This window comes from Protomyctophum bolini, assembly GCF_963924005.1.
Source record: "Protomyctophum bolini genome assembly, chromosome: 17".
Lineage (NCBI taxonomy): Eukaryota > Metazoa > Chordata > Actinopteri > Myctophiformes > Myctophidae > Protomyctophum > Protomyctophum bolini.
The window spans coordinates 26,389,257-26,533,435 of NC_137878.1; the positions used below are offsets into that span (position 1 = coordinate 26,389,257).

Here is a 144,179-nt window from a genome sequence, read left to right on the forward strand (position 1 = left end):
AATAAAACCTCTGTTAATATATAAACAGTGTGATGAATACTTTAAAATCTTGAATACATTGTAGATTATTTTCTTTTTAACCCACATCTTCTCTTCTGGGCGTCCCTGGCAGTCAAATACATGGCATGAAAAGATTTGGGAACTAGGCTACTTAATTATTTAGTTGGCATTTGTAGAATCTTATGGGTTAATAATATGTAGCTACTGTACATTTTATAGAGCCGAAGCTGTGTGAATATAATGCTATTTTTCTTTTTCTAATAATGTTTATCCCACAATATTTGTAATCCTGGGTGCTACACCCACAACCTGGGGCAGACTGACCTCACATGTTTTCCTTCAATGCATGAGGAGTCAGGGGATATCCTCAGGGGGAGGGGCACGGGGGAGAGAGGAGAGGGGAGGCGGGGGTAGGGTAAAGGAATGGAACAGAGGAGGCAGAGGGAAACTAGAGCCATGTTAACCTGTCCATGGCATCTGATACATTTAATCATAACACCATTTATCTTTCTGCACTTCCCTCCTGTGCTGTGCTGTGCTGTGCTGTGCTGTCCTGTCTGGCTTGCCCTTTTTAGAACATTGGAACACACTCAACTCTGACTGCCCTGTGATAGACAGCCAGTAAGGCATGTGATGATGTCATCACAGAGGTGACGACGTCCGCATGCTAAAATTGACTAGGCCTTATCGGTTTGTGCTGTAGGTGTCTAAATAGTGTGTGTGTGTGTGTGTGTGTGTGTGTGTGTGTGTGTGTGTGTGTGTGTGTGTGTGTGTGTGTGTGTGTGTGTGTGTGTGTGTGTGTGTGTGTGTGTGTGTGTGTGTGTGTGTGTGTGTGTGTGTGTGTGTGTGTGTGTGTGTGTGTGAGAGTGTGTGAGTGTGTGGCTGTGTGAGAATGCACGCATACATGTGTGTGATTTATTAATTTGTTTGTGTGTGTGAGCAAAACACTAATGTGCCCTTACTTGTACATATGCTGAATGAGCTGTGTCGGTTGTGTGTGTGCGAGTGTGTGAGTGAGCAAGCATAATAGCATGGGGACATGCACTGTGTCAGTGTGCTCACATGAAAACCTACTGTGTGTGTGTGTAAACTAAGTGTGCTTAGTGTGTATTGGTATATAACTAGAATCTTGCACGCCTGCGGCACACTCGCGTCTAACGTCACGCTGTCCGTGTCACTGTTTCTCCGTGCCACGAGTGTGTGTGTGTGTGTGTGTGTGTGTGTGTGTCGCAGTGCGATCCGAGTGTGTGTATCGTTGGCCACTGACCAGGTGTTTTCCGTGCTGGGCAGGTTGTGTGTTGTTGTATTATCAGGCCATCGCATCACGGAAAGGGAAACCACGGAACTGGGTTGAAAACGCAAGGGGTAGGGTGGGCGACGCATTGTGGCCGCGGAGCACGGGCGTAGACGGCACTTCCGCTGAACTGTGCACAAAGTGTGCACTCACAACTTGTTACCATCTCAAATGTAATAATACGAATAATAGATACGTATATGCAGCTGCACTTGAATAGATGTTGAATGTTTAATTAATAGATATTGGATGGAGCCCGCACACAACAGGTACAAGAAAGACGTAGAAAATTCTGTATGTTTAATTAATGTCAGTGACAGTGTGTGTGTGTGTGTGTGTGTGTGTGTGTGTGTGTGTGTGTGTTTGTGTTTGTGTGTGTGCACACGCACGTGTGAGTGAGTGTGTGTTGAGCTGTAACCCAAACTGAGCATCCACATCATCGATAGGCCTCAGCGCGGCCCGCGAGCATAAATCGCAAAATTGTTAAATCATGAAATACGACACACTATTGGTACATGAGACACTCAAGCTGAGCTCGTGGTTCATTTCGCGGTGTGATCCAAAAGGCGTTGTGAGCTCATCCATCTGTTCTGCGATGAGATGTCCAACACCTCTCCAGTGCTAAGGTGTCACACTTTAAAGATTCATTCCACAAGTCAAAACTCAACTAAAGTGGTAGCCAGTGTTGATTTTGAGAGCACATTCTTTAGTCAGTTTGAATATATATTTTTTTGTTCAGTCAGATAACTCACGAATAGATTTAACCAATATTTATTATAGAATGAGAATACAAGTGTGATCTCTTGTCTACTAGTCCCTCCCTAAAAAAAATATCTAGTTTATTTTTTTGCAAAATGTTTAGTCTTAGTTTTCGTCAGTGAAAAAGGCAGTCAATGAACATGTTTCCGAGTCGACGAAATTAACACTGTTGGTAGCCTCACCAAAACCACCACTATGGACATCAATTTAGTTTAATCTGCTTAGGAATATTTTAAGCATTCTAATGTTTTACAAATTGGTTTGTATCCACAACATAGTTACAAGAATGTATGTGTTTTTTGTTTTGAATGATGAGAAATGTTTTGCATAAACAAAACCAGGTTTTTAGACATATTTGCATGTACAGACAGTCTCTCACATATACATATAAAGTAGACGCCCTTCCGGCTCTGGAGCGTATGTGCTCAAGGGAGGACAAAACATTCCCGATATTCCTTGTGAAGCCCCGTGGAAGCATGAGCGCATGTTCGGGCCTGATAAGTCCCGGAAAAGATGCGCTGTGATTGGCCAGTAATCACTTGAGTGACAGCGTGGCGAAACGTCCCTTCCACACTTCCTGCGCACTTCCGCCCCCTCTTGCTCCAACGAACTGCAACGCCCAATGAGGCATCTATTTTTTTAATATCTATGGTCTCTCATATGTACGGCGTACTCACCAATGTGCGATTGTGCGTACATTGTACGCACATTGGTGATAGTTTCTATTCTACCAGGAAATGCATTCACATGGTTTATACATGGTCTTAATGGCAAACCATCCAAAACATCTATTACAGAAACCTTCACACAAACTCAACTGACTAAACAGGAACTGAAATGCAAACTTACACTATACAAATTTGAGAGATTATTTGCTAAAATTCAGGATTGTGGCTTTATCATGTAGGCCCCTAAAATCACACTGGAAGCCAGCCAACAGGTCGGACAGAGATACTTGCTGGCCGACTGTCCGTTCACTCAAAAGACTTTGGTAAACAACTCTAATCTTAGTTCAACTTGATACAAACCACATCAACACCTACTGCAATGAAAATTAATTGAGTTCTAAACGAATTCCTGGTTTGCTCCGGCCACCAGATCCATCACGTGTCTGTGTCCAGGGATGAGCGGGCGTAGCAGTCATTATACCTTTGGAACGGCCTGTACTATGGAAACCGTCAGGCCTGTCCACAACACTACATGATCGATCGCCTATAATGATCGCCGGTATTTGAGACGGTCGCAATTATTACGCAAAGTCGGTATAATTGTTTCCATGCTAAAGAAAGGTTCATGCATTTATTCAGAAATAGTGGAAATAGCCTATCTACAGTACAAGCTTTTAGGTCTGCTATTTTTAAACAGACTAAGTATAGAATAGGTGTTTTAAAATAATAATAAATCTAGAAACTTGTAACTAAACTTCAAATATCGTAGTGGATTAAAAGTGCTATATTTGCCTCTGAGATGTATAGGCAAGTGTTATAATCTGATGGCCCATGGCTGTGTACTTGTACGTGAGAGCACAGTGTACTTGATAATGTATTGTAACTGAACTGCAGCATACTAGCTACTGGTGACATCTCAGACAGCAAGGTCAGCTTGCTGCAGTAAGCGGTTATTATGTCTCAAGTGTTGTTAGTTACGTCATTAGGATCCAGCTATATATTTCCAGTATGTGTGTAATAAACTTGTGAACCCTTGGCGTGATACTGTCTAGTGTCGCCGCCATACCAAAGGAATAATTCAACCGGATTGTCACACACCACCCAGCCTGCACACACACTACCGGTCTGCCAGAACCAGATGAGGGTCCAATTAGATTCTACAACAGCAAGTAGAGATTTTGGGGGGAAAATTTGACACACTGAAGTAAAGTAAAAGTACCACACTATGTCACTTTTCTCTTTTGTCCTGGATTTGTTGAAAGTGTTGAAATGTTTACCATTGAACTAATAGAGCCTGCCTGCTTGCTCAGGTGATAAAGTGAATCTTGACGTTCAGGTCAAAATTCGTGTCAGATCCTGTGTCTAGGTGAGACATGACCTTTGATACGATCTAAATGTCTCAATAGCACGGAGACTCAATGACCCCAGTCACCCCAATTGTATAAATTATATTGTATTAATAATAAATAATAATAATAATAATAGCTCAAATTTATATAGCGCTTTTCTAAATACCCAAAGCGCTTTACATAGGAACACTAGGAACATACTTTAATAAGAAAAAACAAAGCAAAACATAACAGATACAACAACAGTACAGGGTTAAAAAGCTGGGGAAGGCTATCCTGAAGAGATGGGTTTTGAGTGAGGTTTTGAAGGTGAGGAGAGAGGGAGCAGCTCTGAGATGGTTAGGGAGTTCATTCCAGAGTTTGGGGGCCGAAACATAGACGGCCTTGTCCCCCTTGCGGACCTTCAGGAGGTTGGCTTCAGGGGACCTGAGGGAGCGAGGGGGGGGACATATGGTTCGAGAAGATCGGAGAGGTAGGGGGGAGCCAGGTTATTGAGAGCTTTGTAGGTGGATTTTGTAGTGAATTCTTTGTTTGACGGGAAGCCAGTGTAGGTCGTGGAGGACGGGTGTAATGTGGTCTCTGGAGCGTGTACTGGTGAGCAGGCGGGCAGCGGAGTTTTGCACGTGTTGTAGTTTGTTGAGGACTTTGGAGGTGGTGCCATTGAGTATACTGTTGCAGTAGTCAATCCGGGATGTGATGAATGCGTGGATGAGAGTTTCGGCAGCATCCTGCAGTCTAAGATTTAGACAGCAGCAGGGCGAACTGGAAGACACGGGCGCCACCATTGCTCCGCATAGACTTTGCATTGTACCTCCATTTCCCAGAAGCCCCGAGAAGCCAGTGTGACTGATCCAAACGTGTAACGTATACTACTGTGTCCGATGGAAACCATGTATCTCTTAAAAGTTATCAAAAACAGCGAATTAAACAATGAAAATAAAAGTTGGGAATGTCGTGATCCGCAGGGAAAGATCTCTTTGTCAGTTAAGTCAGGAATGTCGTGATCCGCAGGGAATGTAACCCATGGTGTGCCCAAGACGTCTGTACACGTCTCAGGAAATCGGATGGGCACCCCACGTCGCTATTTTGAAAGAATACAAGGGCACACAAACGGCATGCTCTTCTACCATACAGATTGTACACAATTACGCTTTATTAAAAAAAGTTACATAGTGCCGCTTTAAGTACACAGTATAATATACTTTGACTTTCCACCACTGCCACAGAGCGACAGTTATTGCAGTTCTTCAAATTCTGCCTCTCTACTCATGTGGAATATTTGGTGCCAAACGTTATTGTAAGGGCTCCGGGTGTTGTTTCAGCTCCTACTGTTGCAGTAAAAATGCCTGCGTGACTAACTGAGAGCCGACTACAAAAGTGACTACCATTTGTAAACCTTGAGGGACTGGTGCTGGTGCTGGGAGGTTTGCCAGACACGTCCAATAAAACTGTACACCAGTCACCCACAATCCTCATAATACTGACCTCTCAATGAAGACGAGGCCCATTATTGGCCCTATCTTACACCTGCCGCGAAATGTCACGCAGTGCAAGTGTAATTGTGTCAGTTGAGATTTTCACGACCGGCAGCGCTCGCATTGTGGAAGTTACACATGCACTTAAGCAAATGCACCTTGTTGCGCCATAGATGGTCTAAAAAATAGGTGTCTTTTAATACAACCTCCTTCATGACCTCAATCAGCGGGGGGGTTTAGAGTCTAGACCCAAACATGGCTTTTCTCTTCTTTTGCTTAGTTTGAATCAATCAAGAAGAGGTTTTTAATGTGCCTAACCAGTGTGAAAACTGAAAAGATTGTTGTGAACCACCTCATCCGCAGTTTTTATATATATATATATATATATATATATATATATATATATATATATATATATATATATATTCTTCCCTTTTTGTCTCCACCAGCCAGAGAGGGAGGGAGAGTATATTTTGCTGTCCGTCCGTCCGTCGTCTGTGTACAGCTAATCTCTAGTACCGTTAACCCGGTCGATGCCAAACTTTGCACACACACTCCCTGGATGCAAACGATGAACCTCTGCCCCAAATTCTCCAGAACGGCCTGTTATAGCGCCACCATGAGGCAGCTTTTCCACATTTTTACCTATAACTGCACTGATCTGGGTGAAAAACGTGCATGCACACTACCTATAGAGGCCAAGGACAAACCTTTGACCTGCCTTTTATAGCGCCAGGAGGCCGACTTTTGTAAAACACATTTTTTTTATATTATTTTCAAAATGTGTTCTGCGCCACATTTTGAGCGTGTGGAGGATCTGCTACTTTTGCTACTTTTGTGTGATCAAGTAGGCCAGGGCGTTCATTTACGACAGTTTTCAAACCTTTTCATTATCAAGGTCCATTATTTATTCTGTATTTGAGCCACGGACCACCATTTGATGACATTTACCCTGACATTTAGACCCAAAACTAAAGAATATTTTATTATTGTTTGATAATATTTTGTGCACAACATTTGCCATTGGCAAATGTTGATCAAAATTACAATTCTTCTACATTTTTTAATTGTGTAGACTTCTTGTAAATTAAGTAATGCACAAGTTTAACAATAATGTAACTCTTGAGAGCGTAAATCTCTGTCTATAAATATATATATATATATATATAGTATCTGTTTATATACAGTACACAACGCTTGGTTTGAATATGTTAATTGGGTGTTAAAATGAACGGTAATCCAAATGTTACATGGATGATTGCATGATTTACTTTTCGGGCAAATGGGCATGACTTTTGGGAAAGTAGAACATGACCTTTACTTTGCTTGCCTGACGGACAAGTGCCTCTAAGACCTTAGTGTCAGCTGATTGCTGTCGGGCAGAAACTTCATAGATCCATATTTTTTTTTAAATTAATGCCTTACTTTGCCATACTACATTGTCCTTCAAAAGTAGCAAAAATAGCTGATCTACAAGCCCAAAAGGTTGCATTTCGAGCTTGTAAATCTGCAATTTTTTGCGGTATACTTTTGAATTTGAATCCTGACATATGAGGTATCCACCGGCCGGTGCTATGAATTAACGATAACCCACCTTTTGAAAAATCTATTGAATAATATAACATTACAAATAAGAAAAGGAGTGAAATACTTGAAATTAGACAAGCCATAGCACATTTACTTTAAACTTTGTGCAGTTTTTTCCATTTCCTACTTTCTCTCACGTAGCACCTCTGTGTACCCCTAGGGGTACACGACGTACCCCCATTTGAGAACCACTGGTCTAGAGACATACCGTGTGTGAGCACATGTACACATGCGTGTACGTGCACACACAGGCATGCACACATGCTTAAATAACCCTTACATGCTTTGCTTTGGTGAAATATCAGAAGTGGAGCTGGGATTGGGATACAGTAAGTATTCACACGTATGAGTATGGACACTTTCAACCACATCCATGCCTTGGCTGTAAATATATGATACCCCAATCAATCTGTCCGCCCGTAACAAGCCTATAATTGACGGGTTCTGACTCGCAAGCTTAATGAGTTCCTTCTGGCAGGGAGAATCCCGACCTCTTATCTTTTTTATCACCAGCATTACTGCATTGCTACTGTATCACCTACAAGTACATTAGGCCTACACTATTAGAAACTCGTAAAAAAAAGTTTGGAAGCTTGACTTCGGTAGATTATGTCTCCCCTTCAGTAACACCAATTGGTATTGTGTTTTATACTTTTGTTGTTGTTGATTAGTCACCTTGACAGCGAGGTATAACGTGTAAGGTAATAGCAACACAGCTAAACGTGTGGGAAGCGCCAGCACACACCTGTTTAACCAATATCCATTAAGTTTATGAACTTGGATATTTACTACTTTAAACTTAAAGACCCACAAGTTTAATCTTGGATTTCTTTTTAATGAATAATAATCTTTACTGAAATGTTTTGATTTTCTTCTTCAATATGTTGACTCATTTTGTTATATTTAATGGCATGCCCAAAATATGGACGCCGGTCAGGCTGCATGGCTGGGTTTAAAATCCTTCAAATTGAAAGGGGCCATGCTGCTGCTTGCATAAATCCTGACGGTGGTGACAGGAAATCTGACCCAGCAGCATGTCTAAATGACCTGCAGGGGGTGGAGTGTCCAAGGTCAGCTTTGTTGTGGGATTATAAACTGCAATCCATATGCCTCATGTCACGTCCTATGTTTTTGTGTAGAAAACAGGAACTCGGTTTGGCTCCTCCCGTTTCTTTGTCCACTGCCTCCCGGGTGCTTTGCTGTGTTTATTCCCACTAACCACAACAATACACATTTTTGTATCTGACAGATTCTGCCGTTTGCAGAACCTGTCCTTCAGAGATTAAACCTGAAGTGGCTCAGAGGGTATAGTAGAGTGGCCGGCCGCATGTGAAACGGAAAGTTCCTGGTTTAATTTGTATATATTGTATACAGTATAGACAGCGAGCATATATGTGTGCAGTGAGAGAGCACATTGCATTCTAGACCATTTTAGCCAAATCCAAAAATAGCAGCAACTGATTGCCCAACATTAAATGATGATCTATATGCCGTGTATGCATACTGCCACTTGAGATATCTGCAGAGATCAGATGCACGCACGCACACACACACACACACACACACACACACACACACACACACACACACACACACACACACACACACACACACACACACACACACACACACACAAAAAATATCCCATTATGCTTTCTTTTTCGTTTTAATTATTACAAAGGAATAAATAAATACAATTTGATGAATGTCTCTTTTGGGTCACGAGCTAAATAGTTTGGGAACCACTTGTCTAGACAGTGGTAAGCCTAGACAGCACCGTAGCGTATAGCAGCCACAGAGAGGTCCCAGAGGGAGAAGGGGCTCTCTCTCACACACACACACACACACACACACACACACGTTGTCACACACTAGAGCCCATTGGCACCATGTTTTTGTCTGTCCACTAATGAGTGATTTACATCTACAGGTTTATTTAGGGCTGTGCAGTAGCTGAACATTCCTGAACCGCACGCTCCCGCGTTCCTCTTTCCTCAGTCTCACTCACTCTTTTAATGGCAGCGGTTGGACAAAGTACTCCCCAGTACTTAGTTGTGAGTCAAATTTTAGATACCGTACTCCAGTCCTAACTGCAAGTGAAAGTTGCTCAGTTTAGGTTTAGGTGTGCTGCCCCGTGGGAGGTTAGGTTTAGGGTGAGGGTTTGAGATAGGTTGTAGTTGTAGGACTAATGACTGGTCTAACGAACTAGTCTAAACCAAAAACTGTCTAAACTAAGTAGTCAATGGTAATAAATACCAGAGTATACATTTTTGCTGTTTGAATTGGCGATTAAGGTGGTTAATATATCATGTACTTTTTCCCTTCCTAGAAATACAGTAGAGTTGGGGCACCCGCTGGCCTAGCGGTCCAGGCACATGCCACATATAGGCTCTGGCCTGACAGCGTGTCGCATGTTCGAGTCCCGTTCACGACGACCTTTGCTGCATGTCTCTTTCTGTCTCTCCCTGTCACTTTCCTGTCTGTCTTCACTGTAACTATCAATTAAGGCAGAAAGGCCTAAAACCAATCTGTAATAACCCCCAAGAAATACAGGGTCAAAATATCTTACTACTGTAGTTACTTTGTAGATTTTGAGTTCAGCCCAATATACATTTTGGCGATTTGAAAATGGCCAAATAGCTCACAATGCATAGAACCTCGCATCGCGAGGCTTTGCTTGTAGATCTGGTAAATGGTAAATGGTGCATTTATATTGTGCTTTTATAATGGCGGAGGAAACCATGCAAGGCACCAACCTGCACATCGGTAGCAATTTGGGGTTCAGCGTCTTGCTCAAGGACACTTTGACGCTAACTATACACACTTATTCAAAAGATTTATATAATATTTATACATAAATTAAACTTGTGAAATGGGACAACATTCTGCATAATGACCAGAGCCCAAGCTCCATATATGGACCTTGGGCCTGGGCACTGAACTCCCTGTGGTGGTGTGGAACCATAGTGTGGAACGCGTGTGTCGAAGTCGGTGGCGCTATTAAACGTTTCTCGAGTTATGTGGATTACTGTTGTACAGACGTAAACACAGAGACTTTGTGCATTCATACTGTAGTTAGACTGTGTCAGGCATGCCCAAATATGGAGTGTTATGAGGTCAGAACAGGCCAGCTCCATACATGGACCCTGGGCAGGGGCCCTGTCCAGAGCCTGGGCAGAGGCCTTTTTGGGGCGGTCCTGGACAACCGTGGGTTTCCGACCGACTTGACACCGGGAACTGCACTCCCTGTGGTGGTGTGGAAAGCGTGTGTCGCATTTGAAGTCGGTGGGGCGAACGGTTCTCGAGTTACGTTGATTACAGACGAACAGATGTACTGTACAGACGTATGTACGTACAGAGACTTGGTGCATTTATAGTTAGATAATAACCAAAGAATTTTGAATTCAGGACGTTTTACTTGTAACAGAGTATTTCTACATTACATATGTATTGATACTTCTTACACTAAAGTAAAACAATGTGAATACCACTTCCACCACTGCGGAAAAGACACATAGAGTCCTTTTGTCACTGTCCACCTCTGCTTACTCCCCATCTTTTCTTCCATGTCCTATCTCTCTCTCCCCTCTTTCTTTTCTTCCATGTTCCATGTCCTATCTCTCTCTCCCCTCTTTCTTTTCTTCCATGTTCCATGTCCTATCTCTCTCTCCCCTCTTTCTTTTCTTCCATGTCCTATCTCTCTCTCCCCTCTTTCTTTTCTTCCATGTCCTATCTCTCTCTCCCCTCTTTCTTTTCCTCCATGTCCTATCTCTCTCTCCCATCTTTCTTAGCCAACTTCTCAAGCCAACTTCTCTCACCGTCCGTCTCTCCCCACCCACCCACCCACGCTACCACCCCAACACCCTGACCTAATTCCCCTCTCAGTTACAGAATGACATGCTGATTTCCCTTTTCCATGCCATGAGGAACGTGACAGATAAGATGTGTGTGTGTGTGTGTGTGTGTGTGTGTGTGTGCTGGGCTGGCGCCTGGCGGACAGCGTGAACAGCTGCTTAAAGCAAACGGACACGGAAAAGGCAACTAAATGAGCACACTACACTACACTACTGGTGATCATAATCACCAGTACCAGTCATCATAATCTGCAACATCGGCCTTGAAAAAAATCCAATGCAGGTATAGGTACTGTTGGCACGATATCAAAATATTATATTGGTTTCTGACGATATTTATGTTCGGAGTGTGAAACTTAAAAAAAAAGCCCCTTGTGATGATTGAAGGCAGCATATTCAACCAATGTTTTATCGTCAAAGCGTCAATGGGAATGGGAACGTGCGTGCGTGCGTACGCCAGTGGCCACCATTATGTCCTTAAAAATGCAATAAAAGTCATGTATCACATTTTCACAATCGTACTGTAAAAAATTTACTGCATTTTATTGATTTTATCTCATAGCATAGTTTACATTTCACTGTGCTGTTTTACACTACAATATATAAACTATTACTATGTATTACACTATAAAATATACATTCTAAAACAGTTTAAAACTGCAGTTTAAAACATACAAAATAAGAATAACAAAGTGACAGAATAAAGGTTAATAGCTTAGTTATGTAAGTGCTAGAGTGTGAAAATAATCAGTTTATATACCTAATTTAATTTAATGCATGGTAAAAAAAACCCACCTACATGGCTACATCCTCATAACGCGCCCCATCCATGACGGTCTTATTTTCAACGTGCAGCACAGAAGAATGAATCAGGCTTTAATCACTAAAACACCGCCAGACAGCCTCCTGTTGTGTTTAGCTGCCAACAAAGTGCCATAGAAACTGTTAAAAACGGCTAAAATATACATTCTCCACATTTTTTGAATAGAGTTCAAATGCATGAGCATAAAAAAAAAATGCACTTGTTATTTTCTTGTCAAAGATAGTAGTTTGTTTTAGCGACACCCCTTGCAGCTTCCGTTACAGCATTTTAATACGGAAGGAACGCTGATAAAGGAATGCTGCAGGATTCTCCTAAAGCGCCCGAGGATGTTTTGTACACGCATCATCTGAAACTGTATTTTTTACAATACATAAATATATGCTTTTCCAATATATTTCCGATGCCTTTGTCTCTATATGGCTTTGAATGAAAATAATGTTTTTTTGTGTTTAGAGAAAACTACATTCACGTGGAATCGTTATTGTGAAAAATATATCAGTGAAAGATTATATAAAAATATAACTTTTCTTTCATTGAAAAAGTTACACATTTGGCACTACTATCCTGGAATCCTAATTTTGGGCATGAAAAGGTTTTAACATTTTCTAATATTTTTCAAAAATCGGCAAGCTCACAACACATTACAGTGTATGGTAAGCGTGTAAGGGTACTTACACCCACGTTTACTATATGTCATATGTCGCTGCATATATACAGTATATATGATCTCTGTATTTTTTGTCGAGTCATAGTATATGCTTGCTGATGTAATAAGGCAGAGAGAGTAAGCCAGTAGGTATCTTGTAACAAGAACTCGTATCGCTTCAACTGAGGACAAATGGAAATGTCTCCTCAGCTGAGAATTCCACTACTTTAAAAACAGGCAAATGTTTAGTGCTTCTCGTGTAACCATGTGCTTTTTCATGCATGTACCCTGCATTAGTGGTGTGGCCATGTGTGGTATGTTGCAGTAGGTCCATTGCAGAAGTCCACAATGATTTATTCCACATTGCAGCCAGTAGTAGTACTGCAGCTACTGAACTAGTTTGTTTCCGCCAACAGGAATTAATAAGGACACATTAATAATGCTCAAAGTGACATTATTGATGATCAAACAGTGATGATTAAACAATCACAAACGAAGATGTCGTTGATAGGTTGCCGCTTATCTCATCTCTCTCCTCTCCCCTCCATCTCTTTCACGTTACAAATCGCCCCTCCTCCCCCTCGGCTCTCCCTCCTCTCCTCCTCCTCCAGGCGTGCTCTCTCGTTCTCCCTCATCCACTCGCCTCCCAGGTAGGCCAGCGTGTCCTCTGCCCGCCCCCGGTGCCTGGGCCTTGGGTCCAGGAGCAGCTGGAACAGGGAGCAGGCCAGAGGGGTGAAGCAGGCAAATTGTGGGGCCACGGGAGGCGCCTGGGAGTCCTTCTTGCTCAGCTCCTCTCCGTTCAAATTGTCCTTGTTGTTCTCCACGCTCCCCTCGCCCCACACGTCCAAGGCGTCGGCGGGGCCCGTGTCGCTGTCGAACCACTCGCGGTACTTCTGGTACGAGCGGTTGCCGGTGGTGGTCTCGGCCCACGGCAGGCCGCCGGTGAGCATGGCGTAGGTGAGGATGCCCAGCGCCCAGCAGTCCGTGCTGGGGTCCACCGACGCCCACACTCTCTTCTTCTCCTCCTCTTCCGCCTTCTCGTCTTTGTTCTGCTCTTCGTCCGTGCCGCTCCAGCTGTCCGCGTTGCCCTTTGCCACCTCTGCCTCGGGGGTGCAGTAAGGGGAGCTGTACCAAACCTCAGGGACCCGTGTTCCCGTGGCTTTGACCTGGAGTTGGGTGAAGGAAGCGCTTCATCAGCTCTTGCCATATTTTCTTCTTGACTTATAGGCTCTTCGGTTTTATTGTAAAAATTACAGTCTCACTAACCCATAAAATGGATAGATCAAGTTTTAAAACAAAATCTGAATATTTTGTATGTGTCAAATTGCAGAACGTTCTCACTATTGAAGAAATACATATACAGTACAGTATATTCTGGGATAGTCATCCCAGATCCCACCCGTAATTTTGGCATTCATGACACCCCCATAATGATCAGCATGGTACCCACTACCCACCATGCCAAAGTCTCCCAGTTTGACCCAGCGGCAGGCTGCGTCGCAGAGGAAGATGTTCTCCGGTTTGAGGTCTCTGTGGACAAAGCCCAGGGAATGGAGGTGGGAGAGAGCTCCACAGAGCTGGGACACCACCCTCTGACAGCAGCCCTCCTCTATACCCACCTAGGGAACAGAAACAGAAGGAAATGTAATTTAAAAGCCAACAGAACATGTACATATATAGGCTATTAACTTTGAGAAAGATTGGTGACAGTCTTTTAGCTTATTTTACAAACCGAACCAAGTGGACCTGTCAAACCTCCATTTGGTTCCCTTTGTGCACTCTCAGAGTTATGGAGGCTCTCTGGGGGTCCTTGAAATGAAAAGGTTAAGAGAACCACTGCCCTAGTGTATGTATGTTTTACCTCGGGCTCAATGACCTCAAAGAGGTCTCCGAAGAGGCCGGCTTGCTGAGCAAAGACGTAGTGTGAAGGGGTGTAGTACACGATGCCCAGGGCTCTGGTCAGAGACGGGTGGGTACAGAAGGACAGGGACAAGTTGTACTCCATCAGGAAGGAGACGAGAGACGTAGAGTGACGGGGGAAGAACTTCAGGGCCATGGGAGTGCCTGGAGAAGCAAGAAGCCTTTTATTTGTCACTTACTTAGTGATGAAACAAAAAGTTATAAGATAGGGAAGTCGTGGAGAAAGGAGAGGTGAAAGAGATAAGAAGCATTGCCTCTATATCCCCCAGTTATAGGAGTAGCTAATGTGGCCTGGGAAAAGGAAAGTCCTGGATCCTCTGCTGTGACTGTTAACCTCTGCGACCTGATGCCGGATAACGCAGATGAAGATGCATGGAGGAATGTAAAATTAACAAGAACCATGTTGTGGACAACATTGTTTCTTCCTCACCTCTCTTCCTGTGCACAGCCAGCATGACCTTGCCATATGACCCTGCCCCTAGCAGTTTGATGACCTGGAAGTGGTCCGCGGTGTCCAGTGATGACAGAGCTTGGGACGACAGTTGACACAACTCATCCAGGAGCTTGTTGGCGGCCTGTCAGCGGGACAATGAAAGATCAGAATCAGGGTCATCGTGTAAAGTAGTGGTTGAAAAAACAGTGGGTGAAATTATTTTTTGTGCGAGCTCCATTGATTCTATAAAAGAGAAAGAAGAGAGAGAAGGGGGGGGGGGGGGAGAAGGGGGGGTGCAAGTGAAGGGATAAAAAGAAGGAATAAAACAAAGACTTCATATTTACACATTCCAGCCAAAAAGTTATGTATTGTACATGAGATTTCGAATGCATGAGTATAGCCAATCTGTTCCTAAACATTTAGTGCAAGAAGAGTATCAGTGCGTGTACATTCATGAAGATCTGTGCTATTTTCTTTGAAGAGTTTTAGTGTAGAAACTAGAAAGTGTTGAGTATAGTTATAGTTCTTTGACAGTGTGATACTGTCAAAGTAACTACAGTATAATAGGATTTAAGTGATCTGGAATGTAAACGTCTGGATTCCATGATTGCGAGTGTGTGTACTGTACATGGCCCAACGAAAGTCAATTTGGAGGATCGGCGTGTCATGTAACCATTTGAATTCCTGTGGCGTTGTAATGAGAGGGACACACACGGGACAACAAGCGACCAGAAGGAATGCCAGACAGCTGTTTGGAACAGGTCACAGAGACATTGTCATGACGACCATTGTCATGGCAATGTTGACAACAACAACAAGTGAACCACGTTTATAAATGTATCTATTAATAATAGCTACACACACACACACACACACACACGCACACGAACACACACACACACACACACACACACACACACACCATGTGGGAGTATCACTATCCGATGGATCTACAGTACACAGATACTGATCACTTCTCTATAGCTCTGGTTACACACTTTCAATGTTTCATTTGAGTGATTTATTTATGGATGGATCTGATGGATGGATGATGAGCCTTGCATAATTCCTCCACCATCGGTGTGTGTGTGTGTAAATGAAATTCAGCATACAGCGCTCTGGAGAAAGGTCCTGCATAAATGCAGTCCATTTACCATTTTATTTATTTTGGAATATTAGATCATATACGACATAGTACCAGTGTTGTTTTCGTCGACTAAAACTAAGACGAAAAATGTTCGTCGACTACGTTTTTCCACTGACGAAAACTAAATGGAAACTAAATGAAAACTAAGCTATGATGACTAAAACTAAGACTAAATATATTGACGATTTCGTCAACACATAAAACTAGACTAACACCAAAACATTCCAGGTGACTAAAATGTGACTAAAACTAAATGAAAACTATTCAAGAGACTATGACTAAAACTAAAATCAAAATTTGCTGCCAACAACAACAACACTGCGACATACCTGACCCTTTCTTCACAAAACGGTCACAGAGCATGACACACTATAGGAGGTGGTCAGTCAGAGTGCAGTCAGTGGCATCCATGCAAACGGAATTAGCGTGCCAGCAGTAAACACCTACGCTAGTAAAGGCACATGTCAATTCTGTAAACCAGCCAAGGTGACATATTTGACTTCCAATGATGCAGCAGCCATTCATTTAAGGTCATACACAGTGTTCTGTACGGTTTGGGGAAGTAGGGTTTACATCTAACCTTTTGAGCTTCCTTTAATGAGACGTGAAAAATGTTGACGAGGTCAAGGCGGTCTCGAAAGGGAATTTGGGTTTGGTGCTCAAAATTATATAGTACATACTAAATTAGAAAGTGTTGACAAACTGTTTGTTGTTTAATTTGATTCCTACAATTGATTCCTACATTTGAACAAAATGCACCTACAGTATCTTATCTTTTCAGCTATGAGGTAAGCCCCTCCAAATGATAGTTATATTTTCAATATGTACAGATTATTATTTTTGACATGCAGTATATTAACTTTAGACTGATGCTAGGGTCTTGGTTTACCTGTGATCCTAGTTTACTGAGGCACTACTCTGCATTTGATGTAAGTGTTTACCTTGCTTATTGTAAGTTGCCATTTGTATTAGCATGAACGTTGTGGCGTGAGTGACATACTCTAACAGGTCAAATGTGTACGCTGAACAGCAAAATCCCGTGTTAATGACAAGTCCATTTTTACATTTTTCAGAGCTAACCACCTAAACCCTAGTCTATACTTAGTTGACCGGAGTCTCGCAGAGTCCCTCATGTTGTCCATCTACACTCATGTTGTCATGTTGTCCATCTACACTAAATAAACACTGTGTCTTCGCTGAAAATAGCTGATGTATGTACAAGCTCCTCACATCTCACAACGTGATGCTAAGATCTGCTATTTCTTGCATGCAACACCCGAGCGCAAGAGTGCTAAATGACATGTCTTATTTTAGTTCTACTAGATCTCTTCTCCACTAGTCCCTCCCTAACATTTTAGTCTAGTTTCTTTTTTGTTGACGGAATTGTCAATATATAATTTAGTCACTGTAGCTTAGTTTTTATTTTGTTTTTATTTTGTTTTCTTCAGTGAAAATAGGTAGTCGGCGAACAATTTTCATCACAGTTTTAGTCTGCGAAGTCAAAGTACAGTACAAATTTTGAAGTATTTCTACTTTACTTGAGTATTACCAATTCCCAAAACTTTTACTTCTAATCCACTACATCTCAGCGGCAAATATTGTACTTTTACTCCACTACATTTATTTGAAAACTTTAGTTACTACTTTACTTTGTAGATTTGGATTATTATGACAAAACATCCAGTAACCACTTCAGCCCTAAAGTATACATTTCGGGCCATTTGAAAATAGCCGATCTGCAAGCTCACGATGCGACACATTGTGAGCTTGCAGATCAACTATTTTCAAAAGATGTTTATACATTTCTACAGAATGAGTACTTTTACATTTAGTACTTTAAGTACATTTTGATGCCAATACTATTGTACTTTTACTCAAGTAGCCTACATTTTGAATTCCAGACTTCTACATAACGGAGTAGTTCTACATTGCAGTGTTGATGCTTTTACTTAAGTAAAAACATTGAGGACATTTTCCACCACTGCTGTGTGGGGACGAATGCCAGCCGTCCCCACACACCATCCTGCTGAGTAGGACTTAAGGACTTAACACCTCGGTTATGTAAGAGAGGAGTGATCATTTAACTCTGATAGAGTAAAAGTTCTAGGTGTATGCATATATGCGCGCATGTGTGTGTGTGCGTGCGTGTGTGTGTGCATGTGTGCGTGCGTGCGGTATGTGCTATGTGCGTATGTGGTTTACACCTGCATGTATGTATTTTACACCTGTGGGTGTATGCGTGCGTGCATGTGTGTAGTCGACTAAAGCAGTGCTATATTTGAATGTGCAGCCTTTCGATTTTGTGAAACCCTGTTGACAAAATGTTGGCTACAAATTCTGTTTTTGCGCCATATATTAAGTTGACAGTAGCTTATCCTCGGTCATAAAAGTTAAAGGCAGGTAAACATCGCCAAGGAATTTGTCCCACAGGTCCCTACTGTACAAGCAAACCTTGGAAGTTGAAGATGTTATGTTTATACTTTAGATTTAGACTAAAGGTAATATAATGTGTGTCCAAAACATTGGTTTCTATAGTGGAATTAAGTAACTGCCATGTTTAGGCTACTTGTACACTACAAAACCCTGACTTCCTCTGACCTGATTGTTAATTTAACTCTGAGAGTGTCATTTTATTTGCATTCATATTTTTGCTTTGTGCATTTTTAGTATTAATTTGTCCTGCACTGTGATAAAAAAATTATACGAAACATTTTCTACTAGAAGAAGACAATGTGACAGGAGTTGTCAAAGTTATGCGCTTTGGTATTGCACGTTTTAAGATGCTATGTCTGCTTGACTGCTTACAGTATGTCTCTAATTACTGAAATTAGTACTTCTTTTACTTATCTCATGTCATCTTTTTTACATTATCATGTTAAAATAAAAATATATATTTGTTTCAATATTTCTATCTTCACAGTTTTATGTGAAATGATGAACAAAATATAATCTATTCTATAGGGTTCCGTTCATTCAGTTTTTTGGAAAACAGAAGAAATATGACATATGTTATCTGAATCTGTCGTTTCGCTAAAATCATAAAAAAACAACTGCTTTCCTACACTGCTTACAGAGCCATGCAAAGAAGTCACATTCTTTAGTTACTGCGTACAGAACAGATTCACAAGCATTTTATTCCTAAGAAAAGAGCAAACACATTGTAGATACTAGATCCTTGTATTCAAAATGTTCTAGTTTTTCCAGCACTTCTCATCCGTGCAATCAAATATGACATGTAGTGCTTTTCCAAACAAAGTTACAAAGTGCTTTGGAGATCATGTTAAAAACAGAAAAAAACATTGTGTGAGCAACCCACCAATGAAGTCAGATCATGTGACATTGCACTTAATTTACTTGCATATTACAGTAAATTACATGCATATATACAGTAAAATCACCAGTGTTTATTAATTATCCAGTATACAGTATACAGTACAGTTGGCTGAATCTTGAGTTAAAATTAACACAGAGGACGTCACACTGTGCGGTCTGAAAAGTTTTGTTTGTTTGTTTGTCTGAAATTTGGTTCTATTTGTATTTCTCGTGTGAGGATTTTACTGTGCAAGTAAATTAAAGTAAGCACACACACAAAGCATTTGACTCATTGAGTTGACACAGGTCAAATACCAATAGATAAATATCTGTATAGTTAGTACTAGACAGACTATATTGCACTCACCGTCATTGTGAAGCCGTGGGGCGATCCCCTCTGTTGTCTGAGATGTGTGTTAATCACCAAGTTATGTCCTTCCGTTCACGCAGCAGGTGCTCTAGTCAGTGGCCATGAACACTTGCACACATCTGCTGCAATGACAGAATTACTCCCAGCTCCCGCCACGCCACGGCGATCATAAAGGTTATCTATAGCAGCTGTGTGTGTCTGTGTGTGTGTGTGTGTGTGTGTGTGTGTGTGTTTGCGTACAGTTGGCTGTATGTCGGAGCCGGAGGTGGACTTTATTGCGTGGAGCAGCTGATCATGTCCTTTCTCTGGATACAGTAGATACAGTTGTAGCGAGGATTGTTTTTCGGGGTCCTGCTCACCTCACCCTGCTGCTGCTGCAGTGAAGAAGACGCGCTTCAAACTGTCAGAGCCACCTTTTATTCTCATCGTAAATCTCTGCTCACCTCCTGTCTGTCTGTCCGTCTGTCTGCCTGTGTCTCTCTCTCTCTCCCCCCTCTCTCTCTCCCCCTCCCCTGGGATTGTCTGGCGGATTCAGCCGGCTGTAATGCAATGGAGCCAGCTCCTCCCAGTGGAGAGAGAGATAGAGAGAGAGAGTGTGTGTGTGTGTGTGTGCTCGCGTGTGCGTGTGCTTGTGAGTGCGTGCTTGTCGGCGCGTGATGGGATCGGACAATATTTAGCAAGAATGTGTCACTCAGCAAATTAACACACGTATTTCTCTCTCTCTCTCCCTGCACGCAAGCGCACACACACACTCACTCGCACACACGTGCACGCACACACGCACGCGCACACTCTCGCTTGCACACACACACACACACACACACACACACACCACACAACCGAATGTGTCTCCTTCCCCTCTTTCACGCGACAACAGCTTGTGATGAGGTCAAAGGTCATGACCCCAGGACATACAGTACATCTTGACTTGAAGGTCGAAGCTGTCCTTCACAGTTCACACCTCCCTCCATTAAGACCTCATGTAACCCTGCTCTCTCTCTCTCTCACCCCTCTGTCCATCCTCTCTCGCCCCACCTGCTCCTGTCTTGTGGCTCTTTTCAACAACTAAGTGAACGGTGCCGAGCCATGAAACGCTTTCCATACGCTGCAGCAGAAGTTCTCAAGCCTTTACGTATGTATGGCAACAAGGACCCCCACATTGACACATGTTAGCGCGAGGACCCACATTTAAAAAGATATGCCAGGGAACCCCATAAGCTACAGTTTACAACTATGACTCTCATTTTATACCATGTTCATCTCTGGGACCCCAATCTAGCATCAGTGTTCATTTTATACTGATGAGAGCGTTGGTTCCAAGTGTACGCTCTTGGAGTTACATGACACTTCAGGGTCCATTTGCTTCCTAGAAATCAATCATTTGGCTGGAGTGGAGACCACATGACAACCCCCCCCCCCCCCGGACCACACTTTAAGAACCACTGCATTACGGCTCGGTTTCACATAATGTTCTCAGAACTTAATTTTGGCCCTGCTCAGGAGGTCGCTTTTTTTAAGCCTTGCCGAGCCATGTAGCCCATGGGGCTGAAACCTATCTCCTGTTTCGGTAGTGCGTAGACTGCGTGAGGCTGTTTGATGTACACCCGATGCATGATGCTAGTATGTCGCAGAGACTCACCCCCAATCCAACCCCTCATGCTGAGTACCAGGAGGGAGGCATTGGGTCCAATTTTTATAGTCTTTGGTATGACCCGCGGCCAGGAAATTGAACCCTGACTCAATTTAGACACTCTAACCACAAGGCTGCTGAGCTGGAGCCTTCTTCAGGGCTGGTTCTGGGAGAAAAATAAAATAAATTAACGTCACAGACCTTCACGGGTGCTGCAGAAAGTTTCAGGTTATGGTACAGGGTTACCCATTTTAGTAAAAAAGATATTGTCCTCTTTCTCTGCTACTCTCATTCACTCCCTTCTCTCTCCTCCTTTCCTCTCTTTCCCTTTCTGTTTTGTCTGCCACCCTCAATTTCTCTGCACCAATCTCCGTAAAGCCCCTTTTTGAAGGGCTATGCCCTGCCTACAGTATATTCAGCTATAGTGTAGATTGTTGTACTAATACAAACATTAAATGCCATTGACAATGAATGGAGAATTTGCATCATATAACGAGCAAATCGGCTATTTTGTCCTAACACAAAGATTCCAAAAAACAAAATCCAATCGACAATATCATCATACATCTTCATGATGATGATAGCGCCCCTCACTTTATATACAGAGATTCCACTATATTGCCATAAAGAAGATTCAGAATTGTTCTGCTTTTTTACATCCAGTAGAACCAAACGAAGCCGTCATAATGCCACCCCTGTGTGTTTGCGTTTGCATATAGCATTCCACAATCGGAGGCGTGACGTCAGCAGCGTCTACTCTAGTGTGACGTCCACATTGGGCAGTGCAATTGTTTCCTGAACAATTAAGTATTGAGCTGCTTTTGCTAGCCATGCACATTAAACAGTCCATCCCTGTCTGTCCCTTTTACACCGACGTCGATGAATCTCTGTCACTGACTCACTGCCCCCAGCCCATGTCCGTACAGTACCTTTTATACAGAACAGATGGAATAACAGTGGAATTTACAGTGCAGTGCCCTAAAACGTTACCTAATTTTCTAAATTGTTACTACAGGGAAAACATGCACATGTACAATTGTACCTCTACACAAGATGTAACAATAAAGTACAACCTTGAACAATGAACCTTGAAACAGCAGTGGTGGAAAAAGTAGTTCCCCCCCCCCCCCCCCCCCCCGCCTGGCTCTCTGCCTCGGCTCTGCTTGGCCTCTCTGGGACTGTCTGTCGCACTCTTTCTAATTTACCTCTCCCGCCCTCTCGCTTTCATTTGACAAACTGGACAGCTGTAAATGTGAAACATCTTAATAGTGGAGGTGGAATGCGGTGGTAGCTTTGCTGCTTATGTCACAGAGAAGCCGCAAGCAGGACTGAACCGTGTGTGTTTAACACCTCCCATCCGCTTCACAAGCTCTTTCACGTTAATGGCCCGTTTCTTTTTTGTTTACTCATACTTTATAAATGCAGAATGTTTACTTTATAACCGTTTCTACATTGTGCTATACATTGTGGTATACTTACAGTACGTCGCATGCACGCAAGCACGTCGCACGCACGCACGCACGTCGCACGCACGCACGCACGCACGCACGCACGCACGCACGCAGATCCGCTGCCTCAGATCTCAGGAACAGATCCGTGTCTCAGCTGCTGTTGGAACCACAGCTCATGCAACTGTTCCATCAGCTTCTTCCTTCCCTGGAGGCAGGTTGCAATGCACCGCCAGGGACCTGTCTGTCTGTGTGTCTGTCTGCCATCTCCTATTAGCTCACTAATCTGTTTATCTTGCTTGTCCATGTGTCGTGCGTTACATAATGGCTGGTTCTTCACACAGAGCACTGTTGATGGTGTTTGGTGATGTTGTAACAACAACAGTGTCAAACGGTGTAGTTGTAACGCTTGGTGTGGACATGGTGTTTCAGTTTGCTCTGAGTCTGACAGTAAAATGATGAATTTATTTTACTACATATTTTCACTGTTCAAGTTTCCTTTGAGTTTTGAGATATTTCAGTCTGTCTTCTTTAGATGGGGTCATCACACGTTCCCCAGGTTCTAAAGCCTGCAAGCTAAAATGATAACCTACCATGTTCACTTAGATCATCATCATGCTTCTAATGATCTAATTCTAATCGATGGTTCTTTTTGTGTTGATATAGTTTTGTATATGGGTATGCCTCCATAGTTTGCTACTTGCTGGGTGACTGGGAGCGGCTAGCTTTGGGAGAGCTCTTGTCTTGTCCGTCTGCATGGATGCATTTTGCCATATTTTTTTGTATGCGTTGTTTATTTGTGCTAACTTACCCCCTCGAAAATGAGATTATTCATCTCAAAGGGTTTATCCTTTTAATAAAGGTACTTTAAAGCTTCATTTGAGTGCTCACTTTCCCTGGCAGTGCGCAGTGACACAACCACAATTCTGCTAAACCTCATTGCTGGGAAGCTCGATAACGATTGGTCAGCCCTTACTCACGTCAAAACAGGATGTGATTCTGAATGGCTTCTAAAGCGGAATATTCTTTATGCAGCTGCGCTGAAAAACAACCTGTGCAAGTCAGGGATTTAGCCTTTCACACTGCTTAATCACCCCCTCTGAATGAAAGAACACTGCTAAATACATTATAAAAGCACAGGACCGTATGACGTATGGGACCATCATTAATGTTGAGTGTTTGGTGAATTATTTTATTTCACCAAGACACCAAAGGGGATCAAAACCCTGACCCTTGCATTGGCCGACTCATATACAGTACACGGACATCTCTGTATCGGTCAGACCTTGTCAGTTTTATGCCCATATATGGAGATCTATTAGCCTGGGTAAACCCCCCCCCCCTTGCCAGATTTGCAGAATGAAATGTTGTCCAGCAGGGGGAGTGGGTTTACCCAGGCTAGAGATCTATAGCTGTCAGTCCATATATGGGAAATTGGGCATTACCCCTTTTGTGCCCATATGGAGCTGACTGATTTGTTTAGGGTTATTGTCATTTATGCCATGACATTTGTACCTTTAAACTTTTGAATGTACTGTAGGCCTTTTACAGGAGGATCTGAGTTACTGTATGCAATTATGGGAAAGATAATGTTCATCGCTGGGTAATTAGAGATGGTTGTGAGACATGTTAGGTAGGAGAAAAGGAAATGGTATAAAACATGCAAACATGGAAATATGTTTTTGTTTTCATAGACCACTTCAACACAGCTGATTTCTCTATTCATCATTTTTTATTAAACCTTTTTTCTCTTCCTTTTACAGTTGCCACGTTAACATTCAATATAGTCCCACACTGTAGGTTTCACTTCTGTATAAGATCGGGTAGGGTATGACGATAATCGATGCTTAGCGTCATTTTAAATAATAAATAAATATTCAGTTATTGATTTTATTATCCATACAAAAGGAGATGCCAGCATCTCTGTCTAAACACACTACAGGTTCTACACTGTAAGAAAAAAACATGTATATATAAATACACACAAAATCAAGTAACATAAATGCAGTATTTAGACCAGTTGGTTCTCAACCCCGGTCCCCAGCCCTACATGGTAGCTCTTCTGATAAATTGATAAATGGGGGTTTAAAAGTGTTTCAACTGGTCAGCCAAATGAGATATCGCCATATCGGCATAGTGATATTACACTGTTAATTATACTGTTCTCAAGGTAACTGTGTAATTACACAGATAAATTGGTGTGTCCAAAAATGTACAGTAGTTACTGCACTTTGGCTTTGTAGAGCAGTGTACCATTTACTCAATGATATTCACCTGGTGTCCCAGGCCTATAGGTTATTAGTCTCTGATTATTGGGGACTAATTTAGACCTTGTCTGAAACTTTGTCATTTCAAGGACCCCCACATTGAAGAAGTATTAGGCCGTGGATCCCCATCTGAAGAGATTTTGTGCCAGGGGCCCCCCATAAGAGAAGAGTTTGAGATATACAGTACCACCGGTCTAAAATAAGGCATGGAAACTAGTAGCCTAATGCAGCGCATTAGGTCCACAGAACCAGAGCTGAGGACGTATTTAGGCTACATCATAGACTAAAGATAAATAATAATCATCACAACAACAGTAAGTAGTAGAAAAAACACTGTAAACAGTTTGACTTTATCCAAGTCACATTACTCGAATGTAAACAGTCATACTTGAAAAGGCCCTTTTTAAGACTGCTGGGTGTGTAAACAAGCTCACAAAAGAGCAAAGGCAACAGAATATTAAAGCCTCATTCATACTTAGTTGTGTGCCGGTGTCACACACTGAACATAATAAGAACTAACAAGCTTGCAATGTTAGGTGACACGTGGCGAGCTTGTAGATCTGCTATTTTAGTGTGCGAAACTGGCGTGCAACTTAAGCATGAATCAGGCATTATTACAGGCACAGACCTTCGGCAAAGTGCACTTGAACGGAGTTCCCCTTTTTGGAAAGACTGCCAGGTCAAAACCACATGTCACATAAAAAAAGTCCCCAAAATGAAATTAAATAAGAAATAAATAGGAAAAAATACAAAACAACAATAATAATAATAATAACAACAACAATAATAATAATAGCCTAACAAAACTAAGACATAAATAAATTAAATTATAAGTTATCAGCGCTTGCATAGACGAGATATTTGTCACCCTCTCAAAGGGGGGAGGGGTGGACAGAACCTAACGGCATCTACACTGGGACTTGAGGTGCCGCAAGACTCGGACCGACCAGTCACTGAAGCTCTGTAGCCGCTCGGAGATCTCCAAGGCATAGCGGACCACGTCGAAGCGTGTAAACACCTCGGGGAGGGAGGGGGTGGGAGGAAGCTCTGGAATGTTTGTGTCGATCTGAAAACATATAGTGACAGAAGATTTGGAGGTTAGTTGGAGTAGGTACAATTATTTATAGGTTCTACTTTATTGTCAACAATAGCGTTCACGAGGTAAAAGGCAGGTGATATTCACTCTGCTAAACCTCACACAACAACTAGTCTCAAGAAGAGATAAAAGAAGAGCGAAGAGTTAAACGTTAAAACTCATTGTTAAAAACCTCAATGTGATCAGTGTTAAAAAATCAATAACTGTATGAATAAAATGTATTAAAATCTAAAACTAGAATACACAAGAACAATGCAATGTAGGCTATACAGTATTATATATTGATAAACTTTGTATCTCCATATTGATACATCCATATGTGTTATATTTTAGAAAATGATTTAAACAAAAGCTTGCGACTAAATAATAATAATTGGCTACGTGTTAAAATGGGAAATAAACCAAACTGTGGGTCTTCCAGGGCTATTATACCGTATACTACTACTGTTACAAACCAAGTCCTTACCTGCTGCAGAAAAGCACTGGTGAGGTTGGAGAGGAGCTGCAGTCGCTTACTAGCGACCCCTGCCTTCTGGGACGGGTGTGGCAGGCTAACGTTTACTCTGGCCTGCTCCAGCCAGTCGGTGTGAAGTCTGAAGGCTTGAAGGTCCAAATATAGCTGTGAGAGAGACTCGTTGAGCTGTGTGTGTGTGTGAGAGAGAGACAGGGAGACACAGAGAGAGAGAGACAGACGCAACGTTAGAAAAGGGGAAAGTGCCAGACAGTGCAGACAGTGCACATACTGTATCTGTTTGTAGAGAGTATTAAAGATAGAGGTGCTACTTTGCTGACTGACATGTCAACTGGTAAATATTGACTTCGGTTCACAACAGCGCCGTGCACATGCGTGCACACACGCACACATAATGCACAACACGTGCTAATTAGTGATATCAGCTGCTGTATAGTGTTTAGCTGTAATGAAAGCCTATAGTGCATATGGCACAATGTGTGTGGACACACACTGTCGTCATAGTTACCTTCATTGAGTTGAAATGGGAAACTGTGTATTCCATCTTAGGAAGATGTTCCAGGTTGTCGTCCACAAAACCTATGGTGTCCATTTCACTGTCTGTCTGGAGAGAGAGAGAGAGAGAGAGAGAGGAAGGTTCAAGTCGGATTCCGTTTGACTGCTATAGCAGCACACATTTGTTTTGTATGGGGAAAGACTGGAGTAAAAATCCCATTTTCTTTTCCTACATTTAGAGAAATGTATATATTTCAAAAGTTTTATTTTTTAAATATATATTTGTTAAGAATTGTATACATTTTAAAACAAAGAAACACATCTAAGACATCCCATAAATAAAAACAATTAAGAAGTAGTGAAAATTGCTGATCTACAAGCTCACAAAGCGACGTGTTGTGCGCTTGTTGATCTGCTATTTTCACTAGTTTGGGTCCCGGGCAAATGTCTATAATCTCTCTTTTGGGTCTCGACCTGAAATATTTGGGAACCACTGTTTTATTATAATATATTGAAAAGAATTTTTGGGCAGGTTATAGGCGAGAATTTAAATAGCAGGTTGTACAGGCTTGTAGATCTTGGTGAGCTTTTGGCAACAAGGGTTTGAATAACATATAATACGGGTTGGAAGTGCTGCTCAAAATAATTCAATCAGTCACACTGGCATATCTGCCTCATGCATCTGTTCCAAAGTGGGAAAGCCCAACATGTTCATTATTAGTAACTTAATCCTCGGCTGTATATGAGTGGTGTTAGCCGAGACTTAGACACCGAAAGGTCATTATTATGAGTTCCATTCCATATGGCGGTGTGAGATTCTGTCTGTGTTATAATAATTATACGTATATGAAGGATGTCTTTACTTTAATTCCCCAACAATTCAGAGTATCTGAACTGTGTAGTATTTAAGGAAAGGTGTAGTATTGTTCACAAAAGATGTATTTAATCTTTGAACTATATATGCGCACGCACGCACACACACACACACACACTCACGAACGCTAGGGCATTCACTTCTAGTCATTTTTACTAGTTGACTAGTTGCCTAGTTTACTAGTCGACTAGTCGACTAGTTGTTTAACTACCTATTATGTGTAAAAAAAATAAACTAAAAACGGAAATAAATATTTGTACATTTAAAAACTATGTACATTGGTGACTATAACTATAATCTACCTGAAAAAATAAAACTAGTACCAACAAGGTCGACTAGTGGATTTACTAGTCGACTAGTAAACTAGTCGACTAGTTTAGTTGCTTAATGCCCTAATGCACGCACGCACGCACTCTCATTTCTTCATCTCCTACTTTACAATACAATACAATTATCATTATTCTATAGGCTACTGTACGGTACTGTATGTGGGTCTTGCAGCGTCCCATAGACTCAACTAACAGATGTAAAAACCAAGCGGTTAAGTTAGCTGTGAGCCTTACCAGACCATGGAGGTTCTTGCAGAGCACCTTCATGTTGGTCATCTGGTGGATCATTGGTGTAAACCTGGCACAGTGGCACAGGGGGGCGGGCCGGCACGCTGACTGGACAAAGAGCTCAGCCAATAGCAGCAGCTGGAGAAGCATGGGGACAGATTCTGGGAATGCTGTAAAAGGAAAGCAAAACAAACGCATTAATGTTAATCCTAAACCATTTCATACATAGCTATAATTTTTTATATCGGTCATGTCCAATCGTTTCTGCAAGTTGCAGCCACTTTCAACTTGCTGTTTTTGGCAAGTCATGTCACGTTTTCAAGGACAGCAGATATCTACAGGCCTAATATATTTTTCCTACGACACATTATATAATAGGGCTTAAGTGGTTAGGAATGTGTTGTAGTCTCAAGTATCAAGTGCAAAACCTGTTTTAAAACTAAAACGTGACTAAAGTGGAACTGCCTACAACCAGGAATTCCCCTGAAGATACTGTATATATACCGATAGTAACATTGCTCCTGCATGGCAGTTTTCACATGAAATTAAGTTCTTTCCGGGCAAGTGACATGGCCGTATAAATTATAGGCTTAAAGTTATTATAGGCCCACACTGTTTTCAGAGCTGAATCAACACGGGTCGATACAAGTCACGCATCTGTAGACTTCTGAACGCTCTCATCCGCAGCTGGTCGTCGTTCATTTCAAGTGCATTTTGTTGATAGGATAATGTCTGTTTTTGGTGTGGACTTTGGAGTGTATTTATCTGACCGACTGCTGACCCTCTATCTTCTTCTAAAGAAATGTTCGTGGGAATTCCATTCCCACGTTTTTTTTTAACTCCTCTGCATATTTACTTGTTTCCTCTCTGTCATTATGTGAGTATAAAGCTGAACTAGTTGATCTCTGGAGGTGAGTAGGATGTTTTTTTTAATGTCTTTTCAGTAGAAAAACAGCCTGTCAACGCCTCATTATGAGGACATGGATTACTCACACACACATACAGTAGGCTACAGACACACATGCACACATGCATACACTCACATTTACAATACGCACACACACAAACATGCACGTATACACGCATGCATGTGCACAGGCACACACACACACACACACACACACACACACACACACACACACACACACACACACACACACACAGGATAGCGGATTTTCTTTTTGGACAGAAGTTTCTAAACATCAACACGTTTGTAATTGTTATGGAAAAACCATTAAAGCTTTTAGAAAGTTATGGTACAACCTTTTACAAGTTTAATTAATCATAATAGTTGCATTTGCCCAACGTTTCAAGCATGACAGGACGCTGTTTTCCACTGAATGTACCAGAATGATGCTGAGCATGTGTCATGCTCATACATATGTATGTTGTCTGTCAAATACTTCAAAGAGTTCACGAACTGTCTGTCGTATATTTCATGTCTCTGAGACTCTGACCTAACTGTCTGGAACCTTATGGAATCTTCTTCATTTCCTTTGGGTCATGTAAATGTTGATATGTTTTCAAGACGCTTGTTGTAGACCTTACCGCTGAGAAACTGATCTTTTTGTTTAATGCTGAATTACGCCAGAGACCTGACAAATGAATTAATTAGTAATTCGAGTATTCATTTATCTTCTTGTAGTTATGTTCCCCAGAGTTCACAAATAACCTTCAATCAATTAAATCACATAATCCTAGCAATGTTGATGGTAATGAATGAGTTTTTAGTAAAAAAAAACCAACTAGAAAACACATATAAAAAGTTTATATTTATACTTTTATAAACGTTTCTGTGAATTTATTGCAGAGCACAAAAATCCCATCCACCCCTCTGTCAGTATTGTAAACTTCAGGCGGGGGGGGGCACTTAAAGGATTCCGGTCGGATGTTAACATCTTTGTGATTTACTGCCGTGATTTATGAGAGCTTAATGCTCCCCCCGACACACACACACACACACACACACACACACACACACACACACACACACATATGCGCGCACGCACACGCGAGCGCACACACAGAGAAAGTTTACGCAGGTTGAGAAATGAACAGCAACAAAGAGCCGAGCTGTCCGTGTTAAGCATTAAGGAATGAGAGGTATGCTGTCGTTTTTTCCTAGTCTAGCTGAGAGGGCCTCCCTATAGTCTGTCTGTCTGCGCGCTGGAGAAAGGAAACGTGTGACTCACAGCCAATCCGGCGTTCACATTAATCGTCCTAATATGACATCACCAGTCAGTCAGACAGACGGCCGGCCCTGTGCCTCAGTCAGTCAGGCTGCTGTTTTGGAGGGAAAATCCTCATTCTTTTTTGATGCTGCCGTATCACTTAATCTTAAGACGTATTTGTTTAGTCTCGACTATCTCAGTGATTAATAGGATAACTACTACTGCAATGTGTCCTCTTGCTTTTATACTGAGGTTGTGTTAGTTTGTTTTTACGCTAATTTGTTTTATCTATTTCTCTGATGTTTTAGATATTTGTTCATGGTGTTTTTTTTTGGCATTTTACGTATGAAAGGTGCTAATTAAATAAAGATCATTATCATTATCTGACAAAGCATACAGTTGCTTTACTCAAAAAGGTTATGGTGAAGAATAGAACAAGACGAGACATGAATTATGATCATTTGTGTAAACGAAAGACCTCTCGAACAGCAAAGGTCCTATAAAAGCATATGGACGTAACCTCATAAACCCTACATACTTTGTTGCCCCCCCATGGGGTGTATACTAGCTAGTAGCTACAGTAGGCTCCCTCCTTTTTCCCTCTACACCAGTGTGTGAGCTTGTAGATCTGCAGTGAATAGGGAGGGTTCGACTTGAAAGAGGCAAAAAGAAAGAGGCCATACTGGGTTGTAGCCCAGCCGCTCTGCTCTGTTATGTTTCAAATGTTACATGGTTCACTGTACTGGTGACCCTCTGGTCCATGTTACCGTTAGTCCTCTGCACTCACACCACCTGCTCCTCTACCCGACTGCCCTCTGTCTCTAACACACACACACACACACACACACACACACAAACACGCGCGCACACACGCACACGTGCACGCCTGTGAGGACACCCATGGAGTTTGCTTGCGAATCACTTTACGTTCAAGACCCCAAATTTGCAGCGTCATGTTTGTGCCTAATGCAATCTTCAGGCTGTAAATTTGAAAATAAATAGGTCAATGATATAATAAATTATTTGTACCACAAACTGCTCAATCGAGCCATAAGCACCTTTTTTCTTAGATCAACACAGCCTTGAATGGTGACTTAACTCGGAGACTGTACAAATGGAACCATTCAAATCCAGTCAATTTATCCACTCTCAACTTAAATCAACAGGTTTTTTCCCCCCAATTCACAGTTGCATGCCTGCGACCCATTTTCACTGAACAATTAAAGCTCATCAGTAAAATTGCTGAAGTGGAGACATCAACACAAAAACAAGGAGGAAAAGAAAAAAGAATTCCCCGGGCCTCTGGACTTTCTACTGTACAGTCATTTATTTGGCAGAGTGAGAGCTGTGACAGCATGAATGTGCACACATGAAAAGTGCTTTAGAAGCAAGATGAGACACTGTGTGTGTGTGTGTGTGTGTGTGTGTGTGTGTACCCCCCCCCTATGATGTCATTTCAGTTGAAGAACAGCTTGTCTTTTCATCACTGCGTTACGTGAATGCATGCAAAGTGAAACAGTCACAGGAAAAGCAACAAGTTTTGGGCACAATTAGTGTGTCAGAACGTGCCTTTACACAGGCGCGTGAGCACTTGCACGCACACACACACACACACACACACACACACACACGCCTTCGCAGGTGCGCGCACACACACTTGCGTGCGTGCACATGCTGTTATTGCTAGGACCAATGCTTTATGATGCCGATTTTAGGGCATCATAGGGCATAGGGCATTTAGGAATGACATCTTTACAATTTCTACCCCTAACCTAACCTTTGAAGCTCTGACTAATTGAACACACACACACACAGACATTAGTGACTGACACGTGGGTGGACCCTCAGCCCCACGGGTCACACAGGTCGGCCTGCGGGTCAGGCTGGTTCAGGTACACTTCAGATGCAATTACCGCAATGTTCGGGTGGGCCAGTCAACCCCGGCCGCGAACCAAAAACTATAGATCCGGTCGGATTTTGGGGCGTTGATTTACGAGCAATTTTCTGGTTTGGATTTGAATTACCTGCGTATCAATTAACAGACACATACATGCCATTAAAAAAATGGTCAACAAATACAATAAACACGCACGCACACACACACACACACACACACACACACACACACACACACACACACACACACACACACATGCGCACATCAACATCCACTGTGACTCTTCATAAGTCCTGTACACATTCACAAACGCATTGCAGCCTACATACATAAATAACCCAGACACGCCCACACACACACGCCCACACACACACGTAACACACCCAAACATTAAAAAAACACACACACACACACACACACACACACACACACACACACACACACACACACACAGCGTTTCCGTCCCAGTTGGTGTGTGATAATGCTGATACGGATGCCGAGCGACAGCGCTGGGTTTCCTGTGACCCTGCAGTGACCTCATATTAAACTGTTCTCTCCCTGCAGTCTTATCGTGAAGTCATTAAGCCCTTACTGTAAAATACAACTATACATCATAAGCAACTTTTCTTGGATAACTCATAAAGTAACTAAGTATACACTTTTTACGTTACTGGAGTAACGCCAATTTTCTGTAGGACAAACGGTACTTATACAGTACTTCTACTCCACTGCGTCTCAGAGGCAAATAGTACTTTTCCCCGACTGCAAGTATTTGAGAACTTTAGTTACTGGTTACTTTGAAGACTTTGAATGTTATTACAAAACATAAACATACCACTTCAACCCTATAATTTCGGCGATTTGGAAACTTGTGAAATTTTCATACCAATACTTTTGTACTTGTCTTCAACTAAAGTAGACTTTGAATTCCAGACTTTTACTTGTAAGAGTAAAGATACTTCCACCACTGCTCATGACATCAAAATAGTGTAACTTTTCCAAGAACTGCAATATGACAGAACTCCTGCTGAAAACGACACTGCTAGTAAACGCTAGTAAACTGTACATCTGACTCTTATCATGATATGAAGCAAACCTCTTACTGTAAAACACAAAACCTGGACTTCTCATCATAAGCAACTTTTATTTTATTTTCAAAATGAATAACTCATGACACCAAATTAACTTTCCAAGAACCGCAATGGAACTCATCCTGCATTTTCTTTCTCGAAAGACGACACTGTGTCTGACTCACTATTTATTCGAAGAATGTTAACTAATGCTGTTTTGACATGGCCTGGATCACTCTCATATTGTCGCTGTCGGGCAGAAAACCTTATCTCCGTATTTCATCTTTTTATGTCTCTTCATAACGTGACCCACTTGCACAATGATTATCCATGTTTTGCGATGAACATTTTGGCAATAATGGTCAAGCTCACAGTCACAATGCACAGCGCTGCATTGTGAGCTTGTAGATCAGCTATTTTTGGTGTGTGTGGGGTGGGGTGGGGGGGGGACAGGAGTGGTCCCTAGTAGATCTCTGAGGGACTTCGGTCAACTAAGTATATAAGCACCACATGTACCCTAAACTGAATCACTTGAACCCCACTGTTTGTTGGTCACCTGAGAATCACCTGTCCTACTGTAGATCTGGTGCATATCTGGCTGCCTCCAGACTTTGATGTATAGTGGCAGCCATAGTGAGACCATCTCCCAGGCCAGCAGATCAAATAAAACAATTGCACATGGAATGTCTGCAGCAGCGTGCCCAAAGTAAAACATGACTAAAATAGAGTACGCATCAATCCAGTCTGATGATGATTTATTGTTGCTTTCATTTAAGCAAACACAAATGATGTGCCTGGTCCTTTAAATTATGCTTTCTTCTGTCTAACTGATTGATTGGCTGGCTGGCTGGAGAAGTGGTCTGCTGATGATGCAAGCATGAGTGATCTGTCTGAGCATGTCATCCTTTCAGACAGACAGCTACACTACTAATACTTTATCAATATCCTGTTCACCAGTGCTGGAACAAGGACTGACATTTGTTACTTACAGTAAGTAAAACTACAACACACCATGTATGGTCTACAAGTTATTTTTTTATAACTTGGGTAAAAGTACCAAAGCAGTGGCATCAAAATATACTTTAACGTGCCAAAATAAGTACTCAGATGTTTCCAAAATAGCAGATCTACAAGCTCACAATGCGCTGCATAGTGACACACTAGTTCTTGAGTAAAATAGTTGCTATTCACTCACTCACTCACTCACTCACTCACTCACTCATAAACATGCAACAGAGCAAACACAACACAAATTTAGTCTCTTATATTACTGACCCACACACACACACACACACACACACACACACACACACACACACGCATCATGCTCTTACACTTTAAAATCCACACTGTTAATGAAACTCTGACAGCGTACAAATGGACCCTCTCTGGTCCACTTGAGTGTACAAAATCATTACAAGTCATTAATCACATCCAATAAAAACAAGGCATCATTCGAAGGGCAGGCAGACTTACTTCTCATTTTGGGCTTTGCTTTGCTTTGGTTCCACCGCTTGTAAACAAACCTCCAGAATCACTCTCAGTCTTGCTGGAGTTCAGTTAAGTCAGTGAGTGACTAGTGAGTGTGAAGAAGCGTGTCTAATGCTTTGGACAAATGTAAAAGTTCCCTTTTATAGAATGTGTATGACACATCACCTGAGTCATCAGCCTGCACACCCACGCTGGACTACCCCCCCCCCCATCCCCCATCCCATCCCATCCCTCTCTCTCTCTCTCTGCCCCTCTTAACCCCCCCCCCCACCACCACCACCACTCTGAAAAGCTTCACTTTCTCCCTATGTTTGGTGTCGTCATTTATGTTTTTGTTTTATTTCACAAACTGATTAAAGTGTGAACTCACACTGGACGATCGATCAATTAAATAAAGACAGAGTCAACAGGGGTTGAATCGAATAGCACCAAATGATACGTAAGATGACATGAATTGAAATAGAGTTTTTTTTTTTTACAGTAGTCACGCCTCCATCCTCCCCCATCCTCCCCCTGTTCCCCCCCCACCCCCCCACCTCATTCACAAACTCTGTCCCATTCATTCATCAATGACACAACAACCTTCACTTTTGTCCTTTTCACCACCTTCATAAATAAATCATCTCAAGGAGGAAAGGTCCTTCAGTTGTGACTGAGATGTCAATGTCAAATATCATATTTATTTGTTTATTTATTTACATTCAAGGTTCTTTATTGTCACATGTGTACAGCTATACGTAAGAGTAAAAAAATACTTTGGTTCGGCTCCTCGGGTGTATGTTATACTATATATATAGTATATATAATATATAGTAATTATATATATATATATATATATATATATATATATATATATATATATATATGTGAGAACAAACGCTTCTTTTTAACTTATGTGTGTGAAATAGGTGTGTGGAATAGGTAAAAAGACCAGAGCACCAAAAATGAACTAGGAGATGGTGATTTTTTTTTTTTATATATGTATTTGGCCTGCTAGCGCTGTGAATTTGGGCATCTGATATTATTGAATAGCCAACCCAAATCATTAAACGTATTTTGACGCTCTATTTTTTTTTTTGCTTCAGGGGACCCCCTGGAACTCCCACAAGGACCCCTGGGGGTTTCCCGGACCCCACTATGAGAGCCAATCATAGAGTATTAAAAGGATAGAGACTAAACTAGCGCGAAGCTCCGCCCCCTCCGCTATTCATGTCAGTGGAAGTTGCTCAGTGGCGTTTTGAAGCACCCGGAAGGCTGCCGGAAGTACCGTCTTTTCGCTGATTCAGCATTTCACTTCCGCATTTGGACACCAAATTTTGGTGTCCAAATGCGGAAGTGCACCCAGAGTGCACCTGGGCTTTACATTGGGCGCTCGGTTGCACGGGGTTTCCTCGTCAAGAATCCACGGGTCCGCCTGCAGTCCTTCCTCTTACCACTAGGGACCAGCGCTTCAACATTGGAGTGCATAGCTGGCCCCTTGGAGCCAATGCTATACAGCCATTGTATTGGGAAGTAATTGAGGCCTGGGACACCTAGTTAATTTTAGGCGGGAACCCCTTTTGGTGTTAGCATTATGTTATGCTTTAGCTATTGAATAATAGCAGATCTACAAGCTCGGTGGCGTGCCACGAGCTTGTAGGTCTGCTATTTTTGAAAGATCAAAGAACGACTGACATAGAAACACAGCTTTTTCAGAAAACTGTCAGGATGTAGAAGACATTTTTAGAATCTGATCTCAGGTCAAAATGGGCTAGTTCACTGTGAAATTGTGTTCTTTTACCCCTGTGAGTATTAGTCAAGTGTATAGAGGTTTTTTTTACTGAGTTTGAATGCAGTCAGTGTTACATTAGAGAAAATGAGTTGTGGAAATTAGTTTGTCTCTTGTATTTTCCATTTCCTGGCGAGTCAATATCCTTGCCAAAGTGTTGCAAAAGGTGACGCCATATCAACAAACTCGACGAGTTGTCTGGAAATTGCGGTCATCGCTCTGTACAATCTATAATAGATGGGCAATTAAGCATTTAATAGTTTGGGAGTTTGGGATGGAAGTTTTAGACCATACAATTTGGCTATTCTTAACACAAGACGAGTATGGCTGTCATATAAATTAATTACGCCGGGTATAGATGACGTGCAGGCTCGTCTTAAGGCGTTTGATATCGACATTGCCTCGCAGTGTTTCATTTTTAGAACCGTTTCGGTTGCTATGCATGGTTGCCATGGCCCCGCCCACACTGCTTTTCTTTGTCAATTGTCTTTCGCTTCTATTTTAGGCCGTGTCTTTGAAGGATTTTTCTCGGAAACTATTCAGCTGTCCATGGTGTTGAACTGATCGGCGATGTCCGGAGGTCTTTTCTGATCATCCGGTGAGTGCGACTGGAACATTGGCGTTTTCTAGAGCAAGTATGGACCTCATTTTAGCTCAGTAGAATTAACACTAATATTTTAGCATTCAAGATGGACGCCAAAACCGGATGCGCTTCATAGTGGAATAGCCTAAAGTCACTCTGCACCCAGCACCACCACTTTTGTCCACCAGGCGGCACTCACACCGCAACAGCTATTCAAGGCTGAGGTGTAAAGCTGCTTAAAGCCACACCTCAGTTATGGCTGCGCCCATGAAGAGGACCCCTCCGTGGATCCTAACAGCGTAGATGCCGCTTTACCTTGTCTTTACCAAAACACACGCATGCACGGGTGCACACACACACACGCACGCAGGCCAGGCAGGGGCTTTGGACATACCGGTAATGAGATTTCCACCCGACGATATAGGTCTTTAACTCGAATTCTGCAGAATTCACAGTCATCATAACGTCATGTCTGACATCAAAGATAAAGCCATGCTGGCTTCCTTCCCCCTCCGTGCCAGCAAAATGTTTCCCTGCTGCACCACTACCACAAAGAGTTATGAGAACTCACCAGTTTCCTCCAAACTTCCAGTGAACTGTGTCACTCACTCACAGCAGCATCAGCAGTGGCTGCTTGAACTATACCGTCACATGATGCCGAGCTGATGATGCACACATGCTGCTCAACCATGCACGTCCACATACAGTAGTACGCAAAGGGATGGGACGTTTATCAGTATTATCATTTATCATCACGTCACGTTTGAGATCAGAGATTAGGCCACACCGGCCTCCTCCCCCAAATATGGTGCGATGCAGGGGGGAAGGGGGCGGGACAGACTACGCAGGATGAAGGGGTCACGTCCCACAAACAAACCGCTTTTACTTCATGGCCGTTTCAATTTGTTTCATCATTTCCCGAGCCACCCACGCTCTCAAATCTCTCTGTCTCTCTTGCACTTTCTCCTACAGTATAGGCTACATCCTTTTATCTCAGCCTCATTAGGTGTTTCTGTCTCTCTCTTTCTGTGTCACTTCCTCTTTCCGCCACTCTGCGGTATCTCTCCCTCCTGACACCGCTCCCCCCCCCCTTCTCTCTGTCTCTGCCCTGATCCAACTCCTCTGGAGGAATGTGAGGAATGCGTCGGAGAATTGGGGAGAGGCGCTGCGCACACGGCCTGGACCGAGTGACTGACTGACAGCTGCAACTGACCGACCCGTTTCATGACCGTTTCATCCACTCACAGTGCTTAATATCCTCACTGTTTGTTTAACTCCAAGTGCCGGAAAGTAACTATAAGTACATTTAATCAAGTACTGTACATTACAATTTGCAGTGCCTTTTCTTTTACAGGTGCTTTTACTTAACCAGAGGTTATCCAAGACAGATTCATTAATCTGTCCGATTAATCGTTCTGTCTTTACAGATAAACAAGCCCAAAGTAACAGCTTGAACGGATCTACAAGCTCACAATATTAAATATAAGGTATTAAAGTTAAATCTGACTTGCCTAAGCCTGCAGTGCAGATACCCTGTTACATGTATTTTTCAGAATGGAAAAAGTTATCGGTTAAAAGACATCGGTCTACAAGCTCTTAGCACGCTACCGAGTGGCGCGCTACGAGCTTGTAGGTCTGCTATTTTTGAAAAATCGTGAAAATATTTATTTCAGAAAACTGGAGGATTTAGACGTTTTTTTTCAAATTTTGAGTTCAGGCCGCCCTATATTCATATCGGGTATTTGAAAATGGCCGATGTACAAGCTCAATGCGTCCCATTGAGCTTGAGGTTTCACTGTGCATACACCGTATCTACTATATACATCATATATAGTAGATTGAAGCTGCATGTGCAACTTTTCTCTTCTACACCACATTTGAACCCATTTTGACGTGAGATCAGATTCTAAAAATGTCTTCTACATCCTGACAGTTTTCTGAACCTGTGTCTGTAGTAGGTGAGACATGACCCAATCTAAATGCCTCAATAGGGGAGCAAGGAGACGACAAATACAGTATACAACCACCCCTATTTTTACTAAGTTATATTGTATTAACATACACTACAATAATCAGGGGTGCCCAATAGGTAGATCGTAATCTTCCAGTAGATCACAAAGGCTGTGCAAGTAGATCACATGACATGGCCCTATTATAAAAAAGGAAAAAAGGCCAATATTGAATTAAGGTGACTTCATTGATTGACGTCATCAAATAATGGCCTGTCAACTCAATTCAAACCTCCACCCGTGTATATAAAGCCCATCCAACCCCTGGTTCTCCCCCCGTTCTCGCTTTCGTCCCCCCACCCCCCCCCACCCTAATTCTCATCCTACTCCCTCTAACATCTCCTAACAGATCCCTAAGGGGGGTCTGACGTGCCTCGGGAGCATGCCGGATCCCCGAAGCTTCCCCACCTCGGCTCAAATCCCTGACGACGTCAGGTTTATTGATTTTGGTTTGTCGATGGCCCACGACGGGCCATCGACAAACCAAAATCAATAAACCTGTCAAACGTTTTCATTGGTGGTGTGGTCCTTGATAGTGAACCTCCCTATTTCCCATTCCGAGTGTGTTTGTAATGCCAGCACCACTATTCCAAAGCCCCTTCAGGCACCCCTGCACTACATACTGTACAGATTGGACAACATTACATTTTATTCATTAAAAAAAGTCCATGACCTTTCCAAGCAGGGAGCCGGGAAACACTAAATAGACAAATGACCAGATAAAAATAGATCAAAGGTTCACACAGATCGTGATAATCTTTTCCTATTACAAAACACGTATGAATGCATATAGAGGAAAGGCCCACATCTAATGTTTTGATAATACCAGATAAAGAATACATCTTTATCTGGAGGAGCAACAGGAAAGTCTCTTCACGTTTATCCATTTTAGGGAATTTTGTATTTTTATCTTCTATTAATTGCGCAATATTTGCAAAAGAAAGAAACAAACAGATTGTGAGTCTGGGGAAGCCTGTGCGGGGAAAAGTCTTCTGGTGCGTTAACCCAGTGGTTCTCAACCTGTTCAGGTCGCAACCCCCCGAAATAATCATTTGAACTGCATAGGGGACCCCACAAAATAATCATATTTGAACTGGGGACCCCACAAAATAATCATATTTGAACTGGGGACCCCACAAAATAATCATATTTGAACTGGGGACCCCACAAAATAATCATATTTGAACTGCATGGGGGACCCCACAAAATAATCATATTTGAACTGGGGACCCCACAAAATAATCATATTTGAACTGGGGACCCCACAAAATAATCATATTTGAACTGGGGACCCCACAAAATAATCATATTTGAACTGGGGACCCCACAAAATAATCATATTTGAACTGCATGGGGGACCCCACAAAATAATCATATTTTAACTGGGGACCCCACAAAATAATCATATTTTAACTGGGGACCCCACAAAATAATCATATTTTAACTGGGGACCCCACAAAATAATCATATTTGAACTGGGGACCCCACAAAATAATCATATTTGAACTGCATGGGGGACCCCACAAAATAATCATATTTTAACTGGGGACCCCACAAAATAATCATATTTTAACTGGGGACCCCACAAAATAATCATATTTTAACTGGGGACCCCACAAAATAATCATATTTGAACTGCATGGGGGACCCCACAAAATAATCATATTTTAACTGGGGACCCCACAAAATAATCATATTTTAACTGTGGACCCCACAAAATAATCATATTTGAACTGGGGACCCTCCACCCTGATAAGCACTTAGTTTGAATGTAGGAGTTGAGGCATAACATTTTGTTTGACTGGTTGTTTGATTTGAGGTAAATATTGCTAAAATAGCTCACACCGCGAGGCGTTGTGAGCTTGTAGGTCGTATATTTAGTCATACAGTATGTAATTTAACAATTTGGCCAATGCAGTGTTTGACCCGTTTTTAGAGTTGATTACCAAAACCCAAGATGCAATTTTTGAATAACATTTTAATATACCTTGTATTGATGATACAAGGCATATCGACTAAAATCTGAGGAAAATTTGGGGTGGGAAAATATTTAAAAAGACACGGTGGCACAGTCGGTAGTGCTGTCGCCTCACAGCTAGAAGGTCCTGGGTTCGATTCCCACTGGGGGCACTGGGGGTGTGTTTTCCTCCTCCACGTCATCAGTGCCCATACCCGAGGTGGGGTTGGCAAAAGGGCCTTTCTGTGTGGAGTTTGCATGTTTACATGTTCTCCCCGTGTCCCCTAGGGTATAGGTACCCTCACAAAAAACATGCAGTAATCCTGATCACTAAAACTGCCCTGGCCAGCCGGGGCACCTGATGGAGGGGAAAGGAACTGGTTGAATAACGTGTTCCTTCCACGTGCTACGTCCGGCCGGTGGAAACTCCCCCCTGTCAGGTGAAAAGAAACAGCTTGGACTCCTCATGCATAGAAGGAAGCATGAGGTCTGTCCGCTGTCCCCCCCAGGTTGGCAGAGGAAGTGTAGCGCCCAGGATTACATTAGATAATTGACACTGGGTGAAAGAATGGGTTGCAAAATCGTGGGATAAAAATTATAAATTAAAAAAAGAATAGATACTGTATACACTTATACAGGCTGAATGATCACAATAACATTTACCGTGTATAGTTCAGTTATTATTATTGTTATTATTATTATTATTAAGTACCCCCAGTTTGATAAGCATTGCATGCATTAGGCCATGGACCATACGATTCTTTATCTCTTGGACCCCAATCTAGAATGTACAAATGGAACCAAATGGACCCATGGCTCCATTTGTACACTCTCAGATTTACTTCACTTTGACGACCGCTGGTGTAGTTAGTAGTCGCTACATATCCAGTGTGTTGATGAGGGTTCATGTCTGCCGTCAGGGTCTGTCACTCAATGATGGCGTTCTCATAACTGGGGACTTCAGTTTGGGCTGCTGCAGTTTTGGGCTGCTGTCAATAAACACACGCACACGCACACGCACACGCACACACACACACACACACACACACACACACACACACACACACACACACACACACACACACACACACACACACACACCACACCACACCACACCACACAGGTTTTATTTCTCGCTTTTTGCTTTAGCAAATTGTTAGCCAATAAACTCAACTAAATGAAACATTTGCAGGTAGGCCTACACATTATAATGCTTAAGTGTAACTCTTAACCCAGTCCAGCATCCGTATTCTGGGAAAACACTTGCAGAAGATAGGCAACTGATATGATATGTCGAGAAGCGATTTGCTACGTCAGTATGGAGACAGTAAAACGTAATTAAAAAGATAAAAATAGATTTTTTTATCTGCAGTCACACTTTAAACACTAAACAAGAGCTATTTCAAACAATATTGCCTATTTTACTTCATTAAAAGATAAAAAGATAAAATGTTATCTGCAGACGCTGAACAAGAGCCCTTTCATAGATTCTTCTTCTTCTGTTCAAGGTCTCTTCAGAGAGAAACACTACATTGCAGATTGCGTTTGTTTTTTAGTTTTTTTTTGTTTTCTAAATAATAACTACATGGAGTCCATGGGAATGTGACACAGGTTATTTTTGTTGAAAATTAACCGTTTAGGACATACAAGGTTTCCGCCCGACAGTGACGACATCGTTGCTGTCGGGCAGAAAGCTCTTATCTCCATATTCAGACTTTTTGTGTGTTTTCCCCCCCGTAAATTAACGCCCTACTTGATCATCCTACATTCATACTACATTCGCATCAAGAGTAGCAGATCCACAAGCTCCAGAGTGCGTCGCTTTGTAGATCTGCTACTTTCTCTACTTTTCAATTATATTTTCCGATTCCTGAAAAGTAACAGTTTTGGATACAGTATGAGGTTTCCACCCGAACCGAGGCCATATGTATACAGTAGGTGAAGATGTGACTACCTGGATTCGGTCGTAGTCCCGGGCTATGCTGGAGGCCCTCAGGTTACTGTAGATGTGTTCCTCTTTCCCTTTCAGCTCCAGATGCTGAGAGACGGGAGAGGAAAAGAGGTCAATAAAAATACAAATAAATAAATCGCTGAAGCCCCTGCATTTAAAAAAATAGCAAAAAAATAGTGGATCTATACCAGCTCCACATGCATTTGCATTGTGAGCTTCTAGACGTGATTTTTTTTCGCTAAAAAGGAAAAACAACTCTTGTAAGAAATGCGCAGCGAAATGGTCATGTCCAAAACAAGGCTGCCACATTGACAGTAACCTCGGAGACCGCAGGCGGCGTTTTGTTTTAGAAAGAAACGAAAAAGTGGAAACAGTGGTTCATGAATGTATGAACTCCCCCACCCCCTAAAAATAAATAAATAAAACAGGTCTATAACACGTGTTACGCATATGTAAATGGACGGTCACCGATTAAGCACTGATTTGAAATCAAACGTATCTGAAAAAAATATTCAGAGGACATAATCTGCACAAAATAATTGTTAAATGTGAGAACGCTATATGGGGTGGCAATTGCCCTCCCTTTGGACGCCAAATTACGCCCCGGGAGTGGATCATTTTATTTATAGGTGACATTGATGGTGTCAAATATTGCCTGTAACCGGTCTGTGTCTGTACTTGGACATTGACCAAAACATGCGAGTTGAAAATTCCGTCTTGTTCAAACAGAGCCGTGCAGGAGAGGGCGTTGACCGTACAGGCAGATGCCTTTATGGCCATTGGCCCCAGCATTGATTGGCTAGGTGCAGAACCGGATGGTTTCAGGGCTGAAGTGCAGATAAGTCCAATCCAGGTTATTTGGAGAGTACAGTACATCATCTTTCTTCACTTTGTCTGTACTTGGACATTGGCCAAAACATGCGATTTGAACATTCCGTCTTGTTCAAACAGAGCCGTGCATGAGAGGGCGTGTATAAATACATTGCAGAATATTACAAACATCATTTTTCCTGGTCGCGAAATGAGTTCATGTTTGCATCGATGTTGATTGGCTCCAAATACCATATAGAACAGAACTCAGACTTGCAGCTTTTGTTGTTTTTACTTTTCTAGAAGCGCTTCTTAAAGTCATATCTTTCACCCTTTATATGTGGAATTGTTTTCGGCTCGTATCAGTTCATGTGGAATTCATACTACAGTACAGGGAAGATCAGCATTGCATTTATTTTTTGCATGCTTTTTGCCTCAAATCACATTGTTGAGGAGAAGGCCAACATGCTCTCAGAATATATATATTCTTATAATCTGCAGATATGAGGCAGAATTTAGAAAAGTATGGAATTGTGATTCTGAAATGAAAGCCAAATGCCCCAGTTGTACGTCAATCACCGTAGCGTCAAAATGTCGAGGTTCTTTTTCCTATCTTTAGCAGTCTTAACCTCCCTTGTTATGTCTGAACAATGCTTAAGCGACATAGTACATCATGCTTAACCCATTGAAACTGGGAAGGCGTATCTGTACAGTATCTATTATATGTCATTTTAGAATTTAGCATTGGCTATTCAAAAATTCTCACGGAGAGCTGGCTATATTTTTGAACGTGTTTGAAAAAGTTTGAAATCATTTTGAACAAAAATCTGTTCTGGGGGGTCCCTGGCACAAAACATATTCAGATCAGATGGCTAAATGCATATCTTTTTGCGGGTCCTTATTGGCACGGGTCCTGAAAACTACTCATTTAGAAGGCATTTGTCGAATGGACTTCAGGTCATATTCCATTCCCATTTAAAACATTTAAAAAACACAGAATTCCCAGCTAATAGTTCAACGACATTTGAATTAGCCGGTCTACAAGCTCACGATGTGTTGATGTAGATCGTCTAGTTTAGCCATTTTAATATGTTTTTCAAAATATAAAAAAATAAAGGCAAAGAAGTTTAGGTATAAGGGGTTTAGCACTGATGAAAATAGGGCCCCTAAATGTCATGACATGGTGGTCCGTGGCTTAAATGCTGAATAAATAATGGACCTTGACATGAAAAGGGTTGAAAACCACAGTTCTTCTAGATGCTGTCCCGTGTTTCAACTTTCCTACAGTCTGTCTGTGAGCAAGGCAGAGCGTCAGCAGAGGTCCCCGTTGCATTACGTAGTCATGCTACAGTAAAGCAGTGTGTTAGTCATGGTGCTGCTGCAGCCTGTTGCTTCACCATGAGGAAGACGAGGATGGCAGCCAGACACCGCCACTGTGTGTGTGTGTGTGTGTGTGTGTGTGTGTGTGTGTGTGTGTGTGTGTGTGTGTGTGTGTGAGAGAGCGTGACGTAGCATGAATCTGCAGATCTTATCAGGCTGGCGGCGGCGTCACAGTGAATGTACTGTGTGGGGGTCTGATTAATACATTCATGAATAAATAATAATAATAAATTATGTAATTTAATAAATAATACATAATTACATAATTTAATATCTGTGTGTGTGTGTGTGTGTGTGTGTGTGTGTGTGTGTGTGTGTGTGTGTGTGTGTGTGTGTGTGTGTGAGAGAGAGAGAGAGAGAGGGTGCGTGTGCGTGCATGTCTCTCTCTCTCTCTCTCTCTGTATAAAATCTTTCCACATACCTTCAGTCTGCTGGAAAGCCTTGACAGAGAGAGAGAGAGGGGGGGGGGGGGGGGGACAACAACCCACAAAGACATTTATGAATAACTAATAGACTAGTGAAGGCTGACATCATATAGCTTACTCTGTAGATTGTAGAAGATCAATGATGTTATGAGTCGAGCTCTGAAGCGATTGCAAAACTATTGTAAAAATGAGGTTGTGTGTGTGTAACGTGGTTAATAGTGCTTCCACTTGTCCAGGCATTATATTGTATTATGATCACTTTAAGAGTTCAGGCAGTTGACGTAACCTATGACCTATAACCTAATGACGTAACCTACCGCACTTCCTATTTCATATTGGCTTTGAAAGCGGTAGGTTGTGTTTATTTTGTTCTGCAGATTATTTACATTATATGTACCCAAAGTTGTTGTTTCATGGTACTGCATCTGCTTTATTTCCAGCAATTGTAATGTGGAAAACATACGTCAGAGCAGAGCAGTGATTGCCTCATTCTTTGTTGTACAGGTACATATTGTATTTATTGTCGGCATCTTGCTATTTCATATTGGCTTTGAAAGCGCAATTGTAATGTGGAAAACATACGCCAGAGCAGAGGAGTGATTGCCTCATTCTTTGTTGTACAGAATAAATCTACTCACTGCTGAGATCCTAGTCTATGGTGCTTCATATAACACAACGCAAGATCACGTCTGTTACATGTGTGTCTGTCTGTCTGTCTGTGTGTGTGTGTGTGTGTGTGTGTGTGTGTGTGTGTGTGTGTGTGTCTGTGTGTGTGACTGTGTGTCTGTATATCACTCTCTCCATGGTGACTCAATGCACAGCATCATCATCATCATCATCATCACACACATCTAACGCAGGCAGCATTATGACATCATTTGGAGGTCACATATCAAGTTCAACGATGAGCCATGGTGCTTAATCCAATTTTCTGTACTTTCACTTTCTACTCCACTATACATCTCTGAGGCAAATGTGTCCTTTGCCAATGGGTTCCCAGATTGACCTAACGGAAATAAAAGCCTGGGTATACCGAAGCTAAGATTGACCTAACCCTATAGCTCTGGTCCATAGCTCTAATGCGTTGCAGTTAGAGCTATGTTACTCTCCACTTCCGCCGCTCGCATGAATGCAGACCAGCCTCTCGTCTTTAGCGTAAATAAAAAGAAAGTTTTTGCTACTCACCAAAACAAAGGCAGGTTGTGTCATTAGAAAGCCTACTTTCCTTAGTGGACGCACTCTGAGCCCCCCACCACACGTACCGTATAAAAGGTACTTTTTGGCCAAAAGGGGATTTTGTTTCGACCAGATTTTTATTTTATTTTAGTTACGCCACTGCACCTTCTACTGATATTGCCCAGAGAATTGCCTCATAGAGAATATTTTTCCTCCCTTTCTCGCCAAAAAGTACCGTTTATACGTGCTCAGAGTGCTTCCACTAAGGTGAGTAGCAAAAACGTTCTGCATTCATGCGAGCGGCGGAAGTTTAGAGTAACATAGCTCTAAATGCAACGCATTAGAGCTATGGACCAGAGCTAACCTAACCCTAACCCACTACAATTTTGTGACATTTTTAGTTACTAGTTACTTTGTAGATTCAGATTAATACAAAACATACATAAACTACAGAAGCCCTGTACTGTATATACCCCGGCTATTTGAAAGTAGCAGCTCACAACGTGTCGCATTGTTGAATTTGTGAGCATGCAGAGTGCTGTTTTTCTTTTTTAAGAAACTTGTAAAAGGAGACATTCAAAACAAGGCGCAATAAAAGTGTAACCTTAGTAGCTATTAGCTTAGTAGCTTAGTATTAAAAAAGGTCAATCAATACAGGATCATGGCCTTGGATTCCTGCTCAATCAACTTCAGTCAATGATAGGAGGACGATGAAGGGAAGGTAAAGACCACAAACACAGGGTTAATGGTGATAGATATACCCAGTATGAGGGGGATGAAGGGAAGGTAAAGACCACAGACACAGGGTGAATGGTGATAGATATACGGTCCAGTATGAGGGGGATCCCAAACACACCCTTACCTGTGACACTTGCACATGGCCACCATGACAGTCAGAGTGTAGAGCAGCAGCAGCACTCCACACAGGATGTAGGGCACTATGGAGGAACACTCACCGCTGTCTGGAAGACAGTGTACGTTTACGTGTACATTTGAGTGTACATTTACTTAAATTAACACTGTAGTACAGTAAGCGCTTTTCTTTTTTTTAATATACAGTACACATATCACACACATCACACAGACACACACACGCGTGCGCACACACATACATTATCTCTGCTACTTTCTCTGCTTTCAGAAAAAGGTGCTGCTGTACAAAGTTGATTGTTATTCAAAGTGACTGTCAGACGTCATTGATGGAAGGGCTGTTGTTGCTCTGGGTTTACCTAGAGTGAGGTTGAGCTCCAGGGCGATGGGACCGGAGCGCTCGGAGCCTCTGGAGTTGCGGGCTTCACACAAGTACACCTGACTGTCCTCCCAGCTGGCCAGCAGCAGGAGACGCTCCCCCTCAGCCGTCCTCCTCACCTGCATGGTGTGAAGGAGGAGGATGTAAAGCTACATTTTTGTATAACTATCTTTAGGGCTGGCCGATAATATGGCTTCAAATATCAAGATTATCGCAGATCTACAAGCTCACCATGCGTCACTTTGTGCTGAGCTGTGAGATTGTACATCTGATTTTTTTTGGAACAATATTGGAAAAACCTTGAAGATGTTTTTTTAACACTTTTTTAACACTAAATCTTCCGCATTGAAGGCCCTGGTAAAAAATGTTCAGATGGGTGTCTGTGGCCAAATATATATCAATTTGGGGGGTTCTTGGCTAGGAAAAGTTTAAGACCCACTGATTTTGAATGCATTTGTAGAGTCGGCCTCAGGTCTTAATGGGTTAATGGATCGGAGCTCTTTGCTGGAACTGTTGCCCCCCCAACCCTACTCCAGATAACTAGTTGAAGACGGATGGATGGATGGATGGATGCTAAGCCCTATCTATCACACAATGCTGTTGTGTGGCGAAAAGAGCAGATCTACAAACCCACTCCTTGTCTTCGAATTAGAAATTCATGATTCTCTGGTTATCTTATAGTCATTGTCATTTAAAGCTTACTCAATTTCAATGAAAACAGCAATCTGAGAATCCCATCGTCAAATATTCGGGAAAACAGCGACCCCTGCGAGGCAACAGTCTGTCTTGAGAGACTATGAAAACAGTGAAGAAGGACAAGAATGCACAACAGACAGGGTGCTCTGGGATGTTCTGTGCAGTGCACACGTTGTCCCATAGAGGGGGCTACAAACCAAAGCACCATTTCTGCTGGCATCTTTAGTTCCAGTGTCAGTGGACTCTTATACAATAATACTAAGTTGCGTGCGTGCGTGCGTGCGTGCGTGCGTGCGTTTCCCACCTGCCCTCTGTTGTCTATGAACCAGGTGTATCGCTCCACAGGTGGGTTGGCCTCACTAGAACAGGTTAGGGTCACAGCTTGGCCAATCCTAATGGGACCAGGTGGAATCTGGGTTGCTGTGGTCAATCGAGGGGCAACTGGGAAACAGACAGCGTACAAAAACACAACAAATAATAGTCCTTTTAGTTTGTTTAAAGTAGCCTATAGTTTCCAAATCAACAGCAGACGTTTTGCAGACTAGAGAGACCATTTACAGTAAAACAGAGCTTAGGTTCTCAAACCCTTTTCATGTCAAGGACCCCCAGATGTTTTCATATCAGACCCCCAAATTGTATTTTTTTAAGCAGTGCTTGTAGAGCAGCTAACCTACTGTATGCATATAGGATTAAAGTGGTTAAACTGATTTTGATTCTGTATTAACATATTTAGCTGGGGACGCCCTGGCTACAAAGCCCTAAAGGACCCCCACTTAAAGAACCACTGCTTTAGCAAAATGTTCAGACGCATCTCCATTGTAAGTCACTCTCAGACAAATGCCTGAAACATACACATACAGACACATAACAAGGGCTTATTTCAATTTGACACCTTCCTGGAAAGGTGTCAGCCTAAATGTCTGACTGTATATTGTGCTGTTTACATTTCTGACTAATACATTTCTCTATCAATAAATCAACCCCTCCGGGCTTTTAATTTGTCAACTTCCTGGAAGAGGCATCAGTATTCTCTGTGCCCGGGGAGTGTCCTCCACCACCTGGGATACCTTTGTTGGCACGCCTCTCCTGTGGGTGCAGTATACTTAGTTTAGACTAGTCATTGGTTAGACCAGTCATTAGTCCACCAATACCTTATGTCTAACCAATGCTATGTCTAACCAAAGGATGCCTCCCCTCTCCTGTAACTGAAATAATAGTGTGAGGAAAGACACGTCCAAGCCCTGACAAGCTCAGCATTTTTCAGAACACTGGCTGGGGTACAGAAAGGTTCCTGTCTGCCAAATCTGTTCATGTCCAGACAAGTCAAAAGTTCATTCTCAGGACCTGTGATGTTTGTATGTGTACCTTTTTTCCCCCCAACCAATAATCGACATTACGGTCTCAATGAGAAATATCTGAATGCAAAATGATCTCTGCCAAGACGGCAGTTTGTGTGCGAGCGGTGCTTTTGGTTACACATCACCTTTAGAGGGACATGGAGCTGTGATTAACTGCGACCAGTTACAGTAACTTCCAAATGCACCCATAGTAAACCTTATTATAAAACATATTGGGGGTGTTGTTGTGTTAATTTTGTGTGACAGGCCATGCCAACCGTCACACCCACTGTCCATATTTGACCAATCAACGTTTTGTGCAAATCTGTTGTGTGCAAACTAAGTAAGTGTTTGACATTCTACTAAGTGACTGACGGACGGACGGACGGACGGACGGACGGACGGACGGACGGACGGACGGACAGACGGACGGACGGAGGCGAAACATTTGTGTCTGAATGAACCAGATCCATCGGTTAAGCAAACAAACAAACAAATCAATGAAACAGACACACAGTATAAAAATACCCAACCACCTCTGCTCACATTTAACTGTGAGCGTCTGCGCTCGGACGCTGACGCCCTGGTCCAGTGGGTATCTGACGGAGCAGGTGATGGTGCTGTCGTGGTAGCTGGCCGTGGCTGTGAAGGTCAGGGTGGAGGTCAATGTGATCAGTCCATCCTCCGCCTGTGTGTTCAAAGCCGGAGCAGAGTTTAAACCTCCCAAACTGTTTCTCAAACAGTGGGTCGGAGGGACCCACTGTTCTGTACACGGACAGAATGTGTCCGTGGCATTTTTATTTTATTTTCTGTTTTACACACCATTAAAGTTCTTATTTTGACCCAATTACTGAATATCATTCTCCAGGGTTTCTTCAGAACATGTATGACACTAATGTACTACGAGTCTACTATAGTACTAGCGGTTCTCAAATGTTTTATTTGCAGCCCCTAGACCCCCCCCCCCCCCCCATAACTCTAAGTGTACAAATGCACACTCTCAGAGTTACAGACTATTTATGGTCATTCAGGGCTATCTCTTGATGTGTTTTTGTAATATTATAGAGGGTATGCGCGTGACATCATCATCAAAGTTATGCAGGAATGCCAGTACTGCGTGGCAAAGACAAATCTTCTGGCCTTGACAGCCCATACATCCAAACAGAAAAGTCCTATCTGATGGCATTAAACAACGTTAAACAATGTTAAACTCACTTTGCCTCCCACTTTGCCACCCAATTTGCCATTCACTTTATGCATGTGCATCTATTGTCCGCTCATTTTGTACGTCTGTGGCAAAATTTGAATTTAGACAGAAATGTCGACCACAAGCCAACATGGCGATGACCCCTTGTCACTAGTCTCTCTTTTGGGTCTTGAGCTGAACACTTTGGGAACCACTGTTGTAATGAATTGGATAATATCACACCATATCATATCGGTGAATCTATTTGTATTGGTATCGATCTCAACAATCATATTGGTCAGGGTCTAGCTAATCCCATTAACAATTATTGGAATTAATAAACCAATCAAATGAATCAAACAAACAATTAAAACCATTAGCCAATTAGTTAAAAGGCTATACATTAATTGATTCATTAGTCAATTATGAATTATTATCAATGAATAAACCATTATCAAACAATACGTTTATAGCCTATAGTCACCATGTCCATGCGTTCCTCCCCTATGTTCATCCCTTCCATGGGGGGCATCCAGGAGATGGCAGGGACCTGGCCGTGACACGGCACTGGGGCTTTACACTGGATCCTCACTGTCTCCCTTTCCACCAGGTCTCTTCTGGGGGTGGTCGTCAACTCAGGAGGTGGAGGGTCTACAGCAGAGGAGATGGTGAGAGGTGAGTGAAGCCCATATGGAGTTTTATAAAAACTAGAAGTCAGACCCAACCGCTCCTATCTATTAATTTCACCCATGGGCCTCTTTTCCCACCGGTTGGTTCCCAATGGGAACCGGTTCAGTTCTTTTTGGTTCTTAGTCCATGAGCCAGAGCTCCAAAATTGGAACGTATGAAACCATACAAAACATACCTATATTAGATTGTTATCACCATGAAACTTCCCCAAATGAGTACACGAAGACAATGATTTATTGTATTACACATTTTACATTTTTAAATGTGCAAATGAGGCATTGTGTAGGATTTATTTTAGAATAATCGGAAATATGAAAAAGCTACTACTGTGGAAGGGGTTATCATGTATTAATTTACTTGTATTGATCCTATAAACAATTTCATATAGGTCTAGTTTTTCCCACCAATTTTGGAGCTCTGGCGCAACCTGGCGCAACCAACCGGTTGCAGGAGTATAGTATAGGCTACACTCTCCTTCAGTCCTCCTGCATCTGGGGTTAGCCCCAAATCAGGAAGATTTGAGCTGGAAGCGTGTACACACTAGGATTTCAGGGCAGCGCCCTTTCTTTAGGTGCCAAGCTTACAATATCAGATCTGGCCATTAGTTCAGGCTTGCTTCAAAGCGCTATGGTGCTTGGTGAAGCACCATTTAAGCCTGACTCATACTTTGTCACAAAAGCAGATAACCTATACAATCAATGCCAGTGTTGATTTCGTCGACTAAAAAAGACGAAAAATGTTCGTCGACTAACTTTTTGCACTGACAAAAACTAAATGGAAACTACATGAAAATTAAGCTATGATGACTAAAAGTGAGACTAAATATATTGACAATTTCGTCGACAAATAAAAACTAGACTAAAATGTTTGCAAGGGACTAGTGGACAAGAGATCCAGTATACGTAAGATACAAGTCATTTTACACTTGGTTACATGCTGAAAATAGCCGATCTATAAGCTCACAACGCGTTGTGAGCTTGTAGATCGGTTATTTTCAGCAAATGTTATAACAGTCATTACGACGGCATCAAAATACATTTTAGTTGACTAAATTAACTGTAGATTTAGTCAACAAAATGCATGACATTTAGTCGACTAAAACTAGACTAACGCTAAAACATTCCAGGTGACTAAAATGAAAAACTAAAATAAAACTATTCAAGAGACTATGACTAAAACTAAAATCTAAATTTGCTGCCAAAAACAACAATGATTCATGCTTCCTTTTAAGACATTGTCATGCACTAAAAATAGCCAATTTAAAGGGACACTTCACCCTTTTTGCTAAAAAATATATGTTAATGACGTTTAGAAGCTTTAGAACACTTTCCTGGGGGTCTTTATGTGCATACAGTAATATGTGGTTTTATGATGTCATGGACACTGGCCTCACTACCTTCCTGGACTACAATTCCCACAATTCTTTGGTGCACTGCTCCTCCTTGTGGATAGGGGGAGAGCTGTCTTACTGAGACAACATGTAGTCCAGGAAGGAAGTGAGCCCAGTGTCCATGACAGAGACACCGGGCTCACTGCTGTAATCTAAAATATCTAAAACCACATATTACACACATAAAGACCCCCAGGAAAGTGTTCTAAAGCTTCTAAACGTCATTAACATATATTTTTTTGCAAAAAGGGTGAAGTGTCCCTTTAAGCTCATATACTGTACCTGAAAAACACTTGTGAATTTGCTGTGTAGGGGGAAGCTAAGAAAGATACAGCAAAGAGGGGTGGGATTTTCAGAGGTGTTCTTTAACTGGCATCCAAAATAATGTTTGTGTGTATACTGTACCTGCATGTGAGCTAATGTAGACCCCTGAACCGAACGTGTACTTCAGCTGTCCACTGCTGGGACACTCCAGTCTGAAGAAGTAGGTATCGTTGTGTATTTCCAGGAAGTTATAGAAAACTGTGGTACAGTCCCTCTTCCTCAGGTCTCCTGTGAACTCCCCCTGGAAGCACAGTTAGATTTAATATGATACATTATACTACTAGTACTATTATTAATAAACATTCTAGTTCTCCTAGCCCCTGCTATCAGAATCATTATCAATCTTTATTGTCACATCACATTACAAGTAAAGTGGGTGAAATTCCAATGTGTGCAGGCTGCATCATTGAGAGGCATGAAGTGAATAATATAATATAATCTGCATAATAAATTAATGTGACTAAAGTGCATGATACAGTCTTGAATATACGTAAATGAAAATGATCCAGAGATAAAGCGTATTTGGTCGTGTCGCCTCCTCCCCACTTCCGTTTCGTCTTTACAGTCGCGCAAATTTGATAAATCATCATCTAAGCATATACGTATAGCTTGCTGCTTAGCAGAAATTAAAATAAAAATAAAAAAATAAAAACGTAAAGATATCTTGATATCTTATTATCTTATTTTGGTAACGGGAAATTACAAACCGATGCCAGCTTCCTGCTGTTACAGTCTCGGCATTCAGGAGATATAGTTCCAGATATTTGGAGGTTGTGGAATAGTTTTTGTGTTTTCTCCTCGTAAGTTAATGCTCTACTTGATCATACTACAGAGTTGCACAATGCGATGATGCAACCCATTTTGTAGATCTTGTAGATCTGCTACTTTTGCTGCTTTTGCATTTGAGTCCTGAAAAGTATAACAGTTTTGGACATTATGAGGTCTCCACCCGACAGAGACGATATAATCTGCCCATCTGCTCTCAAGTTCTCTTGCTCAAACAAACAAATAAAACAGACAGACAAACAGGCTCGATTATCATCACCTTACCATGCAATGCATGCTGAGAGGGTACTGAAGTGATTCTGACCTTTATACCGTTCCTGATGTCTGGTTTCATGGAGTTAAACACAACGGGACCGGACACAGAGGCCCTGTGCCAGATGACACTGCAGTTTGGTTGTACTTCCCTGTCAAAGGAGGAGGGGACCTCGAAGCGACAGGGGACAGTGGCACAGGACTCCCTTATGGCCCTGATGCTCCCGGGCAGAACCACAATCCACTGGTTACACAGGACACCTGGTGACGGCATGTAGAACGATACATCTTGGCATGGGACGGCTTAGCGGTCCAGGGGATTTGGCTGGTAATCCAGCATGACAGTGTGTCGTGAGTTCGAGTCGTGACGAACTTTGCCGTGCATGTGTCTTCCCCCACCCATCTCTCTCCCCATTTCCTGTCTAGCTACTGTATCTATATCTATAAATGCACCACGTCTCTGTGTGTGTGTGTGTGTGTGTGTGTGTGTGTGTGTGTGTGTGTGTGTGTGTGTGTGTGTGTGTGTGTGCGTGTACGTACATCTGTAATCCACATAACTGTGAACCGAGAGAGAACCGTTCGCCCCACCGACCACAGGGAGTGCAGTGCCTGGTCCGTCGGATAGCCGGTTGTCCGGAACCAGCACAAAAGCCTTTGCCCGGGATCTAGACCTGATCACCCATATATCCATATATCGAGCTGGCCTGTTCTGACATCACAATTATGTATGTTTATGTGTATTATACACTAGACCGGTGCCCGGCTGTAGAGCACAGAGTCGCTAACGATCGAAGTTGGAAATACATGCCCCACCTGGCGATGCAATACCTGTTGTACCCGTGTCAGAGTACCCGTTCCACCCATCTGTCTGTGTCGCTTTTATGTCCTTATATGGAGATTTCTGTATCTGTCTCTCTGTGTCCCTTTATTCCAATTACAAACAATATGGAGTTATTTGTCAGGCATGCCCAAATATGGAGTCTATGCAGATGTCAGAACATGCCCCACCCTGTTATTATGTCTGTGTCCCTTGTATATGCCCATATAATGGAGTTCTTTGTCAAGCATGCCCAAATATGGAGTCTATGCAGATAGCTGTCAGAACGTGCACCACCCAGTCCCTTTTATGCCTTTATCAGGCATGCCCAAATATGGAGTCTATGCAGATGTCAGAATGATGTCAGAACAGGCCAGCTATGGAGATCAGGTCCAGAGCCCGGGCAGAGGCCTTTTGTGGCAGTTCTGAACAACCGTGCGTCCGACCAACTCGACACAGGGCACTGCACTCCCTGTGGTGGTGTGGAACGCGTTTGTCGGATTTGAAGTCGGTGGAGCTAACGGTTCTCGAGTTACGTGGATTTCAGACGTACGTACACACAGAGATGTGGTGTATTTATAGATAATATTCGGCAAGACAGGAAAAGATTATAATTGGCAACAACATGTCGATGTCTAGGGTACCTGGACACAACTTTGAAAACCACTTCTACTATATGCATTCTGACTGGTTATAAAGACATGCACATGCACACGCACACGGCACACGCACGCACGTGCGCACGCACACACACACACACACACACACACACACACACACGCACGCACGCACGCACGCACGCACGCGCGCACACACACACACACACACACACACACACACACACACACACACACACACACACACACACACACACACACGATTGAAAAAGGGGAAGGGTTTTGAAGGAAACGTCAAACGCACAAGCCTGGGTGTTCCAACTATTGCACTGTTCTGGAAACCACTGACCTTGCATCAGATACATGAAGAAAGCAACACACGTCACAATCACAGCCATGTCTTCTTGGTTCTGCTCTGCCAGGGGAAAATAATGATGATGATGATGGTGGTGAGAAATCACATTTCATACACAGAATATCACACTTAAAAGAGATTTACAAGCAACACTAGGAGTAGGAATGATAAAAAATTATAATAAAAAAACAAAGTAAACACCTTCAGTTGTATTATGAAGCTCTGTTGGTGGGGTCAAGTTTTGTTTCAATAACAAAATGTGTCTGTTGAGATTGATTGTGGGATGTCACAATCTTTTAATTTTTTCCCCCGTTCTGTTAACCGATTAATAGTCTTTACTTTTTACAGTACAACCTTGTCGCATTGTCCTGCCTTAGTAGTTTAGTATTCATTGGCCTCCTATAGTGTCAGGAAGACTCGTTCATTTGACGCAAGAAGAAATTGAAAGATCAGTTCCTACCTTTAACATGTACAGTATGTCCACAAACGGGAGAGCTATGAGACTGTACAATGCAAATGATTGTAGCTGAGAGTGATGCTCAAATCATTTTTCTAAGGGAAGTTGAGTAAATCATTTGCACAACAAGCAAAATGCTGCCTTCCTATTTCTCAAATGTAGGTGTTACACAAAGCATTTAATGTCCCTGGTGGCAGGGCTTTTCTGTCTGACAGCCCATATCCTATTGATGGTTTAAAAAAAGGCAAAAGCAGAAGTAGATCTCTGAATGTTTGGTGTGTCTGCTAAATACCATAATCGTACATTGTTTGTGTGGGTTTGTCTCCCAGCAGTGCTTGTAATATACACTGTATATAGGCTCCAGTAAGGCCTGCCACTAACCCGACATCTGGGGAATCCCTCCCCGGAGTCTCTTTTCTTCCTCCACTTCGCAGTTCCGTGGACCTCTAATATTAACCCCCAATTGACTGCAGAGTGTGACCGTGGACCAGGCGTCTTCATGGAGCCCATCAGAAGTGTGACCGTGGACCCGGCCTCACAGAGCACGACCTGGACCAGACCCCTCCACGGAGCCCACCCTGTCTATCTCTCTTCTATTCTTTCTTCCTATTCCCCCTCTACCCCCCCCCCCCTCCCTCGACACAGTCGAGGCAGATGGCCGCCCACCCTAGAGTCGGGTTCTGCCTGACGTTTCTTCCTAAAGGGGAGTTTTTCGTTACCATTGTCGCAATATTGCTGCTCTGGGTGGATCTTTGTTGGTTGTAAAGTGTCTTGAGACAACTTGAAGTTGAATTGAATTGAATTGAATTGAATTGAATTGAATTGAATTGAATTGAATTGAATTGAATTGAATTGAATTGAATTGAATTGAATTGAATTTAATTGAATGTCATTTCAAATGAAAACTGGTTAACGGGGCATATTACTCCAGAGAGTGGCTTTTCTATTTTAATATTAATAATAATAATACATTTTATTTATAAGGCGCCTTTCAGGGCACAGGTTAAAAACAGTACAAGAACACAGTTAAAAGCAGAACAAAACTAGGGCACAGCTTGCAGCAGAAGACACAGAGGTCACACAGAGTCATAAGCCTGCCTAAACAGGTCGGTTTTGAGGTGAGTTTGAAATATGGTGATGGAGTCCATGTTTCTGATGTCAGGGGGGAGGGAGTTCCAGAGGTGAGGGGCAGAGTGGCTGAAGGCTCTTGAGCCCATGGTGGACAGACGGGCTGGGAGGACTTTCAAGCTCCCTTGCTTGCAATGGGAGCAAAGAAAAGGGAAAGGCGAGGTGTGTACTTAGAACTTGTTGGCAAGCTAGTCAATAAAATGCACTTGAGAGCTATTATAAGTTATTTCAAATAAGTGACGTTTTCAAAAAAAAAAATGCTATAAAACGCCAACCTCTTAAATCCCAGCATCCGTATTCCTGGGGAAAACCTTTGGAAAAAATAGCAGCTCGACAATCTCACAATTTAATCTTCAATAGGCTACTTTCAGTGAAGATATTTTAACTGGGAAAGCATCCGTGTCATTTTAGATTTTAGCTATAACATATAGCAACATACGTTTAAAAATAACATACGTTTTAAAAAAACTTACACTGATTTTGAACAGTGGTTTGGAACAGTGGTTCTCAGAAAACAGCAGATATACAAGCAGATCACGACCCATCACGCTGCTATTTATGAAAAACAAATCTCCTCTTCTGGGAGGTCCCTCCCACAAACTTTTTCTCAAATATTTGATTATGGTAGTACTTGGCACAAGCAAAATGTTTGATGGGGTCATTGACATTTAAAAGTTTGAGCACCACTGATACATTTTTAGAATTGGAGAGAACAATGTATGTAACATTTTCTAGACAACAAGGCTTTCAACTCACATTGAACTCTAAACTGCAGCTAAACTAATGACTACAGTATAACAATAGGTCTTTTGTGAAATACACATGCATGCAGACAGATTGACAAAACAGTAATTGCATAAGTTCACACTACAAAATATGCACACACACACAGACAGAGAGAGAGACTCTCTCACATACATTCTTAGGCGAGACCAGAATGACTCAAGTCCGATTGACTCATCTATGTTATGCACCTTACACGCACGCACACACGCGCATCACGCGTGCGCACGCATGCACGCGTTCAAAAATATCGAACCAATGGAAAGTGGTAAACTCCACTGGACCCTCAAACTGTCTGCTAAAACAGCTAACTCCACCACCTCTCATGCAAGTAATTGGAAATATATAAAGTCACAACACCAACTTTAATGAGGCAGTATATTGCTTTGTTTTCAAAATATAAGGTTTTCTTAATTTCCTGAAAAATATATATTTTCCTTTCCCTGAAAAATTTACATTTTGGAGTTATAGGTAGGCCTACGTGGTTTCTTCCCGGCAGCAGAGATATATGGGTAGTATTGGAAAAGTGCTGATTCTGGCTTACAATAAATAAGATGACTACAACATTAAATTACATGATGTGGGAAGTGGGATAAATTACTATGATACTATCTATTTTGTTGTATACTTCAACATCACAGCACAACCCTTTGAGGCTTTGACTCTTTGAAAGAACGGAGGCAAATTGGTGAGCTCTGCTTGCTGCGGTGCCATCTGGTGGCTCTGTGATGACAGCACAAGCTCTTCTATCTTAGAATAAATGCACAGAATCTCCGGAACTTCCACAAAAGACAAAAAAAACCCCGCAGGATCATGTTTCAAGCAGTGGTGGAAAGTAACTATACTTAAGTACAATTTTGAGATATTTGTATTTGAGTATTTATAATTTCCAATACTGTTTCTTCTACTCCACTGCATCTCAAATCCAAATAATGTTTTACTCCACTGCCTTTAAAAAAACGTATACGGTACGGGTACTGGTTTATACTTTGTAGATTTTTATTATTATTACAAAACATGTACATTAACCACTTCAATCCTACCTACATTTGGAAATAGCCGATCTACAAGCTCACAATGCCTCACATTGTTATGCGAGGCATTGAGCTTGTAGATATGCTGTTTTCAGATGATTTTTATACATTAAATGTATAAAATCAAATTTTGAAAACATGTGAAATAGGACATTCTGAATAATGACTAAGTACTTTTTACTTTTGGTATTTTGTCAGTAGGCCTACATTTTGATGGCATACTTTTTTCTATTCCGGACTTTTACTTGTAAAACAGTACCGTATTTTTGATTTTTTTTAACTTTAATACCGTATGTAAAAAGAAATGTGAGTAGACCTACTTTCTTTCACCACTGCAGATGAGTGGCTTACACTTGGATACATTGCTAACATACAGTGAGACTAGTGATATGTTCATATTATATTCAAATTGAAAAAGGTTTGTTTGAACACTTGTTAAATAGCATTTAAAGTTTAAACCCACAAAGTAGCTACAATGTTTCTAAAGGCCATTTGAAGTTGGGGGCGTGGCTTGGCAGGTGTCGTATATTGCGGAAGCGGAAGTCATCGTCGCCTCATCCTCCTCCTCGAAGGCAGCGTCAGGGGTTAGTGCTTTTATTTTTCTTTGAAATTACATTATTTTGCATGAATTGACGGCCGCGTTTTGGACGTGATGGTGAAGCGAAGCCCGCACGGGCGTTGCTTAAATGAATACAGCCATTTCCGTAGCTAGTTAAATTAAAGGTCGCTTTTTGGGTGGTACAGGCAGCTCGGCTTGAAAACAAACACTAGCCGTAATTGGCGATGATGCTAACGGCTATAGCTATCTTCAGTTCGCTGTCCAAGGTTCTGAAAAGGGAGTCGTGACAGTAAGAGATCAACCCCAGTATGTAGATGCTTTTTGACACCCAATGCGCAATGCTAACTACGTCTGTGTGTGTCTCGAGCGAGGATCATTCGTTCTCTGTCGCACCGTAGCTAGCATGTGACCCTGACTAGGTCCAGTGTAAAACCAGACTGGTGTAGTGGACGTATATACAAATAACACTGCAAAATCCTACCTCTGTGACTGGGTAGCCTACAAATGAACACCAAGATAGACCCGACAGGGTATAATTTTAGAGTTACACATGGGTATGGGTCCATGTGGTTACATTTATTGAAATTCTCAAATTAGCATTTGAGCATTTTTAATGTGTAGATGCTGGATGACTTGTTTTGTAGCAAGCCTGACCACACTCACGGAGTGAATTGCAACGTATGGACATGCTGGCCTAGTTGCCTTTATCAAATGTTTGCTATTTTTTTGTTATCACAACCTCGTTTTCTAGCTGCATCCCTGATTTTGCTGATTGTTTGTGACTCAATAGCAGCCACTGATGATGATGTGCACCAGATTGATCCTGTTGTTTCCTTGTAGTGGTAAGATCAGGTTTCTGCTGTGCTGGGAGGGTTTGAGTCAGTCAGTCAGGGGGAAGAGAGGGAACAGAATGAGCGTGTCATTCAGCTAGATCGGTGGTTCTCACAGGGATCATTTAGAACCCCCTCCTCCAAGAAACACTTGAGGGTCCCTGAACCCTTCTTTGAGAACCACAGAGCTAGATGAAAAATAAAAATCGCACCCTTGTGAAAGTGAGGGGTGCTTTTATCATCATACGCAGCTTCATTCATTGTCAATGGGAATTCATCTTTGTGTTAGGACAAAATTGACGATTTGCTCTACATATGACGTAAATTCCCCATTCACTGTTGAAGGCATTTAATGTTTGTGTTAGGACAAAAATCTACACTAGCTGAATATAGGAGGGGCTAGCACCCCTCAAAAAGTTAATTGACAGGTAGAGGTGTGTGCGCATATTTTGTAGTGTCAACTTATGCAGTTAGTGTAAGAGTGTCTGACTGTTTTGTCAATCTGTCTGCATGCATGTGTATTTCACAAAGGACCTATTGTTATACTGTAGTCATTAGTTTACCTGCAGTTAAGAGTTCAATGTGAGTTGAAACCGTGTGTGTGTGTGTGTGTGTGTGTGTGTGTGTGTGTGTGTGTGTGTGTGTGTGTGTGTGTGCTCGCGCGCGCACGCGCGAGCGAGAGAGAGAAATTAGTTTGTGTTCATTTTGCTTAACCCATTATTATATTTTATTTTCATGGCAGTGATGCCTGCAGGACATGCTTAGTCAGAGAATGGACCTGATGTTGCCAGTTAAAATCTAGGGGTGGCACTCTGAAAATGCTATAGTTGAATCCGCTGAGCGCTGCCCTGGGCGCCATCACAACTGCAGTGTCAATACGGCTCTCATTTTGAGCCGATTGACACCTCAGTTATGGTTGCCGCTCGGCGGATTCGGCTATACAGCATAGAGTAATTAAATACACTAGTACTGTATATTATAATGTATGCAGATGTGACAACATTGCAAAGTTGAAAACCCTAGCAAAAAGAGTGAAGTCATGGCAAAATCAGAATTATCACTTCACAGGTTTACAGGTGTAAAAAATGTAAAGATGTGTTGTGTTTTTATTACATTTTTTGTCCGTGCTCCATACTTTTATAGTATTCTGTGAGAAGACAGAGAGCAGAAAGAAAATAAATGGAAACAAGCATGTAACTTCACCATAAAAACAGTAGCGCAATTGTCATGGCACCATATTAAATGTATTGTGTGATTTATTCAGTCAAGAAAAGCACTTCTCCTCTTGTCCTGTCGGTACTGTCCATTTAGATCCTGGTGGTTTGATCCCTGCGTCCTCCCATCAGACACCATGACGTCCTCCATGCTACGCAGACAGCTGAAGAACCTGGTCCAGAACTACTCTGAGGCCGAGGTCAAGGTAATAAGGAAAGCCCGACTCACGAGGGTCATTGGTTTCACCAGTAACATATCTAAATGGTGTGCCTATATAATAGAAAACAGTTGCCACATAATTCATGTCCTTTTCACAACGCTGTGGAAGACCTGTTGGGTTGAAAGTGAAACGCGTCCGTTGTTCTGTCTGTGGAGAGTGAAAAGGATTTATTGTGTCCTCGTTGTTCTTAGTTTCATGAAATTGTTGAGCCGAGCACCTTTTGAGACTGTTCGTTGTGTCACTTGTGTGCATTCTGCTTTGCCGTTTTTTCTCTTGTGCCGACAGCATTTTAACACTCGCCTCCGGAACTACATGATGGAACTTGGCTGTGTCCACCAAGATGTGTTTTTTGTTTGTTTTTTTTAAAAGCGCAGTGCATGTTATTTATTGTATATAATGGAGCTTTTTGGAAACTCAAGCAATTTGGCGTCGTCTTGGTGATTTTGCCTCTCGCTCGCATGTGTGCAGTGCACGCACATCGTTTGCTCTGCCTGCCGACTGCTAAAATATTTTCAATTCGGGACGCCTCGAACTGGAAGCGCTTGCAGGCGAGCGCCCTGCCGTTTTCAGCCGGGGTAAAATAAAAAGCCCCAGTGGACAAGTGACGACCTACATTTCCATTATATTGTTCATTCAAATTCCTTTATTGCTGCAGAATATGAAAATGTGTCGTAAGGTTTACAGCTCCAAGGACATACAGTAGAGGTCTATACCCAGAGCTCAGAGTTATTTCCGTGTCCATATTTGCTTCTCCTTCACCGTCTCCTGCTCAGCTTACTGCCAGTGAAGAAAATTAATACAGGGGGCATAACCTCCGATTTCACCCTTTCAATCTTCCATTAGTATCTCTACCAGGTCTCAGCAAAAATATCTATATTTATATACCATTTAAGTGGTATACAAGTCAGAGCATTCATTACTCTGGTTTGTAATGTCAGACAATGCGCGTCGCTGCTGTCTAAAGAGTAGCCGTGATCAACGCAGCCTACTCATTGTCTCCAAAACGTCACAATATAACATTTTGCACTGGAGACGGTTGCGGTAGATCAGTAGACTACTGAAGCATTGCCATAATAATTTTGGAAATATTCAAATTTTCCCCTTATGCACAAGTTCGGTATTGGCCGATCGTGATAAAAACAATGGACATTTCCCTGTAATGTTTGTGTGTTTTCCAGGTGAGGGAGGCCACGTCCAATGACCCGTGGGGTCCGTCCAGCTCTCAGATGGCAGACATCTCAGACCTGACCTACAACGTGGTGGCCTGTAACGAGATCATGACCATGCTCTGGAAACGACTGAAGGACGACAAGAACTGGAGACACATCCACAAGGTCGGCGGTTCCCAACCTTCTTTTCCTTACACACGCACAAACGCATGCACGCATGCATGCATGTGCGCACACAGCGTCTGGTTTCGGAATTACGTCATAATAGTCTATGGACTTTTTAATGTTTGTTTAGAGCCCTTATAACGTGACGTCATGTGTTCCGCCAAGTCGATGGACTTTTAATGTTTAGAGCACTTTAAACAAACATATCCAGGCAGCCCTCACCTCACACAAGTGTGATTGTTTTCCTACGTCCAGCTTTGAGGAGGTGTGTGAACACAAACATTGAATGCCATTGATAATGAATGGACAGTTTTGAGTGTTTGTGTAAACACAAATATTGAAGACAAAACTGAGGACGCAAATTGTGATTGGCAGGAATGAGATGATGTATGATGATGTACGATGATAAGCGAGCCCCTCACTTCACACAGGTGTTATTTATTTTTATTTTTCGGTTGGTCTTTTATAACTTTTTGGGTCTCCTATATACAGGTTTAATGTTTGTTTTTAGTTCAATGTTTGATTTAAAAACGCCAAACATTAAATCCCATTAACAATAAAGAATGTAATGTTTGTTTTGACACCGTTTGTTTTACATCATCATTACATCACCTAATCCTAGCAGTGCCCCTCACTTCACATGGGTGTGATTTTTCAATGGGGCTTAAGGGGTAAATGAAATAATGTTCAGTTCATGTATTTCATATTTACTTCTGTGTATAATTAAAGTTAGATGTTATTGTTAACCATGCATATTTTTTATTATTGTTCATGTTTGTTGTATTCCTGCCTCAGTCACTGACCCTGCTGGAGTACCTGTTGAAGACGGGTGATGACCGGGTGCTCCTGAAGTTGACGGACAACGTCTACATCGTCAAAGCTCTCACAGAGTTCCGCTATATCGAGAAGGACGGCAAAGATCAGGTGACGATTGCTGACTTCCTGGTGATGCTGTTGCCTAGCAACCACTACTGTTGCAACAGCACGCACTGCTGATATCCTTATGTAGTCATCTGACATGTTGGACTCTCAGGCGTATCTCACGTTTTCTCACACGCCGGTGTGAGCTGGCATGATGCAACACAGATTTCGAGGTCTCAAACCCTGGATGTTATGATTTGTGGTCAGTTCTTTAGCCCAGGGGTTCTCAACGTTTTTGGCTGGGGACCCCCGGAAATGCTTTGGCTGTGTCACGCGACCCCCTCATATAATACAAATTGACCGCTACAATAACCTTAATAGCGCAAATGCATCATAAATAAATACTGAAACCACATATAGTCACAATTAGTCACATTTCTTTGGGGACCCCACCAAAATAATTTGGCGACCCCCCCCCCTCCTTGGGGGTCGCCTGGCTAAAGCACCCCTGCTTTAGCCAGTGTGACTTGTAATGTTCTGATATGAGGATCTATAATGCCAGCCTGTCTCCTGCAAACTCTCTGGTTTATGTAATTGGTGATTTTCATAGTCTATTTCTTGTTTCTTGTCTGATGCGTCTTCAATCCACAGGGTGGAAATGTAAGAGAGAAGGCCAAGGTTGTCCTGGTCCTCATGGAAGACGAGGAGAAGCTGAAACAGGAGAGAGACTTTGCCCTCAAGACCAGAGAGAAGACATCAAAGAGTGCTGCTGGTGAGAAATTAAATGAAAGAATTTCGCATATTAACACCTATATATATATATATATATATATACCCTTGTCCCTTTCATGCCCATATATGGAGAAAGATATCTGTATCTGCCTGTCCTTGTTCCTATTATGGCCATATACAGAGATTCCTGATGTAATTTGATATAAAATCTAAAGCAAATTCATAGATCAATGAATCGAATAAGCATGTAAGGTTACTTTACTTCAGAGTTGTCCAAATTCTTTTCATCGATTAGTTCGATTTATCGTTTCCCCCCCCTGCCCCAGTTGCCATTGTCGCTCTGGATTATGAGCGTCTGCTAAATGCCTAAATTGTAATCGTTACCTGATATTTCCAATTGCCAGAAGTGAGGGGTGAAGTGAGGGGCACTCTTATCATCATATCATCATCACATTCCGACCAATCACAATTGGCGTCCTCACTTTTCTGTCACTTTTTGAGGGGCGCTAGGCCAGAGCCATATAGACAGAGTTACACAAACTGTGTTCACTTCATGGGGCCAGTCCAATGGCGGCTCTCCTACATAGAATTCTATTGAGAGTGGGGACAACCAACTGGGACAAGTCCTGGACCGGAAGTAGGCAGAAATGCATTGGACCCAGGCAACAGCCCAGCTTTAATGATCTTAAATCCCTTTATTTTAGATTGTTTTGTAGTTATAGTACAACATAAACATTAAAGAGACTTAAGTTGTTACTGTACAATACTTTAAAACAGTTGGCATGTTGCACACATGCTTAAAATAGCTCTTATTTGCGCCACCCTTGTTGAAAACAATGTATTTCCAACTCCAGCTTGTCTCAGTTCAAGCTGCATGAACAGCACTCGAGCGCTCTGTTTCTGCCCCCTCTAGTAACTCTTCTATTAGATGGCGCTGCGCTAGGCTAGCCCCTCCTATATTCAGTTATCAGTGTTCCCTTTGACAATGAATGGATAAATTTTACGATGTTACGGCGCGCCATGAGGATGTACGATAAGAGCGCCCCTCACTTTATTTTTACGTATCTTCAATACGTACATTGCTCAGCCAATCAAATCATTGCTATAGTGCCCCTCAAAAAAAACGTGTGAAACTCTTTGAGGGGCGCTCGCTAGCCCCTCCTATACACAGGTTTAATGTTTGTCTCTAGTTCAATGTTTTGTTTTGTAAACGCCATTGACAATGAAGGGAAAATGTACGTCATAATGTGCCTCATTACGTCATATTGTCTCTTTATTGTTAGTGGCGTTTAATGTTTGTGTTGGCACCGTTTTACATCACCATTACATCACCTAATCAACATGAGTTAGACTTTAATATATTAGCGCCCCTCACTCAGCTCAACCCACGCTGCAACTTTCAGTGTCGGCAAAGGGGTTTATGGTTCTCTGACCGACGTTGCAAGTCACCAAAAGTGAAGACGGAAAAGTCAAGACGCGAATTTGCGATTGGCCGGAATGTGATTTGTATGATGACGAGTGCCCCCCACTTCACATGGGTGTGATGTTTTTTATATTCTTTTAGGCAAGACTGACGTTTTAATTGATGACGTGAGAGGTTTGTTTAAAAGGGACAGAGGTGAATAAAGGACTATTATTATCGCATCACAGGTTTGTTGCGTTAAAACTACTACGGTGGGAGAAGTTATTTTCAACACGGTTATGGATGTTAGCACAGCAAATGCCAAGAGCGGCAGCAGAGACAAGAAACCTTTTGAAGTGAAGAAGTGGAATGCCGTGACAATGTGGTCCTGGGACATTGTAGTGAACAACTGTGCTATCTGCCGCAATCACATCATGGATCCCTGTATAGAGTGCCAGGCCGTTCAAGGTAGCGCTAGCGACACGACCGAGGAGTGTAAGGTTGCCTGGGGAGTCTGCAATCACGCTTTCCACTTCCACTGTATCTCTCGCTGGTTGAAGACCAGAAATGTGTGCCCTCTAGACAACAGGGAATGGGAGTTTATGAAGTATGGAAACTAAACGCTTAACCCTCTGCTATTTTTAGCCCTCACGTTTGCTGCTGATTGATTTAGTATTTTATTTTTTTAAGTATCCAATCTTGTGATTTTTATTGGTATTTTCAAATTCATAGTTCTCGTACTGATATTCCAGAAACAAATGCAGATACGTTTTCCATCTTGTCGCCACCTCTGGACAAAGCTAATAAGGTCATCTAAGGTGTGATAAACACAACTCCTATTCTGACAGAGTCTGCAGGAGAGTGAAAACCCACATTGAAATTCTAGTGAACACGCCTCAGTGGCAAGATAATCAGCTCTCTGCAGAATAGGAGCAGGGAGTCTCGGTCAGTCCAGTGATTTTGAGAATTTAGCTCCAGACACACTGGTGTGAGATGCATGCGTTATGTGGATCTCCAGATAGAAGTGGCGTGACCCCAATATGGAGGATCTCAGACTTGGCTTTAATAATGGATCTCGGACAGAGTCCAAAATAAAATGTATTGTCACATCCTAGGTTTATGCTTATGGTTTATAGGTGTAAGAAAGTGAGTGAAATTAGTTTTTGTGCAAGCTCCACCATTCATAGTTTACAGGAAAGGGAAGGGGAAAGGGAGGTGACCAAAACAGGTCGGAGACCATGTAGCATCGGCAGGTCCACACAGGGAGGTAGACCGCAAAAGATCTTAAGGTCCTAAGGATCTTCATGGTAGAGCCACAAAGAAAGGACATAAAATGTGACCAGACTTGTCTAGATGTGTCTGATGTATGACTACAGATTTGGGCACTGTTTGAACACGATCACAGCCCCATAACCGCCGTTATAACATTTTAGTTCGAATATTTCTAAATGTAGGCTATAAAACATAAAACAAGTTGCCCACTTACTTGTGTAAGCAGAGCACAAGTACTGTAATCGGCTGAGGATGTCTGTCGTGTCAGTCGGCCAATTGGGGATTGTCTGACGTAACTACGGTACATTTGGTGATCGGTTTGGTATGTATGTCGGGGTAAGAATGGTGGTCCCTTATTGGCTGTTGATGGTGACGTAACTAAGGTATGTTTCAAGGTTGGTAATTGGTATAAAGGATTTAGAACAGCAGTTGTGATATACAGTAAATTAGTTGGTAGCAGTAGTTGCGTGCTCTGCTTGCGCACAAGTAGGCCATGTATGGCTTACTTGTGTGCAATGGCGCAGGTTGGCACCTCGACAGAGTGAATTTCTAGTTGTATTAGTTTTAATTCATACTCATTTCTTATCGCTTAGCATCTGTTCCTATTGGAGATCAATTCTCAAAACATCCCATGCTTGTTATTTCAATCTCTATTGTAATCACTCCCTTGAAACTGTAAACCTGTCTTATACTTTATAAAACTCTGTCAACACCACTAAGAGAGTAATATGAAATGGTCTAATTAAATGAATTCGTTTTAAATTAAAATGGTAAGTTTGATAAACTAAGTCTTTGGTAATTTTAAAGGAGAATTCCATGCTAGGCTTTCTTACCTTTATTTGTATTTATGTCCCCACCAAAGAGGTCCAGGTTTTATTTTGTGCAAAAGCGCATTATTGTCTAAGCCCTCAATGAATTTAATTGAATGGGCCCTCAATGAATTTAATTGAATGGGGCATTCGGGTGCTAATTTTCTTATTTCCATAGCTCAAATATATATATATATATCTCAATCACAAGTACCGTACTGTAATCGGCTGAGGATGTCTATATATATATCACAAAAACCCAACCCCCATCGAGGGCTTATATTGGGAGAAATGGCCAATAATGTACTTTTGCACAAAATAACACCTGGACCTCTTTGGTGGGGACGTAACAACTACAAATAAAGGTAAGAAAGCCTTCTAGCATGGTCTTCTCCTTTAAGGACAAGACCCACTTTAAGGCCACAAATGCCAAGGCAGCAAGGCCATCGGATAAAATTATTTTAAATGTGCAGAAATTAGTTGCTACGGATGATTTTATTTGTAATGGTCTGAAATAATTAAATCACACTTGTGTGGAGTATTGGGTGCTCACATCATCATACATCATATTCCACGCTCAGCCAATCAAATCATCACAAATGTGATACACACACAAAGCTGGGCATTTTCATAATATGTTGGCGCACTGCTCCTGTGGATAGTCTTACTGAGACAACATGTAGTCCAGGAAGTAAGTGAGCCTGCACAGTGACTGGGCTCACTGCTAAAATCTAAAACCACATACGGGTATTACACACATGAAGACCCCCAGGAAAGTGTTCTAAATCTTCTTAACGTCATTAACATATATTGTTTTGCAAAAAAGGTCAAGTCTCCCTTTAATTCTGTAGATATCTATATTCATATATTATATTTATGCTACAAATGTGTTGAATGTGTTGCTTCCGTTGGTTGACATATTTAAAACCACACTGTCATCTCTCCCCCATCATCCTCGTTTCTTTCAATCAGCTTCATCCACGGACCCCCAGAAAGACCCCAACTACAAGCCTGTCTATACCGCTGGGGCCACTGGTCTCCCCTCGCTCGACAACATCCCCTCAGTGGCTGAAATAACCGCTTCCTTTGAGGCTCGCAAACAAGAGCGTCTCAGACAGGAGCACGAGAAGAAAGAGACCGAGAGAAGGGTGAGTACGTTTTAATTGTTTTATTAGAGGAGTTGAAGGAAGCAAGTCTATTAGCGTTATTGTACAATTATGACTTCCACCTGGGCCGTGGCTCAGCGGTCCAGGCACCTTGGCCGGTAGCCCGAGTCTGGCAGTGTGCTGTGGGTTCGACTCCCGATCCCGACGGCCTTTACTGCATGTCACTCCCCCATCTATCTCCCCATTTCCTGTCAGCTTACTGTCTGTTCCTCTATAAAATAAAGGCGAAAGCCACAAAAGAAAACATAAAAAAAAGAAATGATGACTTCCACATGCTTCTGCTGCAAGCAAAAAGGTAGATTTAGAGCTCCACCTTGATATGTTCAGAAAATGTGAGAAAAAGAGAACTAAACTTTCGCCATACCCAATTAACTTCCAAAAAGCGTCTGAACAAATCGTTTCACATAACTTTATTATTCTTAACTTAATTATACCTGATCAGTCAGTCAACTGAAAGCAACCAATAGTTGAATAATCAACTAAATTAGGATTCATGAACAGACAACACGTCTTATTGAATACAAAGGCCTCGGTACATTTCCATTGTTTGTGTCCTTGTCACTGCAGGGCAAGCTGAGTGAGGATGAGCTGCTGTGGGAGGATGCTGGGAAAGGTGACGAGCCCAAACCAGCAGCCTGGGCAGGATCGTCAAAAGACGAGGAAGAGACCAAAGAGGAGGAGGCCACCACCGATGCCTGGGGCGCACCCGCCAAACCCACAGCCAAAGGCAGTGGCGACCCCTGGGGTGCTCCGGCCAAAACGCCGGAAGATCCCTTCACGGCGGCGAAAGACGAAGATCCGTTCGCGGCGCCGAAAAACGGAGAAGATCCTTTTGCTGCGCCAAAGGACGGAGGCGACCCGTTTGCAGCGAAAAATGACTCTGATCCTTTCGGCGCGCCTAAGGCCGACGCGTTCGACGCCGCCACAGATGGTGCTGACCCGTTTGCAGCACCAGGCAAGGGGGATCCGTTTTCCGCCCCGAAAGACAAAAATGACCCCTTCGGGGCACCAAAAGTTGACCCGTTTAATACCCCTAAAGATGATCCATTTAACACACCTAAAAATGATCCATTTAACGCACCTAAAAATGATCCATTTAACACCGCTAAAGATGATCCATTTAACACAGCTAAAGATGATCCATTTAACGCACCTAAAAATGATCCATTTAACACCGCTAAAGATGATCCATTCAGTACTCCAAAGAACGACCCGTTCAATACAACAAAAGATGACCCGTTCACCACACCAGCAGCCAATGCTGATCCTTTTACGGCAGCAGCAGCATCAACACTGCCCAAAGAAGATCCATTTGGAGCACCCACAACACCGCCTAAAGAAGACCCGTTCGCTGCACACACGACACCACCTAAAGAAGACCCGTTCGCTGCACCCACTACAACACCACCTAAAGAAGATCCATTTGGAGCACCCACAACGCCACCTAAAGACCCATTCATGGCACCCACGACACCACCTAAAGAAGACCCATTTATGTTACCCACGACGCCACCTAAAGAAGACCCATTTATGTTACCCACAACGCCACCTAAAGAAGACCCATTCGCTGCACCTACTACAACGCCACCTAAAGAGGATCCATTTGCTATACCTACAACACCACCTAAAGAGGACCCTTTCTCCTCAGCGTCAAACGCCCCTCAAGACGACCCGTTCGGTGCACCACTGACAACCACGCCGCCTAAGGAAGATCCCTTTGCGGTGCCGTGCAGTCCGCCCAAAGACGCTGCCTCCTCCTCCGACCCGTTCAGCGCGTCCATGGCCGCCTCTTTGTCAAAAGACAATTTGGGTGCGTGGGGTGACCCGGCCAGCTCGCCCCCCCCCAGCTCCGACCCCTGGGGAGCACCGTCGGGGGCGAAAGCACAGGGAGATCTTTGGGGCGACGGGGCCACAGCCATCTCCCCTACCAACGCTGGTGGAGACCCGTTTGGGGCCACATCCAAACCAGACGGCGACCCGTGGGGTGCTACAGGTAAGAGTGATGAAGTCCCAGCAATGGAGAGAGTAGAGGAGAAGGACAGGCCAACGTAATGAAACGGTTAGATGGACAGCAAATGGTGTCGACTACAACGTTCTAAGGAACGACTAGTGGTAGAACTAAAGGACAAGTAATTAGCCCTTCACTAAGTCCCTCCCCAACCCATCCTTGTCCAATAGGCACGTTGGCAGAAAAGAAAGCTTGACCTGCATAGAAACCGTTGGACAATCGCTTTTTGGCGTGGGATTTAGTGAAGGGCTAATTTTATGTTTGGTTGCACTCGGAAAATCCAAGCACAACACTGCCAAAATACATGTTAGTCGATTAAATCAACTGTAGATTCAGTCTATCATGATATTTAGTAAACTAAAAGTAAATCCTTTCAGATTACTAAAATATGACTGAAACCTAACTGACTAAAACTGCAGTAAACATAATGAAAGTAATAGTTTTCTTTACAGAAATAGTCAGCTTTCCTTAGAATTTAATGCAAGGTATTTAATTGTCCTTTTGTGGTCAAATCAATGCAACAGGCGGCCAGACTGGTGACAGTAATTATACCATAGACAACACTCATCTTTATTAACTTTTATAGCAATGTTATTTTTTTTTCATCTTCCTTAAATTAGCCTGATTGTGTCCTAGCCTGCCATCTAATGGCTTAGAAAAGAATTGGCCCAAGCAAGGCCAAATGTACTTGACAATCCCTGCTCTAAATATATATTTTTAGTTTTTTGTGATAGTAGTGTTATGTGGAGTTAAATTTCAGCGATTTATTGATTGATTGAATACTTAATTCCCGGGGGACTTGTTTTCCATTGTGGTCCTATCTACTGTATGTATGCAATTCATCATTCATTCATTATATAGCGCAGAGATTGTGCATTACATTCACCCATTCACACAACGATGCCAGAGGAAACCATGCCTGCACATCGGGAGTAATTACCTTGCGGTTCCCATCCAGTCACTCTACCCCCTAAGCTCCCCCATTGCATAAAAGGATTACACAACAATACATGTCGTCAACAAATACAAAGACTATAATTGTACTGTACCTACTTTGATCCGTAACACATTTCTCACGTGCTGTAGCTCCCACGGCGGCCAACAGTGCTGGCGATGCCTGGGGTTCTGCCCTGCCCACAGACGCCACCGCCACCTCCGATGACCCCTTTGGAGACGCAGCTTCTAAAAGCACTAGCAGTGACCCCTGGGGCACGCCAAGCAACACACCGAGCAACGGCACAGGTCAGTCTCTAATCTGCACATTTCTGTTCATCTGACCCACCCTTCCATTAATCTTCCCATCTATCAGTCAAATTCTTTTTGACATGAAATCTGCCTATCTATGCCCTACTCTGCTCTAAATCAGTTATTTATTAACTTTTTTAAATGTTTCTGTGTAATTCATGTGCACTTTAATCAGCCATTAATCCAATAATCTATTTGCCCAGATGAATTGCCAGGTCAATTGTTTTATGGGAAATATTCAGAGTGATCCTGGACCTTTTATTCTGACTGAGTGCATGCTGCTTGTGATAATAAATCGCAGGCATAATTCTTTGTAAAGTCATTTGGCTGTTGTACTCTTTTGTGTTTGCATGTGCGTGCGCACGCTTCTACTATAGCTTACTACCTCACATGTCACATCTCCAATCCACCTCCTTGGTTTCACGTCCATCTTCCATCCATCAATCGCCTCTCGCTTGACGACTTTAATCAATTAACTCTTGTCTTCCACTCTGCTCTCTTCTCTTTACCCCCCCTTGACCCTGTGTGTCCCGCTGAAACCTGCCCACCGTCCCGTCACCTGCAACCCGCTAGAAAACACCTTTTAGAGCAGAGAATTGGACCTTTATGTCATTGCAGATAATAAGCAAGCAGCACAGGAGGACCAGTTGGCCCGGAAGACGGCGGCGTTCCTGGGCTCGGTCGGAGCGTCCCTCGTCAACTTGGACTCTCTCCTCTCTTTTGACCCTCAGCCCAAACAACCCCCCCTCACCACCAGCACACACACCCTCCCTCAGATACCACGCCCCGGTAAGGAGAGGTAGAGCGTGCAGCATAATGCTACTGCAAATCCCATGTCTTCACACCGAGCAGGCCCAGAGGATGAGCATTTGAATGCCGTTTGTGTTTTGATCATAGGTTTAGTTCGTTCAAATTTAGATGTACTTTTTTATTTTTTGCATGTGGTGGGTGCCATCAGCCACAACATCCAAGTATAACCGAGTTTAACCTATAAACCCAAATATTTTTGGCAGTTTGAGCTGGGCTTTGTTTGAACTGACCCAACAATGGAAGAATCTCTTGGGGAGATCCCTGAAAAACCCAAGTGACTCTAATGGGTTTAAAAATGCATATTCAACCTAGTCAGCCCTGGTGGGTCTGAATTCCAGAAAGATTACAAAGAAGTGAGTGAGAGAGAGAGGGGGAAGAGCGAGTACAAATATAATATTATATATTGTAGTGTGAGAGCGTTCTTTTTTGCGTAGTCATGCCTTTCCCTGTGTACTGTGTCCCCACTGTAGTGCATAGCTGTGGTTGTTATATGTATATGTGCAGTACCTGTTAGCATCAGTGAGCTATTGTAACAACCCTGTATAGGTAGATAAGCTAGTGTACATTTAATCCCATTGAGCTTCAAGTTGTAACTCTTTTCTCCTCCCTCTGTCTCTGCTCTGCTTCATTTCTCTCTTACTGGAATGCTTTGTTACTGTATACCCCTCCCTCAATCCCCTCCCCCCAATCCTCTCCACTTCTTCCGATTCTGTCGCTGTTCCTGTTCCAATTTGGACTTTTTCCCAGGTGTTTTAAAGGGCACAGCTGCGGCTGTTGGTGGTGGCCCCTTCTTGGGTCGAACCATGCCTACTTCAGGGGTGTCCTTTACTGGGACGCCATCAGCCCTTCACTCGAGTCCTTTTGGTTATGTCCCTGCATCATCATCCTCCTCCTATGGGCTTCCCCATGCCACTGTGGGGACTTCCCCATTTCAGCCACCCTCCCGTTCGATGGGAACATCGCCCACCGGCCACGTTATGCCTACATTGGGACCTCATAGTAGTATGTATCCCCCCTTCTTTGGAGGCGGTATGGTACAGCCCGCTGCCATGGGGGGAATTCCTTCGATGGAGGTTAATATCGACCCGTCCAGCTACATCATGGGGCCTGGATGGGGCCATCTACAGGTCATCGCCGGGGGAAATCCTCTGCCTACAGGGGCGGCTGCTATCCCCTTCACGGGGCCTGGAGTGGTACAGGTACATCCCGGTCCCTCTGCAGGATGTCCTTGGGTAGCATTCACTGCAGCGGAAGGTTCCATTCCAGCGGGAGGTTCCATTCCACAGATGGGAGGGGGGGCCCCCTTGCAGCCCCACATGGTCAGTGGGTTAGGTGAGCTCACACCCATAACTGACACCAATCCGTTCCTACTCTGACAACTTGACGTGTAAAGGCTCACCCATACTCCGGTTTTTATGTGATCACTTACAGTACTCACCGCGGCGGTTGGTAAAACTACAACACATCTGTCCGTTTTTACTAACCACCGCAAATCACCTAAAACTGCAGTATGCGTGGGCCTGTTAATCTCTCAAATCAAGTCAGCTCCACTGCTTGCTTCAAGACCCGTCCACAATCATGGTAATGCATATGGTTCAAATGTATACAGCCAATATAGTAAAGAATGAATTACAGAAACAGAATGGCTTCACTTCTGTTGGGAACTAAAAAGCCATTTCACTGAACTTGAGTTTAGTCCAGTTTGTTTTGGTTCCCAAAGTGAAAGAAATACGAAATCATGTTGTCAGTGTCACGAGCCACACCGTATTAAAGACCATTTTTGTATGCGTCGATCAATATATTGTACAACGAAAAGACTGCGGGCGGTTATTTGCAACCTTCTTATTATACTGCTGTTTGTCCTGCTGCACCGGCCTTCAAGGTGCTGTGGACATAATAATAATAATAATGGACAAACTACGACGGCACATGGCATGCGCAAAGCCTGAATGGCAACACCACTGCGCCATGGGCTTCAGCATAATGCATGCTTGTTATACAGTAAATGAGGGGGCTTGAGTTGCTACTATCTGTGATGGCAGTTGACATGAACAACCGGTTCACTTTTTCACAAAAAAGGACTCATACAGTATTTGTGTTTTGCCGGTAACTGCCCGTAATATAAAGGCCATGGGGGGGGGACCCAGATTGGAGCTAGTTTTCTGTTTCTTTATAGACTGTTAACCGCATTCATATGGGTTTTCCCTGGTTAAGCTTAGTCCCCTGATTTAGGCGGCTAGAATTAAAACTACTAGTCTGGTTCTCCAAGGCTACATCACTTGTAAAAACATAATATAAATATATATGTCGTACATTTCAGTTTCAGTGTCCATAACGGAGACAGCATGGTCCTCTACAGTATACACAATTATTGTATCTCTCTACAGCAATTCCAGAATTGCTCTAGATAGAAACTACATTTCAAACGAGTACACAGTTTGCGAGATTTTGCGGCCGTGTCGTATGTGTGAGGGGTGTGACCGTGCGTGCACATGCGTGTATATGTTGTGATTTGTGTAAATAGTGGAAGTATTATCACAGTTAAACCTTGAGAACTATATATAAGAGTGTTACAATCATGACGAGTAACTATTTATTGATCTATTTATTGATTGATTACTTGATTTGCTTAATTTATTTTTTTCTTTTTTTGTATGGAATATTTGGGCAATATTTGGGGGAAATCTGTTTGAAATCTTCACACTACATTCCTTGTCGTGGAATTTGTTTGCTTCACACCAGTGGTTCTCAAAGTGGGGACTCATGAGTCCTTGAGGGGTTTCCAGGAGGTCGTCAGCTAAATTATTGATAGTTTGGAACCAAATGGACGCTTACAGGTGTGTAACTCCAGAGAGTACCGGTATGTGGTTCCATTTGTACCCCCCCTCCCCCCACACACTCAGTTCCACAGAGGAAAATTGTCAAAATAGCTGATCTACGTGTTCTTCATGTTACGAGCATGTAGATTGGCCATGTTCACAATGGTTGCCTCTTTCTTACGTAATATTTGACAATTTTGTATTAAAAAGGTCTTAAAAGTCATTAAATTGTAACTTTAGAAATGTGCAGATACCTTGTTTACTGTTGAGTGAGCAGAAAACGATGTTGCACATCAAGCTAATCATCTGGGACCCCCCCAAGATCATGTGGGTCCCGACCCAGATCATGTGTGTCCCGACCCACAGGTCGAGAACCACCACACCATCAATCTGACGGTAGCAAGCGCTCTCACCTGAATGGACTAGATCCACATGGGAGGGGGGGTGGGCAAACTACCCGTTTCTCCCAATAATGGCATCCTCTATCAACTTGATAACCAATCGTGGCTTTTTTTAATCTTCCTTCAATGTTTGGTTCGTAAAGTGTTTTTGTACTCATTCTCCCTTTATTTATTACATCTGTATCCAGTGTCGTTAGAGAGGTGAAGTACACTATGACGTACTGTAGCTGTTAGCTGAATGAAAACCCAATTAAAACATCAGTTTCTTCAATGTGCATGCTGTCAGAGACGATAGTTTTGTGTGTGTGTGCGCGCGCCGCGCGCTAATGAGGGCCAAATGTCCTGGCAAATTTGAGAGAGACATTGAGAGAAATGGTTGTTTCAAACAATTGGTAGATTTTTCAGGTTAGGATTAGGTATTCAGAGTTTAGACTCATCATGCTTGATTGAGTGGATCTACAAGCTACAGACCGCAGAACAGCACACTGTGAGCTTGTTATGTACATCGGCTATTCTATTAACATTGCTATCCTAAAACGTCCTCCCAACTATAGCAATACGAACGAGTGTGTCTGTTGGACATAATCTGAACAAGAGACATTAATTTGTTTCAGAGAAGGTAATGCACAATGTACATTTATTATATAACTCATTACAAAGACTGGGTTTGTTTTGGCCTCATGACCTCATGACTTGACCAGTGTCAAAATGTCTCTAAATTCATCCATTTGAGACCTGGCAGAAACTTTCGTGATTTTGGGATATGGGTCTGCAATCGTATGACCGTGTCACTTGATTGTGTGACGCCATTTCCACTTCCAATCCGGTTCATATTGTGTATGTCTAGTCAACACAGTATGACAAAGTACAGTATAAATTAGGGTTTTAGTGGTTGACATTGTAATTCGAACATCCTGCTGCACAATAGAAGCTATAGGCATTTTATTTCTCCTCTGTAAGCGGCAGCATATTCTTTGTAATCATTAGGTTTTCCTCTCCATACACGAGGTCGTCTCTCCATAGTGTCGAGTTGTCCATGGCCTTTGTGTTCGTTTGCTCGGTCCGTTCAAAGCAGTTCAGAGAAACGGCTTTAACAAATCATTGTGTTTTCAGCTACTTTATCAAAAATGTCAACTTTGATTGGGAATAATTTAGTGGAAGTGACCAATTAGTCGTTTTTGTTTTTGTTCCAATCATAGCTGGTATCACTATAATTTTATACTGTATGAGATTTAAAAATATATATTTTATTGTGCATTCGAAGTTGAGGCTGTGTTGTCAACTGTGATGGTATATGTGAGAAATAAAATGATTCAATACTGATTTAGATTGCTGTATTCCCTTTGTCTATTTCCTCACGGTCATCAAACTGTTCTTCTGTTCAAGTGTCATTTTGAGGCCTCATACACGTATCAAACGAATGTTCTCTGCTCTGTCTGTGATTAATGGCTGCCACAATGCAATTCCAATGGGAGTCACATGGTTTCACCAAACATTTGTGTTTGATTGCTGCCTCATCAAATCGCAGCCCTATATTCTATAAGGGATTGAATAAATTGCATTAAGTGGGGGACCCCCACTAGTCTAATTGAGACCCCCAATGAACCATACACTCTGGGTCTCCAGAGTTGTAAAGCTGTTAGTGTGCTGTGTTAGGCATGCATTGCCTAGTAACACAGACGTGCTGTAGTCTAGTATTGCCACAAGAGGGCCTCGTGCACAGAAAAGTTAAAATTACAGATTTGCTTTGGGAAAAAGTGATTTCCATAACCCTACCCAATTATGAACACAATTGGCTCCTAAAATATATGAATGTTTTTAGGAAGCTGCTATGGTGTTTTTATATATAAATATATTGATGTTTTTAGGAAGCTGCTATGGTGTTTTTATATATAAATATATTGATGTTTTTAGGAAGCTGCCATGGTGTTTTTATATATAAATATATGAATGTTTTTAGGAAGCTGCTATGGTGTTTTATATATAAATATATTGATGTTTTTAGGAAGCTGCCATGGTGTTTTTATATATAAATATATGAATGTTTTTAGGAAGCTGCTATGGTGTTTTTATATATAAATATATTAATGTTTTTAGGTAGCTGCCATGGTGTTTTTATGAATGTTTTTAGGAAGCTGCTATGGTGTTTATGGTGAAGGACATCTGAAGAGAACATTATGACCACTTATCTGGTCTTAAAACTGGCATATGCACCAGAACTATTTACATGTATCTAAACAAGTGGTTCGGACCAACTCTTTCATGTCAAGGACCCCCACCAAGTTAATGTATTTTGCTGTGTTTTTTTTCAAAACATTTTTGAATGCAAAACTTCAGTTCAGTATTTTGGAATAGCCAACTTATGCATGGATAAAGTAGTTACAATGATTGTACTGCAGTATTAACACATTTAGCTGGGGACCCCCTGGAACCCCTCTAAGGATCCCTGGTCCTTAGAGGGGTTCCAGGGGGTCCCCTGCTACCCCTCTAAGGATCCCTGGTCCTTAGAGGCCCACTTTCCCCTTCCCTGTGATGTGCCCTTTAAAAATAAACCATTTAAAGACCAACACCTTTCGGCACCTTATCAAGAAGTGATGGTAAAATCTATTAAAAATCACACCCGAGTGAAGTGAGGGGCACTCTTATCATCATACATCATCTCATTCTGGCCAATCACAATTTGCGTCCCCACTTTTGTCAATGTTTGTGTTTACACACACTCATCAATGTTTTTGCACATTGTGTTTACACAAAAACTGAAACCTGGGCATAGGAGGTGCTAGTGCCCCTCAAAAATAAAATACTAAGACCTGCTTAGCCTCGATACCAGACTTTAATTTCGTCTGCAAGACCTGCTCATCACCTTATTTGGGTTTCAAAAACGTTAAGTGAATAAAGTTACTGCTTTTCGTCGTTGCAGGACAAAACACGAGTCATGTCACCATGGTGACCACATCAACAGATCTCTCTCTCTATACTCCTCTCACGACAAGCTGTTCCACAGAAAAATTAATTACTTTGCAATGATCACTAGAAGACGGGCTCATGGATTACTGGGTGACAGAGCCTCAGTGGTGGAAAGCAACATTTACTCAAGTACCGTGCTTACTTGGCTACTTTTTTTCTTTACTTTTACTTTTACTTATAGTTACTAGTTTCAAGTTACTTTGAAGATTTTGATTATTATTACAAAGCAAACATATTAACCACTTAAGCCCTATTGTGTACTTCGAAAAGGTTTGGCACGTTTTGAAAGATTGTATTACTTTTGTACTTTAACTCAAGTGCATACTCTGTTACTAAGTAATAAAAAAAAAATGCACAGGACCTTTACCTGTAACAGAGTATATCTATATTGTATTATTTCTACTTTTACTTGAGTAAAAAAACATATATAATCTCAGGATTTCTTTTCACCAATGCAGAGAGCCATGGAGGTATTGTGGCCGATGGTGAGAGCTACATATGGCTGTCCGGATGAACAGCCACAGTACTGGAGCCTAAAAGGAGTATAAGAGGAGGGAGCGAGGAGCAGATGGACTTGTGCGGATTAAGAGGATACATCTGGGTCGAACGCTGTCGAACGTTTCCCAAGAACGACAGCCTGGAATGGAGGCGGAGGAATGAGAGAAGAGCCGTGGTGACAGAAAGACGATGGAGATGTGAACACACAGAAGTCCCCAGGGGCCAAATATGGTGAGTTTTTATCATTCATATCAGTGTGTGCATGTGAAGCTGGACTGAGACAAGATGTTCACTCTTGTTCACAAGTATTCAGATTTATCTGTATAAATTTGACTTGAGTGAAAGTATTGGCAAACAAATTAAAAAGATATAGGCATCTACTGTATACTGTTGTATCAGTTGTAAACTTTATACTGCCTTTCTCCAACGCGTTTTACAGTGTATTTCACATTGACACACACGATTGCAGACGGAACCATGCAAGGCACATGTATACCTGCTCATCAGGAGCAGAATGCTCAGTGGTCTTGCTCAAGGACACATCGCCATACAGCCAGGAATTGACCCGGCAGCGTTCAAATTCCAAGAATTTAAGACTTTTGATCTGAAGAAAACTTTGAGGGAGACGGCATAATAGTGGAGGTGTTGGATTAGAAGAATGTGCTGGTACAATTTGTTCTCCAGCCAGCTGGGTTTCATGTGGTTCCTCACAGAAAAGTGTTCATTTTTAAAGTTACATTTTAACGTATACCTGTAATGGTTCCCATTTTCACTTGGGCCAAGATTAAGGTAACGTGGGCGTTTCCTTAGAAACGTGTGTCTCCAACATTTTGAGACCATCAAAGCTCTCCATGAATGAGGAGGTATTGCGGCTCAGGAGGTCGAGTGGCTGCTTGGGTATCGGTAGGTTCTCGGTTCAATCCCTGGCTTGATCCTCGGCTCTTCTTGTCAAACTGTCCATGAGCAAGACACTGAACCAGTTGACCAGGTTGCCTCACATGGTTTTCTCTGCCGTTGGTCGGTGTATGAGTGGGTGAATGTAATGATCTTTTGTAAAGGGCTTTAGATAAAGGCACTAATATACCTGTTACAGCAAACCCATAATTTCTGGCTGACTGCGTCTTGTCTTTCATAATGTGATGAGATTGACAACTGGATCTGCTTTTTGAACGTTGTAACCTAAATTACTTTATCTACTAGAAGTATCATTGGAAAATTATTCAGAACCACTGTCCCACAAATCAAAACACTATAGATTTTCACAGGGCACTTCTGTAAACACATGCTTGGCTGATTTAATTGTATGTTATAGCAAAAGAGTTTTTGCATTACTCAAAAGAATCTCTTGGACTGAGATTATTTAAATGCTAAGCTTCTTCTGTCCATAACACAGACCGGCATTATCTACATTCAAAAGCCGAGCGGGACCTTTGCTTTATCAGTGGTACAGCATTGATTACCACCACGCACACATGGATTACAGGCACAGCTCAATTGAACTGGCTTTAGCGATGAGAATAGAATTGGAACTGTTTTGATGCATAGGATTAAAGGAGTGTTTGTTGTGGTCTCCTTGTCTCTCCAGTGCTTTAGTTAACATAACATGCATTTTCAGTTTGGTATACCGATTTTATCCAATCAGGAGAGAGTACTCATACAGCAGCATACACAATAATGTTACGGCGAATAAGTGAGCAGATATGCCCAAAAATGTAATTGATTAGTTCCATTAACTGTTGCTCCCATATTGCAAATGACGATGACATACAGTAACTAATGTCTAAGTCTTCCCTGCTACTAGCCTACTACCCCAATACATATGTCTGAATACTTCATTATTAAAACAAAAATTATGCTGCATCTGTTTAGTTGCTACTCTGATGATGATGATCACAGTAACTACACTGGCTCTCCCACAATGACAATAGTTGTAATTTTCCCCCCACAAAGTTTAATCGAGGTTCCCTGATTCTAATAATGAAAGCAAGTTCCTTGGAGACTTGATCTAGATTGAATATGTAATCCTCTTGTGTTCTACCCCACTCAGGTTTCCACAGGCCGGACCCAGCAGCACACACTGAGACTGACAATTAGGGGGATTATCTACTGTACATGCACCTAACTCGGTCAGATTAACACGGATCGACAAATCCAGCGGTGGACTGAGACTTGTCACTCTGCTACAACCTCCTCCTACGTCCCTCACTCCCTCTCAGAGGTTTGAAGGAACCGAGAGTGGGAGGAAGAATAAAGGAGGACATATCAAGATGCACCCTATATGAATAGAATGGAGGCACCTTGGGGCTGATCAGAAATCCCTGGATTCTAGCAGTAAGATTTGTTTGTTCGCTCACTGTCCTTGTTTAATACATACTGTAGATCTATGTGTCATGACATCTATACAATAGACGGATGCCAATTGTAGGAGCCATATGTCACTTTTTATATAAAGTTACATAAATGGTATAAGTAAAGGTTAATTGACAGACTGGGCACTGCGCTGGCATTACCTGTTCACATGATTTGGGCATCTGGACAGAGAGATGGGGTGAGCGTTTTCTGTTGACCGCAAGATAATGCAGATGGATTCATCCACGTTTCTTTTGCATCATTCGTGTCACACAGTGCCTTCCGCTCATGTTTAGCTCCTCATAGCTTTTTTTAACTGCCTAGTTACAGTTGCCATACCAATTCTTTGATGACGAGGTCTTTCCCTGACCGACCAGAAGAGAGAATGTTTTTGACTCCCCAATGCCTTCGAGGAATGTACCTTGATACACATTCTTGGATTGTATTTTGATAAACACCGGGAGACAAAATTAATTAATTATATTTTGCTGCTGCTTCTGAAGCAGGATCACACTTAAAGTGAGCCAATAAGACCCCTTTTCCACCGGTTCAGTTCTTTTTGGTTCTTAGTCCATGAGCCAGAGCTCCAAAATTGGAACATGAATTAGTTTTGAGTGTGCAAAACCATACCTATATTAGATTATCACCATGAAACTTCCCCAGTTGATTACTTACACAAAGACAATGATTTATTGTATTCCAACATTTTAAATTTGTAATATGCAAATGAGGCATTAGGCTGTATAGGAAAATATGCAAGAAATGTAAAATATGAAAAAGCTACTACTGTGGAAGTGTTATCATATATTTATTTACTTATATTGATTGAAGTATAAACAATTTAATCTAGGTATAGTTGTGCCCGCTCAATTCAGAGTGATGCCAAACCCTACCCATCTCTTACTGTCTTTTTCCTCTTCCCTCTCTCTCTGTCTCTGTTACGGGGTCACTCTCTCTGGCTAGTGGACATGAAGAGAAACAAGCCGCCTTCCTCCCATATATCTTGAGTTTTACCCATCTGTCTCTCTCTCAATCTCAGTCACTTGCTCACACTCTGGTGGTGATTAAATGCCATCGCCTTAACATCCATGACTCTGTTGCCCTTTGTCACTCCCCCTCTCAGCGTCCTATACTTCTTTCCATTCATCAGTCCATCTATTTCACCGCCTCTTGACCTGTCCCATCTCATCTTCTTCCCTGACCTCTCCTCTCCACCCACTCAAACACCCTTAATCCCCCGCATCTCTCTACGTGTCTCATCCCCCCCCCCCCCCCCCTCTTTTCTGTGTCTACTCTCGCCTGTCACCCTCTCTGTCGCTCGCTCTGATTGGCCAGCACTGATGTGTCAAGTAATCTGGGTTCTCCATCGTATCTGGTCAATTTAGATTTTGAGACATGGATGCAATGGGTCACGACTAGGTAGAAAATTCATGCTTATTCTTTACCTAATTGCGAATCATTGCATCCACAATTATCTCTCTTCTAGTCCTCTCTCTCTCTCTTTCTTTTTTTTTGTGGCTTTTATTTTATATGTTTTTATGGAGGGATAGTCGGTAGGCTGACAGGAAATGGGGGGGGGGGGGGGGTGACATGCAGACTGGATTACCAGCCAAGGTGCCTGGACCGCTGAGCCACGGCCCAGGCCACTCTCTCTCATCTTTCTGTCCAAGTACAGTAGGGCTGCATACTATCAAGTCATGTATCTCTGTCCTCCTGTTCATTTGTTAGTTTCACCCCCTCCCTGCAGGGTTCAACCAGCAGCCAAGATGTTGGAGAATATGTCCAGGAGCAACCGCTCCCTGCTGTCCCTGTCCCTGACCTCGCTGGCCCTCGCCCTGTCCGTTCTGGCCTTCTGCACCTCCTACTGGATCGAGGGCACCCACAAGGTGGTCAAGCCACTCTGTCTGTCCGCGGTCAAGATGAAGAACTGTGGACAGAAAAGCCATGGTGGTCAGGCCATCAGTACAGGTAAGGGAGGGAAGCCACATTATTGTACTGTATGCGTTATAAACCTGAGTGTGTCCAAAACTGCTACTTTTCTGTGACTGTGTTCGAGTAATCCGTAGCTATTATTAAGACACACAAGCTCTTCTTTACTTACACAAAACCAAGTGACACCCAAACTCAACGACAAATTCGCCCCACAAATTAGTGAAAATCTTTTTTGCTATTATGAAAAATACATAAAAAGTTTAAATATGGAGATACAAGGTTATTGCCTGACAGTGTATAATAATAATAAAGCTTTAATTCTATAGCACCTTTCAAAACGTTACAAAGTGCTTTACAAAAGGAAACCGCACACAAAGCAGGATTTTTTTTTATAAAACAATGCAAAGCAAACAATAATAATACAGGCAATCAATTCCGTACAGAGTAGTAGAAACAGAAAGCTAAAGCAGAGTAAACGATCAATAGAACACAATCAGGAGCAATTAGGATTAAAAGATAGTCTATAAAAATTAGTTAAATAGAGATTTAAAATGTGGAACCGACTCAGCGAGCCTGATTTCCAGGGGCAGAGCATTCCATAGGGTGGGGGCCCTAAAGGAAAAGGCCATGCGACCAGTTGAATTCAGGGGCCCCTTTGGTAGGTCTATAGGAGTGCTTTATTAGTTGGATCTCAGACTGCGGGCTGGTATGTATGGGGGCAGTAGGTCTGAGATATATGGTGGCGCAAGACCTAGGCTGGCTTTGAATGTGGTTTGAAATTAATTCGAATTTCAACTGGCAGCCAGTGCAGAGAAGCTAAGATGGGTGTGATGTGATCATACATACTTTCTTGAACCAGTTAAGAGACGGGCAGCTGCATTTTGTACTAATTAGAGACTGTGGATAGATTATTTTGAGAGGCAGGTGTAGAGAGAGTTACAGTAGTCTAGGCGGGAGAAGATGAAGGCATGAATTACTTTAGTCAGGTCGGAGGTGGTGAGGAATGGTTTGATTTTAGAAATATTTCTGAGGTGGTAGAATGAAGATTGGACAACCTTCTTGGTATGTAGTTGAGGTCTGGGTCAAAGATGACACCTAAGTTTCTGACAGTGGGTTTGAGATTGGGTTGTAATGGGCCAAGGTTGCTCTGGCAAGGGGGGGACCAAACACTAGGACTTCTGATTTGTTATCGTTGAGCTGAAGGAAGTTATTGAACATCCAGTTCTTTATATCTGTTAAACAGTTGTGGAGGGTGGCTACACTATCTTTATTGTCCGGGTTATTGGTAGGTAAAGTTGTGTGTCGTCAGCGTAACAGTGGAATTGGATGTTATAACTGCGGATTATGTCACCTAGGGCAGTGGTTCCCAAACATTTTCATGTCAAGGACCCCCAAATTGACACTACTTAGCCCGTGGACCCCCATTTGAAAAGATATGCCAGGGACCCCCATAAGAGAAGATTTTTACGGCTCTAGCAGTGATTCTCAACCAGTATAATTTCAAGGACCCCCAGTTTGACATGCATTAGTCTACGGGCCACCATTTAATGGCATTTTTATCTCTGAGACCCCCAATTTAAATTGTAAAAAAAAATGATAATTTAACTCTGAGAGTGTACAAATGGTATGCCCAAATATGCAGTCTATGCAGACGTCAGAATGTCAGAACAGGCAAGCTCTGGACACTGAGCAGGGGCCCTGTCCAGAGCCCGGGCAGAGGCCTTTTTGGGTCGTTTCTGGACAACCGTGGGTCCGACTGACTCGACACAGGGCACTGCACCCCCTGTGGTGGTGTGGAATGTGTGTGTCAAATTTGAAGTTGGTGGGGCGAACGGTTCTCGAGTTACATGGATTCCAGACGTACACACGTACACACAGAGATTTGTAGTTCGATAATTAAAATACACTATGATCCTTGCAATGAGTGTCCAACAATGAAGTATAATGTTACTTGACATGTCATACAATTATGCCATATTATAAATAGATTATAGTGCATTATAGTTTTTATAATGTATTATAGGCATGGGCTTCATAGAAAGCGATTTCTCTCTGAATTTTGACAGCCTAGTCTTTGCTCTAAATCTTTCTTTTCATGAAAAAGGAAATAAAGAAAATATCTAGTTAATGAATAATATTTAAATGAATGGTTGATATTAATATAAACATGATTTGTTTAAAAATATAGTCTGACATTATTAAATTATCATTACCGAAACAGACGTTCTCTCTACCGCAACATACTTAAAAGTATAGCGGTGTATGAGAATGGGTGTTGTGGAGGATGAGAAGCATTAGCATGTTTTGCTAACAACAGAGAAGCCATGATGGCTGAGGCAATTTTTACTCAATGTACAGAATTAGACATTAATAAAGTATATTGTCACCAAAAAAAGTCTTTATAACTATTTTCTAAATGTGGAAAACTGCCTGTATCGGTAATGATAACCAAAAATGTTTTAACAGACTTTTTTAACAGATTTTAACTTCACACTGGATACAAAGAGACCTACTACACTGGTAGCCATCTTGAATGTACTGTCAGATGTGTTGAGTCATTCAAAATCTAACTTTATTTGCAATTATCTGTGTGTATTTAAACAGTCCTTCAAAGAGGATGAGAACTGTGACCGTGGACACCTATTTTCCCAATAAATATTTAATTGAAATGTGTTTTTTTTCTAATGAATACATTTTATATTTTTTCAAACCATAATTAATAATATGAATTCAGTTTGCGTAAATCCAATCTAAAATACAGTCTAAGCACCACTAAAATTAACGTCGCCGCATTGCGGTAATGAGAATGTCGGCTAAAAATGAATAAAATATCAATAATAATGAACTTTCACATTTAAATAAACCTCTGTATAAGAGAGAGAAAACTATTATCTTTAAAATGATAATTTCATTTTATTATAAAATTGTGACTTTGTTATTGAAATGTTCACGGACATGGTATTTCATTGGTTTCGTGAGAATGACCCAGTCACTCCTCTACTTAAAAAAACTAATTTTGATCCCTCCGCATAACTTTAGACCCATCTCCAAACTCCCCTTCTTATCCAAGGTCTTTAGTCAACTTACATCTCACCTCAGCAATAACAAAAAATAAATAAAATTCCAGCCTGTTCCCATGCATAGTACCGAAACAGCCCTCCTGAAAGTATCTAATGACCTCCTTCTATCCACTGGATCCGGTAACGGCTTAACGGCTGCCTTCGACACCATCGACCACACTGTCCTCCTCAATCGTTTGGAGACAGTCGTGGTAATCTCCGGTGTGGCTCTCCAATGGTTCACCTCCTCCTACCTAACCGACAGACACTTTTCGGTCAGCATCGGCAATGTGTCATCATCGAAGGCCCCCCTACATTTTTTCAAAATGATTATCTTTCCTAATGCTCTTGCCGTTTTCAGACTGTTGCGGTAATGAGATTTTCTATGGACACGTTTTGGAAAATATGATAAAAAAGGTGTTAAATTGTCATTAAATAATTTAAAATTAATATTCCCAAAAAATACATTTCTTGATAAAAGTGTTCTGAAAATGTGCACGCTGAAATCTTGAAAACCAATGTTTCGTGAGAATGACCCGACAATGGCAGATTAAAAAAATGAGGGAACAGAGCCGGAGATCAGGGAGTTGTTTAATAATGACAGAATGTGAGGATTATAGAGTGCCCGACAAAGATTTGTTTTTTACTTGCACCCTACTAAATAAGGGCTTTAACTGTCCGAGTCTGCTCCAGTGCCTTTCTTCTACCAGTGTATTCTAGAGTCGAGGTGTGCTGTAGTCGGTGTAGCCCTGCACCGTTCCATTGTGTATGTTTACAATTAATCTGAAGAATACCAACAAGCACTTTGTCAATGCTCTGCACCACAGGTTCCGCTCTCAGTTAATGGGAAATGGGGTTTCATCCTTGAGAAACAAAAACAATATGGTCCAGTACCTTGCTCAAGAGGTGTGGGTGTGGGTGTGGGTGTGTGTGGGGTTGCCACCCATATACTGTATCGGTCGTACCGGCCTCCTGTCATATAAAATATAGTATACAGATGTACAGTAGTGGATAGAGTAATCTTATCATGTAGGCTATGATGGAGGCCAACTGGACTGAAACATCTCATCTATTAGTCATCTATTGCTAAAGTTTTCATTATATATATATATATATATGTATGTCACAAGAAGTTGTTTTATATGTGGTTGTTAATGCTGTACATTTACCTGATATAATTGTTTGGCAACCTCATCATGTTCTTGTTTGTTTTCTTCCCAGACCTGCGTTTAAGCATTCCACAAGTCTCTATAGCACTGTATGTACAGTATGCAGTGGCTGTGTAATCCAAGCTTTGTTCCTAATCTCCTCCCAAGTCTTTGTATCTGTGTTATCTGGATTCAGCCAACAACCTCCAATGCTCATCCTCTGCAGAGAGGTTAAGCCCATTTCAATTCAATTCCCTCACTACACGTATAAAACTGGCAGCTTAGCTTACATACGAGAACAGTCTGCTGTGACTGACAGGCAGGCATTTTATCGATAAAATAAAATGAATACAGTAAATGGAAAAAACACGGCCCCCTCACGTATTAGGAGGACACTATGAGTCAACAGAAAAGAAGGACGGGTGTTTTCGATGAATCTATCATGGTTAAAATGGATTTCGAAGTTACGGTGGGTTTGTATAGGAAGGGGGCAGAGCAGTTAAAATGAATATCAAATATCTATATACTGAATCAAACCCACGGTGAGGCCTTTAGGAGGGCCATGCAAGCCTCAAGCGGAGCCGGCGGCACGACCAAGGGCGAGGTGGAGCCTGCAGAACCTTTGGGGCTTGAGAATCCACCATTCCTGAATAAAGTGCCTGGTGCTGGGAGTCTGGTGCAACGCACAGGGCCTGACCTGGTGAGAGCAGGAGTGGACCTGGTGAGACGTAGGAGGGGCCCGGACAGGTGTCAACCCACAGAGCCTAGTCCTTCCATGTGCCAGAATGGTACCTCCCAGTCCCGGCAGAGTAGTTCAGGAGGAATGGATTGTGTGGCCCTGGTTTTTCCCTAATGGGACTTATCGAGGGTAGCTACTGGGACGTAAGTCGGGACTTGATCACTCCCGGCTGGGTCACCTGAGTGAGGGGTATGATGTTGCGAGACCCGAAACCCCGATGACCTTGGGATACATCACTGAGGATACGTCCCAGGTGCATCCATTTATGTATGTATTTTGTTATAATCAAACAACTTAAAAACGGTGTTCACATGAGCCCGAATAGACGATGAAATGACCAAAAGATTTTTTGAAAGTGAAATATCTCTTTAATCCCTATTTATACTTTATGGTTGACCTATAGCCCCGTTTGGAACCTCACCCTTCGCTATTAGCTCCGAGAAGAGGTTCCGTGTTGGGAGAGCCCGTCCAAGAGCAGTGTAGAAAACTCTTTTCGCAGTATTGTATCTCAGGTATTTCCTGAGAGCTACAGACGATAGATTATTAGCGGGGTAAAACTACTCAGCCTGTGGCCAGTCAACTGCTGTCCGCATGCTTCCATAAAATTGCATTGGGAAAACATGGCACACAGTATTGTGTGGTGTGGTCGTGTGGTGTGGTGTGGTGTGTTTGTAACAAAGGTCTTTACTTTGTTTGAAGCTTCAGGTGGTCCGTGTCAGTTTTTCATTGAGTACTATATTTATTTTCGATTTACCCTTTAAGACCTGAGAACTGATTCTAGAAATGTCTTCTAAATCATGACAGTTTTCTGATAAACCTATAATTCTATATCGGTGGTTCTAAAAACCTTTTCATGTCAAGGACCCCTAGAATGATGGCCGCCGACCCCCATCTCAAAATATGTTGTTCCAGGAGGGACACCCCCACACCCCCAGAAGCAAATATTTGCGTTAAAAATGTTCACTGTGAAATAATATATATTCAAAGATTTGCACATATTTTCACGATTTCTAAAGAAATGGCAGATCTACAAGCTCGTAGTGCGCTATGAACTTGTAGATCTGTTATTTTTCAATAGCTAACATTCACCACTTCACCACTTAACCACTTAACCACTTTTCAACCTATCTTCATATAATAGGTCCTCACTAATAATCTTGAAAAAAAATGGCGCAATTTTTTTCTACTCGATCGGTTTCTCATACGAGGGCTGTGGGCAGTTTAGAAACCGTCTTACAGTGACATCATCGATGGGGAATACAAGCTAATAAAAACTGCAGGATTTATAGTCCTGAAAAGTTGCAATGCTGAGTAGGGAAAGAATGGTGGTGTTTTATCATGATTATTAGTGAGGACCTATTATATGAAGATAGGTTGAAAAGTGGTGAAGTGGTCCTTGAAATCACAAAAAGTGGGTTCCCGTCCTAAATGGCTTAAACATCCTCCCTTTCTCACCCCCCCCCACCCTACAGAGGCCCCGACCCCGGAGCCCACCACCATGCCGCCCAACATCACCCAGTCTCCGCAGCACAGGGAGGAGCTGGCCCGGATCAGGAGGAGGCAGATGACCAACGCCGTCCAGTACATCTGGGAGACCGGAGAGGACAAATACATGCTGCGATACTTCCATACCGGCTTCTGGCAGTCCTGTGAGAAGCACAACGACGGTGAGCTAGTGTTCAGACTAGTGTTCACGCTTGAGGATTTATGACGGCATGACATCTAGCAGCATCAGCATGCCATAAAGGTATAGCAATGGCATCAGAGCCAGGGGCCTGCTTGATGTTAAGTGGTCAAATGGGTGCGCAGAGTGCATTCAGAGGGTGTTTATAATAATCAATCATTATCACATACTAGCGTCATGTCCAGGGGGGTGTATTTGTACTAGACGTCATATAGCAGGGAGATTTACTTTACTACATCATGGCTGGGGGACATCCAGCCGCCTCACGCTACAGAAGCAGGAGAGAACAGGCTCCTGCTATTGGCCACATGTGAATTGAATCTACTTGCCCCCATGTCAGTTGAAACAAAACACACCACAAGGAGCTCACAGTTTGACAGAACAGTTGAAGTCAACAGTGACCAGGCCATTAATCCAAGTCTTCTGCGTGGCAGTTATGGCTAAAGTGGAGTTGGTACTGCTTTACAGGGCTGATGGACACTCACATGGCGGCAGCATGAAAAGACCCCGGGATGGCGTCTACACAAGAATGTTACGAATGGCTCTTGATGTAACATAGGCAGACCACATCAAGACCATGGTCCTCTATGGAGGCTCCCACGGGTCATGGACTAATTAATTTAATTCATAATTAATTTTGTAAAGTTACATTAGGTGATTGTGCTGTGCTTGAACTACCACGCACACGATAAATATAATTATATTATTTTTATTTATTTTTTCAGGTGATGACCTGGAGGAGAAATGTCGAAGCTTCCTTGAGCTGACACCAGGAGAGACCCGGGGTTTGTACTGTTTATTGTACTGTATGCCACCAGACATGCAGTACAGTACGCATAATATGATGGTGGTATGGGGGACAGATACAGTACTAGGCTCATTAAATTGTCACGTAACAGTATCATTGATCCATTTCCCTGTCAACGGACAGACAGTAAATATTGTAACCAACTATTAAATATCTAGGCACAATAATTGATGACAAGTTGAAATTTGACCTAAACACTGATGTGACGTATAAAAAAAGGTCAACAACGCCTATACTGTTTAAGGAAACTGGCTAAGTTCAATGTCGACAAGACTGATGAAACTGTTTTACAGTGCCTACATCGAGTCTATCATTATTTTGTATGGTACTCTTTGTATCAGAGACAAGAACTCCCTTGGGAATATTGTAAAAGTGGCCTCTATGGTAATTGGTTCACAGATGAACAGCCTAGAATATATCTTTATCCTTATGAGCACTTTATTGGTCTCGTGCCTATGCAAACGCACTTTCTATGGCCAACGTGCACTTATTGCATAGCACTGTAATGGTTAACGTGCACTTTACTGTACTTTTGGTATCTGCTATATGTCATGTGTACCGTTTATGTTTTTATTTGTATTGTTTCATTTGTTTGATGTACTGTCTATGCTGCAACCCAATTTGCCCTTCGGGGACATTAAATAAACTTGAACCTTGAACCTCTGCACCCCTCGATGTGGTTCTCTCTCTCTCGCTCTCTCTGCATTTAATATGTCTCTCCACCTCTTCTCAGGGGTGCTGTGGCTCTCAGTGTACAGTGAGTGCACGTACATTGGCCTGCTGGCCATGGGCTTCCTGCTGATGTGGGTGGAGGTGCTGTGTCTCTGTGCCAAGAGGGAGATGAACGCCCTCAAGATCAACGCCTTCGCCGCCATGTGCACCATCCTCTCAGGTCAGACCATAAGATGAAATGGAGAGATGAGATGGAGAATGGATGGAGAGATGAGATGAGATGGAGAGATGAGATGAGATTAGGGGTGCAGAAGTTTTTCAAACTAATCGATTGAAGCACTAATTGATAATCGATCACTCCACAACCGACTCCCATTGCAGTTCTATCTGCAGTTTGGGAGCCAGAAGGGAGAAGAGTCTGGGACATGTACGACAGAAGAGTCTGGGACACGTACGACGTACATGACTCAGACTCTTCTCACTTCTGGATGTGACAGAGGGTTCGAAGTTGAACAAAAGTTGCACTATATGGTAGAAATATGTCAACAATACAAATAACGCTAGTTTTGTGGAACAGTTTATTTTGAATGGGTGGCCCTCAGACCCTCCCAAAATGAATGGAACTACTTTACTTAACATTCACCAAAACAAGACCATAACTCCCCAGCACAGGACTCAGGGAATCAATTAATATCTTGCAACCACTATATTAATGGAAAGTATTTCCTACAGCTCTCCAAAAAGTCCAAAAATTAATGGCATAGTGTACTTACAGATTCAAGGTTATAGAACTTGAATAAATGAAGGCATGCATTATCTCTCCTCAGGGATGATGGGGATGGTGGCTCATATGATGTACTCCACAGTGTTCCAGATGACCGTCACCATAGGCCCTAAAGACTGGAGGCCACAGACCTGGGACTATGGCTGGTCCTTTGCGTAAGTCACCTCATCTGTCCACTCACCATGTCTGTAAAGTCGCTTGTAAAATATCAATTGGTAGATGCGTGTTGCGAAATCTAAGGTTTTGGGCTTGATCTAAAGTGTGCTTATTTGGGCTTACTTCCTAATCTGCCAGTGAGCGCCAGATGTGACTTTAATATTCTATTAATCACGTTCAAAGCCCTAAATGGGCTGGCCCCTATTTACAGCCGTGAGATGCTATCCCTCCCTAAATCCGGGCGCACCCTCAGATCCTCGGATAAGGCCCTCCTGGTTGTCCCTTGTACAAACCTTGTTACCCGGGGTGACCGGGCTTTTGCTGCTCGGGCACCCATACTGTGGAACATTAGTGCACATTAGGGTAGCAGTAGCACCATCTGTCCCCCTATTTAAGTCACGCCTGAAAACCCACCTTTATACAGAGTGTTTTTTAACTACTTAATAGCCAACTGTACATACATGCTTGTTATTGTTTTGTGTGCCATTATCATTTTATTATTGTGTGTTACTTGCTGTTTTTAATCTTGTTCTGTGCAGCACTTTGGAACTATTACTTAAGTAGCATTTTATGCAACTATAAGACTATCCTTTAAAAGCAGTATAGTTCTCAACTGACTAGACCATTTCTACTGTACTTCTTTCTTCTACCGATTGTCCTGGTGGCACAGATGTAAATTGGCCCCTGATTTAAAGCTCTCGTCAAGTTTGAATTTGGTCTGCCGGGCCAGTGGGATCCAAAGGCACTTTTCGGGGGTAAACCGCTCTCAAAGGGCACCTACGGACGGCTGCAATTCGAAACTGGCCCCCGTAAAATCTGAATCCCCCACCCACCCCTTTTCCCCCTCACTGTATTATTATGTATTATTTTCCCTTTTTACCTCCTCTATGATGATTTCCTGTTTTGACTATTCGTACGTCTCTAAATGTTTTGATGAATTGAAAATGGTGGGCCCTATTGTAAACAAGTGTAATGCTTTATTGGGTCGTCCACTCACAGTTGACAGTTTTTCTATTGAGTTGTACTTGAAATGTACTGTAATTCTGCAAACTGTTAATACATCAATCAATCAATCAAAACCGAACCTTTCATAACCTGAAATAGTCCTAAAATTCCATTTAGTTTTTGTCATATTTTAGTCATCTGAAACGTTTTTGTCTAGTTTAGTCTAGTTTTAGATTTTAGTCGACTAACAGTTGATTTTGTCACCATTTTGACAGGCAAATAGCCGAGTTGTGAGATCTATTATTTTCAGAGTGCAACACCCGAGTGCAACCAAACACCGTGCATCAGGACATATCGCACCACTGGGACACACCACCGCTAAACCGCTTTGTTGCGTCTCGACCCATTGGTGTGGTTTGGGTTTAAGACTAAATACAAATATTGTGAAAAGATTAACACCGCTCCCCAACCCTCCCCAGCATGGCGTGGCTGTCGTTCAGCTGCTGCATGGCGGCGGCCGTCGCCACGCTCAACTCCTACACCAAGACGCTGATCGAGATGGGGCACCGCGCCCGCATGCGCCTGGAGGAGGCCCAGGCCGCCTCCCATGCCCCCTCCTACGACGAGGTGGTGATGGGAGGAGGAGGAGGCGGCTTGGTGGGACTGGAAGCCGGAGTCTACTCAGTCAGCCAGCTGATGCAACTGGCCCAACGGGGGGTGCTGCTGGACCCGCTGTGGCCCCGAGGAGTGGGCCCCGCCGTGGGGCCCCTGGCCTGTGGAGCCGGCGGGGCCCTGGTGGTCGGCGGGGGAGGGATCGCGGTGGGAGGAGTGGTAGGAGGGCCAGGAATGATGGTAGGAGGGCCAGGAATGGGGCCAGGGATGTCGGGAGTGAGGATAGGAAGTGCCGTTGCAGGAGTAGGAGTCATGGGCGTGGGATTAGCGGGACCGGGAGGAATGATAATGGGGGGAGGGAGGCTGGTGGAGCAGCCTCACAGCGGGGTGGTGGAGGGCTGTGGGCTGGAGGGATGCGAGGACTGTGAGAGAGAGATGGACGACATGGACTACGACCTGCAGGAGGAGGACAGGGAGGGCTCCATGTACTGAGGCAGGGAGGGCTCCATGTACTGAGGCAGGGAGGGCTCCATGTACTGAGACAGGGAGGGCTCCATGTACTGATGCAGGGAGGGCTCCATGTACTGAGGCAGGGAGGGCTCCATGTACTGAGACAGGGAGGGCTCCATGTACTGAGGCAGGGAGGGCTCCATGTACTGAGACAGGGAGGGCTCCATGTACTGATGCAGGGAGGGCTCCATGTACTGAGACAGGGAGGGCTCCATGTGCTGATGCAGGGAGGGCTCCATGTACTGATGCAGGGAGGGCTCCATGTACTGATGCAGGGAGACAGGGAGGGCTCCATGTACTGATGCAGGGAGACAGGGAGGGCTCCATGTACTGATGCAGGGAGGGCTCCATGTACTGAGACAGGGAGGGCTCCATGTGCTGATGCAGGGAGGGCTCCATGTACTGATGCAGGGAGGGCTCCATGTGCTGATGCAGGGAGGGCTCCATGTACTGATGCAGGGAGGGCTCCATGTACTGAGACAGGGAGGGCTCCATGTGCTGATGCAGGGAGGGCTCCATGTACTGATGCAGGGAGGGCTCCATGTACTGAGGCAGGGAGGGCTCCATGTGCTGATGCAGGGAGGGCTCCATGTACTGATGCAGGGAGGGCTCCATGTACTGAGACAGGGAGGGCTCCATGTGCTGATGCAGGGAGGGCTCCATGTACTGATGCAGGGAGGGCTCCATGTACTGATGCAGGGAGACAGGGAGGGCTCCATGTACTGATGCAGGGAGGGCTCCATGTACTGATGCAGGGAGGGCTCCATGTACTGATGCAGGGAGGGCTCCATGTACTGATGCAGGGAGGGCTCCATGTACTGATGCAGGGAGGGCTCCATGTACTGATGCAGGGAGACAGGGAGGGCTCCATGTACTGATGCAGGGAGGGCTCCATGTACTGATGCAGGGAGGGCTCCATGTACTGAGGCAGGGAGGGCTCCATGTACTGATGCAGGGAGGGCTCCATGTACTGAGGCAGGGAGGGCTCCATGTACTGAGGCAGGGAGGGAGGGGCATGTTTGTATTCACGGCACGCAGCAGACATTGATGCCCAAGGAACTGATGATTTTACGTCTTGAAACATTGTCATGATTCTGCTTTGTTCAGTCAATTTCAGTAAGATTCCGTAAGCTTGATTAAATGGCATGATAAGATGGTCAACATTTGTCAACACACCTTCCCCCCCCCCCCCCCCCTTTTTTTTTTACAAAATGCTGAATGATTATGTTGTAAATTACCTGGAAATTATGCTCATGGGTATGTGGAGGGGGTTATAGAAAATATGTGACTAATAATCGGTTGTTTTTAGATGTTTAGCTGGCGATGACATAATCAAATCCTGATGGCATGGGGTTAAAACGGGCAAGGATTAATCCACTACTAGTCGGTTCGTCACTGGGTGACCTCACTAATCAATTCCAGACCAGAACATGATCGTTTTTTCTTGTGCAACTGGTTGCCTCATTGTTTGGATGGTTTCGGTCTGTCACTGCGATAGTATTAGTAGTACTAGTATTCTTTTTTTTGCAACAATGTTACTTAGACAAATTCCTGTACATCTCCTCTTCTTGTTGAACGCATTTATTCCAATATGTATCGATTGATTGAATACTTTATTAACAGTTTGCATGGATGCAAGCACAGGGAAACAATGTTATGTGCTGTTTAGAAAGTTATCAAATGACTGCTTCAGGGATTTCATGATTGTCATTGTAATGACAATAAACTCTCCTGTAGGAGAATGGCCAATAATTGTTAGATTTATACTGTAGCTGGTTGGATAAACCTATTAATGTTAAATGACTGACATTGCTGTGAACTATTAATTCAACTAGTCCTTACCCGTTCTGAATATATGAACAGCAAATATATATATATAGTAAAAAAAAAATATATATATATATATATATATATATATATATATTAGTATTATATATAGTATATTAGTGGTCCATGACATGAAAATGTTTGAGAACCACTGCTCTAAAACAACATTGGACAATGATGTTTGACAGTCAGCAATATTGTTGCTTATTTTAGATTTATTTTTGGATTTTCTGACTTGATCTGGCCTGTTAACATTTTCATAGACCTGGTTGCTTGTTTCCCTCTCAGTCAATGTGGCAACCCTGGTCATTGCCGTGTTGACTGTTGTGGTTCCGTATGATAATGTAGCTTAGCACACAACAGCTAGGAGGATGCAGCAGGCTGCTGCCGTCATGTTTAACAGTATTTTGCGCAATTTATGTCCCCGAATTTATGGATATGGACTTATGGCTCCATCGCTGCCTCTTTCTTTAGTAGAAGTAGAAATTTAACGTGTTGCTGACTGCTTACCGTCCCTCTCACATGCGCGCACGCACGCACACACACACACACACACCGCCTCCTGGCCTGAGGGGGTTGGAAATATCCCGGTCACTGTGAAGGCCGTAGTACTGTAAATATGACATGAATATGAATGCAAAGTAGTGGTTCATGTGTGGACAGGCTAGCTGTCACTGCTGTGCATGGTGAGATGTGTGCAAACCGTGTAGTTTAGCAGGAGAAGACGAACAAAGGATGCAACACACACACACACACACACACACACACACACAGTCAGCGGCGCCAAATTGTATAGGGCACATTTTGTTGTGTTGCGGCGGTAGCTAGAGGAAGCATGCCAGTGGGGTAACGGTGAGAAAGGTGTGTGAGGGTGCGAGGTTAATTCACTAATAAATTCATTATTAATCATTAATGTGTCAAATGGGAAAAAGGGCTCCGTTAAGACCTCCATATAATTATGGTCCATGCCTGTATGAAAAGTGGGAGTGATTCGTGCAGGTAATGATGAGAAGCGCTGTTTCTGACATTCAGACAGACAGACAGACATTCAGAGATTGTTAGAATTATAGTTTGATTGATGATGTGTGGTTATTTTGATTGTATACTGTATAAACTGTCATTGTTACCATTGTTTATAGGGGGGGTATAATGAATAAAACCAGAGCTTTATGTAATTGATGTATTACCATGTTTTTTGTTCTTGCTTACTGTAACTCGCTCTGGATTGTCTGCTAAATGCCTAAATTGTTAGTGACATGTCATGGACAGACTGGAAAACTGTCCCGTTTTTTAATTTTGAAAAAAAAAGTTAGCCTCGTTTCTCATCATTTTGGACCGTGGGCTATAGCCCATATCGTACGGCATACTATAGCGCGCCGTTTTTCATCATTTTTGAAGATTTGAAAAAAATGACGAAATGACAAAAACGATGGGTTATAGCCCATGTTTTTTTAAATTTTGGAAAAAAAAGTTAGCCTCGTTTCTCATCATTTTGGACCGTGGGCTATAGCCCATATCGTACGGCATACTATAGCGCGCCGTTTTTCATCATTTTTGAGGATTTGAAAAAATGACAATTACAAAAACGATGGGTTATAGCCCATGTTTTTTGAAATTTTGAAAAAAAAAGTTAGCCTCGTTTCTCATCATTTTGCACCGTGGGCTATAGCCCATATCGTACGGCATACTATAGCGCGCCGTTTTTCATCATTTTTGAAGATTTGAAAAAAATGACGAAATGACAAAAACGATGGGTTATAGCCCATGTTTTTTGAAATTTAAAAAAAAAAAGTTAGCCTCGTTTCTCATCATTTTGGACCGTGGGCTATAGCCCATATCGTACGGCATACTATAGCGTGCCGTTTTTCATCATTTTTGAAGATTTGAAAAAAATGACGAAATGACAAAAACGATGGGTTATAGCCCATGTTTTTTGAAATTTTGAAAAAAAAAGTTAGTCTGTTTGTCCAAAACACACTATCTGCTCTCCACGTTTCTACTTCGCCACAACCTAATGTTAGTAACAAATGTATTGGTAGCCTATATGAGCCCAATATTGGCGTTACGCATTTCACTTGAATAATGTTGTGTGCGCACGTGCGTGTGCTGAGAAAGACAGTTATTTAATTAAACTGAAAATTATAACGTGCTGTCTCGCCGCCGTATAGCCTGCATGGCTATTCCTGTGTGTGTGTGTGTGTGTGTGTGTGTGCGTGTGTGTGCAGGCGTGTGTAGTCGGCAGTTGGCTGGCAGGCGAAAATAGCAAAAGCTATACGTGTAATGTAAATATTTCGGCACAATCCAAGTAGTGACAATGAACAATGTTGATTTAACTAAGGGATTCGCTGAGTCATTTATTTTGTAAATACAGAGATTTAGAAGGAATAAGCAAAATAGTGAGCCTATAATTTCTCCCCTTCCTTCTTTCTGTTATCCTGCGAGAGCCGATTCTCTTCTCCTGAGAGCCGAGAGAACAGAGAAAACAGGGCAGTGTTGCCAGGTTTGCGAATTGTAAGCGAGTTGTAGTGTATGTAAGTAGCGTGGTTAAAGGCCTTGTTTCTGGGCCTGTTGGGGCAACAGGCTGAGGGGCAGTGTTGCCAGGTTTGCGAATTGTAAGCGAGTTATAGTGTATGTAAGTAGCGTGGTTAAATGCCTTGTTTCTGGACCTGTTGGGGCAACAGCATAGGCAGCAGTGCTTAGTGTTCCGTGTCGGGAAGCCTCGGGGGTGTGGGTGATTGGGGCGAAAATGTTTGTATTAAACAAATGCATTGCCGGCGTGAGTGTGGAAGGGAGGCAGTGTTAGTGCCAATGCAAAGACTATTGTTTGACGGCTGGTGGTCTGCGTTGGCGTCGGCCGCCTTATGAGGAGATAGCTTTCGAACACTGCGAAGGGTAAGTGTGTGACGTCACTGCCCGTGTGAGTGTGTGTGAGTGTGCGTGAGTGTAGTGTGTAAGATGGTGTTGTGGGCGTTGCAGTAGCGACGTAGCTGTTCGTGGCTTTGGTTTTCTTCCTTGGTTTTCTTTCAACTTTTGGGTACCACTTTACAAATATAGAATAGATGTATGTAGGACTAGTAGCATGCCAAAGTTTGTGCTATTGCCATAGAGAATGCATTGGGCGTTTAAGTTAAATAACTCAGAAACTATAAAACATTTCAAAGTAAAACTTTCCAGCATGTGTCTCCACAGTAAGCTGAATAATAAAAACTGTGAATGGAGTTTCTAGGTGAAAGTAATTTTTGACGTGCCAATGTCTGCCATCGAGCCCCATTGTAAATTTGAAAGCACTATATTTCTAAAATTATGAAACTTCCAATTTCCAATTTCAAACGATGGGTTATAGCCCATGTTTTTTGAAATTTTGAAAAAAAAAGTTATCCTCGTTTCTCATCATTTTTGAACATGGGCTATAGCCCCTACCGTAAGCCATACTATAGCACGCCGTTTTTCATCATTTTTGAGGATTTGACGAAAATTAAAAATTTAAAAAAACATGGGTTATAGCCCATCGTTTTTTGAAAAAAAAAAAAAAATGTTATCCTCATTTTTCATTTTTGAACATGGGCTATAGCCCCTACCGTAAGCCATACTATAGCACGCCGTTTTTCATCATTTTTGAGGATTTGAAGAAAATTCAAAATTTCAAAAAACATGGGTTATAGCCCATCGTTTTTTGAATTTTTGAAAAAAATGTTATCCTCATTTTTCATCATTTTTGAACATGGGCTATAGCCCCTACCGTACGGCATACTATAGCACGCCGTTTTTCTTCATTTTTGAGGATTTGAAGAAAATTCAAAATTTCAAAAAACATGGGTTATAGCCCATCGTTTTTTGAATTTTTGAAAAAAATGTTATCCTCATTTTTCATCATTTTTGAACATGGGCTATAGCCCCTACCGTACGGCATACTATAGCACGCCGTTTTTCATCATTTTTGAGGATTTGACGAAAATTTTAAATTTAAAAAAACATGGGTTATAGCCCATCGTTTTTTGAATTTTTGAAAAAAATGTTATCCTCATTTTTCATCATTTTTGAAGATGGGCTATAGCCCCTACCGTACGGCATACTATAGCACGCCGTTTTTCTTCATTTTTGAGGATTTGAAGAAAATTCAAAATTTCAAAAAACATGGGTTATAGCCCATGTTTTTTGAAATTTTGAAAAAAACATTATCCTCATTTTTCATCATTTTTGAACATGGGCTATAGCCCCTACCGTAAGCCATACTATAGCACGCCGTTTTTCATCATTTTTGAGGATTTGACGAAAATTAAAAATTTCAAAAAACATTGGTTATAGCCCATCGTTTTTTGAAAAAATAAATAAAATGTTATCCTCATTTTTCATCATTTTTGAACATGGGCTATAGCCCCTACCGTAAGCCATACTATAGCACGCCGTTTTTCATCATTTTTGAGGATTTGAAGAAAATTCAAAATTTCAAAAAACATGGGTTATAGCCCATCGTTTTTTGAATTTTTGAAAAAAATGTTATCCTCATTTTTCATCATTTTTGAACATGGGCTATAGCCCCCACCGTACGGCATACTATAGCACGCCGTTTTTCTTCATTTTTGAGGATTTGAAGAAAATTCAAAATTTCAAAAAACATGGGTTATAGCCCATCGTTTTTTGAATTTTTGAAAAAAATGTTATCCTCATTTTTCATCATTTTTGAACATGGGCTATAGCCCCTACCGTAAGCCATACTATAGCACGCCGTTTTTCATCATTTTTGAGGATTTGAAGAAAATTCAAAATTTCAAAAAACATGGGTTATAGCCCATCGTTTTTTGAATTTTTGAAAAAAATGTTATCCTCATTTTTCATCATTTTTGAACATGGGCTATAGCCCCTACCGTACGGCATACTATAGCACGCCGCTTTTCTTCATTTTTGAGGATTTGAAGAAAATTCAAAATTTCAAAAAACATGGGTTATAGCCCATCGTTTTTTGAATTTTTGAAAAAAATGTTATCCTCATTTTTCATCATTTTTGAACATGGGCTATAGCCCCTACCGTACGGCATACTATAGCACGCCGCTTTTCTTCATTTTTGAGGATTTGAAGAAAATTCAAAATTTAAAAAAACATGGGTTATAGCCCATCGTTTTTTGAATTTTTGAAAAAAATGTTATCCTCATTTTTCATCATTTTTGAACATGGGCTATAGCCCCTACCGTACGGCATACTATAGCACGCCGTTTTTCATCATTTTTGAGGATTTGACGAAAATTTAAAATTTCAAAAAACATGGGTTATAGCCCATCGTTTTTTGAATTTTTGAAAAAAAAATTATCCTCGTTTCTCATCATTTTTGAACATGGGTTATAGCCCCTACCGTAAGCCATACTATAGCACGTCGTTTTTCATCATTTTTGAGGATTTGACGAAAATTAAAAATTTCAAAAAACATGGGTTATAGCCCATCGTTTTTTGAATAAAAAAAAATAATGTTATCCTCATTTTTCATCATTTTTGAACATGGGCTACAGCCCCTACCGTAAGCCATACTATAGCACGCCGTTTTTCATCATTTTTGAGGATTTGAAGAAAATTCAAAATTTCAAAAAACATGGGTTATAGCCCATCGTTTTTTGAATTTTTGAAAAAAATGTTATCCTCATTTTTCATCATTTTTGAACATGGGCTATAGCCCCTACCGTACGGCATACTATAGCACGCCGTTTTTCATCATTTTTGAGGATTTGACGAAAATTTAAAATTTAAAAAAACATGGGTTATAGCCCATCGTTTTTTGAATTTTTGAAAAAAATGTTATCCTCATTTTTCATCATTTTTGAAGATGGGCTATAGCCCCTACCATACGGCATACTATAGCACGCCGTTTTTCTTCATTTTTGAGGATTTGAAGAAATTTCAAAATTTCAAAAAACATGGGTTATAGCCCATGTTTTTTGAAATTTTGAAAAAAAAAGTTATCCTCGTTTCTCATCATTTTGGACCATGGGCTATAGCCGGGGGTTTGTAAACAGGACATTCAGGGTTCAAGTCCCCTGAAGAACCTTTTCAATGTCCATCTAAATTCTAAAAGGCTTGTTAAATATGAGTTCCCGGTTATACCTTACATGCCAGTGTGGTGCAGGTGATAAACCGGGGGTTTGTAAACAGGACATTCAGGGTTCAAGTCCCCTGAAGAACATTTTCAATGTCCATCTAAATTCTAAAAGGCTGGTTAAATATGAGTTCCCGGTTATACCTTACATACCTTACATGCCAGTGTGGCGCAGGTGATAAACCGGGGGTTTGTAAACAGGACATTCAGGGTTCAAGTCCCCTGAAGAACCTTTTCAATGTCCATCTAAATTCTAAAAGGCTTGTTAAATATGAGTTCCCGGTTATACCTTACATGCCAGTGTGGTGCAGGTGATAAACCGGGGGTTTGTAAACAGGACATTCAGGGTTCAAGTCCCCTGAAGAACATTTTCAATGTCCATCTAAATTCTAAAAGGCTGGTTAAATATGAGTTCCCGGTTATACCTTACATACCTTACATGCCAGTGTGGCGCAGGTGATAAACCGGGGGTTTGTAAACAGGACATTCAGGGTTCAAGTCCCCTGAAGAACATTTTCAATGTCCATCTAAATTCTAAAAGGATGGTTAAATATGAGTTCCCGGTTATACCTTACATGCCAGTGTGGCGCAGGTGATAAACCGGGGGTTTGTAAACAGGACATTCAGGGTTCAAGTCCCCTGAAGAACATTTTCAATGTCCAGCTCACTGTGATGAGAGGCTGTCATTGAGAGCCACAGGTCCAGGGTTCAAATCCTGGTCAAAACTGTGACACTTTGCTTTACACACTGATTTCCAGAAGGACAACTTTAAAGCAGCCCAGAAATTCACCATGTTTGTGTGCCTCAATGGCCCAGTGGATAAGTCAAATGTTATCCGTAGTATACCTAGTAGAAGTGTGCCGGTTCGAACCCGACTCACTCCTAGTAGGCGGTGATGGTTCAAATCACTGACACCTAGAGTTGGAGTGGCCCAGTGGATAAATCAGATGATATCCATAGAATACCTAGTACAAGTATGCTGGTTCAAATCACCAACACCTAGAGTAGGAGGAGAGTAGGGGGCAGGTAGGAGGAGAGTAGGGGTCAGGTAGGAGGAGAGTAGGGGTCAGGTAGGAGGAGAGTAGGGGTCAGGTAGGAGGAGAGTAGGGTTCCGTTAGGAGGAGAGCAGGGTGGTCAGGTAGGAGGAGAGTAGAGGTCAGGCAGGAGGAGAGTATGGGTGAGGTAGGAGGAGAGTAAGGTTCAGGTAGGAGGAGAGCAGGGTGGTCAGGTAGGAGGAGAGTAGGTAGACAGTAGGGGTCAGGTAGGAAGAGAGTAGGGGTCAGGTAGGAAGGGGAAGGGCCAGGCAGGGAGAGAGTAGGAAGGAGAGGGGTCAGGCAGGAGTAGAGTCGGAAGGGGAGGGGTCAGGCAGGAGGATAGTAGGAAGGGGAGGGGCCAGGCAGGAGGAGAGTATGAAGGGGAGGGGCCAGGCAGGGGAAAACCGCGCGCTATAGTATGCCGTACGATATGGGCTATAGCCCACGGTCCAAAATGATGAGAAACGAGGCTAACTTTTTTTTTTCAAAATTTAAAAAAACATGGGCTATAACCCATCGTTTTTGTAATTTCGTCATTTGTTTCGAATCCTCAAAAATGATGAAAAACCGCGCGCTATAGTATGCCGTACGATATGGGCTATAGCCCACGGTCCAAAATGATGAGAAACGAGGCTAACTTTTTTTTTTCAAAATTTAAAAAAACATGGGCTATAACCCATCGTTTTTGTAATTTCGTCATTTTTTTCGAATCCTCAAAAATGATGAAAAACCGCGCGCTATAGTATGCCGTACGATATGGGCTATAGCCCACGGTCCAAAATGATGAGAAACGAGGCTAACTTTTTTTTTTCAAAATTTAAAAAAACATGGGCTATAACCCATCGTTTTTGTAATTTCGTCATTTTTTTCGAATCCTCAAAAATGATGAAAAACGGCGCGCTATAGTATGCCGTACGATATGGGCTATAGCCCACGGTCCAAAATGATGAGAAACGAGGCTAACTTTTTTTTTTCAAAATTTCAAAAAACATGGGCTATAACCCATCGTTTTTGTAATTTCGTCATTTTTTTCGAATCCTCAAAAATTATGAAAAACCGCGCGCTATAGTATGCCGTACGATATGGGCTATAGCCCACGGTCCAAAATGATGAGAAACGAGGCTAACTTTTTTTTTTCAAAATTTAAAAAAACATGGGCTATAACCCATCGTTTTTGTAATTTCGTCATTTTTTTCGAATCCTCAAAAATGATGAAAAACGGCGCGCTATAGTATGCCGTACGATAGCTATAGCCCACGGTCCAAAAATGATGAGAAACGAGGCTAACTTTTTTTTTTTCAAAATTTAAAAAAACATGGGCTATAACCCATCGTTTTTGTAATTTCGTCATTTGTTTCGAATCCTCAAAAATGATGAAAAACCGCGCGCTATAGTATGCCGTACGATATGGGCTATAGCCCACGGTCCAAAATGATGAGAAACGAGGCTAACTTTTTTTTTTCAAAATTTAAAAAAACATGGGCTATAACCCATCGTTTTTGTAATTTCGTCATTTTTTTCGAATCCTCAAAAATGATGAAAAACCGGCGCGCTATAGTATGCCGTACGATATGGGCTATAGCCCACGGTCCAAAATGATGAGAAACGAGGCTAACTTTTTTTTTTCAAAATTTAAAAAAAACATGGGCTATAACCCATCGTTTTTGTAATTTCGTCATTTTTTTCGAATCCTCAAAAATGATGAAAAAACGGCGCGCTATTCTATGCCGTACGATATGGGCTATAGCCCACGGTCCAAAATGATGAGAAACGAGGCTAACTTTTTTTTTTCAAAATTTAAAAAAACATGGGCTATAACCCATCGTTTTTGTAATTTCGTCATTTTTTTCGAATCCTCAAAATGATGAAAAACGCGCGCTATAGTATGCCGTACGATATGGGCTATAGCCCACGGTCCAAAATGATGAGAAACGAGGCTAACTTTTTTTTTTCAAAATTTAAAAAAACATGGGCTATAACCCATCGTTTTTGTAATTTCGTCATTTTTTTTCGAATCCTCAAAAATGATGAAAAACCGCGCGCTATAGTATGCCGTACGATATGGGCTATAGCCCACGGTCCAAAATGATGAGAAACGAGGCTAACTTTTTTTTTTCAAAATTAAAAAAACATGGGCTATAACCCATCGTTTTTGTAATTTCGTCATTTTTTTCGAATCCTCAAAAATGATGAAAAACGGCGCGCTATAGTATGCCGTACGATATGGGCTATAGCCCACGGTCAAAATGATGAGAAACGAGGCTAACTTTTTTTTTTCAAAATTTAAAAAAAACATGGGCTATAACCCATCGTTTTTGTAATTTCGTCATTTTTTTCGAATCCTCAAAAATGATGAAAAACGCGCGCTATAGTATGCCGTACGATATGGGCTATAGCCCACGGTCCAAAATGATGAGAAACGAGGCTAACTTTTTTTTTTCAAAATTTAAAAAAACATGGGCTATAACCCATCGTTTTTGTAATTTCGTCATTTTTTTCGAATCCTCAAAAATGATGAAAAACCGCGCGCTATAGTATGCCGTACGATATGGGCTATAGCCCACGGTCCAAAATGATGAGAAACGAGGCTAACTTTTTTTTTTTCAAAATTTAAAAAACATGGGCTATAACCCATCGTTTTTGTAATTTCGTCATTTTTTTTCGAATCCTCAAAAATGATGAAAAACTGCGCGCTATAGTATGCCGTACGATATGGGCTATAGCCCACGGTCCAAAATGATGAGAAACGAGGCTAACCTTTTTTTTCAAATTTAAAAAAACATGGGCTATAACCCATCGTTTTTGTCATTTCGTCATTTTTTTCGAATCCTTCAAAAATGATGAAAAACTGCGCGCTATAGTATGCCGTACGATATGGGCTATAGCCCACGGTCCAAAATGATGAGAAACGAGGCTAACTTTTTTTTTTCAAAATTTAAAAAAACATGGGCTATAACCCATCGTTTTTGTAATTTCGTCATTTTTTTCGAATCCTCAAAAATGATGAAAAACCGCGCACTATAGTATGCCGTACGATATGGGCTATAGCCCACGGTCCAAAATGATGAGAAACGAGGCTAACTTTTTTTTTTCAAAATTTAAAAAAACATGGGCTATAACCCATCGTTTTTGTAATTTCGTCATTTTTTTCGAATCCTCAAAAATGATGAAAAACCGCGCGCTATAGTATGCCGTACGATATGGGCTATAGCCCACGGTCCAAAATGATGAGAAACGAGGCTAACTTTTTTTTTTCAAAATTAAAAAAAACATGGGCTATAACCCATCGTTTTTGTAATTTCGTCATTTTTTTCGAATCCTCAAAAATGATGAAAAACCGCGCGCTATAGTATGCCGTACGATATGGGCTATAGCCCACGGTCCAAAAATGATGAGAAACGAGGCTAACTTTTTTTTTTCAAAATTTAAAAAAACATGGGCTATAACCCATCGTTTTTGTAATTTCGTCATTTTTTTCGAATCCTCAAAAATGATGAAAAACGGCGCGCTATAGTATGCCGTACGATATGGGCTATAGCCCACGGTCCAAAATGATGAGAAACGAGGCTAACTTTTTTTTTTCAAAATTTAAAAAAACATGGGCTATAACCCATCGTTTTTGTAATTTCGTCATTTTTTTCGAATCCTCAAAAATGATGAAAAACGGCGCGCTATAGTATGCCGTACGATATGGGCTATAGCCCACGGTCCAAAATGATGAAAAACGAGGCTAACTTTTTTTTTTCAAAATTTAAAAAACATGGGCTATAACCCATCGTTTTTGTAATTTCGTCATTTTTTTCGAATCCTCAAAAATGATGAAAAACCGCGCGCTATAGTATGCCGTACGATATGGGCTATAGCCCACGGTCCAAAATGATGAGAAACGAGGCTAACTTTTTTTTTTCAAAATTTAAAAAAAACATGGGCTATAACCCATCGTTTTTGTAATTTCGTCATTTTTTTCGAATCCTCAAAAATGATGAAAAACCGCGCGCTATAGTATGCCGTACGATATGGGCTATAGCCCACGGTCCAAAATGATGAGAAACGAGGCTAACTTTTTTTTTTTCAAAATTAAAAAAAACATGGGCTATAAACCCATCGTTTTTGTAATTTCGTCATTTTTTTCGAATCCTCAAAAATGATGAAAAACTGCGCGCTATAGTATGCCGTACGATATGGGCTATAGCCCACGGTCCAAAATGATGAGAAACGAGGCTAACTTTTTTTTTTCAAAATTAAAAAAAACATGGGCTATAACCCATCGTTTTTGTAATTTCGTCATTTTTTTCGAATCCTCAAAAATGATGAAAAACCGCGCGCTATAGTATGCCGTACGATATGGGCTATAGCCCACGGTCCAAAATGATGAGAAACGAGGCTAACTTTTTTTTTTCAAAATTTAAAAAAACATGGGCTATAACCCATCGTTTTTTGTAATTTCGTCATTTTTTTTCGAATCCTCAAAAATGATGAAAAACCGCGCGCTATAGTATGCCGTACGATATGGGCTATAGCCCACGGTCCAAAATGATGAGAAACGAGGCTAACTTTTTTTTTTCAAAATTTAAAAAAACATGGGCTATAACCCATCGTTTTTGTCATTTCGTCATTTTTTTCAAATCTTCAAAAATGATGAAAAACTGCGCGCTATAGTATGCCGTACGATATGGGCTATAGCCCACGGTCCAAAATGATGAGAAACGAGGCTAACTTTTTTTTTTCAAAATTTCAAAAAACATGGGCTATAACCCATCGTTTTTGTAATTTCGTCATTTTTTTCGAATCCTCAAAAATGATGAAAAACCGCGCGCTATAGTATGCCGTACGATATGGGCTATAGCCCACGGTCCAAAATGATGAGAAACGAGGCTAACTTTTTTTTTTCAAAATTTAAAAAAACATGGGCTATAACCCATCGTTTTTGTAATTTCGTCATTTTTTTCGAATCCTCAAAAATGATGAAAAACTGCGCGCTATAGTATGCCGTACGATATGGGCTATAGCCCACGGTCCAAAATGATGAGAAACGAGGCTAACTTTTTTTTTTCAAAATTTAAAAAAACATGGGCTATAACCCATCGTTTTTGTAATTTTCGTCATTTTTTTCGAATCCTCAAAAATGATGAAAAACCGCGCGCTATAGTATGCCGTACGATATGGGCTATAGCCCACGGTCCAAAATGATGAGAAACGAGGCTAACTTTTTTTTTTCAAAATTAAAAAAAACATGGGCTATAACCCATCGTTTTTGTAATTTCGTCATTTTTTTCGAATCCTCAAAAATGATGAAAAACCGCGCGCTATAGTATGCCGTACGATATGGGCTATAGCCCACGGTCCAAAATGATGAGAAACGAGGCTAACTCTTTTTTTTTCAAAATTTAAAAAAAACATGGGCTATAACCCATCGTTTTTGTAATTTCGTCATTTTTTTTCGAATCCTCAAAAATGATGAAAAACGGCGCGCTATACTATGCCGTACGATATGGGCTATAGCCCACGGTCCAAAATGATGAGAAACGAGGCTAACTTTTTTTTTTCAAATTTAAAAAAACATGGGCTATAACCCATCGTTTTTGTAATTTCGTCATTTTTTTCGAATCCTCAAAAATTATGAAAAACCGCGCGCTATAGTATGCCGTACGATATGGGCTATAGCCCACGGTCCAAAATGATGAGAAACGAGGCTAACTTTTTTTTTTCAAAATTAAAAAAACATGGCTATAACCCATCGTTTTTGTAATTTCGTCATTTTTTTCGAATCCTCAAAAATGATGAAAAACGGCGCGCTATAGTATGCCGTACGATATGGGCTATAGCCCACGGTCCAAAATGATGAGAAACGAGGCTAACTTTTTTTTTTCAAAATTTAAAAAAACATGGGCTATAACCCATCGTTTTTGTAATTTCGTCATTTTTTTCGAATCCTCAAAAATGATGAAAAACGGCGCGCTATAGTATGCCGTACGATATGGGCTATAGCCCACGGTCCAAAATGATGAGAAACGAGGCTAACTTTTTTTTTTCAAAATTTAAAAAAACATGGGCTATAACCCATCGTTTTGTAATTTCGTCATTTTTTTCGAATCCTCAAAAATGATGAAAAACCGCGCGCTATAGTATGCCGTACGATATGGGCTATAGCCCACGGTCCAAAATGATGAGAAACGAGGCTAACTTTTTTTTTTCAAAATTTAAAAAAACATGGGCTATAACCCATCGTTTTTGTAATTTCGTCATTTTTTTCGAATCCTCAAAAATGATGAAAAACTGCGCGCTATAGTATGCCGTACGATATGGGCTATAGCCCACGGTCCAAAATGATGAGAAACGAGGCTAACCTTTTTTTTTCAAAATTTAAAAAAACATGGGCTATAACCCATCGTTTTTGTCATTTCGTCATTTTTTTCGAATCCTCAAAAATGATGAAAAACCGCGCGCTATAGTATGCCGTACGATATGGGCTATAGCCCACGGTCCAAAATGATGAGAAACGAGGCTAACTTTTTTTTTTCAAAATTTAAAAAACATGGGCTATAACCCATCGTTTTTGTAATTTCGTCATTTTTTTCGAATCCTCAAAAATGATGAAAAACTGCGCGCTATAGTATGCCGTACGATATGGGCTATAGCCCACGGTCCAAAATGATGAGAAACGAGGCTAACTTTTTTTTTCAAAATTTAAAAAAACATGGGCTATAACCCATCGTTTTTGTAATTTCGTCATTTGTTTCGAATCCTCAAAAATGATGAAAAACCGCGCGCTATAGTATGCCGTACGATATGGGCTATAGCCCACGGTCCAAAATGATGAGAAACGAGGCTAACTTTTTTTTTTCAAAATTTAAAAAAACATGGGCTATAACCCATCGTTTTTGTAATTTCGTCATTTTTTTCGAATCCTCAAAAATGATGAAAAACCGCGCGCTATAGTATGCCGTACGATATGGGCTATAGCCCACGGTCCAAAATGATGAGAAACGAGGCTAACTCTTTTTTTTTCAAAATTTAAAAAAACATGGGCTATAACCCATCGTTTTTGTAATTTCGTCATTTTTTTCGAATCCTCAAAAATGATGAAAAACGGCGCGCTATACTATGCCGTACGATATGGGCTATAGCCCACGGTCCAAAATGATGAGAAACGAGGCTAACTTTTTTTTTTCAAAATTTAAAAAAACATGGGCTATAACCCATCGTTTTTGTAATTTCGTCATTTTTTTCGAATCCTCAAAAATGATGAAAAACGGTGCGCTATAGTATGCCGTACGATATGGGCTATAGCCCACGGTCCAAAATGATGAGAAACGAGGCTAAACTTTTTTTTTTCAAATTTTCAAAAAACATGGGCTATAACCCATCGTTTTTGTAATTTCGTCATTTTTTTCGAATCCTCAAAAATTATGAAAACCGCGCGCTATAGTATGCCGTACGATATGGGCTATAGCCCACGGTCCAAAATGATGAGAAACGAGGCTAACTTTTTTTTTTCAAAATTTAAAAAAACATGGGCTATAACCCATCGTTTTTGTAATTTCGTCATTTTTTTCGAATCCTCAAAAATGATGAAAAACGGCGCGCTATAGTATGCCGTACGATATGGGCTATAGCCCACGGTCCAAAATGATGAGAAACGAGGCTAACTTTTTTTTTCAAAATTAAAAAAACATGGGCTATAACCCATCGTTTTTGTAATTTCGTCATTTTTTTCGAATCCTCAAAAATGATGAAAAACGGCGCGCTATAGTATGCCGTACGATATGGGCTATAGCCCACGGTCCAAAATGATGAGAAACGAGGCTAACTTTTTTTTTTCAAAATTAAAAAAACATGGGCTATAACCCATCGTTTTTGTAATTTCGTCATTTTTTTCGAATCTCAAAAATGATGAAAAACCGCGCGCTATAGTATGCCGTACGATATGGGCTATAGCCCACGGTCCAAAATGATGAGAAACGAGGCTAACTTTTTTTTTTCAAAATTTAAAAAAACATGGGCTATAACCCATCGTTTTTGTAATTTCGTCATTTTTTTCGAATCCTCAAAAATGATGAAAAACTGCGCGCTATAGTATGCCGTACGATATGGGCTATAGCCCACGGTCCAAAATGATGAGAAACGAGGCTAACCTTTTTTTTTCAAAATTTAAAAAAACATGGGCTATAACCCATCGTTTTTGTCATTTCGTCATTTTTTTCAAATCTTCAAAAATGATGAAAAACTGCGCGCTATAGTATGCCGTACGATATGGGCTATAGCCCACGGTCCAAAATGATGAGAAACGAGGCTAACTTTTTTTTTTCAAAATTTCAAAAAACATGGGCTATAACCCATCGTTTTTGTAATTTCGTCATTTTTTTCGAATCCTCAAAAATGATGAAAAACCGCGCACTATAGTATGCCGTACGATATGGGCTATAGCCCACGGTCCAAAATGATGAGAAACGAGGCTAACTTTTTTTTTTCAAAATTTAAAAAAACATGGGCTATAACCCATCGTTTTTGTAATTTCGTCATTTTTTTCGAATCCTCAAAAATGATGAAAAACCGCGCGCTATAGTATGCCGTACGATATGGGCTATAGCCCACGGTCCAAAATGATGAGAAACGAGGCTAACTTTTTTTTTTCAAAATTAAAAAAAACATGGGCTATAACCCATCGTTTTTGTAATTTCGTCATTTTTTTCGAATCCTCAAAAATGATGAAAAACCGCGCGCTATAGTATGCCGTACGATATGGGCTATAGCCCACAGTCCAAAATGATGAGAAACGAGGCTAACTTTTTTTTTTCAAAATTAAAAAAAACATGGGCTATAACCCATCGTTTTTGTAATTTCGTCATTTTTTTCGAATCCTCAAAAATGATGAAAAACGGCGCGCTATAGTATGCCGTACGATATGGGCTATAGCCCACGGTCCAAAATGATGAGAAACGAGGCTAACTTTTTTTTTTCAAAATTTAAAAAAACATGGGCTATAACCCATCGTTTTTGTAATTTCGTCATTTTTTTCGAATCCTCAAAAATGATGAAAAACGGCGCGCTATAGTATGCCGTACGATATGGGCTATAGCCCACGGTCCAAAATGATGAAAAACGAGGCTAACTTTTTTTTTCCAAAATTTAAAAAAACATGGGCTATAACCCATCGTTTTTGTAATTTCGTCATTTTTTTCGAATCCTCAAAAATGATGAAAAACCGCGCGCTATAGTATGCCGTACGATATGGGCTATAGCCCACGGTCCAAAATGATGAGAAACGAGGCTAACTTTTTTTTTTCAAAATTTAAAAAAACATGGGCTATAACCCATCGTTTTTGTAATTTCGTCATTTTTTTCGAATCCTCAAAAATGATGAAAAACCGCGCGCTATAGTATGCCGTACGATATGGGCTATAGCCCACGGTCCAAAATGATGAGAAACGAGGCTAACTTTTTTTTTTCAAAATTAAAAAAAACATGGGCTATAACCCATCGTTTTTGTAATTTCGTCATTTTTTTCGAATCCTCAAAAATGATGAAAAACTGCGCGCTATAGTATGCCGTACGATATGGGCTATAGCCCACGGTCCAAAATGATGAGAAACGAGGCTAACTTTTTTTTTTCAAAATTAAAAAAAACATGGGCTATAACCCATCGTTTTTGTAATTTCGTCATTTTTTTCGAATCCTCAAAAATGATGAAAAACCGCGCGCTATAGTATGCCGTACGATATGGGCTATAGCCCACGGTCCAAAATGATGAGAAACGAGGCTAACTTTTTTTTTTCAAAATTTAAAAAAACATGGGCTATAACCCATCGTTTTTGTAATTTCGTCATTTTTTTCGAATCCTCAAAAATGATGAAAAACCGCGCGCTATAGTATGCCGTACGATATGGGCTATAGCCCACGGTCCAAAATGATGAGAAACGAGGCTAACTTTTTTTTTTTCAAAATTTAAAAAAACATGGGCTATAACCCATCGTTTTTGTCATTTTGTCATTTTTTTCAAATCTTCAAAAATGATGAAAAACTGCGCGCTATAGTATGCCGTACGATATGGGCTATAGCCCACGGTCCAAAATGATGAGAAACGAGGCTAACTTTTTTTTCCCAAAATTTCAAAAAACATGGGCTATAACCCATCGTTTTTGTAATTTCGTCATTTTTTTCGAATCCTCAAAAATGATGAAAAACCGCGCGCTATAGTATGCCGTACGATATGGGCTATAGCCCACGGTCCAAAATGATGAGAAACGAGGCTAACTTTTTTTTTTCAAAATTTAAAAAAACATGGGCTATAACCCATCGTTTTTGTAATTTCGTCATTTTTTTCGAATCCTCAAAAATGATGAAAAACTGCGCGCTATAGTATGCCGTACGATATGGGCTATAGCCCACGGTCCAAAATGATGAGAAACGAGGCTAACTTTTTTTTTTCAAAATTTAAAAAAACATGGGCTATAACCCATCGTTTTTGTAATTTCGTCATTTGTTTCGAATCCTCAAAAATGATGAAAAACCGCACGCTATAGTATGCCGTACGATATGGGCTATAGCCCACGGTCCAAAATGATGAGAAACGAGGCTAACTTTTTTTTTTCAAAATTAAAAAAAACATGGGCTATAACCCATCGTTTTTGTAATTTCGTCATTTTTTTCGAATCCTCAAAAATGATGAAAAACCGCGCGCTATAGTATGCCGTACGATATGGGCTATAGCCCACGGTCCAAAATGATGAGAAACGAGGCTAACTCTTTTTTTTTCAAAATTTAAAAAAACATGGGCTATAACCCATCGTTTTTGTAATTTCGTCATTTTTTTCGAATCCTCAAAAATGATGAAAAACGGCGCGCTATACTATGCCGTACGATATGGGCTATAGCCCACGGTCCAAAATGATGAGAAACGAGGCTAACTTTTTTTTTTCAAAATTTAAAAAAACATGGGCTATAACCCATCGTTTTTGTAATTTCGTCATTTTTTTCGAATCCTCAAAAATGATGAAAAACGGCGCGCTATAGTATGCCGTACGATATGGGCTATAGCCCACGGTCCAAAATGATGAGAAACGAGGCTAACTTTTTTTTTTCAAATTTTCAAAAAACATGGGCTATAACCCATCGTTTTTGTAATTTCGTCATTTTTTTCGAATCCTCAAAAATTATGAAAAACCGCGCGCTATAGTATGCCGTACGATATGGGCTATAGCCCACGGTCCAAAATGATGAGAAACGAGGCTAACTTTTTTTTTTCAAAATTAAAAAAAACATGGGCTATAACCCATCGTTTTTGTAATTTCGTCATTTTTTTCGAATCCTCAAAAATGATGAAAAACGGCGCGCTATAGTATGCCGTACGATATGGGCTATAGCCCACGGTCCAAAATGATGAGAAACGAGGCTAACTTTTTTTTTTCAAAATTTAAAAAAACATGGGCTATAACCCATCGTTTTTGTAATTTCGTCATTTTTTTCGAATCCTCAAAAATGATGAAAAACGGCGCGCTATAGTATGCCGTACGATATGGGCTATAGCCCACGGTCCAAAATGATGAGAAACGAGGCTAACTTTTTTTTTTCAAAATTTAAAAAAACATGGGCTATAACCCATCGTTTTTGTAATTTCGTCATTTTTTTCGAATCCTCAAAAATGATGAAAAACCGCGCGCTATAGTATGCCGTACGATATGGGCTATAGCCCACGGTCCAAAATGATGAGAAACGAGGCTAACTTTTTTTTTTCAAAATTTAAAAAAACATGGGCTATAACCCATCGTTTTTGTAATTTCGTCATTTTTTTCGAATCCTCAAAAATGATGAAAAACTGCGCGCTATAGTATGCCGTACGATATGGGCTATAGCCCACGGTCCAAAATGATGAGAAACGAGGCTAACCTTTTTTTTTCAAAATTTAAAAAAACATGGGCTATAACCCATCGTTTTTGTCATTTCGTCATTTTTTTCGAATCCTCAAAAATGATGAAAAACCGCGCGCTATAGTATGCCGTACGATATGGGCTATAGCCCACGGTCCAAAATGATGAGAAACGAGGCTAACTTTTTTTTTTCAAAATTTTAAAAAACATGGGCTATAACCCATCGTTTTTGTAATTTCGTCATTTTTTTCGAATCCTCAAAAATGATGAAAAACTGCGCGCTATAGTATGCCGTACGATATGGGCTATAGCCCACGGTCCAAAATGATGAGAAACGAGGCTAACTTTTTTTTTTCAAAATTTAAAAAAACATGGGCTATAACCCATCGTTTTTGTAATTTCGTCATTTGTTTCGAATCCTCAAAAATGATGAAAAACCGCGCGCTATAGTATGCCGTACGATATGGGCTATAGCCCACGGTCCAAAATGATGAGAAACGAGGCTAACTTTTTTTTTTCAAAATTTAAAAAAACATGGGCTATAACCCATCGTTTTTGTAATTTCGTCATTTTTTTCGAATCCTCAAAAATGATGAAAAACCGCGCGCTATAGTATGCCGTACGATATGGGCTATAGCCCACGGTCCAAAATGATGAGAAACGAGGCTAACTCTTTTTTTTTCAAAATTTAAAAAAACATGGGCTATAACCCATCGTTTTTGTAATTTCGTCATTTTTTTCGAATCCTCAAAAATGATGAAAAACGGCGCGCTATACTATGCCGTACGATATGGGCTATAGCCCACGGTCCAAAATGATGAGAAACGAGGCTAACTTTTTTTTTTCAAAATTTAAAAAAACATGGGCTATAACCCATCGTTTTTGTAATTTCGTCATTTTTTTCGAATCCTCAAAAATGATGAAAAACGGTGCGCTATAGTATGCCGTACGATATGGGCTATAGCCCACGGTCCAAAATGATGAGAAACGAGGCTAACTTTTTTTTTTCAAATTTTCAAAAAACATGGGCTATAACCCATCGTTTTTGTAATTTCGTCATTTTTTTCGAATCCTCAAAAATTATGAAAAACCGCGCGCTATAGTATGCCGTACGATATGGGCTATAGCCCACGGTCCAAAATGATGAGAAACGAGGCTAACTTTTTTTTTTCAAAATTAAAAAAAACATGGGCTATAACCCATCGTTTTTGTAATTTCGTCATTTTTTTCGAATCCTCAAAAATGATGAAAAACGGCGCGCTATAGTATGCCGTACGATATGGGCTATAGCCCACGGTCCAAAATGATGAGAAACGAGGCTAACTTTTTTTTTTCAAAATTTAAAAAAACATGGGCTATAACCCATCGTTTTTGTAATTTCGTCATTTTTTTTCGAATCCTCAAAAATGATGAAAAACGGCGCGCTATAGTATGCCGTACGATATGGGCTATAGCCCACGGTCCAAAATGATGAGAAACGAGGCTAACTTTTTTTTTTCAAAATTTAAAAAAACATGGGCTATAACCCATCGTTTTTGTAATTTCGTCATTTTTTTCGAATCCTCAAAAATGATGAAAAACTGCGCGCTATAGTATGCCGTACGATATGGGCTATAGCCCACGGTCCAAAATGATGAGAAACGAGGCTAACCTTTTTTTTTCAAAATTTAAAAAAACATGGGCTATAACCCATCGTTTTTGTCATTTCGTCATTTTTTTCAAATCTTCAAAAATGATGAAAAACTGCGCGCTATAGTATGCCGTACGATATGGGCTATAGCCCACGGTCCAAAATGATGAGAAACGAGGCTAACTTTTTTTTTTCAAAATTTCAAAAAACATGGGCTATAACCCATCGTTTTTGTAATTTCGTCATTTTTTTCGAATCCTTTTTATGTCATGGAAGGAGAAAGGTATTGTGAATCTCCGAAATGTATACTTTAATCAAGGTCGTGGTAAAGGAACACCTTTATCTAAAAACCTGGTCGCCCATTATTGAGATGCTTGTTACATTGGACTGAAGTGGTGTAATTGAATGTTGTTCTGCCCCGTAATGTCGTATAATTAATGTTTGATATGTGTATACTGTATACGTCTGTATTTTCTATGTGGGTACACATGTATGCATATGTCTTCCTTTTCATATCAGAAATAGAATTTATAGTGATGTTGTTTCTGTCCTCGGAATGCCGTGTAGTCATCAGCCTTGTCAGTTATAATTTTATTGTCTTTTTCTTTGAGTTATGTTTTGTCTCCTTTTATTGTAAGTCTCTTGTTTGTATGTTTTTTGCTATTTTTTGTCCGATCTGTAATTTTATGGTTAATCATTACTGAAATGCTTTTATGCCAAAAATCATAATAAACAGATGTTTAAAAAAAAATTAAAAAAAGAGTTCGCTGTGACCGTTGTGAATTATGGGTGGCTCCCAGAGGTCCTTGATCCCCATGGGGTCCAACAGTGGTCATTGAAGCGTGCACACACAAATGCACATATGCACCTACACACGCACAGGCGCACATGCGTATGCACACCTGGACCTGTAAATTAACAACACAAAAACTAAGGCACTGGTGTCGGACTTCTGGTTTACCGGAACGGGGTTCAACTCCCTGCAGTGCCCTGCTCAATGTGTTGTATTTACATGGTTGTAATTGCGGAAATTGGAAATTTCCACAATTGGGAAATTGCGGAAATTGGAAATTGCGGAAATTGCGGAAATTGCGGAAATTACGGAAATGGAAATTGCGGAAATTAGGGAAATTGCGGAAATGGAAATTGCGGAAATTGCGGAAATTGCGGAAATGGTAATTGCGGAAATTGTGGAAATTGCGGAAATTACGGAAATGGAAATTGCGGAAATTAGGAAAATTGCGGAAATTGCGGAAATGGAAATTGCGGAAATTGCGGAAATGGAAATTGCGGAAATTGTGGAATTGCGGAAATTGCGGAAATTACGGAAATAGAAATTGCGGAAATTGCGGAAATTGGAAATTGCGGAAATTGCGGAAATTGTGGAATTGCGGAAATTGCGGAAATGGTAATTGCGGAAATGGAAATTGCGGAAATTAGGGAAATTGCGGAAATTGCGGAAATGGAAATTGCGGAAATGGAAATTGCGGAAATTGCGGAAATGGAAATTGCGGAAATTGTGGAATTGCGGAAATTTCCAATTTCCGCAATTACAACCATGTAAATACAACACATTGAGCAGGGCACTGCAGGGAGTTGAACCCCGTTCCGGTAAACCAGAAGTCCGACACCAGTGCCTTAGTTTTTGTGTTGTTAATTTACAGGTCCAGGTGTGCATACGCATGTGCGCCTGTGCGTGTGTAGGTGCATATGTGCATTTGTGTGTGCACGCTTCAATGACCACTGTTGGACCCCATGGGGATCAAGGACCTCTGGGAGCCACCCATAATTCACAACGGTCACAGCGAACTCTTTTTTTAACTTTTTTTTAAACATCTGTTTATTATGATTTTTGGCATAAAAGCATTTCAGTAATGATTAACCATAAAATTACAGATCGGACAAAAAATAGCAAAAAACATACAAACAAGAGACTTACAATAAAAGGAGACAAAACATAACTCAAAGAAAAAGACAATAAAATTATAACTGACAAGGCTGATGACTACACGGCATTCCGAGGACAGAAACAACATCACTATAAATTCTATTTCTGATATGAAAAGGAAGACATATGCATACATGTGTACCCACATAGAAAATACAGACGTATACAGTATACACATATCAAACATTAATTATACGACATTACGGGGCAGAACAACATTCAATTACACCACTTCAGTCCAATGTAACAAGCATCTCAATAATGGGCGACCAGGTTTTTAGATAAAGGTGTTCCTTTACCACGACCTTGATTAAAGTATACATTTCGGAGATTCACAATACCTTTCTCCTTCCATGACATAAAAAGGATTCGAAAAAAATGACGAAATTACAAAAACGATGGGTTATAGCCCATGTTTTTTGAAATTTTGAAAAAAAAAAGTTAGCCTCGTTTCTCATCATTTTGGACCGTGGGCTATAGCCCATATCGTACGGCATACTATAGCGCGCAGTTTTTCATCATTTTTGAAGATTTGAAAAAAATGACGAAATGACAAAAACGATGGGTTATAGCCCATGTTTTTTAAAATTTTGAAAAAAAAAGGTTAGCCTCGTTTCTCATCATTTTGGACCGTGGGCTATAGCCCATATCGTACGGCATACTATAGCGCGCAGTTTTTCATCATTTTTGAGGATTCGAAAAAAATGACGAAATTACAAAAACGATGGGTTATAGCCCATGTTTTTTTAAATTTTGAAAAAAAAAAGTTAGCCTCGTTTCTCATCATTTTGGACCGTGGGCTATAGCCCATATCGTACGGCATACTATAGCGCGCGGTTTTTCATCATTTTTGAGGATTCGAAAAAAATGACGAAATTACAAAAACGATGGGTTATAGCCCATGTTTTTTTAAATTTTGAAAAAAAAAGTTAGCCTCGTTTCTCATCATTTTGGATCGTGGGCTATAGCCCATATCGTACGGCATACTATAGCGCGCGGTTTTTCATCATTTTTGAGGATTCGAAAAAAATGACGAAATTACAAAAACGATGGGTTATAGCCCATGTTTTTTTAAATTTTGAAAAAAAAAAGTTAGCCTCGTTTCTCATCATTTTGGACCGTGGGCTATAGCCCATATCGTACGGCATACTATAGCGCGCCGTTTTTCATCATTTTTGAGGATTCGAAAAAAATGACGAAATTACAAAAACGATGGGTTATAGCCCATGTTTTTTTAAATTTTGAAAAAAAAAAGTTAGCCTCGTTTCTCATCATTTTGGACCGTGGGCTATAGCCCATATCGTACGGCATACTATAGCGCGCCGTTTTTCATCATTTTTGAGGATTCGAAAAAAATGACGAAATTACAAAAACGATGGGTTATAGCCCATGTTTTTTTTAATTTTGAAAAAAAAAAGTTAGCCTCGTTTCTCATCATTTTGGACCGTGGGCTATAGCCCATATCGTACGGCATACTATAGCGCGCGGTTTTTCATCATTTTTGAGGATTCGAAAAAAATGACGAAATTACAAAAACGATGGGTTATAGCCCATGTTTTTTTAAATTTTGAAAAAAAAAAGTTAGCCTCGTTTCTCATCATTTTGGACCGTGGGCTATAGCCCATATCGTACGGCATACTATAGCGCGCCGTTTTTCATCATTTTTGAGGATTCGAAAAAAATGACGAAATTACAAAAACGATGGGTTATAGCCCATGTTTTTTTAAATTTTGAAAAAAAAAAGTTAGCCTCGTTTCTCATCATTTTGGACCGTGGGCTATAGCCCATATCGTACGGCATAGTATAGCGCGCCGTTTTTCATCATTTTTGAGGATTCGAAAAAAATGACGAAATTACAAAAACGATGGGTTATAGCCCATGTTTTTTTAAATTTTGAAAAAAAAAAAGTTAGCCTCGTTTCTCATCATTTTGGACCGTGGGCTATAGCCCATATCGTACGGCATACTATAGCGCGCGGTTTTTCATCATTTTTGAGGATTCGAAAAAAATGACGAAATTACAAAAACGATGGGTTATAGCCCATGTTTTTTTAAATTTTGAAAAAAAAAAGTTAGCCTCGTTTCTCATCATTTTGGACCGTGGGCTATAGCCCATATCGTACGGCATACTATAGCGCGCGGTTTTTCATCATTTTTGAGGATTCGAAACAAATGACGAAATTACAAAAACGATGGGTTATAGCCCATGTTTTTTTAAATTTTGAAAAAAAAAAGTTAGCCTCGTTTCTCATCATTTTGGACCGTGGGCTATAGCCCATATCGTACGGCATACTATAGCGCGCAGTTTTTCATCATTTTTGAGGATTCGAAAAAAATGACGAAATTACAAAAACGATGGGTTATAGCCCATGTTTTTTTAAATTTTGAAAAAAAAAAGTTAGCCTCGTTTCTCATCATTTTGGACCGTGGGCTATAGCCCATATCGTACGGCATACTATAGCGCGCGGTTTTTCATCATTTTTGAGGATTCGAAAAAAATGACGAAATTACAAAAACGATGGGTTATAGCCCATGTTTTTTGAAATTTTGGAAAAAAAAAGTTAGCCTCGTTTCTCATCATTTTGGACCGTGGGCTATAGCCCATATCGTACGGCATACTATAGCGCGCAGTTTTTCATCATTTTTGAAGATTTGAAAAAAATGACAAAAACGATGGGTTATAGCCCATGTTTTTTTTAATTTTGAAAAAAAAAAGTTAGCCTCGTTTCTCATCATTTTGGACCGTGGGCTATAGCCCATATCGTACGGCATACTATAGCGCGCGGTTTTTCATCATTTTTGAGGATTCGAAAAAAATGACGAAATTACAAAAACGATGGGTTATAGCCCATGTTTTTTTAAATTTTGAAAAAAAAAAGTTAGCCTCGTTTCTCATCATTTTGGACCGTGGGCTATAGCCCATATCGTACGGCATACTATAGCGCGCGGTTTTTCATCATTTTTGAGGATTCGAAAAAAATGACGAAATTACAAAAACGATGGGTTATAGCCCATGTTTTTTTTAATTTTGAAAAAAAAAAGTTAGCCTCGTTTCTCATCATTTTGGACCGTGGGCTATAGCCCATATCGTACGGCATACTATAGCGCGCAGTTTTTCATCATTTTTGAGGATTCGAAAAAAATGACGAAATTACAAAAACGATGGGTTATAGCCCATGTTTTTTTTAATTTTGAAAAAAAAAAGTTAGCCTCGTTTCTCATCATTTTGGACCGTGGGCTATAGCCCATATCGTACGGCATACTATAGCGCGCGGTTTTTCATCATTTTTGAGGATTCGAAAAAAATGACGAAATTACAAAAACGATGGGTTATAGCCCATGTTTTTTTAAATTTTGAAAAAAAAAAGTTAGCCTCGTTTCTCATCATTTTGGACCGTGGGCTATAGCCCATATCGTACGGCATACTATAACGCGCGGTTTTTCATCATTTTTGAGGATTCGAAAAAAATGACGAAATTACAAAAACGATGGGTTATAGCCCATGTTTTTTTAAATTTTGAAAAAAAAAAGTTAGCCTCGTTTCTCATCATTTTGGACCGTGGGCTATAGCCCATATCGTACGGCATACTATAGCGCGCGGTTTTTCATCATTTTTGAGGATTCGAAAAAAATGACGAAATTACAAAAACGATGGGTTATAGCCCATGTTTTTTTAAATTTTGAAAAAAAAAAGTTAGCCTCGTTTCTCATCATTTTGGACCGTGGGCTATAGCCCATATCGTACGGCATACTATAGCGCGCGGTTTTTCATCATTTTTGAGGATTCGAAACAAATGACGAAATTACAAAAACGATGGGTTATAGCCCATGTTTTTTTAAATTTTGAAAAAAAAAAGTTAGCCTCGTTTCTCATCATTTTGGACCGTGGGCTATAGCCCATATCGTACGGCATACTATAGCGCGCAGTTTTTCATCATTTTTGAGGATTCGAAAAAAATGACGAAATTACAAAAACGATGGGTTATAGCCCATGTTTTTTTTAATTTTGAAAAAAAAAAGTTAGCCTCGTTTCTCATCATTTTGGACCGTGGGCTATAGCCCATATCGTACGGCATACTATAGCGCGCGGTTTTTCATCATTTTTGAGGATTCGAAAAAAATGACGAAATTACAAAAACGATGGGTTATAGCCCATGTTTTTTGAAATTTTGGAAAAAAAAAGTTAGCCTCGTTTCTCATCATTTTGGACCGTGGGCTATAGCCCATATCGTACGGCATACTATAGCGCGCAGTTTTTCATCATTTTTGAAGATTTGAAAAAAATGACAAAATGACAAAAACGATGGGTTATAGCCCATGTTTTTTTAAACTTTGAAAAAAAAAAGTTAGCCTCGTTTCTCATCATTTTGGACCGTGGGCTATAGCCCATATCGTACGGCATACTATAGCGCGCGGTTTTTCATCATTTTTGAGGATTCGAAAAAAATGACGAAATTACAAAAACGATGGGTTATAGCCCATGTTTTTTTAAATTTTGAAAAAAAAAAGTTAGCCTCGTTTCTCATCATTTTGGACCGTGGGCTATAGCCCATATCGTACGACATACTATAGCGCGCGGTTTTTCATCATTTTTGAGGATTCGAAAAAAATGACGAAATTACAAAAACGATGGGTTATAGCCCATGTTTTTTTTAATTTTGAAAAAAAAAAGTTAGCCTCGTTTCTCATCATTTTGGACCGTGGGCTATAGCCCATATCGTACGGCATACTATAGCGCGCAGTTTTTCATAATTTTTGAGGATTCGAAAAAAATGACGAAATTACAAAAACGATGGGTTATAGCCCATGTTTTTTTTAATTTTGAAAAAAAAAAGTTAGCCTCGTTTCTCATCATTTTGGACCGTGGGCTATAGCCCATATCGTACGGCATACTATAGCGCGCCGTTTTTCATCATTTTTGAGGATTCGAAAAAAATGACGAAATTACAAAAACGATGGGTTATAGCCCATGTTTTTTTTAATTTTGAAAAAAAAAAGTTAGCCTCGTTTCTCATCATTTTGGACCGTGGGCTATAGCCCATATCGTACGGCATACTATAGCGCGCGGTTTTTCATCATTTTTGAGGATTCGAAAAAAATGACGAAATTACAAAAACGATGGGTTATAGCCCATGTTTTTTTAAATTTTGAAAAAAAAAAGTTAGCCTTGTTTCTCATCATTTTGGACCGTGGGCTATAGCCCATATCGTACGGCATACTATAGCGCGCCGTTTTTCATCATTTTTGAGGATTCGAAAAAAATGACGAAATTACAAAAACGATGGGTTATAGCCCATGTTTTTTTAAATTTTGAAAAAAAAAAGTTAGCCTCGTTTCTCATCATTTTGGACCGTGGGCTATAGCCCATATCGTACGGCATACTATAGCGCGCGGTTTTTCATCATTTTTGAGGATTCGAAAAAAATGACGAAATTACAAAAACGATGGGTTATAGCCCATGTTTTTTTAAATTTTGAAAAAAAAAAGTTAGCCTCGTTTCTCATCATTTTGGACCGTGGGCTATAGCCCATATCGTACGGCATACTATAGCGCGCAGTTTTTCATCATTTTTGAGGATTCGAAAAAAATGACGAAATTACAAAAACGATGGGTTATAGCCCATGTTTTTTTAAATTTTGAAAAAAAAAAGTTAGCCTCGTTTCTCATCATTTTGGACCGTGGGCTATAGCCCATATCGTACGGCATACTATAGCGCGCGGTTTTTCATCATTTTTGAGGATTCGAAAAAAATGACGAAATTACAAAAACGATGGGTTATAGCCCATGTTTTTTTAAATTTTGAAAAAAGAAAGTTAGCCTCGTTTCTCATCATTTTGGACCGTGGGCTATAGCCCATATCGTACGGCATACTATAGCGCGCAGTTTTTCATCATTTTTGAGGATTCGAAAAAAATGACGAAATTACAAAAACGATGGGTTATAGCCCATGTTTTTTTTAATTTTGAAAAAAAAAAGTTAGCCTCGTTTCTCATCATTTTGGACCGTGGGCTATAGCCCATATCGTACGGCATACTATAGCGCGCGGTTTTTCATCATTTTTGAGGATTCGAAAAAAATGACGAAATTACAAAAACGATGGGTTATAGCCCATGTTTTTTTAAATTTTGAAAAAAAAAAGTTAGCCTCGTTTCTCATCATTTTGGACCGTGGGCTATAGCCCATATCGTACGGCATACTATAGCGCGCCGTTTTTCATCATTTTTGAGGATTCTAAAAAAATGACGAAATTACAAAAACGATGGGTTATAGCCCATGTTTTTTTTAATTTTGAAAAAAAAAAGTTAGCCTCGTTTCTCATCATTTTGGACCGTGGGCTATAGCCCATATCGTACGGCATACTATAGCGCGCGGTTTTTCATCATTTTTGAGGATTCGAAAAAAATGACGAAATTACAAAAACGATGGGTTATAGCCCATGTTTTTTAAATTTTGAAAAAAAAAAGTTAGCCTCGTTTCTCATCATTTTGGACCGTGGGCTATAGCCCATATCGTACGGCATACTATAGCGCGCCGTTTTTCATCATTTTTGAGGATTCGAAAAAAATGACGAAATTACAAAAACGATGGGTTATAGCCCATGTTTTTTTAAATTTTGAAAAAAAAAAGTTTGCCTCGTTTCTCATCATTTTGGACCGTGGGCTATAGCCCATATCGTACGGCATACTATAGCGCGCGGTTTTTCATCATTTTTGAGGATTCGAAAGAAATGACGAAATTACAAAAACGATGGGTTATAGCCCATGTTTTTTTAAATTTTGAAAAAAAAAAGTTAGCCTCGTTTCTCATCATTTTGGACCGTGGGCTATAGCCCATATCGTACGGCATACTATAGCGCGCCGTTTTTCATCATTTTTGAGGATTCGAAAAAAATGACGAAATTACAAAAACGATGGGTTATAGCCCATGTTTTTTTTAATTTTGAAAAAAAAAAGTTAGCCTCGTTTCTCATCATTTTGGACCGTGGGCTATAGCCCATATCGTACGGCATACTATAGCGCGCGGTTTTTCATCATTTTTGAGGATTCGAAAAAAATGACGAAAATACAAAAACGATGGGTTTATAGCCCATGTTTTTTTAAATTTTGAAAAAAAAAAGTTAGCCTCGTTTCTCATCATTTTGGACCGTGGGCTATAGCCCATATCGTACGGCATACTATAGCGCGCAGTTTTTCATCATTTTTGAGGATTCGATAAAAATGACGAAATTACAAAAACGATGGGTTATAGCCCATGTTTTTTTAAATTTTGAAAAAAAAAAGTTAGCCTCGTTTCTCATCATTTTGGACCGTGGGCTATAGCCCATATCGTACGGCATACTATAGCGCGCGGTTTTTCATCATTTTTGAGGATTCGAAAAAAATGACGAAATTACAAAAACGATGGGTTATAGCCCATGTTTTTTGAAAAAAATAGTTATCCTCGTTTCTCATCATTTTGGACCATGGGCTATAGCCCATATCGTACGGCATACTATAGCGCGCCGTTTTTCATCATTTTTGAAGATTAAAAAAAAATGACGAAATGACAAAAACGATGGGTTATAGCCCATGTTTTTTGAAATTTTGAAAAAAAAAGTTAGCCTCGTTTCTCATCATTTTGGACCGTGGGCTATAGCCCATATCGTACGGCATACTATAGCGCGCGGTTTTTCATCATTTTTGAGGATTCGAAAAAAATGACGAAAATACAAAAACGATGGGTTTATAGCCCATGTTTTTTTAAATTTTGAAAAAAAAAAGTTAGCCTCGTTTCTCATCATTTTGGACCGTGGGCTATAGCCCATATCGTACGGCATACTATAGCGCGCAGTTTTTCATCATTTTTGAGGATTCGATAAAAATGACGAAATTACAAAAACGATGGGTTATAGCCCATGTTTTTTTAAATTTTGAAAAAAAAAAGTTAGCCTCGTTTCTCATCATTTTGGACCGTGGGCTATAGCCCATATCGTACGGCATACTATAGCGCGCGGTTTTTCATCATTTTTGAGGATTCGAAAAAAATGACGAAATTACAAAAACGATGGGTTATAGCCCATGTTTTTTGAAAAAAATAGTTATCCTCGTTTCTCATCATTTTGGACCATGGGCTATAGCCCATATCGTACGGCATACTATAGCGCGCCGTTTTTCATCATTTTTGAAGATTAAAAAAAAATGACGAAATGACAAAAACGATGGGTTATAGCCCATGTTTTTTGAAATTTTGAAAAAAAAAGTTAGCCTCGTTTCTCATCATTTTGGACCGTGGGCTATAGCCCATATCGTACGGCATACTATAGCGCGCCGTTTTTCATCATTTTTGAAGATTTGAAAAAAATGACGAAATGACAAAAACGATGGGTTATAGCCCATGTTTTTTGAAATTTTGAAAAAAAAAGTTATCCTCGTTTCTCATCATTTTGGACCATGGGCTATAGCCCATATCGTACGGCATACTATAGCGCGCCGTTTTTCATCATTTTTGAGGATTTGAAAAAAATGAAAAAATGAAAAAATAATTCCGCAATTTCCGCAATTTCCATATCCGCAATTTCCGCAATTACCATTTCCGCAATTTCCGCAATTTCCGCAATTTGACAAAACAAATCATATGTCTTACTTTTTTCTTCTTAGTAGCAGGGCAAAATACACCATATACACAAATGTACACAATCTCTCAAATTTAGGCGATATAATAGATATATAGGCATAAAAATAAGCTAGAACATATCCAGACATGTGCAAGTGTTGGATTGTACATCAAAGATGATCCTTTTGAAAGTTCTCAAAGGAACTTTCAAAGCCAGTTTTAGTCTGGACTGTAGGTCATTCCACGACCAAGGGCCAAAGAAGGCCAGACATTTTTTGCCCCCCCTCAGATTTAAATGCTGGTACTACACACCGGTCCGCAGCCAAGCATTTGACCTGAGGTTTAGGCCGTTTTGGACCAGGTCGAATTTGGATGAAATATAAGACGGCAAGTCACCCAGAATGGCTTTATAAATGAAGATATGCCAATGCTGAAGCCTGCGAGCTGCCAATGAGAACCAACCGACTGCAGCATACAACGTGCAGTGATGTGTTCTGAAAGGTGCATTTGTTATGAATCTTAAGTAAGTTGTCAGCGACGACCAGTCTGCTCTCTGCTGTACTTCTTCCTGTGACTGGAACACAACCACCCTAAAGACTAATCATTGTGTATATTCCTGCACTATACCTGCATCGAGTTATCTTGGTACACAGAAGTTGATCTATTGAAGATTCTGACCTTCAAAGTACATAATTTTTGTTTTGATTGTATTGCGGTACTGTTGTTTTGTTCTTTCTGCTTTGGCAATGTAAACGTATGTTTTCTCATGCCAATAAAGCCCTTTGAATTGAATTGAATTGAATTGACTGCTTGGAGATGCATGATGACTCAGGATCTTTCGTTTTTAGTCTATGGTTAGGATGCCTCTATTTTTTTCTATGTATACTATTACGTTTGCAGAATGGGTACATTTCACATGAAAGCACAACTCAATACAAAGACAGTTACTGTGGACGATAAAGCATTAAGCAGAAGCACACTGAAAAAGCTTTACAACAGCACGTCACATACAGAGCACAATTATGTTTTTTCTTTGAAATTCGGATGCAAATCTAAACCTGTGGTCACAGTGGTAGGGCTTCTCCCCTGTATGAATTCTCTGGTGACATTTGAGAGCAATGCTCTGGCTGAACCATTTCCCACACTGGTCACAGTAGTAGGGCTTTTCTCTTGTATGAATTCTATGGTGACATTTGCACCAGGCATACCTGGCTGCAGTTTCCTACAACTACCAGTAGATGGTGCACAACAGCAAAGAATAAGCAAGCCGAGTGGTGTTCCCATGCTAACCCTTGGTTATTTAAATCACTCCCAAATGAATAGCTGCATAATATGGCACATTTCTTCTGTCTATTCCACAAACTTATGAATGTCAAACCTTGTATTGTGCCTCTTTTTACCACCCGACAGGGGAGCTGCTTGGAATTCATAAAAAATAAACATTCTACCGTTTCACGCCAGGCTGCCAATATTTATATAAAACTATAAACAATAGCATCTTTGAGGGCCTCTGTCAGCTCAAGGACCTTAACCTTCCAATATTTTCAGCTCCATTTCTCACCACTGCTGTTGCTATAGCACAAAGACATTGCTACGGTTCTCAAAACTTACATTATCTGATTGTGTCTGTTTGCTTGATTTACAGAAAGAAAGAAAGAAAAGAATATAGCTGCAAGCAGCGATAAGGCGGGACCAAGAAAGAAGACAATACGCAATAAGAACAATATGCACAAATAAGACTGACCAGCTGAGTTGACAGTACCCAAATTTGAACACGCAACCTTGGGGTCCGAAGGCAAGAGCTCTACTGACTGAGCTACACAGAGACAATGAACATTTCATGCAAATTGCTAAAAAAAAACAGGCAGAAAATCAGGTATAAGCGTTTTTTAAACTGCTCAAAGTGGCAGAAGATCTGAGGGCGGCGCTTACTGATCAAACTGACACATGTGTTCCCCATGAGTCAAGGAACAAGTGGAAACAAGTGCCATGACTTTTGGACAAACGAGGCATGAGTTATGCCTGTTCAAAGGTTCATCATAGCGTCCCCCTTTGACCTATTGGAGTAAGACTTCTTTCAGTGCTATTTGGCATGACCCTTTACCATACTGTACAGCTCATAAAAACTTCAATGTACTACGATTTCTTGTCCGTATAGGTCCAAAGTTCACGTGTAGAAGATCCTGGGAGGAGTATACATTTTAACTGTTTTTCATATAATTCAAAATGGCAGGTGATCCAAAGTGTCATTGTCACGGTTCATGAGGTATGCACGTTCAAAGTTTGCATTTTCAATTGAGTGCTATAGCGCCACCATCTGGCAAATCATCTTGGGCTTCGCATAGTCACCGTTTGGCATGGCCCTCTACCAGATTACCGCGTTTCGCAAAAACCGACTGCATGGTTCAGCCAGAACAGCTATTTTTGGCGTAAGAAGAAGAACAAAAAACACAAAAACAATAAGTGACCAAAGTCACTTTGTGACTTCTTGGTCCCTTAAAAATCAATCTGGATTGAATAGAAATTGCAAACACCTCTTCTGGTTTGCTTGAGTCACATGCCTGTATTGGGAAGAGATTAATGGGATTTACCACACACAAAATAATTCTCAAACATTTTAGACAATTATAGGAAAGTGTTTGTTTACAGTCAGCAAGGAAAACACGAGGTAATACATCAAATGCACAGAATAGTAAAGTAGGATCACAGGTAAACCAAGTCTAAACAGTATAATATCAAAATCAGTTGACATAGTACATATATACTTGTCCTTGTACAGTATGTCTGAAAGGCGTCAGTGCATTGCTGACTGGACTTGTCACTGTCCCTCTGTCAGAGACTGCATTACACTAGTATGTCATGGTGCACATAGCACACTGTCCCTCTGTCAGAGACTGCATTACACTAGTATGTCATGGTGCACATAGCACATCTACAAGTATATTTGGAGAGTTGTAGATCGGCTATTTTCAAATGGCCGAAATATACACAGGGCTGAAGTAGTTAGTAGCCGATATGTTTTGTAATAATAATAAAAATCTACAAAGTAACTATAGTAACTAAAGTTTTCATATAATTCTAGTGGAGTATAAAGTAAAAGTATTGGAAATTGGGAGTACAAATACCTAAATGAATGTGCTGGAGGGTGAAATCAACCCTCACCATTACTTTCCTGCAGCACTGCAGTATGTCCTGGTGGATTCTGCTGCCCATGATAATGTCACCGTGCAGGCTGGAGCTACAGACATGTGCTGGCATGTGTTGTTTGACAGAGAAGTCAAGCACTTTTACAGGCAAAGGAGTGATGGACTGGTGGTTGATTGGAGTGACAGCCATCAGAGAACATCTCTCTCTCTCTGTGCGTGAGCGCGTGCGTGTGTGTGTGTGTGTGTGCGCGCGTGTGCGCGCTCGCGGGTGCGTGTGTCTACTTTAGGAAGGTGTTCCCTTGTGTACAGAGTACAGACGGTCTCCCACATATCTTGTGTGACCTACATATCTCCATTGAACCTACTGCAAAGCTTTATAAAATCTAATAATCTAGTCATTTGTTTTTTTCGGTGAATGAGGAAAATGTTGAAACACAGCCTACAGAGACACATTGTCTATCGTTGCTGTCAGGGAGGAGAAGCCATGTTTCATCCTTTTATGCCCCCCCACACCCCTACATTAATGGCATACTTACAGTAAAAAGTAGCAAGAATAGCCGATCTACTGTATAAGCTCACCACATGACATGTGAGCTTGTAGATATGCTATTAGTTTTTTAAGTGAAAGTGGTTAAGTGTGTCTGATAGTTGTATACATATTTAACCAATGAAATGCCTTAATTGTTACTAAATAATTTAACTTCATTGGAACGCAGATTCTTTCTTTTACATTTTCTGGAAAGTATTGGTTTTGGACATACAAGGTTTCCACACGACCTGGAACGCATATCTGTGTCACCTTATAGTTTTTAACCACTTCAACCATTATTTGAAACTTTAGCAGGCGTGCTGCAAGCTTTTAAATCATGAAAACGTGGTGCAAATCTTTGAATATTATATTCTTTCACAGCAAACGTCTTTAACTCATATCTTTGCTTCCGGGGGGTACCTGGAACAACACATCTTCAGATGGTGGTCGGCAGCCAATATCATCTTTGGAGTCCTTGACATGAAATAGTTTGAGAACCGCTGCTATAGAAACATAGGTTTAAAAAGAAAGAAAAACATGATTTGGAAGGCATTTGTAGAATCTGGTCTCAGGTCTCAATGGGCTAAACAATTCATGAATACCATGTGGAAGAAATTATCTTTTACAGTGTACCAGCATACCCACTAAGGCCTCCCCTTAGTCCCCTATGACTGAATGATTAGAGACTGCTGTAGTAAACAGGTGGACGCAGGTGATAAGAACATTTCCAAGCACTTCCAGTGGTACAGTGAGGGGTGGAAAATGCCTTGCCCCTTACCCCTAAACTTCTTTGTCTGTTTGAAAAACATTTTTGAATAGTTCAAATAGCCGAACTACAAGCTCACAACGTGTCGATGTAGATCGGCTAGTTTATCAATTTTAAAAAGATTTTCAAAATAATAAAATAATAAAAGAAAATAAGGAAAAGAGGTTAAAGGGGTAAGGCACTGTCTGTTATAGCTCTGTGGGTTAGGGCATTACACTAACATCGCTATAGGGGTAAGAGTGGACAGTAACAAAGTACATTTACTTGAGTAGCCTACTGTATTTAAGTAAAAAAGAAAATTGTATGTGACTGTGTACTTTAACTAATGTCTTTTATGAACACTTGTGACTTTCGCTACACTACATTTCAAAGACAAATATTATACTTTTGACAGTGTTACATTTCAAGTAGTTACCACTCATCAAGATGTGATTCACCATGTTAACGATCTTTTTCAGACAAGTTCTAGGAAACACCGAATGCGGGGACTTTTTATCCACACAACATCTCTAAGGTATATTAATGACAGTAAAATGTTGAAAATTAGTGGTATTCCCATTAAATAATGTGTACTAATCATGTACACAATCATCTCCATAACATTAAAGTTAAACTGTTGCATTTGATGGAGAAACATGGCAAAATATACCTGCAGCAGTGGTACAGTAGAATACAGTACCGTACAGTAAGTGTTTGGAATCTCACCAGAAGTAAAAATGTACACAGCAGCCGCTGTTATAAAACTGCGTCCGGCACACAAGATGGAGCGAGTGAGCCAGAGGAGACAAAATAAGACGTATCCATCAAATTAACACGTGGCACACACTTTTGTTGGCGGTGTCACCCTGGACCAAGGCCCCTGTCCCAGTGATACATCAACGTAAAAGTTAATAGCATCAATATGAATCTAACTAAAAATCAATATTTCATTACCAAATTGTTAGTGGAGATGAAGAGGGATGTTGGCCAGTGACGCTGGTGTGCCAGGGAGAGAGCATCCGGAGGTGACAGAGGCAGCAGTCACAAGAGGAGGGACATTTCTGGAAGGACATTGCCAAGGACAAGTTTTATAGTCCCTACTTTGGACATGTGATTATAGGCAATCTCTCCAGTATTACAACATAATATCATATTAGATTGAGGGCTGAAAACAGTCTGCAGGGTACACATCAATCACCCCAACAGTGGGTAAAAATCATTCAGCTTTAACACGATCTCTCTGTTCTCCAGGCATGCTTGAGGTGTTCTTCAGTGCATGTCAGTGAAAACACTCCTTCCTTCCTGCTTTTGATCGAGGGCATGTTTCTCCGGCCTATGGCAATGTTTTGAAGTTTACATATCAAAGCCCCCCCACAGGCCCACACACAACCACACACATCCTTTCACTTACAACCAAGAGGGTTTGCTGTTGTGCCGTATCAGAAGAATCAGAGAAACAAAATAGGTTATTTGCTTCATCATTACGATCTATGTGGCTCTTGATGTTGCTGACATGACACAAGGTAAACATTTGAAAGGATAACAACATGCTTATTTTTGTTCCCAAAAAGAAGAAAAAACTAAAACATAAAAGAAGACTTCATTGTCTGATTGGCAGTGCAGTTTATCTCCCGAAATAAAAATAATAGTCTTGAGTGTTCTGATCTTCAGTAGATACCGATTCCAACTGTGGCTGGGGAGGAATGTGTTGACATTCTTCCAGGCTGGTATCATACAGGAATTCCAGGAAATGAGAACAGCTGGTCATCACAATTTGGAGCACTGACATAAGGAGAGCAGAAAATTAGTATTCTCAGAGGACAGCTTTCACTGTTGCCGAAGCTACTCGACACAGGGGTGTTGGTTACCGCCACCACTAAAGGCACAACTGACACACACAAATCTGTTGGGAGTAACAGACTACCTCTGCTGCCACGTGTAGCCTACACGACAAGATCCAGAGTGTACTTTGAGAGAGCAAAAAAGCAGGTCCAATTCACGGCTCATCTATGGGATTAAGCGACTTCTTCTGCGACTTGTACTCGATAAAATCCAGAGTGTTAAGATGCCACATATGACTCTGTGTTCATATAACAACCGAGAGTAAAAAACACTACAGGTCCAATTCACGGATGATATGGGTGTGGCAGGTTGTCAGGCTGCAGGCGGAGAGGGGTGGCACCACCATTCTTTAGCTTCTCAACTCAACACCCCGCCTGATTTGACTGTATACTGTATATCGTGTTTGTCACTCTGTCTGTAGGCCACAATGCCATGCTGTACGTATAATGACTCCCCCATTGGAGTGTCGCTTCACCCCTTCAACCGTTCAACCCGCAGAGCTAGGGAACCGTGACGCAAATGTATGCAGAAGCCAATTGTGTCTGTCATTGTGGAATTAGGTGTACAGTAGGAACTACTGTACACCTAAAATAAAATTAATGCAGCACGATAGTTCACGCTCTGTGCCCCAGGGCCGGCCCTCCCATCAGGCAAGTCAGGCAATTGCCTGGGGCATCAGGAGGGGACGGGGGCAGCAGAGCCCAGTCACAGATACTTTCGCTTTCAAGCGCTGCGCGCAGCAAAACAGCTGAGCTGACGCTGTTGCTGTGGCTGTTCTGCTCTGCTGCCTGCCCCCCCACCCCTGCTACTAAATCCAGCCAGCCAGGGGTGGGAGGTGTGGCCGGTGGAATGCCCCCTCCCCCGCCCCCAGCCTAACCTACAGACAAACGGCATGGTGCACTGATGGGGAAAATAAACAAATAAAGTACTGTGTTGTCCACTCGTCGTGGTGTTTTTTTTGTTGGTGTTGTGATGTCCAAGAGGCCAAACCAACCCTCTGGTCATCAGGGAAGAAAGAAAAAAATGGTATGAATGTATGAATGAAGGTATGAATGTGATTACTAAACAGTGAATCATGAATAAACTGTCTAGTTATTTGAGCTAAACAAGTAGCAACAAGCTAGCTGCTACTGCATGTTGTGTTGTCATTGTCACTTGTCAGACTTGCAGCTATTAGCTAGCTTATTTAGTTGAGAATGAGTAAATATATGGGCATATAATGTCAAATAAGTTAATTTGATAATTTCCCAAGAGCCCAACTTTATTTGTCCCCCTGAGGGCAAATGGTTTTGTTTACTTTTAGCCAGTAAGCAAAGCCAGCCCATTGTTTCAATTTCAATCTCAACAAATTGTACACTCAAAGTTAGTCACTTTGAATTTAAATTAGTCCTGTAAGGGTTCATTTGGTGGTTGGTTTAATTATTATATATATTTTTTACAGTGATTAAAATGATATGCTATGATACTGGTATTTTTTTTTAGAATTGAGAGAGGATCACAATAGAGAACCATTTTGTGGAACACTCTCCTATTTAATACTACCACCAATTTATAATCTGTTCAGTACATATTACATTTGTATTATTTAAAAAAATACCTGTTTTTAATGGATAACAATATAGAAGCTTTAGTCTGTGTCTAATGTTGACTTGTCCATTGCATATGTCTGCTGTTACTATATAGAAGTGTATTTGTATGTCTCTAAATGTTTTGATGAATTGAACAAGGTGGACCCTGTTGTAAACAAGTTTAATGCTTATTTGGGTCGTCCACTCACAGTTAACAGTCTTTGTATTGAGTTTGTGCTTGAAATGTACTGTAATTCTGCAAACTGTTAATAAATATTTCAATCAATCAATCTGTCGGGAAGAGCCTAGTTGCCATCCCAACAGAAACAATATGTATTTTTAACATTACTCTACATGATCTTGCATTAAGGAGTCTCAGGTCAGGTCAACAAACTGGTAAGAATATGAAGCGTCAAAATTTGAAGAGTGCATCATGGCACCATGGCGGCGGCGGCGGGGGGGGGGGGGGGGGGGCATCAGGAAATATCTAGCCTGGGGCAGTATTTTAGTCAGGGCCGGCCCTGCTGTGCCCCCCTAACGGTGACACACACCGCAGATCTTCAGATGATGCATGTACTACCGTACATTATTTGAGAGTACTAGGAAATTATAAGAGGGCTTGACGTGCACAACTGCACACACGAGGGGAATCAGGGGACGCATGGACGGGAGTAACATTTAAGAACAATGACTACACACCAGGTGGATAGAGGATATTACTAAACTAATATTTAGTATCACTGCATGATAGTCATGATATCTGAACATATACTTTCTGTTTATCAAAGAAGTGGCGAGACTTTAGATTTAAAACGTATCAATCATGTTTGAGACATTTTTTTTACCATTATTTATGTTGTGTTTAAAAGTACACATTGTAGAGCTTTCCCTAAGAGTGACTGAAGACTAAAGGCCTATTCATAATCCAGTTTTAAGTGATAAATGGACCAACCTTGAAAACGACATGAAGTCATGCCGTGGTAATAAGCAATTCACTTTTTACTAACCACCGAAAAGGTGAGTAGCTTATCACCTAAAAACTGGAGTATGAATAGGCCTTAAAGGCTCATACATAGTCTGGATTTTCGGTGGTTAGGTGACCACCGAACTACAACATGACGTCACGAGCCACGGTGAAGAGCAAACCACCGCCACCGCTCCAGCCCTTCTCTCTGTTTTTACTCACCACCGCTCAACGTTATTTCAGCTCCGGTGGTCAGCTCACCACCGGAGCGGTGGTCACCTCACCACCGAAAATCCAGACTATGAATAGGCCTTAAATTGGGGCTAAAATGGGAGGAAATTACAACAAATAATATGAATATCATATGATCTAAATGACATAGTTCCAAAATGAAAACATTCAACCATGCATAAACCAAATACAGTGTGGTCTGCTCTGTATCACGGCACATTACGCCTCGTATAGCATACAGTATGGCAATTATATTACACTATGTCCATATCCAGGCTCCACCGATAAAGGTCACTTGACGTATCACAACCATATCGTAAGCTGTTAAACTACAAAATACTCTTCATGCGCATGATGCGGAAGGGGTCGAAAGTGGCAAAGTAAATCTCACAAGCTCACCAAGGCATTGTCATTCGTTCTTTTGCAGATCCCAACACACACACACACACACACACACGTGTGTGTGTATATATATATATATATATATTTTTTTTTTTGTGTGTGTGCGTGTGCGTGTGTGCGAGCGTGCGTGCGTGTGTGTGTAATCCATAAAATGGTTATTTACAGGCTCTGAATCTCTGGCACCACCACAAGGAAGAGGGGATTGGGTTTAATTGCTGTGGAGCAGAGTACATTACAAGGCACCAGGAACTGGAGCAGGGCCAGCTCTCTGCTCCACTATCAGGCACTAACAACACATCACAGTGACAGAGACACACCTCCTCTCTACCTTGCTGTATCGATCTCCCATCTCGCCGTTAATAGTCCTGTTAAACACCAGCTCTTGGCTCTTTACCGCATCCAGGCCCACTTAGCAATAAAACTCAGCCCCCTCTCGTTCCACCCTCCATTTTAAATGTGTTAGTGATAGAGAGACAGGAGACAGCGGTGGTGATTGCGGCTGGCCGATTGATGCATGTTTGCACGGCACCCACCTATCTAGCTACCTGTTGGGTATACTGTAGGTGGCCCTTTACAAAACGGTTCCAGTTTTTCTTAAGCGTTTCTCCGCTATACTGTAGATACACTAGTATCGCTCTCTGCAAAAATCAACAGTCTCTCACACAGCACAATTAGCTGTTCTAGTTTAGCAAGAATAATTACGTAGCCCAGGAAGCCATATACAGTAGTCAAAGACGTGTAAACAAGGCTCTGGTCCCATTAGGGAAGAGAACCTGACTGAAGACGAAGATTCATAATAATTTGGACACGCAATGAATAGGCCGTTTGGATGGGGACTGTAGATGGGGCAAGATGCAGTACTAGGCAAACAATAACTGTGTGGGTAGAGCAGAAATCTAGAGGCGTGTGTGTTTAGTCAAGGACATTCAGTTCTACCGGTTGAATGATATAAAACATGACAAAATGCCTACTCTAAGAAAATTAAAGATTCTTAACCCCTCCCACAGGGATTTATATTTAGGGCAAGTGCTCACTATCTCATTTTCAGAGTCTGAATCTCTCTCACCTCTCCCTCCCTCACATGTGTGTGTGTGTGTGTGTGTGTGTGTGTGTGTGTGTGTGTGTGTGTGTGTGTGTGTGTGTGTGTGTGTGACACACACACACACACACACACACACACACACACACGGGGTGGCAGGTTCCTGTGACGACCTCTCTGCATATATTATCTATATGCATTAGACACAGAGTCATGTTCCATATGAACATGTACTATACATACTTGTTACAATATGGTTGCTGGGCTGAGAACAGTACAGGGAAGTGGGAATGTATGCATTGCATAGGCTACAAAAATGTGTACACACATTTTTACCATATCTACAGATAATATGACAGCAAAGGATAATGGAGTAGGCCTAGTAATTGTTTAATGCAGTAAAAAATAATAAGCTTTTTTTTTGGTCTTTGAAGCACATTAAGCAAAACCAAAACTGTGTTCTGCTTTCTAACAGATTGTGCACCGACATTTGGACAGCAAACAATGAAGATCGTATCGGTACTATGGTTGGGGAGATATGCTAGCATGGACTATATTGGGGGGTGTGTGTGTGTGTGTGTGTGTGTGTGTGTGTGTGTGTGTGTGCGCGCGTGCGCGTGTGTGCGCGTGCGTGCGTGTGTGTGCCTTTGCTAGTGTTACTATACTTGTGAGGGCTGTAAATGGTTATTTTACGGTTAAATGATTTACGCTTACAATTAGGAAAAGGTTCTGGTTGAGGTTAGGATATCGTACTTAGATGTTTTCGCTTTAGATTAGACGGTTCAGAGTTATGCCTGATTATACTTGGCGTGGTGGTGTCGGGCACCAAAAATAGCTGATCCACAAGCTTGCAGATAGGGTATTCGTGCTGCACGGTACGGGCTTTATATTAGTGGTATAGGATAAAGAAAAATAAAGGGAAAAAAATATATTTATACAATTACTGTCCTAAAATCTTGTGTTCGCAAAACTGTGCACGCGTGCGTGGCGTGCATGTACGCACATTTGCGCTTTGAGAAATTTGGCTGGTGTTTTCCACCTGCCACAGGAGCACGTCTCCTTTTTTTAACAGAAACACAGCATTTGAGGAAATTAAAGAGCTGCATAAGTGTTGTGTTTGTTGTTGTTTGTGTGTTGATGGACGCCTCAGGATGATGACGTCTTCAGCTATGGTGCTTTTAGTTAGACTTTGAAGAGAGTTGGAGAGTGAGGCTGACTTTTCTTCTTAAAAGGTATATATGCGCTATTTGTTTGTCTCAAAACTGTATTTGATTTGATAAGTCTTTTTTCAAGCACAGGCATGCAGACTACAAACACACACACACACACACACACACACACACACACACACACACACACACACACACACACACACACACACACACACACACACACACACACACACACACACACACACACACACACACACACACACACACACACACACACACACACACACACACACACACACACACTTTCTTAGATCCCAGAATCCCTTCTGCGACAGCATATGCAAATGGGGCAGATTGTAAGATTTAAAAAACGTTGATGCATCTAGATATGATAAGCCAGCTGGCTATCAACATAAGAGAGGAAAGCAGCTTTCATGCATTTCATCTTCAGTATAGTATACTGTACCTTATGTCACTCTACGTTTTAAAATACCCAACAATTAAAACAAACTTGTTTGCTGATGTGAAAATGCCTGGTGACAATCGTCGGGGAGTTTGATGAGTTCGGAGAGTTTACTGAGTACGTGACTAGCAGCTAGTCAGCAAGTATGACATCATATATTCAAAACATGCAAGGGGGACACATATAGCGGTGACACTTAACGAGTTGTAGCACAGTGTAAACCTAATCGCAGCCATCATCATGCAGACTGAAGGCCTAATTTACAGGATGACTTCATAGCCACTAGTGGTGGTAAAAGTACTCGGATTTAGCAATTTAGCTTACCGCAATGTAGAAATATACTCAGTAGTACCAGTTTTCAAAATCTAAATATAATTACGTACTAAAAGTAAAAGTACTCAAAATGCACAATGTCCCATTTCACAACTTTCCAAATGCATGAAATCCTTTGAAAATAGCAGATATACGAGCTTGTAAATCGGCTATTTTTGAATAGCCAAAGTATATGTCTGAAGGGGTTAATGTATAGCCTATGTAGCAACTAAGGTTTGTAAATAATTGTAGTGGAGTAAAAGTACAATATTTGCCTCTGAGATGTAGTACAGAAAATTGGAAATTCCAGTAAAGTAAAATAATCAAAATCAATAATCAAATTGTACTTAAGTAGGCCTACAGTACTTGAGTACATGTACTTAGTTACTTTACAACACTGTCACTCGCCAACAAAGACGCCAAAGACGTTGGCAAGCGACACAGTCGTGTGATAGAGCAGGGGTTCCCAAACTTTTTTGGACCAGGTACCCCTTTTGGGGTAGGTATTTTTCCAGGTACCCCCTCATCCTCGCAACACGGATAACAATATATTTACAACCACAAGCAGTGTTTCCTGCAGGAAAAAGCTTTGGCATGGTGCTGGGCACAGGCCGCAATTTTGATTAATTAATTAATTAATTTGATTAATTAATTAATAAGATTAATACATTAAGATTAATTTGTATTATTGCTCTTGTATTGCTATTGGAGACACTGGGGGGACACTGGGGGACACTGGGCAGGCACTGAGGAGGCACTGGGGAGGCACTCAGGGGCACACTGGGGAGGCACTGGGGAGGCACTCAGGGGGACACTGGGGAGGCACTGGGAAGGCACTCAGGGGGACACTGTCTAAATGTATACGTCTAAATGTAGACGTCTAAATGTAGACGTCTAAATGTAAGTTTGGGAACCACTGCTTTCAACACTTTAGCACTTTATGAACATGAACAAAATAGATGGGTCCCCCCTGGAACTCCCTCAGGTACCCCTGGGGGTCCCCGGACCCCACTTTGGGAACCACTGGTCTAAATGTATACAGACGTCTAAATGTAGACGTCTAAATGTAGACGTCTAAATGTAAGTTTGGGAACCACTGCTTTCAACACTTTAGCACTTTATGAACATGAACAAAATAGATGGGTCCCCCCTGGAACTCCCTCAGGTACCCCTGGGGGTCCCCGGACCCCACTTTGGGAACCACTGGTCTAAATGTATACATACGTCTAAATGTAGACGTCTAAATGTAAGTTTGGGAACCACTGCTTTCAACACTTTAGCACCCTTTATGAACATGAACAAAATAGATGGGTCCCCCCTGGAACTCCCTCAGGTACCCCTGGGGGTCCCCGGACCCCACTTTGGGAACCACTGGTCTAAATGTATACAGACGTCTAAATGTAGACGTCTAAATGTAAGTTTGGGAACCACTGCTTTCAACACTTTAGCACTTTATGAACATGAACAAAATAGATGGGTCCCCCCTGGAACTCCCTCAGGTACCCCTGGGGGTCCCCGGACCCCACTTTGGGAACCACTGTGATAGAGGATACATTTAGCCTGAGAAGTGGTAATCTCTCAGGACCCCTGCCCTAAACATGTAGTGTTGTTAGTAGGAATAAACACAGAAGCACTCAGAGGAAGTGGACTATATGGGGAGGAGACAAACAGAGTTCCTACACTAAAAATCTCAATGAACCAAGAGGCACCACCTCCTTTATTTTTTTGAGGGGGGCTAGCCCCGCAAACATCTGGCTTTTGAAATTACATCATATGGCAGCCAAGTCTATGGACTTTTAATATATATTTTTATAGCACTAAGCGTGACGTCATGTGGCAGCCAATTTAAACAAACATTACCATCACATTTTTTTACCGAAAAGGGTTCTTAGATTGGAGAAGCGGTGTAGTCTTTCGATCTCCCCTCTGCCCATGATCACAAATTCCGCTTTCATTCTCTCTCCCTCTCTCTCTC

The 144,179-nt window shown here is 41.3% G+C and overlaps 4 protein-coding genes across 7 annotated transcripts; 2 read left to right on the forward strand and 2 right to left on the reverse strand.

Annotated features, from left to right (window-relative positions):
- Positions 1-11,596: 11,596 nt before the first annotated feature.
- On the reverse strand, positions 11,597-22,454 carry LOC308331980 (serine/threonine-protein kinase SBK1). Of its 2 annotated transcripts, XM_080787556.1 has the most exons (6): positions 22,341-22,454; positions 19,635-20,011; positions 14,806-14,950; positions 14,317-14,519; positions 13,913-14,074; positions 11,597-13,621 (listed from the first exon to the last, which is right to left on the reverse strand). In XM_080787556.1, the coding sequence occupies exons 2-6, from the start codon at positions 19,638-19,640 to the stop codon at positions 12,980-12,982; spliced, it is 1,158 nt and encodes a 385-aa protein (XP_080643682.1). In that variant the 5' UTR covers positions 19,641-20,011; positions 22,341-22,454; the 3' UTR covers positions 11,597-12,979. The 2 variants fall into 2 exon arrangements, with proteins under 2 accessions (XP_080643682.1, XP_080643681.1); XM_080787555.1 differs by lacking the exon at positions 22,341-22,454 and having other exon boundaries at positions 19,635-20,106.
- Positions 22,455-42,232: 19,778 nt separating this feature from the next.
- On the reverse strand, positions 42,233-57,521 carry LOC308331419 (myelin-associated glycoprotein-like). 2 transcript variants are annotated; one of them, XM_080786852.1, is made up of 12 exons: positions 57,324-57,521; positions 56,858-56,918; positions 55,127-55,335; positions 54,118-54,277; positions 52,117-52,283; positions 50,993-51,134; positions 49,414-49,550; positions 48,394-48,532; positions 48,027-48,126; positions 45,985-46,003; positions 43,377-43,460; positions 42,233-42,408 (listed from the first exon to the last, which is right to left on the reverse strand). In XM_080786852.1, exons 1-12 carry the CDS (start codon positions 57,330-57,332, stop codon positions 42,349-42,351), a joined length of 1,287 nt encoding a protein of 428 aa, XP_080642978.1. In that variant the 5' UTR covers positions 57,333-57,521; the 3' UTR covers positions 42,233-42,348. The 2 variants fall into 2 exon arrangements, with proteins under 2 accessions (XP_080642978.1, XP_080642979.1); XM_080786853.1 differs by having other exon boundaries at positions 56,858-56,923; positions 57,324-57,375.
- Positions 57,522-60,825: 3,304 nt separating this feature from the next.
- Positions 60,826-79,252, forward strand: LOC308331384 (uncharacterized protein). 2 transcript variants are annotated; one of them, XM_080786805.1, is made up of 10 exons: positions 60,826-60,849; positions 62,966-63,074; positions 64,268-64,423; positions 65,219-65,347; positions 65,936-66,056; positions 70,472-70,647; positions 71,233-72,658; positions 73,760-73,915; positions 74,537-74,707; positions 75,476-79,252. In XM_080786805.1, the coding sequence occupies exons 2-10, from the start codon at positions 63,006-63,008 to the stop codon at positions 76,102-76,104; spliced, it is 3,033 nt and encodes a 1,010-aa protein (XP_080642931.1). In that variant the 5' UTR covers positions 60,826-60,849; positions 62,966-63,005; the 3' UTR covers positions 76,105-79,252. The 2 variants fall into 2 exon arrangements, with proteins under 2 accessions (XP_080642931.1, XP_080642932.1); XM_080786806.1 differs by lacking the exon at positions 60,826-60,849 and adding an exon at positions 61,638-61,666.
- A 4,369-nt stretch (positions 79,253-83,621) lies between these two features.
- LOC308331687 (germ cell-specific gene 1-like protein) lies at positions 83,622-96,793 on the forward strand (the record flags this gene model as incomplete). The annotated part of the gene is made up of 7 exons (XM_080787178.1): positions 83,622-83,744; positions 85,510-85,730; positions 92,113-92,307; positions 93,050-93,109; positions 93,866-94,024; positions 94,632-94,743; positions 96,169-96,793. The coding sequence occupies exons 2-7, from the start codon at positions 85,529-85,531 to the stop codon at positions 96,791-96,793; spliced, it is 1,353 nt and encodes a 450-aa protein (XP_080643304.1). The 5' UTR covers positions 83,622-83,744; positions 85,510-85,528.
- Positions 96,794-144,179: the final 47,386 nt, after the last annotated feature.

Bases quoted from the DNA above. Each gene is read 5' to 3' on its own strand.
- LOC308331980 (XM_080787556.1), bottom strand. The intron at 14,075-14,316 runs GTAAAACATACA...TCTGTTCCCTAG, and splicing joins TTGAGGTCATTGAGCCCGAG to GTGGGTATAGAGGAGGGCTG. The intron at 13,622-13,912 runs GTGGGTAGTGGG...ACCCAACTCCAG, and splicing joins AACTGGGAGACTTTGGCATG to GTCAAAGCCACGGGAACACG.
- LOC308331419 (XM_080786852.1), bottom strand. The intron at 55,336-56,857 runs GTCAGTGGTTTC...TGCCGTCACCAG, and splicing joins CTTCATGTATCTGATGCAAG to GTGTCCTGTGTAACCAGTGG. The intron at 42,409-43,376 runs GTAGTCACATCT...TATTGACAGCAG, and splicing joins GGGACTACGACCGAATCCAG to CCCAAAACTGCAGCAGCCCA.
- LOC308331384 (XM_080786805.1), top strand. From the start codon at position 63,006: ATGACGTCCTCCATGCTACGCAGACAGCTGAAGAACCTGGTCCAGAAC. The intron at 65,348-65,935 runs GTGACGATTGCT...TTCAATCCACAG, and splicing joins AGAAGGACGGCAAAGATCAG to GGTGGAAATGTAAGAGAGAA. The intron at 74,708-75,475 runs GTAAGGAGAGGT...ACTTTTTCCCAG, and splicing joins CCCTCAGATACCACGCCCCG to GTGTTTTAAAGGGCACAGCT.